Below are 144179 nucleotides of genomic sequence, written 5' to 3' on the forward strand. Positions count from 1 at the left end.
AGAAAATGACAGTCCCTCCTAATTCCCACAGGCTAAATTATTTAGTACAGTCCCCTGTTACTTTATGATTACAGTCTGAGTGTTTGTAGTAAAATAATTCATTTCTTGTTATGTGACAGGTTGGTATATTTAAAATCTAAATATGGGCTCAAATCTAGAGGTCCTTACTCAGCTTTTACTCAGGTATAACTCCCATCACATTTGGTCTGAGTAAAGAGTGAATATGACCTGAGCATAGACTTCAATATTTGGCTGAAGCTGCTTTATTTGTACAATAACGGTATACATGTGTTAGCATCTTATTCTGAGCTCACACTGATATAAATTATGAACAGTAATTCAATTGAAATCATCCAGTATAAGTGAGATCTGATTCAGGCTGTTAGTTTTACTTCATTCTGACATCAAAGTTCAGAAATGATGCAGAATGTGTCTTCTGTAGTAATGAACTCGAGTTTGTCATTGCAAAAGGGTTATTGTCTTGCTCCTCAGAATGCTAGAGAGATTTCCAAATCCAAGGACCAGTTAGGCAGTCCTTTGTCACACAAAACTCCCACTGAGGGCAGTAGGATTTTATGGGAATGAGGACCATAGAATCAGACTTTCTCACTGTCTTGAATTGTTTCACCTGTTTAATTATACGTATGGGTTAAGAAATCATTTTTTCAGTCACAGAGGTCTGGATGGAGATGCAACACTGAAATTATTCCTAGACCATGATAAATGTACAGGCTTGACTGTTCACCAATGCTCTTTGGTCAGCCATAGCATGGACAAAAGCAAGAGACGGGTAAGGTATTTTCTAGGTGGAGTAGCTGGCATCAGACATATAACTACTTATTTGAGCCACTAAAATTGTCTCTGATATAAAATATGCCTTTAGTCAGACTGACTTTATTCCAGTAGTTTAGTAGGTTGACTGCTGCTGTTTGTTATTGTGGGAGCGAGCTAATCAATTGCCAGGGATGGAATCTTGCAGACAAATGGGAATTCTCTGTTGCAGCTGTTGTCATTCCATGAGCGTAAAGCTATAGGGGAGTAAGAAAAAAGGGGTTAGTTAAGGTTTTAAATGAAGGTGTGATCACATGATGAAGGACAAAATTCAACTCTAAGTGCCTCCGTGAAGAAATGGCATACAATGTATACAGAAACACCAAATTTCCTACACAAAGGAGTTTGTTTCACCCCCAAACCTTAGCTCTGAAGAAAAGTCTTGTCAAAAGATTCTGTAATACAGACACAATTCTGACAATATACTTTTGCATAGACATAAGACCATGCTGGCTAGATATAGAGACTATTACAGTCTTACCAGACCCAGCCCTGGATACAATTATTCATGCATGTATGTTGTGCTTATTCCTGTGCAGATTCCCATATGACAAGAGAAAAAGACTTATTTGTAATGCTCCTTGTCCTACTCTACCCTTTCCTCAGTCCTGTTGTCTCCCTCCTCCCCCTAGTGACTGCATCTCTGCTGGTGTCTCTTTCCAATAATATATTCCTCTCATTATTTCTTTGGTCTGGAAATGTCTCAGGACTTTGTCTTCACGTACAGCGCTACAGCAACGCTTCTCCGGTCAGCGTAGTTAATCCATCTCCCCAAGAGACAGTAGCTATGTTGAAGGGAGAAGCTTTCCTGCCAACATAGTGCTGTCTGCATGGGGGTTTAGGTAGCATAACTACATCGCTCAGGGGTGTAGATTTTTCACTCCCCTGAGCGATGTAGTTATACCAATATAGGTAGTGTAGACCTGGCGGGGAAGCAGGCAAGCTGGTGTCTTTATACTGCCTTTGATTGACAGTTCTTTACCTCCTTGCTTCTTGGGGAGGGGCCAAATTGCCTCCTCTGCAAAAACAATATGTTAAGATACTCATGCTGCCAGCATCTTTTTGTTATGCATAGAAAAGGGTGGGCCTGCATTTCACTGAGTTTATTGACACGTGCTTCCTGGAAAGCGTGGTGTACAGCCAAAGGCGCAACAGTGAAATACCTACCACTGTTATATCTGTACCAGATCTGTACACAGTCCTCCTCCTCTGGAATAGAGTGGATCCCATCATCTGGCTGGTTGCCATCCCAGTAGTTATAGTCATAGGAAGAACCATCTGTCCATTCAAAGTGGCCTTCCTATTAAACATCATCCGGAAATTAGGGGGGGAGAATGGAGAAGTGCCGTGATTTCAACTGAACCTCTGTGGAAGTATGGACTTCAGGATTGGCCAACAAACTATTCTCTTCTCCCCTGTACAAAGTGCCGTCATCAATCTGACCTCATTCCTATGTCTAGATGGCAAAAACTAGGTCCATGCTGAACAAAGGCCCTTCTTCTATTGAGTTTTGCACTCTGCTAGCATATCGTTTAAGATCATAGAGTACGACTACACTGCAAAGAAAAACATGCAGCGTCGAGTCTCAGTTGATTCGCCCTCATGGGGCTTGGGCTGTGGGGCTAAAAATAGCAATGTAGACATTCCCCCTTGGACTGGAGCCTGAGCTAGAGAACCTCTCCCTCGGTAGGTATGAGTGCTCAGGCTCCACTTCATTGGATTTCCTTTTGTTACTGTGTAATTTTTGAAAAGAAGATTTCAAAAGTTACAGAGTAAGACAAAGAAAAAATGAAAAAGTGGGGGGCGGGCTAGACATCATTTATTGTATTGCACTCAACGTGGGTGCTGAAAGCCATTAAACTAAACTGCAAACCCTGAGTATGATGGAAGCCATGCATTCAGTTGCTATTACTTCAAGCCTGGGGGTGCTGGACTCCCAGTACTCACTGTCCTTGTCCCCTACCTGTACACCCCCCCCCCCCCAAAAAAAAGAGTGGAGAAAGGAGGAAAATGTTTTGCAGAAAATTCACACACATGCTAATTGTTCTGTTTCAAACCATGTCATATGGAAACAACTTTGAAATTTCAACATTTATCATGAAATAGTTCCCTTCCCCCCTTTTAAACTTTTATTGGCTACCTCAGTAGTTGTGGAGATTGAATTATCCTCTAATGTTCATAGGTCACAGCTGAAGCATTGGAAGGGCAATGTGGATAAGCAGAAAATCTTGCTCTCCAGGGCTGTCAGCCCAGCACTTTGTATTATAGTCAGAGGGAAAAAATTGAAAGGTGTAGAGGGAAAACAGAAAATATAATTTTGCCTTTTATGTGAGTCTGATGAAACTGGCCAAGGGTTACATCTCAATGAGCTCCAGGCTGAATAGATTTCCAGTGCTTTTTATGAGAAAACCTGCTTGTATGATGGTCAAGAGGAAAAGCAGGTGGTAGCTAATGTTGTAGCGGTTTCTCACCTGTCTTAGGTCATGAAGTCCCATCCAGATATCGGTGGGTATTCCAGGCACTCGGCTGTTTACCAGGTCATATACAAAGACATTCTCTTCCCAGCTGGTAAAGTACCATAATATGAAATAGTTAGGAGGTTGGTATCAGTGAAATTAAGCAAACACTATCCCTAGGCATTCAGACTGCAGTTTAGCACATGGGACCCAATCTTTGTAATTGTCCATGGAAATTTTGGATTCATTTTCTTAGTCTGTGTAAGAGGATGGCTTAGTGTGGCAAAACCCAGAGCTGGATGGAAACGCAGGGAAAAATACATGACAGTGATTTCAAATCCCCGTCCCCTTTCAAAATTAAAAAATTCTAACTTTCAAAAATTCAAAATCATTTCACCAGCTGTAACAGCAAGCCGGAGGTGTGGTAACGTAAAGCATCTACTGCCTATGTTCTGCTGGAATGGTGTGAAATGAACTCAAGCAGGTCAATGAGCTTCCACATCTTAAACCAGTGCTCTTCACTGTTTCTGAAGTGGGGCCACTTTGGTAAAAAATCTTCCATTTGAGAGCCACATCAACCCGACACAGATGGTTGAACACACTGAGTTCTTTGTTGGTTGATATGGTAATATTACTGTTATTGGTAATATTGCTTGGGGTGAAGGGCTGGGAATCGGGGGCTGGTTCTGGGACGGGGCTCAGGGCTGGGGCAGGGGCTTGGGGTGCAGGAGAGGGTGAGGGGTGCAAGCTTTGGGAGGGAGTTTGGATGCAGGAGGGGACTCCAGACTGGGGCAGTGTGTTCGGGTGCAGGAGGGAGTATGGGGTGCTGGCTCCAGGAGAGGGTACAGGGTGCAGGTAGGGGGATGGGGTGCAGGCTCTGGGAGGGGGCTCAGGGCTGGGGCAGAGGCTTGGGATGCAGGAGGGTGTATGGGGGGCTGGCTCTGGGAGGGGGCTCAGGGCTGGGGCAGGGGTTTGGGGGGCTGGCTTCGGGAGGCTGCAGGTTGAGTGGTAGAAGAGCTATTCAGAACCTGTCCATTGAAGGGGCGGCCCTTACTTTGGGCAGCCCCGGCCCCACGCCGCTTCTGGAAGGGTCCAATGTGCCCCTGTGGCCCCTGAGGGGGCACGTGGTCCTGTGTGCTGCCCCTCTCTGCAGGCACCACCCCCACAACTCCCATTGGTCACAGTTCCCCATTCCCAGCCAATGGGATCTGCAGGGGTGGTGCTTGCAGGCAGGAGCAACGCGTGGAGACCTTTGCTCCCCTACTTTCCCCCCGGGACCACAGGGGTGTGCTGGTCACTTTTGAGAGCAGCGTGGGGCCGGGGCAGGCAGGGAGCCTGCCTTAGCTACAGCCCCACTGCCGCCAGAGAGCACGATCAACAGGGAGATGCACTTAGGGTCCATTGGAGCCGCCCCTGGCTCACCGGCGTTGCAGTGAAGAACACTGTCTTAAACCATCAGGAGTGGCTGGGCCTTGGGATGGAGGAAAAAACCTGGAAACAGGACATGCATAGTGCATAGGTGCTGACTTCCCTCTGCCCGGTGGGTGCTCGATCCCCCCTCCCCCACCCACCCCTGCACCACCCTCGCCCCAGCCCCATTCCACCCCCTTCCCCCAAGTCCCTGCCCCTGCCCTGCCTTTTCTCCGCCTCTTCCCCTGAGCGTGCTGCATCCCCGCTCCCTCCCGGAAAGTACTAAGCGCTGCTGAACAGCTGTTTGGCGGCGGGGTGGCGGGAAGCGCTGGGAGGAACGGGGACGCGGTGCGCTCGGTGGGGAGGAGAAGGAGGCAAGGAAGGGGGAATTTGGCTGCTGCTGGGTGTGGAGCACCCGCTAATTTTTCCCCGTGGGTGCTCCAGCCCCGGAGCACCCACGGATTCGGCGCCTATGGCCTGGTGATTGCCCTTTCGCTCACTAGGGACCTGCTTCAGTACTCCTTGACATCAATGAAAACACTTCTGCATTACCTCTCTGGCAGTTTTCAGTATTAGCCTGCGGGGCGGGGGGGCGGGGGGAGAGGGAGAGAGATTCTTGAATTTGAGATGAATTATAGATGTGCCCATGTAGCAAAGTCTTCCTCTGATACCTGGATGTTTAGATCCAGCATTTTGCTTTGGGCCCCATTTCTAATCTGGGTTTGTGAACTGTTCCATGAAACATGGAGTGGAAAACCTTTCTATTTTGAAAGTGCTGAGTCAGACAAAATTGTAACCAAAATTGTTCCCTTGAAAGCAAAGCCACCCTCCTCTGTCCAGGGACTGATTAGTATAATGGCTACAATGTGTCTGCAGTTGTCAGAGTGGCGTCCGTTGTAATTGAGGGCCAAATTTTCAAAGAGTCTCCAAAAATATGACCATAAAATTGGCTCAAACATCTGGTAGGTGGTGTGCAGTTTATATGCAAATGCATGGGGTTTGCATGCACATTCACACGGCCTTTGGCAAACGTGGCCCTTTAAGTTATTATATTGTACCACCACAGCCAAACCCAGGGTGATCCAAATAGCTTTGTTGTAACACAGAGCATAAGGTGACAACTTGTTATTTATGTTAATGTAACTAAACAGTGTTACAGACCATGGCCATTTCACAAATGCCTCTGGACTTGACTAAGAGCAATAGCGATAGATCTGCTTCAGAATTATTGGTTCTACCACTTGAGCTAAAGGAGACTCTCTGATAGCCGTCTAATTAATACAGTTGAGGAGTTTTGATTCTGTCCATTAGAGGGCAGAGATACACATGCACACTAGCTAGTGCATTTCAATACAGATACACAGAATTTACGACAGTGGTACATTTGGCTTGAATGGGTTTGTTTTCTCATGGGAAGGTTAAACTCCAGCTGAGGAATTATTTATATATTTATTTATTGCCGCAGACATCGTTTAGCTGGACTTTGACAATGTTTTAGAAACAGATTTCTTTGATTCTTACCTGTGAATAGACGTTAATTTGGCTGATTTTATGCCAATGGAAAATTCCGCACAATAGAGATCGGCTTCAGCCCATGTTTTATTGATGGGAAAGTATCTGTAACAGTACCCTTCATATTCTGTCCAAAACAGTGGGCAGGAGTAGGACTGAATTGGCTCTGGCATAGCTGGGGAGAAAGGAAAGAAAACTGGAAGCACATTTAATACACAACAGCTGCGGGGCCCCCAGAAATGGTGAATGTCTCTGTTGTTTAGGACCCGTCTCCTTGTTGGCTTTACAAAAAACAAAAACAAAAAATTCCCCCAAGGGCCTAGATTTTCACAAGCAACTGGGGACTTTGGGTGCCTCCATTCTCGGATATCTCCTCAAAATATCTGAATTTCAGAGGATGGGAGCTCAGCACTTTGGAAAGTTTGAGCAGAATTTGCCATTTTTGAGTAGTCCAAGCAGGGAAGAAAAATACTTTTGGATGCTACCATAATATAAATATTTACTAACCCTATTGTACATTTTCCAAGTAGGACGGAAATGACACTATGGAGTTCTATAGGGGTCAGGTCTGGGCCCTCTCTCATTCACATCAATGCCTGGAAAGAGCAAACTTGTAGGAGAGATTGTACCACCATTGCAGATAACACAGGGAGGAGGGAAAAGACTCCAATCAAAGGGACCAGGGGGGAAAAATGGGGGCAGTGGTAGGAAAGGGATACATGCAACTTAATGCAGTAAAAGCATTGAAAACAGTGTAGAAAGATGCCAAGAAACATTCTACTCTAAATGGTCACAAAATACAGGACACTGAGGGTGAAATAGTGAGCAGAACTTTAAATCCATCAGTCACATTTCTGGGAGATAGGTAAGAAGGTAAATAGGGCCCTGATTCAGCAAAAATATTTAAGTACATGCTTAACTTTAAGTACATGACTGGTCTTGCTGAAATCAATGGAATGATCTAGGTGCTTAAAGTTAGATGTGTGCTTAGGAATCCTGCTGGACTAGGGCTTTAATCACCAGGACACATCACAGAAGTTGAGAAAGCTCAGTCATCTCCATCCAGTCTATCTCCTTGCCAGTGCGGGATTGTTCCCTGCACTAAATTCATTCTTGAGTGCTGTCCTTTGTTTATTTGGTTTAAATCAATGGACTCATGGAGCACTAGTCATCCTTCACAAAGGACGAGTGAGCTCCCAGCTGGAGTGACCACTGAAGACTTGGAAAAGGTAGAGCCGAGGGCAGCAAGGACGAAATGTTTCAGGTTTTGGAAAAAGGGGGAGGAAAACGCTGCTGTTGTTCTTTAGAAAAGAGGAAGCACAACTAATGTGAATGAAATCATGAGAGGTCCAGCGAAGGTGGATGCCACAAAACTATCCAAGCAAATAACAGGCTCAAAACCCAAAGAGTTCAAACTGAAGCTAGGAACGGATCTGGTATTCAGGGACTTCCAGGGGAATCATCTTTACAATGACCATAATTAACCTGTAGAACAAACTCTGCCAAAGGCAGCAACTGAAGCAGCAAGTATGAGCATATTAAAAAAGGGGGGGATTAGCCAAGTCCAAATCATCACAGGGTAGAAATGCTAGAACTAGCTGGACTGAGCTCCTTCCTCCCCAAATGTCACTACGTGAAGCTTCCTTTGGCAGTCATTTTGCACCACATTTCTTTAGTTCCTTCCACCCAGGGCCCTCAAAGCATTTTACAAACATCAGCCGATTAAGCCTCACAGAAGCCCCCTGCTATAAGCATTACACTCAGTTTTCAAATAAAGAACACCTAAGAGGCAAAGGTGCTCATTGATGATAACACAGGAAGTCGGCGCCACAGCCAGTACTAGAACCCAGCTCTTTTGCTCCAAGGCCTGTCCTTTAACCGTTACATCACCATTCCTGAGTACAGAACATAAAACTAGCTCTGGTTATAGATCAGCTCCCCAGAAACTGGGAGACTTGTCACAGTCTGTGGCAGAAGAATGACTCAGATACCGGGAACTGACTGTTCCCAGCATTTCAGTGCTCACAATAGCACTGTGAATCAAACAGCAGGCATTCAGGGGAACTGGAGTGCTGTGAATCAATCTCTCCTGCTGACCCAGGGTACTATATGCCTCCATAATGTCAAATATGTTGAGCCCAGTTATTTCAAGTACTGCAAAACAGGCGCTATTTTGTGGCTAATATAAACAGCTACTTTTTCATTGCCTTTCTCTGACAGCCCCAAGCCTCCACCAGCACTCTTCTGTCCCTTGAGCTCAGATAAAAGATAATTATTCTTCCTTTGTGGTGACCCTTCCCCTTTCCCCTCCAGAGTTCTTTAGAGGCTGTATCCTGATACAAGTGCTCTTGGAGCCAGTTCCAGTCATTATCAGCCCTGAGAAGTGCCATGCCTAGATAACTAGGGTCAGTGAGCAACTCCGATCTCAAGAACCAAGTAACATTGTAGAGATGAACAAGTTGCTTTCAGATCATTATGTCTGACTGTGTTAGTGATGGGCTATGCAAAAGACCTCTAGTCGAAAATCAGATCGATACCTTGAAAAATGGAAGCAGCCTTTTAAAAATTGTAGCAAATTTGTATTCAGTTCATAGAATCATAGAATATCAGGGTTGGAAGGGACCTCAGGAGGTCATCTAGTCCAACACCCTGCTCAAGGCAGGACTAATCTTGTTAACAGCAAGATGCAATGTTTATTCCCATGGGCCACATCCTGCCATCATCTCACAGAGAAAAAGGTTCTCAGGGCTACCTCACATCCTGTTACAACAAAACCCAAGCGAGAGAGGGACAGAAGTATCAAACACCAATGAACAGAAGTGAGGGATCGGCCTCCAGCCTCCACAGATCCCAGGACAGGAACCACCAAATAGCTGCAATCCACCCTGGGCTCCACCTTCCCTCACATGTATTGAGGAGTCAGTCATGGAATATAGGTTAGTGCTGCTTATAACTTCTGTGCATCTCAGCCTGGCTGTCCACAGGGTCCCTAGCCTCCCTCCTTACCTACTCCCAGAGCCCCTCAGATCCCAAGGAAGGTGGAATTGCCAGGAGAGGCCTTAGTGAGTAATAGGGAGCATGGCACACCAGCTTTGCTGGTTCTATGCGGGGCTCTTCCACCCTCTTATTTTACTTCTCTTTGCTCCCCATCACACCTCACTACAGGGTCCTCAGCCAGGCAAACTATTGATGTCCAGAGGCATTTTAGCTTGAGGGCCAAATCCAAAGCCCTTGGAGAGCAAGAGGAAATCTCCCATTAATTTTAGTGGGTCTTGAATTAGATGTCAGTGGGCCCCATATTCTGATTTTATATATATTTTTTATGCTGCTGATGTAACTTATTACCAATTCCAGATGCAGTAACATTGGCTTGATACATGCTTCTTCCTGCTCGCTGTGGGTTCAGTACAGCAAGGTAGTGAGGACTCCTGTGGGTTGAGGACACCCCCAGCTCCTCAGGAACACTCAGCACCTGGAAGGACCCAGTCCTGCCCACCAAGCATTTAGAATGCCTTGGGGTACTTAATTATTGGCTGGGGTGACTGGAGACACTGTGAGCTTCACGGGCAGCCTAGTCATTGCTATTTTTGGAACGCTTGTTAAAAATGGCTGCGAACTCTTCACCTTTAGTTGCATGACAGCACAATGGACAAGCCAAAACCAGCAGCCGTCTCAGTGTTTTGCCTTTTCATGTCAAGTGTTATGGGCGTTTGTTGTGTGCTGATTCGAAATTTCAATTAGGGTGGTTTTGGCTTCCCTGAAATTTCATGAGAAAATTGTTCCCCTTGATAGAAATGGTTGAAACTAAATCATCAGACCAAGGTGTTCATAGAGGCTTTTGATCTCCTACACCATTTTCCCGACTAGGTGTCATTAATTTGATTAGCTTCAGTGAACAAGAGGTGCCTGGAGGATTTTAAGGTTAAATATAGCAGAAAAGAGAACAAAGGTAGGTCAATGCTTAATTAGCATCTTTCTGTTAGGTCAATGTAGGAAGCCTTTGCACTCTCTTTAGAAGAGGGATTATTATTCTTAAATTCACAGGAAATAACCAAGGAACCACTTTAATGCTAGAACACTTAGGTCTACTTTTATTTTCAAATCTGTCAGATATAGTATGGCAGACAAGCCCACTTCTCAGCAGGAAAACTTTAACCAAGCCCAGCCGGTCAGAAGGGTATTTACTAGTATGGAAAACAAGGGCAGTGCCATCGGGTCAGTCATATCAATTTTCTACATATGAAACGACATCAGCAGAACACCACTGTAACCACTGTCTGACCTCCTTGGTAAAATGCTTTGAGATCTCCTGCCACAAAGAGCTTTATAAGAGCTAATCCTTTATTATTTTTATCATCATTAACGCTTTCACTGAGAGAAGAAGGATCACCTGTGGTTAAGCCTGTGGCCTGGGACTCAGGATACTGGGGTGCAATTCCTGGCTCTTTCTGAGTGACCTTGGGCAAGTCACTTAATCTCTGTACCTTGGTTCTCCATCTGTAAAATGGGGATAACAATCCTTCCTTTGCGCTTTGGCTGAACACTCTATGAGGCAGGAATGGCCTTTTACTCTATGTATTGACAGCATCCAGCACAACAGAGGTCCAACTGTGATTGAAGCGTCTAGCTGCTCAATATTTCCAACCAATATTTTCCCATGATGCTACTGAGAAAGGAAAACCAACAACAACCTGAGCCCTACAGAAATCTGCTTCTCAAGTCATTTTTTTCATAACAGCTTCAAATTTAAGATGGGAGGATGTTTCTGTGATAAAAGTGTGTAGCTCTGCAATGTGTGTAGCCCAGGGTCTGGGGCAAGACTGACAAGTGATGTCCATTCTGGTAGCATTCCTGGCACTTCAAAGCACTCTCAGAGCATCTTTTCAACAGCAGATATTACCAGATATTACTTGTGCTGGAAGCAAATCATATTCTTGCTGGAGACTATTAAAGGGCTTGATTTCATCATGGGCTATGGATTTATCAGTAAGAGTCTAAACTGTAAACAAGCCATTAGTGCCCTTAAAAAGACGACTTAGCAACTCAGAAAAGAGGGTTCAGCCAAAGGGAGCCCTATGGCTACCAGAATGTATGTGTAGGGCCCAACCAAATTCACGGCCATGAAAAACGCATCACGGACCATGAAATTTGGTCTTGTGTGTGCTTTTACCCAATGCTATACAGATTTAATGGGGGAGACCAGCGTTTCTCAAATTGGGGGTCCTGACCCAAAAGGGAGTTGCAGGGGGGTCGCAAGATTATTTTAGGGGGGTCATGGTATTGCCACCCTTACTTCTGCGCTGCCTTCAGAGCTGGGCTCCTGGCCAGCAGCTGCTGCTCTCCAGCTGCCCAGCTCTGAAGGTAGCACCGCCGCCAGCAGCAGCACAGAAGTAAGGGTAGCAGTACTGCAACCCGCCCATACAATAACCTTGTGATCCCCCACACAACTCCTTTTTGGGTCAGGACTCCTACAATTACATCACCATGAAATTTCAGATTTTAATAGCTGAAATCATGAAATTTACTATTTTAAAAATACTATGACCATGAAATTGACCAAAATGGACAATGAATTTGGTAGGGCCCTAGTTATGTGGCTTTGACTGTGCCTGCTACAGAGATTCAGAGACTTCAATAAACCGTGCCGTATTGCAAATAGCATACCTAGCCTTCATGAGATTAATGCTCTTCTGGGGCCCAGTCCTCAGAGGTGCTGAGCAACTTAAACTGCACTAAACTTGCTGGGTATCAAGGGTCCCCTACCACTACTCAGGAGGCACTGAGCACCTCACAGGATTAGGGCCCTAGAGTAGATTGAATGAGAGAAAACTCCCTTTACATGTAATGATCAACTGACTTTCTGCTATGGAAACCATTCCTGGATCTCTGCTGGAACTAGATGCCAGCAAGTGTGTGTTCTCTCTTACTTCTTGTACATGCAGTTAGTGTTGTCAGGATCAAGGGGTAAGCACATTTTTGGGGAAAGGGATGTTAATTTTTCTTCTCTTTCCTCTAATGTAGTCCTTTTGATTTTTCATCTCATTTAGTTTACAGCTTACCTTCAGCCACAGGAATACTTGTAAATACAACATGAAAGCATAGAAGAACCTGATGTTCCATCAATGCCCCTCCACTGCCATGTTCGATATATAGAGAGGGTAAAATCCTGACCCCACCGAAGTCAATGAGAGATTTGCTATCAGCTTCAGCAGGGAGAGGATTTCCCCCAGAGTATGGACAAAATCAGAGAAATGAGAATTTAAAAATGTTTGGAGTAAGGAACTGAAATGGATTTTCCAGAAGAAAATCCCAGTCCGAGAATGCTTACTCACTGCCTTATCTGCAATGGCCTGCAGAACTGAGCCACGTACATGCTTTCGGCAATTCTCCCAATTCAAGCAACACATCAGGCATCTGTTAATTTATTATTTATTTCCATTTTGGAAAGGGTTGGGGACGCAACATCACGTCTTGGTGCGATAGATGATGTTAAGCAGGATCACAGAAAATGTGCACAATTATGGAAGGTGTGAGTATGCAGGGAATGGGACACATTTTACAAGCTCCACAAAACAATTCAAACGAAGACTTTGGCACCATCTTCTACAGACGTAACCTAACAATAACTATACACTCCCAGTGAGGATACAAAGTGCCACCCTAAGATAGATCTGTAATACCTCACCACAGTAACTTTTCTACATTCCCCCTTACACTACACTCATTTTAACCTCTCCCTGTTGTTGAATAAAACACACTGCCAAAGGATAAGCACCAAAAGAGGAGTTTATGATGGATAGAAAAAAAATAAGCCAATGTCATTAAGTATTACTGAGAGATTGTATGGGAATAAGGGCTGTCCTTAAATACAGACACCAAAAATTACATAGGGTGTCTTCAATATTATTATCATGCAAAATATTTAATTTGTAGGATTATTTGCCCCCTTTCATTAGATGACTGCTTTCAAAACAAGCAGGTCGTGACAAGGCTTTATCTTAAGTGGGTGTGTGCGCACGTATTGTACTCTGAAAGTCTCTTTGAAGCCAGCTGCTCCTCTCTTCTGCAGAACGGCAGGGCAGAGTTGGAAGGGAGTGGTGACCAATGGTGAGTGTGGAGATTATAGATTATCCAGGCAACGGACTGAAACTTTAATTGTTCTGCAAAAGTGTCACAACCTCAGACACATAAGAGAATTTTTTGTAAATATTTTTTTTCAAAATGAAGTTATTTTTATGGAATAAAATGCTATGGTATTTGTATTTCAAGATGTAAAAATATTATAGTCAATTCTGAAGATCTCCTGCAGCACAGAAATACTATACATCTAGCTGCAACCGGATAGGAAGCATCTTTGATTTTTCTCTCCTCAATTAGTTTTTGAGGAAGCTCCCATTGATTTGTTGCCTGGCACCAAAGCCAAGCGTGTGGTAATTATTTTTCTCACTAGTTCATTGAACAATACTTATTAGGTGAGATTCTGCTCACAGTCCCATGTAAATTTAGAAGAACACTATCAAAGTGAGTGTAGTTACTCTGGAATTACACTGGTGTAAATGAACAGAATTTGGCTTATTCTATCCAAGTAAAAATGTACTGCAAACCTGGGTAATACAATGAAATCACAAAGCCAGTTAAAATTTCATTAAAATACTTCTCTCCCCTAAAAAAGTACACTTTGTGATTAACTGTAGAGAAACTCTTCAGCCAGCTGTATGTGTTTTATATGATCTAATATGTGGAGGGACAGTTCTCACATATAACTTCACTTTATGTTAAAAAGGGTGAATAAAAGAAACTTTGCAAATCACTGTTCTCTGCTTTTTGCACTTCCACAGAAAGCTGAATATCCAAAGAGTCACAATCCTTTACAACTTGCAATTGCTTTATTAATTATTATTGAGTGCAATTACTATTGTTTGGACTGAAATCAGATTAAGAGCATTGTAAACATAATGTAAACTTCTTGGCACCATTGTACAAGACCACATATTGTTTATAAGATTAAACTGAACATGCCTCCAAAACAAAGAAATAAAGTCAACAGAAAGAATGCTTCAACACACTGGAAGAGAAAAGATCAGCATTACTTAGTAATACATCTTCCCAAACTAAGCAGATTATTGAATTTACAAGTTTGGGTTTTATGGAGAAGTTAGCAAAACTGGTAAGGAGAATTGCATACATTACAGGATGCGTTTGTAAAAGTGCCTGATTTTAAGCCATCAATAACCTAAAGTTTACTCACCCAAACCACAGTCAGTGATTTGCACTCACCTTGACTGATTTTAATATTTGTCTGTGGGAAAGCCTGGGTAGAGAGCATAACCATTGAGAGGAGCACATAGAAATCCCATCTGATCACCATCTCTGACTGAGGACAAAATTTCATTTCCAGGTGTGCAGAGAGCCAATGACATGAAGCCTTTCCTTAGTTCGGAATCGCCTTGCTCTGTTGCTGAGATTCCTGGAGCAGATGTGAATATACTTTTTACACTGCACCCTCCCCCGAAACTCCAAACTTTCACAATGACATGCTAGGAAGGCTGGCCAAGCTCCCTCCAGTGTAATATCACACTCTACACAACAACCAAGAGCTTCCCAGCTGAGACATTACAGAGAAGCTGCTACATCCCATTTCACTGGCAGAAGTTAGTTGCTTTAAACCATTTTTTCCCCAAAAGTTCTGGTGAGGTTTTAGAAAGCAGGCATGCACACCTCCTAGTCGTGAGCCTTTAAATGTTAAGTTCTCTATTCAAGCAAACCACATCCCCTTTCTGCTTTCATGGCTGCTTCTTGAGAGATTTTGTTTGTGTCTATTGACTTATCAATGTTTTATGCCACTCTTAGCACTGCACGGCAGACGAATGATAGGTACTTTCTGGCAATACAGTCCTACATTCTGGAGCAGCAGCACTCAGAATGGGACCTAATTGGTTAGACCTTACGGTTCGGTGCTGGAAAGATTTGTAGATTTCACATGATGTACAGAAAAGTCACAACTTCAAACAAATAATAATGGTGGGGGAAGTCTGTGTTAATATCAGCAAAAGATGTACCTGACAAGCAGCCCTGGAGATATAGGCGTGCTAATTTAAGGCTTGACACTGCAAGTTCTCCCAAATGGGTGGACCCTGCACTCATATGGACCCCCTCTGAAGTTCAACCCTATTAAAGTTAATGGATTTCTGCATGCATTCAGTGGGTCTGCCTGCATGGAGCAGCTTGCAGGATTGGGGTCTTATGTGGTGTACTGAATTTTTTTTCTCAATCCATTATTCCTGAATTTTATACAACTTTTCTGAATGCTTTCAGCTCCACATAGATCGAGACTCTAGAGCCGGAACCTGTATCTGCCTGCAGCAATGCATACAGCTATGCACGAAGCCATGGGATGGCCCAACCCTCCACCTTTGTTTGACCTCCAGACTGAAAGGCTTGAGCAGTGAATGCAAGAGCCTGCTGGTTATTAAGGAATTACATTCCGAGTGAAGGGCAGGCTAAGAGCCCCAGGGGCTGTCTCTGACCATTCTAATTGGCCATCCGCGTTGATATGGCAGCATTGCAAACTCACACTTCGAAGCCTGGGCTTCCCATCACAACATGGGTAAACACTTCAGAAGACAAGAGGGATATTTCTCCCTCTAAAATGGAGATACAGAGAGAAAACAAAAACCGATCATCAGGTCACGCTTCCTTTAATTCCATTATTTATTTATTTTTATATGGACTCTGTAAACAAAGTGGTGAGATTCATGAGCATTTGGAGCTGACGTGGCCATGTTGATAGCCAAAGAGATGAAAATGTCAGTCCATGGGCCTGATCCTGCAAAGGGTTGAGCTCTGTGGGCCTGATCGGAAGCCCTTTGGAGTTCGATTCCTAATGGCTTTTGGATCAGAACCTATATGCAGTTCGAATTCTCCTCCCGCAGCAGATTTACACCGGTGTAACTCCATTGACTTCACTGGCATTACTCGTGATTTATCCGGGGTAAGCGAGAAGAAAATCAGGACCAACAACTTGGCTTTTCTTTTTGTTGCGCAATGAACATAACTGACCGAATTGGACACACACCTGAGTCGGGCTAATAAGTACCACCTCAATATACATGGCACAAATAAATAGATCTTTATTTTCAATAAATATACACTCTCCATCAGACCAGACAATATGCCATGAAAAAATGTACAGAAGCATCCAACAGAACAGACAGCTTGATTGTAGCTAAAACTCACTCAGTGGTTTGAAAAACGACCTTGTTTAGTACATAAAACACAGAAAGACCCACTGCAGCCTGCTAAGAAGGGAATTCAAACCGTGTGTTGTTTTGGGTGTTCTTATCTGCAAAAGCTCCCAAAGCAGGATCTTTTGCACAACATAAGAAAGGTCTTTAAAACTTGCCATGGCTTTTCCAGAACACACTTTATTGAAAAGGTTTATTTTGCTATATCATACTCTATCTACTATACATACAGAGATTGCTATATTAGAGTGGCAGGGTCTCATTACTGACATAACATTAGCTCCATGTTATACATGGTTGTATGTGAGGGTCTGTGTGTGTAACACTGCACATGCACACACACAAACACATACACACACCCAGACGCACAAAGGCACACATACATACTAACAGGAGTTTAATTTTGTTGAACTAGTACAAAGACAAAACTGGAGTTAGAAGTGATTTTACCACATGTTCTATCATTTAAAAAATAAATACTCTAACCTATTTACCACATTCACCAAAGAGAACACACAAATACTTACATCTCCAATAAAATGAGTCATGGATCGGTACTGTAAGGGTAGCGGAGGCAACTCAAAAAGTTTCCAGTTAACTCAGAATCTCCATAGCAGATCAGCCTATAACCTGCTCTGCAATACGTTGGAGCAGGTAAAGAACGCTTCTGCGTTAATAGTGACCTTTTGAATAGTCTCCATTATAATGTACATGGATTAAAAACAGTGGTGTGGATGCAGCAGATGATGCAAGTAGTAACAGGTCCAACAGGCCACATTAGTAGTGACCCTGCGAAAACAATGGGCACATGAACAAGTGATACATGGTTTGCATTATGAAGGTTCACTGAGGCACGTAGGCTAACGCAGCCAGTTTGTTACCAGCAGCTGTAACAGTTACTTTCAATTCCATGGAAATCACATGGGAGCGTGTGTGGGTTTGATTTTTTTTCCTCAGTTGTTTGCTTGTGTTGGTGATGAAGAACCATTCTCACGTCACCTCAAGAGATGCTGGAGAGACACGATCACACTCAGCCCTGGACCGCAGGCTGTGCCATTGCTCCACGGCTGTCCGATGGGAATTGAGCATTCGACGCCAATGGTTTGACTCTGGTGAGCCTGTCGAATACTGACCGATCACAATCCTTCCAACAAAGTCATTGCTGCTTTTCACGTTGTGGCCATAAACTGAAGAAACAGAAACGAAAGCGGGTCAAGATCAACACCTACAACAAACATCCCCATCGCATCTACAGAAAGCCGCCCTTCTCTCGGTTACTAACAACACATTCGGTGAGTGAAGAAATCCCACCAGGCAGCTGGGACCATTTTAAGATCCAAAGAACCGTTTCGCAGTTGGAATTGTACAGGAATAAACCCAGGTAAATTGCAGAACTTATGTACAAACCAAGAAATCCTCATATCCCCACAGCACAGCGAGGAGCAGAATAACACAGCAAAGGAAGGGGGAATCTAGAGCAGTCAAAAAAGGAGCTCAGTAGGAAACCGTCCTCAAGAGTGAGATCCTGGCCTCACGGATTGGGGAGTTTTGCCATTGACTTCAATAGGGCCAGGATTTCATCACTAGAGAATAACATCAGAGTAATGCAGTAAGGGAACAACCCAGAGGCCACTGAAATCAATAGAAAAAGACTCCTCCAGACTTTGATGAGTTTTGGAGGAGGTCCTAAGATTAGCAGCATCTTTGGCAGAAGGGAAGAAGGAATCTTCCTGCAGTAGATGTCTGCGGTGATCAAATGTATTTTTGTATTAGACCATATGCCACATAGAGGACATGGACAGGGCATGGAATATGGTATGTAAAATTCTGGTTATTGTATAGAAAAGACTTTGCAGAAATTGTAAGCAAAATGCCTCAGCATTTTGGCCTATGAAAAAGGTTATGCAGACCTGGTTAGCTGCTTAGAAAAAATAAATGTTATTTTATAGATTAAAATAAGATTCTAATCTGAGATGGATACCTTGGTGCCAACAAATTAGAGCTTGTTACAGTGGTATTTAGAAAACAGAGAAAGTAAAGGGAAAACAACTAGCGCATACACAATTACAGTAGAATTTTTTATGTAAAAAGAGGTTGAGATTTTGGTCCAAACACACTCTAAGGATGAAACAGGTAAATATAGTGAAGGATTTTAAGTGAATGGATGCTATATATACACTCCTTTCATTTTCTAGTTGCAAATGTGCTAATTAAAATTACCAGAGATCTCGATCTACAGAAAACAATCAGACATGACAAGGCTGTCCAGTGTGATGTCTATAAAGGGCCAATTTTCAGTAATTATCACTAGAGCTACTTGTTAAAAGTCCAGCTAAGCAACAAAGAGGGAGGAATAAACCTAATATCCTGTTCCTTCTATTAACCTCCCCTAGTGGAACAAATGGCCACCCACAGCAACAGAAATCATAATTATGCAATATAAAGGCATGACCCTGGAAAGCAGGGAGCACTCCCGTGAGATTGGATTGAGGGCACCCAGCAGCTTGCAGGATAAAGTCCTCCATCAGTGCAGCAGGAAGGTGGGTGAAAGGGTTTGAGAAAACCAACGGCTTTGTCTACACTAGCACTTTTGTCGGTCAGAGGTGTGAAAAAACACCCCCCTGACCGACATAAGTTTCATCAACAAAAGCGCCGGTGTGAACAGCGCTATGTTGGTGGGAGATGCTCCCTCCTGCCGGCACAGAGTGGCTACACAGGAGACCTTATAGCGGCGCAGCTGCAGCGGTACAGCTGTGCTGCTGTAAGCTCCATAGTGTAGGCATAGCCAAAGTCAGAGGGTTCCCAGGCACTGGCTAGAATTGGAAGGATCAACAAAAAATCTTTAAAACTGGATGGATTTCTAAACTTCCAGTACAAAGTGATGCAGAATGTAACTCTTCCAGGGGATTAATGGAGGCAAGTTACCAAGCACTGGATGCTCTATCCCTATTCCCTACAAGTGTCTTTTAATGATTCTATATTTGCTATTATACTAACACCACTCTGTAAATATGCTAATTAACTATGTATAATGTACCGTTCTTAGCATGCAACAGGGATGGCCTTTGGCTTGTAAAACAATCAGAGCCTGAAGCCCTGGGCTTCCCCTTTTCTGTCCTTTTGGCTAATACATCATGCTGCCTCAGGCTGCTAACTCAGGACCCGATCTGGCTCCCATCAAAGTCAGTAGCAATATTGCCATTAACTTCAGCCGGGGCAGAACTGAGCCCTCTGTTCATGCCAGTGTGTGGTTGGTCACATCCCATTTAGGGTTACACATTCTTAGTTTACACCGTTGGCATTATTCGCTTGTTAAAACAGGAGCAAACAGAAGCAGGGGATTGGACTGAGGTAGTGCCAGGAAATGGGTTGCATATACAAAGTGCCATCTGCATAAGGGGGAAGTTTACTCAGGAATAGGGTGACCAGACGTCCCGATTTTATCAGGACTGTCCTGATATTTGCTTGTTTGTCCCGCATCGCGACCGATGTTCGGTCGAGACACTGGACAAACAAGCAATTTTGCCCTCCGCTCCCGCGCACAGGCGGAGCCCGGAGGGGCTTGCGTCCCCCTCCGCCCCCTCCTTCCCCCATTGGATCCCTCCCCAAATCCCTGCCCTGGCCCCACCCCCTCACTGCCCCCATTGGATCCCTCCCCAAATCCCCACCTCTTCCCCAAGCATGCCATTCCTCCTCCCTCCCAGGCTTGCGCTGATCAGCTGTATGGCAGCACAAGCGCTGGAGGGAGGCCCGGGGGACACAGGGGAGCACAGGGTGAGTGAGTCCGGCTTGGATCCGAGTGCAGGCAGGAGGGCAGGGTGGTACCTGTAGAGGCAGCCCCAGGTCCAGCCTGGGGAACCGGCTCCCTGTACGCGCCCATGGGTGGGGGTGGGAGGACGACAGGGCTTCACCTCCCGCCACGTGGAGGCAACGGCAGCCCCGTTCGTTCCCCTGCGGGACCCGAACAGGACGGGGGGGCTGGGGCCTGCTGCCCCCACTCCGGGGCCACCCGCGGTGCTCTGCGGGGCAGCTGGGCGCGGGCCGGGCCCGGGCACACTCGGGGTGACGGGATTGCGCTGCCCCGCAGGGCGGGCTGTAGGGAAATCCCGCTCCGGGGCGGAGGCAGCGGCAGCCCCGTTCGTTCCCCTGTGGGACCCGAGCAGAACTGGGGGGCTGGGGCCTGTTGCCCCCACTCTGGGGCCACCCGCGGGACTGCACCAGCTGGGCACCTTCCCCTATGTGGGGAGGTGGAGACGAGGTGAGCTGGTGCAGCGGGATGCTCTGGCGGCTTTTTTTTTTTTCCCCCTCCGCCGCCCCCCGCGTCCCGATATTTCAGTTTTGTCATCTGGTCACCCTACTCAGGAATCTCCAGACAAAATTCCTGACTCGTCATCACCTGGGGAACAGGGTTTTGCAAGGACAGGGCATAGACCTGTCCCTCTGCACTGTTCCCTGGGGCCTTCTCCCCTCATGATACAGGTAAGCACAGCTTACATACCAGACCCTAACACCCATGGAGCAGGAGATACAGCTGCAACTATCAGCGTGAACTCCCACAGCAATTCCCAGTGGAGCTCTGCCTCAACCAGCAAGCCATTCCCTCTAAACCTGGAGCTCTCTGAATGCATGATGTTCCCTAGGGGGAAACAGATAATAATACCTGTCTATAATGCCAGCTCCCATTTTCTCTGATACTTACGGTATATCCAGATGTACCTGATGTTCTATCAAACTATTCTGGAATATTTCTAGTTGACACTACTAAAATGCATAAAAGTTTTGTCTCTCAAACTCTTGAGTCCCAGTTTAGAAACAGTTAACGTCATTTTGCTGAGCCTGTGCTATAAAAACAATATGAGCTCCAAACATGGAGGGCAGTGTTTGAAAATTCCACTTTAAAACTCTGAATGCCATGTGTGTCTTTAAACTACAATCAATATTTTAATTTGATTTATACCCCAAGACAGGAGGTCAGATTCTGGTCTCAGCTACACCAGTGGAGATCTGGAGTAACTCGATTCGCTCAAAGGGAGCTGCTGCAAAGGAAAGGATGGCGTGATGAGAATCAGCCCTGTTTTCTGTGGAATGGCCATGCATGCAAGGCAGAATTTCAGACTATCCATCTCTTTAACTAGTACACAGCCTGTCGGAGTTATTAATGAGCTCTCATAGAAGGCAACGCATCTCAAACATACCCAGCAGGACTATGAGAAATGCCTGAAAGATCCCAAGGGGGATTTATTATCTGACAGTAAACAAACATTATGCAAAAAACAACAACAAAAAACCCCCCAAAAAACACCCTCACCCAACTTCTATGATGGTATTTTTTTCTCTTTGTTTCAACAACGAAAGAGGAAGCAGAACCCTGAGACACAATACCATGTAATTTAAACCATTAGGGATAGGATGTTCTACACTAATTAATCACAGCACAGATTAGCAAATGCAAAGTATTCCAGGCAATAAAAAGAAGAACAGGAGTACTTGTGGCACCTTAGAGACTAACAAATTTGTTAGTCTCTAAGGTGCCACAAGTACTCCTGTTCTTCTTTTTGCGGATACAGACTAACACGGCTGCTACTCTGAAACCAGGCAATAAAAGGTTCCTTAACAATCAGTTAATGTTGGGACTGTAAACTGAGCAGCTGAGTTCAAATGTGGGGATCACTTATTGTTCTGGTGATGCTAGGCAGATTGGATTGCAGTGATTTTATGTGCACTTGTCTTTTAAAGTATATACATTTCAAACCATTTTCTTTAATTCCAAGAGAACTACCTGAGGGTACAGCACTCATCTCTCAGCCTAACTACCCAAAGGAGAGTTCCAGTGCTTATCTGGTAGTGTCAGATAATTAGCATATTGAATCATTAGGGTAGCAATATGCTAATTATACTACAGCTTACTACTATCATTATTAGTACTGCTATCATTGGTAGCACTGGTGCGGTTTCACGATTTCTGAAAAAAGGGAAAAGAAATTTCCTGGTGTTCACCTCCAGAATGGATGTTAGACTTACTTCAATCAGGTGGCATTTTAGGACTGCAACAGATAGCCCTGTCCTCTACTATAATGTCTACAAACAGTCTCAATGAATTCACATCTTGAGATAATAAAGACTGCTGCTTGCTAAGATAAAACATCTTTGTCTGCCAAAAATTCAGCTCCATTTATCAGTCCATGAGCTCATTTTAAAATTCTAGGCAGTTCATCATTGGGAGCTAATTGTTTTATTCTACTGTTAAAACTGTCAGCATTTGCTTGGTAAACCATCTGTAATGGCTCAGAGGAACAGAACTGCTTAACAGGCACCACCAATCAGAAAGCTCTAAAGATACAGCTGTGAAATTAAGCCTCTTTTTAATCAGATCCAAGCCCTGAATTTCTTTTCCTGCTAATTTTGTTTCTTACAAGAACAGCTTGGGAAGGGAAATTTGAAGACTCCATACACAGGGGTAAGAGAAGCTCAAAATAAAAATGGGATCTTTGTAGACTGCACCAGTCGTCCAGCAGATTGTACCAGTTAGATGTGTGATAGGTTTCCCTCACTGGGTGTATTTTATAATGTGCTTCATCTCTCAACTACAGAGGAAGAAACTGTTGTTCATTACCTGCTTTAGAAGTAGAACTTCCTTTATCAGTGTGACAATTAAGCACTGCCTGGTACATTGATAAGGGTGTGCTAGCCATTCTCTCTTCTCTACACTATGCTCTCTTAGTAATTGCACACACAGAGGGTTGGTTTAAAGGGCAAACAGCACATGCTCTCCTTTCCCAAGGTGTATATATAGTCAGAGTCCTGGTGAAGACTCTCAGCTACTTCAGACATGGTCATTGCTACGTTTGTCCCATTATACACACTTGCAGGTCTCTGATCTATTTATTCACATTAAGAGAATTATAGTTTTGCCAAGATACGACACAAGCCACAAGCAACCCTAGCTGGCACAGTGAGGGGAACAGAGTTGCCACCTCTGCAACAGGAATTATTCTGGCCAGGCAAGATTTCACAGGGAGAGATGAGAGAAGCTGACCAGCAGCAATGTGTGCATCCACTATCAGACAACTAGCAATTGCTTCTAATGGCCACATCCGCGCTAGCTGAGGAGATAGAAATGCCCCAGACACACAGACCACACATCTTTGGGAAGTTCTGAGTGAGCCAAATGCCTTGTGTACTATGGATACATCCAGCCTTCCTGCCTTCAGGCCTGGGGAAGAGGCTAAAGATGCTCTCTTTCCACCTCCCTTATGCACCAGAGTGAAGCACATAAGCACTCGTAATTGGGATTGTTTCAGATGAGGCAGCTCTAAAAGAAGGCAGGACTCCACCCAAAGGAGGTGTCCAAGTAGTGCACATTCATTTGTTAAATAACACAAGGCTTGCTTCAGTTAGGTCACTGCAGGCCTAGAAGATGGGTTAACTCATAGACTTTTAAGGCCAGAAGGGACCATCATGATCATCTAGTCTGACCTCCTGCACACAGTAGGCTACAGAACCTCACCCACCCACTCCTGTCGTAGGCCACTAACCTCTGTCCTCAACACTTGATTTAAAGACTTCAATTAAACTGGTACTAGGTCTGCAAACCTGATAACCCGGCAGGGCTTTTTAAAGCATAAAATAAAGTACTTTTCTCATCATCTGGATTTCCCCAAACTCAGCCAAGTTCTGGTTATGACCAGGTGGACACTTATTTTCCATTTTAGTAATCTCTCTTCCTAACAGAAATTGCACAACCGGATCTCATGAGGTATTTCTGCATGATAGTAGTCATTGCTGTGACAACAGCATCCATTTCGAGGCCAAGATAGAGCAAAAAGCAATTAAAAAAGAAGAGATCAGGTGACTGGACATACTGTGCTAATCAAACTAATTCCTTCTGTATCTGCACATACCGCAGCCGGCCATTGAAGAGATCCACTCTGGAATAAAAAGGTTCCCCTTACCCTTTTAATGGAAATGTTGAAATATACATGAAAATTGGGTTCGTTTATGTGCACTAAAAGAGCTGCATTTTTAAGGATGAACAATATGGTGCAAATAACATAATTGTATATTATCTATTTACTTGTGTTCTTCCTAAATGCTTTTTTCCTAGCTAAAGTACTGATTGGACTTTGTGCACTGTGATGAGGTTGTCTCCAAATTCATTGTGAAGTATGGGGACCAACAGATCCAGCCACGTAACTCCTTCCTCCGACGAGCCCTCCGGTCAGTACTCCTGATGACATTGCATGAGTAAGGGGTTGCTGGATCATTTCCTTAGGCCAGTGGTTCTCAAACTTTTGTACTGGTGATCCCTTTCATGTAGCAAGCCTCTGAGTAAATTATAAATTTACTTATAAATTAAAAACACTTTTGAATATATTTAACACTATTATAAATGCTAGAGGCAAAGCGGAGTTGGGGTGGAAGTTGACAGCTCACGACCCCCCATGTAATAAACTCGTGACCCCTTGAGGGGTCCCGACCCCCAGTTTGAGAATCCCTGCCTTAGGCCCACCTCGGCCTGAGTAGCCAGGCCAGGCACTGGGCAGATACGTGGAGAGACACTTCCTTCCAAGCCTGCAGAGTAACTGCTGAATGGCTCTAATAGGCTACTTCAGTGCTGTGCATGTTCCTAATGCAGAGCCCCATGGTACTGGCCACTGGGAGATTCAGGCAGCAGCACATTCCCAGCCACGTTCCTCTCCTAGCCAGCCCACGCATTGCCCCCACCAGTCCTCTCTCTGCATGCTGCGACACAGGGGTCCCTACAAAGCTGTGTGCTGGGGAGCAGCAAGGGTAAGCACCCTCTGTGTGACATCTCTTGTCCCCTGTGCATTGGAACCATACAGCTTCACTGCTAAGAAGGCCTCAGTGCATACAGGGGACAGGGCAGTGTGTTTGCCTTAGTGAATAGGAACATTTCACTAAGGTCACAACTCCATTTGGCACAGAGCATTTAATGGGACCTATGCACCCATGCCCCCCAATGAAGTAAACTCGCTCCTGTGGCATTCTCAGACCCTGTAGGCCACATTCTCAAGAGAGCTCAGCATGACACACACACATATGTGTGTGTGGCTGAGCTCTTGTGAAAATCTGCACCTACTGTCACAATGGGAGCTGGTGGGTGCAGAACTTTCTCAGATCTAGTTTTGTGTGCCCACTGCCCTCTTCAAAGACTTCTCCATGATCTCACTGGTCTTCTAAAAAAAACGCATGCAGACAATCATGTCTCCTGATCACTTGCAATTGCTTTTCATTTGGTAAATATTGTTAATGGTTTAAGGAGGTTTCTTTCTTACAAGGCCAGTTAGCTTGTGGGCAAAGTGACTCATTCCAGCCTCCTCTAGCTACACAGATGTAACTCAAACTTGTGCATAGGCTGTGCCGGTGTAAAAGATGACTTGCAAGGCAATTTACCCAGGTTTCAAACTACAATGGTGCAAAAAGAACCCAACAACGTAGGCAAGGCCTAATTGAGAAGTGCAATAAAAGGGAAGGAGAAAACCCAAATGACATATTTATAACAACAGTCCCCCAGCTAGCTGCATATAGTGCCTTTAGCTCCAATACTATTAAAATAAATGGTTGTTTAAAACACTACAGTACTTTGCTCTTCTAGAGGAGAGACGGCTCTTTTTTGGCTCACTCTCATTTTGAAAATACACCCCATGGAGTGTGCATAGTGGAAAATGAATCAACTGATGGGGTAGAAAGCAGACAGGATTAGCGAATTAGCTACTTATGCACTCCAGGCTCCCTAGAAAACCAATGGAAACGGTACATAACTCATTAGAGACCTCTTCAGTTTGCATTAACATAAAAATCAAATCCACTGGGCTCAGCATCTTTGCCACTATGTAACATTAAGCTGGCTTTTGCATCCTGAATATTTTGCCTATCCAGTACAGGTCTAAGGGCATGGTCCTGCCATTCTTGCACAGACTTGCATGGGATATCATTTTGCTTATCAAACAAGACTTTCAATTTAAGCAAGTCTTATTGAAAAGTTGGATTGGAAAGCATCAGCAAGCACAGATTTTAATACGTTGGTATTAAAATATAGATTCCGCCTTTGAATGATCATTATAGTTATGAAATAATCTGCACAGAGGTCCTCATTCAGCAAGGTACTTAAGTATGTGCATAACTTTAAGCAAATGAGCAGTTCCACTGAAGTCAATGGGGCCATTAAAGTCAGTGGGGCTATTTACATGCTTACAGTCAGGCAGAGGCTTAAGTACCTTGTTGAGCTGGGGCTGTAAACATATAGATATCCTGAAAAATATGTCATACTGAGTTATTTAGCAATTACTGTATCAAGCGCTAGGTATAAACAAGCAGGAACTCTGCTGCCCCCTGCAGGCGAACAGGTTCAATACCCAAGTAACAAAATAATTTAAAATTAATAAATGGAAATTATTTATTAAGCGCCTGATCTCAAAAGGTGCTGAGAACCCACAACTCTTACTGAAGTCAATGAGACTTGTAGGTTCTAGTCAACTTCTCTCAGGATCAATCCCTAAATCAATTACATAAAGAGATGCTGTACTAAACTGTTTAACTCCAAAGGAAAACAATAAGAGAAAACTATGAAATGAATGAATCCTTATGAGTTTATCATCCATGTTATAATTTCAGTAGCTTCAGGAGTCCCTCCTGGCTTCAAATGAAACGTTTTCCCTCAGTTACTCGGAATTCCCCATTAATTTATCTCTACCGTACATAATTCATTTCCTATCAAATTTTACCAAAGTTTTGTTTAATGTATTTGCTTTCACATTGCATATTTTAAAAGCCTTTAAATAATTAAGCGCTGCTTTGTGCACATCACATGCACACATCTGCCACAACAAATTGCACCACAACTCTGACAATACACCCAGTATGACAATGGAGCCAGTCCAACACTGCCCTGTGGCCATTTCCTACCTACCCAAACATAGCCAAACAAACTACACGGCAAAAGGAAACCAAAACAGACTAAGACAACCCTGACGTTTTTCTATTTTTATCAGTACAATATAAACCTAATTTTTTCCCAAACTTTATTTAGCAAAACTCCAGTTTCATCTTTTAGTTCCCTGAGGCTGGTCTGGGTGAGACCACCTGCTGGTTATGCAAATCATTTGCTTCAAAGCTATATAAGAGTTTATTATATTTATATTATTGGTATTACAGTAGCACCTAAAGGACCCAACTGAGTTCAGGGCCCCACGTGTTAGGTGTTGTATAAACACATAATAAGCAACATTCCTACCCCAAAGAGCCTACCAAAAGATGTGAGGTGATGAGTCATCCCCAAACTAGAGTCTGATCCCGTATGTGGCTGAAGTCATTCCTGTGCCAGGCTCCAGCCAATCCACAAGTCAGGACCTGACTCACAGGGCAGGTATTTAAGCTTCACAGGAGAAACAGCAGCTCAGTCTGCCCAATGTAACTTCATGGTTTTGAACTCTCCCTTGCCTCATAGTGGTGGCAGACTCCACAGTCCTTAGGCTGCTCCAGCCCTGTCCTGTCCATGCTCCAGTCCAGCTCCCAGCCCTATGCTTGCTTTGTTCCCACCTGTTCTTGATTCCTTATTCCAGCTCTAACCTCTAGCTCTGATTCTCAATCTGACTGCAATTTCATCCACCACTGGCAGGCATGACCCTCCACATCTCGGTTTCTGACAGATAAGCAGACAAAGGGTGGGTTCCCCAGAAGCAGGTCAGTGCCAAGACTAGAACCCCAGTTGAGTCTCCTGACTCCCAGCTGAGTATCCTAACTACCAGACCACGCTCCCGCTCTGAAATGGGCAGTGCTCCAGTCAGCACAGCTTCTTTAAAGCCTGCTAACATTTTCTCCTTTACGCTCCTGAGCACCTGAAACCTTAGGCTAAATAGGGATGAACTGTACTTCTGAACTGCTGATATCAATATTAAAAAGCTAGTTAGTGTAAAGAGCATAAAGTTAAGAATACACAGCCATGACGGGACACTAATGTTATGCTACTGGCGAACAATGATGAAGGTCCTAAAATAAAGAGCACCTCTCATAGTGCAATAAGCAAGATTACAGACAAAGTTGTTTTGTTTTTTAAATGGTTTATAAACATGATGTTGGACTTGGCGTGGAAAGTCCCTTGAAAACCCGCATGTGAAGATGACAAAGAAATAGTGACATTTTAAAGCCACAATGCTCTCTAACTCCTCCCTATTGCTGGCAGGACAAAGGGGATGGTTTGTTCATGGCATATGTTGTGTTTTGGGTCAAAAGCAAAGTTAATTAGCCTGATAAATATACAAACCTGTAATGCTCAAAGTCCTTTTCCTGGGAAAAATAAGGGCAAGATGACATGAATACATAATGCAATGAAAATGGTATAAACAGCAAAAGCTGTGCAAACTGATACTTGCTCATATGTACAGTATGGTTACATAACACAAATGCTTAATGCTAATTGGAGAAAAACTAATGAATATGTAAATGTGGAAACATATGCAAATCCAAGCAAAGGAGGGGCCCTAACTGGAGAAATAGCAGACTAGAAACTGAAGGAATGAGACAGAAGGACCAGACTGGGATCGGATGCATCAATGACTATCGTGAAGTAAAGAAGAACTTCCCAGTACCCCAGAATTCAGTGACATGGGCCCCTACCTATTCCATCTTAACTGTTTATCATCTGGCATAAATATATGTTCAGACACTACAACTGACAAGGACTCTGTCTGCATTTTATAAATAAAGATGAAAATTTAAGCCTGAATAGGGTGGACTCATGACTCAGTTTCCCACCTTACAGTGCCAACAACTGGTTCACGGATATGGAGCAAATTCTGCCTTCAGCTATGCTGAGGCAACTCTATTGAAGTCAACAACTTCAGTGTAACTAGAATTCAGCCTATATAATTTATCAGAGAAAAAAGAAAATCAGAGACAAGAGGCAGTGGTTTGACATTTATGAATTTGGTCTAAGTGAGTCTGTGAACTGAATGTAAAATTCATTTCCCAGAATTTTCCTTCATTAAGCTACTCTCTGCAACATCTGCTAATGTTAAACTGCAGATGGAATTTTAATCACTATAGCTAGTTATTTAACCCTTGTGCTAATGTTGAGTTGCAGGGATTGATGGGGCAGAGAGTGCAATGCTTCTAAGCAATATGTCTCTATCATCCAGCTGCTGCCTCCCACAGGATAACAATACTAACCAACTTAAGGAAACTCTGCCTTGGCAAAATTATTTCCCACTCCTGGTCCTGCAGCAAAGACAGTCCCACATATTGGCCTGCACAGCATCCGGACAAAAAAACCCCCAAAATATGAGATTGCACATGGGCTTCAAAAAAAAAAAAAGGTTTGGCTGCTGGTGTATGAAGTTGGTCCAGTAAAAGATACTACCTCACCAACCTTGTCTCTCTCATATCCTGGGACCAACATCACTGCATATTTGGAATGTGAAATTCAGGTCTGGCCCTGGGAATTCCCTTATTGAGCCTATAAAAGTACTGCACCGGATTTTGTGGGCAACATAGACTACCATGATATTGTTATGAGCTCGGTGAAACCTCGGTATGGGTTAAGTTAAAACCCAACAGACTGATAGGTGTGAATTCCCCAGTCAATTAACATAACTAAGCATAAGGTTGATACAAGACTCAATTAATAAAGAAGTAGCAAGGGTAATATAATTAAAGCTAATGAACATGAGGTTATGGAAAATATCAAGTTAATTTGACAGGATATTTTTTTTGATGAGATTACAAATTTGATTGATAAAGGCAATAGTGTTGATGTAATACGTTTATACTTCTCTAAGGTATTTGACCTGCCGCCACAGGATATTTTGATTAAAAAACTAGAACAATATAAAATTAACATGGCACAGATTAAATGGACTAAAGCTGGCTAACAGATATGTCTCAAAATATAATTGTAAATGGGGAATCATCATCGAGTGGGTGTGCTTCTAGCGGGGTTCCACAGGGATCAGTTCTTGGCCCTGTGCTATTTAACATTTTTATCAATGACCTGGGAGAAATATAAAATCATTACTGACGAAGTTTGCAGATGACACAAAAATTGGAGGAGTGGTAAATAATGAAGAGGACAGCACACTAATACAGAGTGTGACAAAGTTGGGGAATTTTGTAGTGTTTTACATAAATAGGGTGTGCATGCCTCAGTTTCCCTGTGTGCTGCATGTTTAACAAGGTGGTGGGAGAGGGTTTGTTGTTGCAGATGACCAGGTGTGACCCTCGCCTAGCAGCTGAGTCCCCGAACAACAAGAGGCCCGGCCCCGCTTGGAAGGCGGCCAGTTCTGACCAGTGGGAGGACACTGGCCTGAGGAGAGAGGACCCCGGTTACCTGACCAACCAGTTCCAGCCAAAGAGGGAACAAAAGACGGAGGAGAGAGGGCCCCAGTGACCTGTTTACCTGGGACGGAAGACAAAGGACAGGGGAGGAGCTGTTGGGGTCTGTGATATAGGATGCCTCCGCTGGAAGGAGGGGGCTGCTGGACTAGTGAGAGCAGCTGTAGCCCACCTGGATGCAGGAGAGACCTAGATGTACTGTGCTGAGGGATGCTAGGCCTGAGGGCCCCAAAAGTTTCCTGTGCTGGGTTCAGATGCTCAAGAAATCTTTCTGCTTTACACTGGCTGAGAGTCACTCCAGTCTAGAGATCAGGGATGCATTATTCCCTCTGGGGGTGGAGGCCCCAGGGATCCAGAGTGAGTGGACTCCCTGAGGGGGCCCACGGCGAGAGACAGGTGTACTGCAGGCCATAGGCGCCGACTCCATGGGTGTTCCGGGGCTGGAGCACCCACGGGGAAAAATTAGCAGGTGCTCCGCACCCACCGGCAGCCAAGCTTCCCCCTCCTACTCCCCCCCAAGTGCACCAAGTCCCCGCTCCTCCCCCTCCCTCCCAGTGCTTTCCCGCCAGTGGTGCAGGCTGAAAAGAGTGCTCTTGGTGCTGTCAGCAAAAAACACTGTTTCCTGCTATTTGATTCCTCGTGCATTCAGAGACACAGGGTTTTGTACATTCTTTGCAAACAAATAAAATCGCACCAAAGAAATATCAGTCACCTATTTCTCTTCCTAACTGGAACAACTTACTAGACCCTGAATTTTTGCCAAGCCATTTGGGTCAAATGGGACAATAATATTCTACCTCGAAGAAGCAGCCTCTACCAGTGCAGTGATTATATTCTGGCATTTCCACCTCCAGTTCACATTGAATGTCATCTACTCATGGTAATGCTGATAATGCTACACCAACCCTAAAAGGTTCTCCTACACATATTACTGTTGCTATTATGTATTCTTGGGAGGGAGGACAAGGCACCCTATAGCACAGTGCTGGGACCCCTAAATAGCAAGAAATGTGTAAGCACAGATACCTGTCAAGAAGATCTTGAATACAGCCAGAAATGACACCACAGGAAATATGATCCCAGGATGAATCAGAACAAAATACTAGCTATACCAATGTATCATTTTTCCAGTTTAAAAAAAGAAGTTGGTAAAGGGAATACATGCAATTTCACATGAGAGTAGGCCCAATCATTTCCTTTTCTTACCATCTATTCCCTGCACCATTGGACCTGGGCCCAGCTAAGCACTTAAGCGCGTGAGTGACTTTAAGCATATTTCTATACTTCAAAGGGATTACTCATATGTCTAAAGGTATCCATCTGCTTAAGTGCTTTTCTGGGTCAAGATCTTACTGCATATGCAGTCCACCCTCCCCACCCCACCCAGCTACCTACAAGGCCAAACTGAAAGAATTGCTGTCTGTGGTGATGTTACTATTTGTAACCCTTGACAGAATAAAGACAGAATAAATCCATGCTAACCTTGAACTCTTTAGAAACATTGCATGCCATCAGTGTTAATCAAATGGATGAGGATAAAATTAACAGTGAAAGATGCTTTATTTGAAGTCATTCCTGTGTGTATTACAAACAATAGAGAGGGGGGGAAAACTCTATGAAATGCTACTTGACGCTTTCCTGTTAAGTAGCACTTCATGGCATTCACAGCAGCAAATCAATTATCCAAGAGGGGGCCTTTTTTTCTCTGGGCCCTATTGTTTGTTTTCTAATCAAGCAGGCAAATAATATTGGAATTCACAGGAATTTACTTAATGACCAGAAAAACCTTTCAACTATTAGGGTTGTGCAAACATCATGCTCTGTGAGATGACCTGTTAAAACAATCCGTGCACTACAGATTAGAAACAGGATATTTTTTCCAAATACAGGTGTAGAGAACAAAGAGGCTTATATAATGTGAAATAAAAATCAAAAGGATGCACCATCAAAAGCAAAGGATGCTGTGCAGATGAGTTTGGAATCTATTCCACTGCATTCACACGGAATTCAGCGGCTGTGTCAGTTCTTTGTATTTCCTTTCCCCTCTAGTTCTAAATCCATTTGAACAAAACAGATGAGCACGATCAGATACTGATTCTCCTTTCGCTTGCACTGGTTTTATACTGGGACAAATCCACTGATTTCACCCAAGTTAGTCCTGAGTTATACAGGTGAAAGCAAGAGCAGAAACAGGGCACTTGGGATTAATCCTGAGCTGCACAGAGCTCATGTTTGCACCAGATGGACAAGGAGGCAAAGACTATTCAAAGCCACCTTTCTACCTCCCCAAATCGTAGGGGTGGTTGGGATTGAACTGGCGCTGGGCTCTTACGCCAGAGAGGATGACCAGAGCATGGAGCAGAGCAGCTCTGCTCCTTCTGCCCCCTGGAACACCTCCTCCTACCCCCGAGTGCTCTCTACACAGCAGGGTGGAGGCACCAGGACAGCTGGCGCAAAGGGGGCTAGCATCAGCTTTATGCTAGTTGAGGATTCCCCCTGCATTGGAGCAATGCCCATTTAGGTCAGGTTTAAGGTCCCTTTGCACCATCCCGTAGCCGCAATGGGACCCTACCTGGGCTGACGATCTGGTTCTGGGTGGTTACAACTCACCTGACATTTTAAGGCCAAATCCTGCATTCCTATTTCAGGCAAAACTCCCCCTGAAGTCGTGTGAAAGAATGCAGGATCAGACCCACGTGCTTCAGGCATCTTTGCCTGGCCTCCAAACACAACCAGTGGCTTTGTTTACAGATGTGATCTGGCTCTGAGGACCCAGCAGTAGGGCTGTAGATATGGTAAGCCTGAGCACGCAAACACACAGCACAGCATAGCCCCCAGCCATCTGCATGTCTAGCAGAATAAGCTAAACTTGAAGGGGCATATTTTCAGGCAGTTATAAGGCCAGGGCTTATGCCTGAATTTTGTCACCTGCACAGTGAATAGGGTTGCCAATGTTCTAATTTCTGAAAACTGGACAGTACAGCTGGAGAGCCGGAACCGACCCCCTCCCTACCTCTTCCCCCGAGGCCCTGCCCCTGCTCTACCTCATCCCCCAATCCCCTCTTAGCTCTCCCCCCTCCTGTTTCCTCCTCCCTCGATCCTGTCCACCTCCCTCCCCGCAACCAGCTGGGCTCCCTCTGCTCCGGGGCTAGGACGGGAGCCTGCCCACCCACAAGATGCAGGTAGGAGGTGGCCTCACCTAAGCAGGGGCTGGCATGGGTTGATGACCCAACAGCTCCTCCCTTGCCCTCCCTCCCTCCCCCACCTGTGGTAACTGGACTTTTGGTGTCCGGTCAGTACTGGACAATGTACAGGTCCCCTTTGAAAACTGGACACCTGGCAACCCTAACAGTGAATCACAGGCATCAATATGAGTAGTTACTCCTCCAACCTCTGGATTTGCAAACTCCCTTTGGGATGCCATGCCTCAGATCCACTCACAATGGAACTGTGGCTGCATTTTTGTAGGTACAAATTGACACTGCAAAAGGAGAAGCCTCTATCTCCAAAAATTGTTCCTAGTACCAGAAAATGTCGCAGGAAAGGTAATTATGTTATCAATTTCACTGCAGACAGTTTTATTAGGAAAGAAGCACTGAAAACAAACTAAGGAGATAAAGGAATCTGATGGGAAAGAGAAATGTAAAAGCCATATTTACATATGAAGAGTCTTGAATGTAATCCATTATTGCTTAGCCTGCCTTTGGAGGCAAATTGGATAATAGAGCGAATCCTCAATACAGTAGCGCCATTGCTATGCAGCATCTTAAAGTCAATGGTCTCTGGGTTACAGAGACAGACTCTGCCACCACATTCACATATATTATGTGACAATTATGGAAGCAAAGATAAATATCAGGTTGAATGAGAATGCTTTCCACACTCAGTATTCTAGCTACTGATATTTAGAGAGTTTTAGGGCATAGAGCATAGAATAGATACAGCCTAATAACAAACTGTAATGAATCCTTTCACCATAACAAACAAACACAAGACAGATAAGGCAAGGAGGCAGAGAGGCATGACACAGTACAAATAAATGCACTTGCAAAATTGGCTAGTAAATCAGCTTGTAAGTAGGAGTTTTCCTAAGTTCTTTTTATTATGCCAGATTCAACAAAGGAATATTAAATATAGGTGAAAACCAGTTTATTTTATACTATGGCAAAAGTTGTATATACTCGGACAGTGCACACCTTATTAACACGTTCAATTGAATTTGAGGGTCTAATTTTACCTTCTAATGAGATGATGCCACATTGACCAAGGTACAGCAACTGCGCTGCTCCACAAGGACTTCTTGTTTTCATAGGTATTAATTTGAAAGAATATTAATGTTCTTTCACTCTCGTATTTAACTTATTAAACCATTCAGCATGATATAAGGAGCCAAATTCATCCCTGGAGTAACTCCACTTACTTCAGTGGAGTTATAGCAAGGATCCATCTGGTCAAGTTGTCTAGACCCCGACTGCCTGCTCTGCACTTAACTTCATTGGCTTCATCCTGGAGTGCTTACCGAGGGCTGGATCCTGCAGGCTGCTGAGTGAAGCACAGAGAGCCACAGGGCTAGAACTCCACATCCCGGGGCTGCTCAGCACTTGTGCAGGGAGGCTTGTGCAGGGTGTGAAAAAGTGCAGGCAGAGCTCAGCCGCGTGAGCAAGCATCTATCGCACACGCTGGGGAGTACGGGGCTTGTGAGGGACATGCTGAGGATAGAACGAGATCAGGGCAGTCTTGTTTAGGTATAATCCAGTGAAAGCGAACAATGGGCACAGCTGCCGTTTGGGGGATTTTCAATTACTCTCATTGCCAGCCAGTAGTGGCTACTTCGATGAGACCGAGTATGGCAGAACTAAGGGCCAGCCGCTGTCAGAACTGCTTCCAAAGCAGTGTCACTGGCACTGCCTCTGCCTCACTGTCCCTGGGGGCCCAACAGCCAGCAGTGCCTGCTCCCCTCAGCTAACTTTCCCCATGAAGTGAGAATCATGACCACACTCAGCCAGCTCTCTCAAGTCTCACTACCCCACCCTGCAGGGAAACAAAATTTTGATGGGGTCACCTGCTCCACACTAGCCAAAAAATCATGCTAACGTTACCTTCTGCTCTTCTCTATTGGCTTGCCAATTGCCAGCTTGAGAAGAGTTCCAGTGCTGCTAACACACACAAAGACTGGATTCAACAGGACGGCTTGGGGGCTGGTAACAAGAGACAGATTCTTCCTCCTCTAGGACACCGTTTCAAAATCAGTACAGAACCGTTTGTGGCTGAAAGTCAACGCTACCGGAAAGCAGTGTGGTGGGCTGCTGTACTGGTACATTACAGGAGTCAGGAAAATCAGTTGAGAACCTTGCCCTGCTACAGTACAGTCCTATGAACAGAGGATACAGCTTTGCCCTGAAAAGTGATGAAGTACCATAACGTTTAAAAAGGAAGCCCCCAGAGCAAGCATCCTTTGCTAAAATGCCAGATGCAGTGCCGGGTGGCCGTCATGGAGAAAGTTATGCCATGAATGATAAGTCATGGGATACTGTGGCTGTTTCTCCATCATTTCAGCACTGATCCAATAGTATAATACCAGACAGGTGGACAGACTAAGAGGATTCCTTTTCAGAACACACTTTACAACCTAGAAACAAGGCTATAATTACTACAGAGCTCAACAGAAGGCAAAGTCACATCCTCATATGAAAAGCATCTCATGATCTAACTTGGGTTTTGGGAAAGAATGTTCATTAGATTCAGATTCTATCCATGGTTTCCAAGGCATCAAGAAGAGATGTTCATTAATGGATACAGAAAAAAACCTACATTACTTCCTGGTTCACTAACAATATACCCATTTTTGTCCAAAGGCTTCCACGGAGTCATCATTCACTAGCAAACTATACACTTGAAAACGATTCATTAAACTCCCTTTGCACAACTGCTGCAGCTAGCTATATGCATGTGAGAAGGGTGTTCATGTCTAACAGAGATGCAGAGAGAAGGGAAAGGAACCAGGAGAGGGATATATCCTCCAGTACTGACATGTGTAGATTTCTTTTTACTATCAATATTTGCAAACAGCATCATATGCAACTTGGAGGGTGGTTTGTATTCTGTTAATATGGATACATCCTTTACAGGAAAGTCCCAATTTGGTTATCTTTATAATTAAATCGTAGCTCAGATTTCTGGGGGGGTTTTCAGACACTGCCCCCATTCCATGCTTGGAAGCAGAGTTCAAGAGGGTGTTGCGCTGATGCCGTGTAGCGCAAAGAAGACAAGCAGCATCCCAGCTCATTGCTTGGGAACTGCCACAGGAGCGTTTCCCATCCTCTGTCTCCTGTCTGGGTCCAGCACCCAAGGGCTTCTATGATATCTGAGCTGAGTCAGTGAACCATCACTCTCATTTAAACCACAGGATCACTCAATTGCTCCTGATGTCTAGGATGAATTCACATTACACTTCTGCCATAGGTATGTCAGCACCCTGCTGGTGGAGCTTATTCATACATTCCAAGGCCAGAAAGGACCATTGTGATCATCTGGTCTGACCTCCAATCATCATCTAGCTTCTGTTTCTTCATCTGCTTTCCCATGGCTGGATGGATTTAGAAAGCTTGCCTTTTACACTTTTAGTTAAACTAGAACAAATACATTGCCTGCCACTTTGTGCTGTGCTTGGGTTTAATTAATTAATTATTAGCTATTATTTTTATAAGAAACTCTCAACTTGCAGTTTCCATTCTGCATGAATTCCTGCTGGGGGTTAAGACCATTTCCCATTTATTGTCTACGTGTCCCTGACCTACCAACACTGTGCCCCAAGAACCACTGTTCACTTTCCCTACATGTTCTAGTAAGATCACTAGGATCACATTCTGAAGCCTCAGCGACCTGGAATAATGACCTGCCAGGAACACGGGCGGTGCTGACAGCAATTGTGTGCTCTTGTTAGACCTCCAGATCAAGGGCCATAGAGTGTGTGATGCACAAATTCATGAATGCTGCGTTAAGGGTATTTTAAAAATCCTGACATAAAAGGCCAAATCATGATCTAAATGCAACTGGTGCAAATCCTAAGTGACTTCACTTACATCAATGGAGTTTTCTTTGCCTATGATTGAACTACACAGATTTAATGGAAATCAGCTTCAGCCTTTGTGAGTCAGGTATGTAGAATCTTTGGAGACAAGGAACCCAGATGTTTCAGAAACAGCACCCTCCACTGGACCCAGGCTACCTGTGGTGAGCTAATTTAAGGGGAATGAGCCCATCAAGGTAGGGAGTTCAATAACGAAAGCGTGGGCCTGATAAAAGGCCATCAAGGGTACGTCTACACAGCAACAAAACAGCCCGAGACGAAGTCTATAAAATTGCACTGTAAACGTCAAGCTGGAGCCTGAGATCTAAGCCAAGGGGAGAGGTTTCATGTCAAGTTTATTTGTGTTTACTAAAGTATAATCCCAGAAAGGGAATTTTGTCTTACACCATTTTGGACTCTATGGAGTCCTTAAGGGGTCCTGAGAGGGGTCCACTCAGGCAAGGAGTTGGGGGGGCATGCCCTGTGACAGCACTGAAATATAATTTTTAATGGAGGTTGCTTAGCAGCAAGATAGCTATCCCTGTCTGTAGCTAGATACTTAGTCAGCTCCCATCACCACAGTATCAGAACGCCTTGCAAGTATTTTAAAATAGAAATAATCTATTTTCTTATTTCCCAGCCTGGAAGAGAAATAGTTTGATTTGCTTACAATGAGAGGGGGGGTGATTATTTTGTTTGGGTATGAAAGCAAGAGGCTCTCTGTGTGTCTAAATGTGTGAAGAAATTTTTGACAGAAAGCTACGTTGAGGAAATGAGCTATGCACATTGAGAGCTGGGTCATGTTCTGGCCCCACACCTAACACAGTTTGCAACCCCTGCAAACTGGCAGTTAAAGGGGATGTCGACATTTAACTACTTAGATGTTTGAAGGTCAAGTTTCCACATATTCAGGCAGCTCAAAATTCAGGTGCATCTCTGGTCATGCCTGCAGCTAAGGCCAATTTCATGCTTCAGCTAGGGTGACCAGATCACTGACATGAAATATCGGGATGTGGGGGGGGGGGGGGGGAGAGAGAGAGGAAGAGGGTTGGCGGAGAAAAAAACCCACCAAAGCCGTTTTGCAGGTGCCGGGGGAATTAGCAAGCCCCGGCCGCGCTGCGGCCACGTGTGCTGCCCTCCCCCCCCCAGGCACATTCGGCGCGTCCCGCCGCCCCCGCGGGGAAGGAGCCGCTGGAGAGCAGCCAAGCGGGAGAGGCGCGGGGCTCCGGACCCCGGCAGCGGCGGGGGAGAGCGGCTCAGTGCTGCGCAAGTGGCCATGTAAAGTTTATCGGCTCGGGGAGGACCCCGGCCGGCTCCTCGCCCTGCCCTGTAGGGGGGTAGCGTCCCCGCCCCGCGCCAACATGTCCCGCCGGCCACCGCAGGCCAGGTAAGGAGCCGAGTCCTCCCTCCCCCCTCGTCCTGGCTCCTCAGCTGAGCGGCATTCCTCCTCCCTGCCAGGCTTGCAGCTGTAATGCCGGCGCAAGCCTGGAGGGAGGGGGTGGGTGGTGGCCGGCTTCCAGTTCCTGGAGCTGGAAGCACTGGGCGGGCAGGCAAGGAGGCTGCTCCCCCACGAGGGAGACGGGGGGCTCAGCTGAGGAGCCAGGACAAGAGGGGAGGGGGGGACTCAGCTTCTTATCACCCCCCTACAGGGGCGAGGACCGGCCGGGGTCCACCCCAAGCCAATAAACTTTACATGGCCACTCGTGCGGCCCCGAGCCGCTCTCCCCCGCCGCTGCCGGGGTCCGGACCCTCCTGGGGGAGCAGCCCCCTTGCCTGCCCGGTGCCCGTACTAACCAGCTCCAGGAACTGGAAGCCAGCCTGCCGCCATTAGCCTGGGAGGGAGGAGGAATGCCACGTGCTTGGGGAAGAGGCGGGGCCAGGGCGGGGATTTGGGGAGGGAGCCAATGGGGGAAGGAGGGAGAGGAGTCGGGGTGGGGGTGGGGCGAGAGCCCTTCCCGGAGGGCAAAATTGCTTGTTTGTCCAGTGTCCCGACCGCACGTCAGTCAGGACGCGGGACAAACAAGCAAATATCGGGACAGTCCCGATAAAATCAGGACATCTGGTCACCCTAGCTTCAACCTATGAAGCTAACTGGAAAATTTAAAGGTTTGGCTCCTTATCATTACAATACCAGTGAAAAGCACCAATATCTCAGTGTCTTGATCATGTGATTTATTTTTTTGCAATTAAAATACACATCGTAATCACCACTCTAATATGGCCAGAGGTACTGAAGGCAGAAGGCCTACTCCATTAACTGTGATTGCTATGAGGCAGGGACAGGACTGAGAATGATTTTCAGTCAGGTTTTGTTTTTCCAAAAATTAAACCAGCGATAGGTGTGTTTTTTATCTAAGTCCCAACGTTCAGATATGGATGCATTTGTTTTTACAGAACTTTGTGCCATGGTGGTTTTGCTTTGCAAAATAAGGAGGGTTCAGATCCATTTTCCAAAACTTTGTGCATGTCAGTCAGATAAATGGTTCTGGTTTTGGCACATACCTATTTACAATCTTTATTTGTAGATAAAGGGCCATATTCATTACTGGCATAAGCAGGCACAACTCTGTTAATGTCAATGCATTGCTCCTGGTTACACCAGCAGGGTATTTGGCCCAGCATCGTGTTCTGGTTCAGTGGTATACTAAGCACATTTTCACTCAACTACAGTATCAAATAAAGTCTCACCAGTGAATATGCCCCACATAGAAAAGGTCTCTCCCTCATTCAAGAGTCCTACTATGAAGTGTGTAGAGGCACAGGCAAAGTAAAGCCTGTAGAATAGTCACTAATAGTCTGAGGCCTGGTTTACATTATGAGGTTAGGTCTAATTTAGCCATGTTAGGTCAATTTTATAATGAATGCGTCTACACAACCAACCCCGTTCCACTGACCTAAAGGGCTCTTAAAATCAACTGCTGTACTCCTCTCTGACGAGGGGAGTAGCGCTAAAATCAACCTTCCTGGGTCGAATTTGGGGTAGTGTAGATGCAGCGCTGTGCACTTCGATGGTATTGGCCTCCGGGAGTAGGGTGACCAGATGAAAGATGTGAAATATTGGGACGCGGGCACCGGCGGAGCAAAAAAAAAAAAAAAACCAACAACAACCACCACCAAGAGCCGAGGGAAAAACAAAAACAAAAAAAAAAGAAAAAAACAAGAGCTGCCGGAGCATAGGAAAAATTGGTGGGGGCTGAACACCCACTGGCAGCTCCATGCCCAGCCCCCCTCCCCTCCGCACCAGCTTGCCTTTGCTCCGCCTCCACCTCCCCTGAGCTGGGGGCCACGTCCTGCTTCTCCCCCTTCCTCCAGCACCTGTGCCGCCATTCAGCTGATTAGCGCAAGCCTGGGAGGGAGGGGTGAGGAGGAGGAATGCGGCGTGCTTGGGGAAGAGGTGGGTCCAGGGCAGGAATTTGGGGAGGGATCCAATGGGGTAGGTGGGGGCCGAGTTGGGGCGGGGGGGGGCACGAGCCCCCTCCGCCTGTGCGCTGGAGGGCAAAATACCGGGACAATTCGCTTCCCGACAGAACATCGGTCGGGACGCGGGACAAACAAGTAAATATCGGGACAGTCCCGATAAAAACAGGACATCTGGTCACCCTATCCAGGAGCTATCCCAGAGTGCTCCAATGTGACCGCTCTGGACAGCACTTTCAACTCTGCTGCACTAGCCAGGTACACAGGAAAAACACCGGGAACTTTTGAATTGTATTTCCTGTTTGGTCAGCGTGGTGAACTCAGCAGAACAGGTGACCAGATGTAGCATAGTGATGGAATAGTGACAGATTACACTATTTCACTGTTACACTTCACTAGCCATTAGTGTCCATGTATTCTGTGTCACAAAATGGTACCTAAAACTAGGGGTGCTGGAACAATTTTTATAGTGGGGATCCTGACAGTCATTGAACCAAACTGCAAACCCTGTATATGATGGAAACCACTTCAAGCCGGGCGGGCAGCTGCACCCTAAGCACCCAGCACCTATGCCTAAAACAAGCATCTATCACCAACAGCGACACAGAATTTCATGGACGCGCTAGGTCTTCTCATCAAGTTGTAATGGCTTAAAAAAGGAATAAATATCCTTAAACACAAACAGAAGGAATCTTTTTCAATAATATGTGGATGTTCAAAACCAAACCACCAACAACAAAACCCAAACCAGAAATATTCTGCAAAAATTCAGATGCAATTAAATCTCCCTTGAATCTTCCTTGGGGAGGGTGGGGAAAAGAGGGGTGAAACAGGTTTGTTTTACTACTGGGCAGTGTAATTAGATTATTATTTTAGCCAAAGCAGTTTCTATTGAGCAGAAGTTAATTAGAGCCCTGGGGTAAAATTTTCAAAACCACCTAAGTGATTTAGGAGCCTACAGGCCAGGTGTCATAAGCAGTTGGGCATCTAAAGATGCAGATACAGCTAGGCACCTACTGGAGTTTTGATAAGCGCCTAGGTACCCAATTTCCATTGAAATCAGGCACCCATCTGAATCTTTATGCAGCTAAATATCTTGGAAAATCTGGCCCTAAATCCCTATTAAAAATGGGACTTGGACACTTTAAAAGCTGTACCCTCAGACTCTATTGAGAAATGGCACCATGAGAAGTGGAGCTAGCCAGACTGAAAGCTACAAACAATTTAGAAGTAAAGGATTTCACTGACTGTCACATAGACATACCAAAAGTTATAGCCAGATCCTGCAATGCGCAATTATACAGTGCCAAAAAGCAAAAATGGCACAAGCTCCCTTCCCCCCTCCCCCCCCCCCCCCCCCCCCGCTTTACAGCACATCCCTTTAAGAGCGCTCTGCTGTATTTTACATTTTAGGGTGCAGCAAGAGGATTCCTGCTATGCCTCCATTTTAAGAGCAATCTCCCCGCTTCACCTCCTATTGTTTGTTACACAGACTCATGTTTAGAATGTAAACTCCTTGGGGCAGGGCCCATGTTTGTGTTTCTCACTGTGCTTGCACAGTGCCTAGCACAATGCAATTACTAGCTATTATTTACATTATAACAGTGTTCTGCTGCCTCAGTCAGAAGCAGGGCTCCACTGGGCTCCGTGTTGTACAGCCATAAAGAAGACATTTCTTGCTCCAATCGTTTACAATCTAAATAGGCACAGCATGGAGTGTCAGAGGAAGAAGAGAAGTGGGACAGCAATAGGATCACATGGTTGCATATATTCCCTTACTGAAGTTATCAAAAGATTATTGTTTTATATCAGGTAAGTGAAGAAAAGATGTTAATGAGTTACTAACAGGCCATTTGCCTGGGAGGGACTAGTGCTTTGGGGGCCATCTGGACAATACTGCAATGCAAATATTATTAATATTAACAACATTAATACTTATTAACTAGCTTACAGACATGAACGACCACATTTCTTGGATTCTAAGAAGTTTCTTTCCACTTTATAATGAAGTGTCTTTTGGAAAATGATCAAAACTCAGATTAAAAAAGTATAGCCTGGCAAGTTCCAGCATCGCTCTTGACTGAGGTGAGTAGGTATCTTTACATCCCCAACACTGGCATCCACAAGTGCACTTGGAGGTATTAATCTCTAGGGTTTAAAACTCCCTTTTTGCTTGCTTGTGTACTTGGTAGGCAATGATCCTATGGCTCCACTTGAAATTAACTGCCTATAATTCTGGTGTCCAGGCCAAATTCCATCTTTCCTTTAGTAAGAGACACATGACAATTAACACGTACTATTCTTTAATAGCTGTTGTGTTTGTCTGCATAGAGCCAATCCATGGTCTGTGTGGAATTAACCAGCTGATAGCACTGGGGGCTGTCTATCAAGTGCACAAAAGGCTAAGAGAATAAAAACACCGTGCATTTCTACCACGCTTTCATTTTTGGATCGAAGTGACTATATAGCTTTGAATGGCTGCTGAAATTTATTAGGTCTCCTTCCTTCTTCTGACTCTTTTGTCAAGTTCTCAAAATAAGTTTCAGGCGTCACTTTTGCTCACGCTTGAAAAATACCTTGTAAACATTTCTGATCAGTGTCATCATGGTGCTGTCTATTTCTTTTGCAATATTTGAAACATCCCACTGTACAGCTGGAGGCGTCGCGTGTAGCATTTCAGTTCTGGGATGGCATCTACTGCTGTTCAGATGATTGTGCCTATGACTGTCCAAGCTAATTCTACGTCATCCAGGAGAGTGCCAAGTGTGTCTAATTTGTTTTTCCACTGAGACAGATTAGCAAGTGCTGAATTTTCACAGATACCTTGTGCTTTATGTCTCATGAGGGGCACACTTTTATGTTAAAATAGAGGAGTAACTGGCATTTTAGCAACAAAGTGATGATGGTGAGCATTTGTCAGGGCTTATGCACCTCTGTAGACCCAGTATGACCTTACTATGCTACGATTCTGATCAATATGTGGTCCAGTTTCTCCCTCATCCACCCATCGTTGAATATCCAGGTTTCCTGCCAGATATCTAAGTGCCTGAACCAACAGCCAGTGTTGGTAATGCTATGAAAAGCACAAAAGAAGAGTAATCTCACAAAGTTGTCATTTATTGTTCCAGAGGAAAATGGCCCAAGAATAGTTTTGAAGCCATTTCTGGGACAACTTGGTGCAGCGTTCATATTTACGAGTACAATAAGTTCGTCGTGCAGTGGAACAGATTCGTCACAGCTGCTAGCTGCTGATAAAATTCATCTTCATTAGCATCTGTAGCTTCCTCAATGGGAGCATGGGCTACACTGATGGACAGCTGTCCATGGCGATGTCTCAACCTGGCATATAACAGTCGATCAGAAATAGGGTGCTATGTTGTAAGTCAACCATACTAAGGTTCAAACTCATGGTTCATCTATGTATAGGTAGATCCAATGCTGTGCTTAAACAGGATGGCTACAATTCATATTTTCAATCCAAAGCTAGAGAGAATCATATGATAGGTGGGGGGGGGGAGTGGGGTATACGCGTGGAGGGGGAATTTGCAGAAATGAGACTTGCATAAAGGGAAAGAGACATTCATTTGTCGGCGTTGTCTGTGCAATGTTGCACATTCAACTCTCATTAAAAGTAATGGGAACTGTATGCACGTCCCACCATAGTACACTGAAAACTATGCAGTTTAAATAAATGGACACAAGAAAAATATACGCAAAAGTCTTCTTGCTCTAAGGCTATATCTGCACTGGAGCTGGAGTTGTAATTTCCAGTTTGGGCGGATATATCTGCGCTAGCACTGAGCAAGCTAGCTCACTAGAGACAGAAGTATATCCAGGGCTGCCTGGGGGGTGGGAGAGGCTAGCCACCTCAAGTACATACCTAGGGTTTCAGATGGGAGTGTATTGTGGGGGCTAGCCTCTCCTGCCACCCACACAGCTGCAGCTATGCTGCTAATTTTAGCGGGCTAACTCAATCAAACCTAGCAGTGGGACATCCATTACACCTCCCAGCTCGAGTATAGGCGTATCCTAAATCAAATAGTGTGTCACTTCTGAATTTATCACCAACTGCACAGAGTGCGCCAGGATCCTCAGCTGGCATAAGCTGGCGTTGCTCCACTGAATTCAATGAAACGATGCCAGCTTAAGACAGCTATGGAACTCGTCCAATACCTGAAGCCACTGACATGGTTTATTTTAAATTATTGAAGATGATCTAGCTACTGGCTGGCCTGGGTGCTTTTACAGATCTACATACCTTCATGGTATCACTAGCCACCCATCGCAGCATGATTACTTTCCTTTTTAATTGGCTCTTTTCTCATCAGCAAATTTAATTAACTGACTTAAGGGATGCTAGAGCAAGCAAGACCTAAAAGAAAAAAAGGAGGTGGCTTTAGTTCCTGTTGTGCATACATGCAAAATAACCAAAGGATTTGGGTTCCGCTCCTCTCATTTTCAGACAGAAATTCAGCTCCGATAATGATAATCTGCACTTCTAGATCATCTTCCACTTGAGGATCTCAAAGTACTTCGCAAGCATGAACCAATTAAGCCACACAATACCCCAGTGATCCAGGGAAGGCAATGTAGGGAACACTCACCCAACAGAGAAATGCAGCCACCCTTGGAGTAGTCACAGCTGCTTACCTTTATTTATTTAAAAGCACACACAGACATAACATGAAATTGGGCTAAATTTTCTACTGGTTTAAACGAATGCAACTGCATTGATGTCAATGGAGTTTTGCCAGTTTACACCAGCAAAGAATTTGGCCCAGAGCCCTTACCATCACCAAGTCCACTGGACTAGGTTATTTCCATGATATTGCTTCGGATATCTGTTCTCCACTTGCTTCTATGTGGCCATATAGGATTCCTTCTTCACCACTCTTCATAATAGGTTTTGATACCCCTTGCTAGCACGGAGTAGGACAATGGAAAGGCAGCGTAGTCTTGTGGCTAGGGGATGAGAGCAGGTTCTAATACTGGTTTCGTAACGGACCTGTGGTGTAATCTTGGGCAAATCAGTTCACCCTCTGTACCTCTGCTTCCCCTTCCACCCTTTGTCTGTCTCATCTATAGACTGTAAGCTCTGCAGGGAAGATGCCGTCTCTCACCATTGGTTCGTATAGCACAATGGGGCCCTGATCTTGGCTGGAATCTCTAGGCATAACTGCAATATCACCAGCAGCAGGGCTACTCAGAGTGATATATTACTCAACATGAGGAAGGTTATCAGAATCTGGCCCTATCGATCTCGCCAAGTACTGTGTACTCCATGACACTGTGTTTTGATGATGCAGTAGATAATCACAGGTCCGTGATTTCAACAATGAATATTTTGTGCCCTCTGGTACAAACAACCCTGTGATGTGATCATTTCAAATATTATCAGTTAAATCTTACTGCTACGTAACACCATGTGATAGTTTATTTTTATGAATCAGTTAGCTTCTGATTGACTCATTTAAAAAAAAATATCCATAATAAAAGGTCAGCCATCCAACCATCTAATACCAACTTCATTTGTTCTAATGAATTGTGTTGTATTTTATTCCTTGTTCCTGATTATAGGGAGCTGGTATTTTGTAGGTAAGCACCGGAGTATTTCACTCCTGCAGAAAGAGATCACCTGGCTGAAGATTCCAGGAACAAAATCATCATTACACATGAAAGGGAACATTCAAGATGGCGTGCATGTAAAGTCATGCTTAAATATAGCCTTTTTGCTGTGGAAATTTCTGTGCATGAAGGGCAAGATTTAAAATGCTGATCAGCATCACATTTGTTATGAAATGTTTGGAAACAAGCTAATGGATTGAATTTCAGCTGTTTATACTGACTTGACAGCCGTTTCTGGCATGTAAGAAACACAGAGTTTTACAATAATATTGTCTTTTGGGTGCAGATTCTCTTTTGAATGGCTCAGAAACATTGTTGGAACATTACAAAAAAAGAAAAAAAATCCTTCTCTCTTTTCCTTTAATTCACGGGAGCATAAACTCCGCTCATGGCCCTTGCTTGGTTGCAGGACTGGGGCACATCAAGTTTCAGGGTCTCTACAAGGCTGCAGAAGAGGCTGTCCACAGTGGCAGCCCCTGTTCTCCCTCAGTTCTAGGGCCTGTTCACTCCTGCTCCTCCCAGAGACCACAATGCCAAAAAGGGGGCAAGTGGGGTGAAGAGCAGATGGACTCATGGCCACGGAGGGAGCAATCAACTGCATCCCAACGTCTGGGGCAAAATGCACCCCCTATACAGCACTGGGAGAGATAGTGCTCCTCCAGGGACCGTTTGGCTCCACACTGCCCTCTGCACCACAGTGGCATGAATGCTACCATCTAGCCCAATGTAACAACTGGGACTGAATCCTATTTGCATTATAATTTTTAGCAAAGGCATTGCCACCATTCACAAAATCAAGTTAACACAGAGAATGCTGGGGATGAATTTTGCTCTTGGTTACCCCAGTGAAACTGCACTGGCGCAGATGAAAGCAGAATTTGGTTTTTAATGTTTCTGAGCATGGCATTTAAAAGTGGAAATGAAAGTTAAAATACAATTCAAAACAACTTTTTTTTGTATTCTTGAATTTGATATTTTCTCCTCCTGGTAATGAAAGCATGTATTAAAATATGAACAACAGAAATGGTCTTTATACAACTCTGTTCTTTTCTACAACTTGTTTGCCCACAGAAATATCATTCAAACCCCTACTACTGAAAACAATTGGGAGAGTGGACTGCTCAGTAGATGAATAGTGAGCTATGCAGCCTTTCACTTCTAGGTTACTAGTTCAAATCTGACTAAGGTCAGCAGAGACCAAAATTCCCACCATCCAATGGCAGTTCAGTGGCCCACTGAGATGAGCTAGTGGTCTCTGCCCGATTCTTAGTGAACAGACGTCCATACCATAAAATCATCACAACAGGCACCGTATCAGCTGACTTGGGTTTGTGGAGCTATAAAATTGCAATGTAGACATCCAGGCTCAGGCAGGAAGCCCTGATGTGGGGTCCCAGGGCTCAGGCTATAGCCCAAGCCCAGACATCTACATTACCATTTCATAGCCCCGCCGCCCAAGCCTGCGGCAGCTGACACAGGCCAGGTGCCGGTGTTTTTTTTGAAGTCTAGACATACCCTTTGCTGGAAGTCTCAGCCAACAAGCCAAGGGTTGAAGAGGCAGGAAAATACAAACTACCTTCTTCATTCCTTTTGCTACAATAGAAAACCCATAAAAGCAGATGCTTCAGGTCTGGGTTAAGACACTTTGAAAGGTAGCGCCTGGAAGCCTGCACTGCCACTACTTGTGCTGCATGTACTGTGCAACTACTAAGAAGGCTTCAGTTTCCAGTTACCCTGTGTCTGCCCCTAGAAACTTCTTAAATGTTTTTCCGCAATAATGCATCTTTTCCAGTGCTATCAACCATGTAAGCCACAGCATAGACCAGGAGCAGTCATTTTTACCACTATGTTATCTAACCCTGCTCTGAGAAACTTTTCTGTGTGTCAATTTCCATTGCCTGTTTCCATAATTGAAGTAAGAAAATACCAAATTCAAGAATGCGAATAAAAACCCACCAAAACGCCTGGACATTTGTTATCAATCTCTTTTCAGAGTGTTACAAAATCCGAACAGTCAACAATAAATCTCAGCACTTACTTTGGAAGCTCAGTACCTTAATAGTGTCCCTTTAAAAATACAGGCATAAACAAATCAATTTATATCACAGCGGTACAATGGGTTAGCACAAGACATGTGCACAATCCTCAAAGTGAAAATTATGTTGAGTCCCAAAATGAGTATTGTTTTAAGTCCTAGGCTGATCATCAGATACTTCTTTCTACCTGTCTCTCATTCCTCTGACTTCTCCATGAAGCACTTCAGGACCCAGTTCAATTAGCCTGCCTCTCTCCTCAGTGGAAATGCTTTCCCAGTAGCACCAATTAAGAATGAAACTGACAAGGTGAGTTCCTAGACAGTTCCATACTACAGGTGACAACACCAGGAAAGCTTCTGTGCAGAGAAGCGTGATGCTAATTAAGCTCCTCTAGAAATGACAGAGCTGATTGTCCCATAAACGTTAGCTTGCTGAAAAAGAGGAAGATACTGCGTAGGCTAAAGTGCATGCATGGTGCAGCTGATTTGTTTACCTCTGAGACAGCCAAGATAGCATCAATTCAATAGCAAGAATGCTTTTACCTGTAAATACTAAGCTGGCATTTTCCAGTTCTTCTTGTGGAACCTTGAAACTGAAGGACTCGTTGTAGAAAGGATCTATTGTAGCCTTCATGCAAGAGGTTTTCTTGGTTTTGGCTAATTTTAATCCATGAACCAGCTGAATTTTCACAAAGGGATCTGAAAGAAACACAAACACAATTCCAGCTTTACAGTTGCAGCTAGTCCATGTTTCTGTCTCAGAAAGATTCTGCACAGTTGGGACCAAAGTGTGGAGCGGCACGGTGCAGGAAAAGAGCACTTGGGCAGGATCTGGACTGTCAAGGTACCAGGTGACTTGCAGTGAAGATGTACAAGTCTCAGGCAGCAAAATTCAGAATGTTTCTGTTGATTCTGCATGGAGTGCAACGAATGGCGACCTTGACAGAAGCCAGGTATGTTGGTCTCACTGACACATGTCAATAGTCTGACAACAGCAGCAGCTGAAGTAGGGAGTCAGGGAAATATATCGTGAGGGAGAGAATCACCAGCTGCTAGAATGATGAAATCGACCTTTCCCCATACTCAGGTAAAGCAGGTGCGGGGTGAGTAGACATTGTCAAAAATCACACAGCATAACAAGTTTTGCAGAATTAAACCGCCTTTATATTTAACATTCACACAACACTTTGTGTCTGCAAAGCACAGCACGAACATTGAGAAATAATCCTAAACCACAAAAGCAGAGGCAGGGACAGCATTTGGAAATTCCTGGTTCCCAATCTTATGCTTCAACCAGTAGACTTGGACTCTCAATGTTTGATTTATATATATATATTTTTTAAAACATATATTAGAGCTATTCAAAGCCATGCATTAATTTTAGTGGAACCGAGTGTCCAAATCACTTAGGTGGAATCAAAAATGGCAGCCTAACTATACAGGACAACTTTAGAGCACACACAAACATGCAGGCGTGATCTGAGAAATACACTGCCCATTACCTGAACCTTGGCTCATATCTGTCTGAAGAAGTTGTTTCGCTCGAATAATGTCTACGTTCAGTCGTCCTGCACTGGGAAGGTAATTTAGTGATAGCAGCAGTTCTCCCAACTCGACTTCGTTCTACAGGGAAAAGGAAATATGAGATTACACAACTGCAAAGTCAGATCGAGAGACAACTGCAATTCAACCAACAAAAACAGATCCCCTAATTGATTGAAATGGCAGAAAAACATGTAAAGTCACATTCCATTTTCATCATCTTCAAGAACCACTTGGGGCCTTGCACTGAATAAGGTAAAAATAAGGATACTATCCCCTGCTAATAGGTTTGCTTCACTATATTATACTTCAATCACTGAACATGGTTCCGTTTTAAAACTGCCATCATTACTCTGTAGTGAGCCTGTGACAGAGTGCTGGGAACCAAGAGCTGAGCCAGCACTCTGGTCACTTAAACACCAATTAATTCTCCCCAGGGCCTAATTAGTGGATTACAATGGGTCTGGAGGAGGAGCAATGAGGAAATTGGCCCATTAACCCAGGAGGTATAAGAAAGCACAGGAAGGCAGTGCAGGAGGGAGAATGAGAACCAGTCTCTGGAGAGAGAATGCTCTCTCCTCAGCAGAGACCTGAGGAGGAGAAACTGAAACTGTATCTAATATGATGTGTGGAACAGTAAGGTGATGGGAAGAGCAAATGTGAATAAACTGCACTGGGGTGTTTAGCAGCTGAAGGGCCCTCGTCTGCATAGAGAGAGCGAAGACAGGAACAGGTTGTCACCCTGTCAGAACTGTTTTAACAGGATGCACAAGGAGGAGGAATCTCAAGAGCTGTAATTTTTCTTGCTTGCATTTGAAGTTTTTCCGTCTAGTTCTAATCTTAATAATTGAACATGACTGATCTGCTGCTAACATACAAAATACGGGCCCAATCTTGAAAAACAGCCCCACGCAGAACTACCACTGACAACTCTGGAAATTCTGGGCACAGAATGCTTAGAGAATCAGACTCTACAGGATTAAGTAGCATTTCCTTTGTGATATAAACTGACAATAGGGAGGAAATTCAGAGGTGGCATTCACTTAACGAACTTGTGCCCTTATTCCCTGATATTGCAGCATGTCATGCAGTTATCTGTGAGCCAGGCTTACCTGTGTCCTTGCTATTCAGCAGACTGTGTCCTGACCTTAGCTTTATATAAGCATAGCTGTTTATCCATTAATCCCCCTTTTGTTGACTTAATTGAAACAAGTAAAAGAAAAAGTGTCTGAGAGCTGATATTACTAAAAGCTGCATAAAAGCGATGGCTTAAAATACTAATGATTGACATGCACTGCCTTTGAAGCTTCCTGATGCATGAGTGTGATGGAAATACATATCCAGTGAGCACCATTGTTGGTTTTACATTCACCTTTCCGATACCTGCAATAACCATAGTATCTTTCTATTCTCACCACCAGAGCTGAGCCCACCCCAAAAACTCCCACATCCAAGCACTGGAGAAGTTCAGACCCAGGTCCAGATCTGATCTGTGTGGCCCATCTCAGCAAGGAATAGGAGAAACAATGGTACCACAATCACTACAGAAAGGACAAGGGCACCCACAGCATGAGATGTTATAAACCACAAGTGGACACAAATGACAACAGCAATTAGTATTGTGGTAAATGTCTGTCACAAACCTGAAACTAGGGGCAAGTTTACCAAAGTATACAAACCCAGGTCAAGTTTCAGGTAAACCCGGGCAGGGCTCTGAACAAACTGGGGCTTAGATTCCAGTGAAATTAGCCAGTTAATCATTTTTCGGGGGAAACTAGGCAAAATGTAGCAGTTCCAGATGAGTGTGGCTCTGCATTTCGGTCTGAAATGAACCATAACACTCAGAACAAAACTCGAGCAGGAGAGCTCTCTTCAGAAGTAAATAAAGCCTCAGGATTCCTTCTAGGTTTGGGAAGGACCCTCCATTTCCTGCCACCCTCACCCATCCTCAGCTGGGAAACTCTGATCCTCCTGTGGCCTGCAGCAGGACATCACAGAGGTGGCTGCTGCTTCTTAATACAGGCCCTTTCTTTTACTTCCCTCATTAAAGATCCTAGGGCACAAGATGAGTAGGAGCCATTGAATCTGGTATTCTGGTCCAATCCCAACTCTGGTAATTACATTCTGCCCACCCAGATTCCCCTGCAGTAGTTTCTCTTCTATATTGTTCTTATTGACTTTTCAGGACTACATGACAGAGATGCATTTGGTACACAGGTGAACACATGGTAGATTGAGCAAAGCTCTGCGCTTCAGATCTGAATTGAATATGGCATTCTTTTCCACTTTATATCCTAAATTGATGTGTAGCGTCACTGTGGGTTAATTAAATAATTGTCTGGTTCCACCCTAGAGGTGGCTATATTTCAGTAGTGAGTAAAATAATTCCTGTGTATTTAACCCCACATTCTCCATTCTGCTAACACAAGCTGAGTTAGTGACCACAGTGGAAACAAGCCAGGTGTTGTGGGAGTATTTGCCTCAGCCCCCTGATTGCACAGTGACCTGTCCACTGTATGTCTGTGGGTCAAAGCTGGGAGGGGGACTGGCTGGCCTGGGAGGGAGAAGATGGGTTGATGACATCATCTCCTCTCAAACCTGCATAAACTCCTTCGGGGGGAGAGGGGGAAATAGTATTTGGAGCAGCAACCAACAGGAAGACTATGGTAGCAGCGCCTATGGCGGAGGGATTTTCTGGCAATGCCCACAGCCCTGCTTTATGACTAGGGTGAGGGACAAAAGGTTAACCCGGAAGATTTAGGCAGACAAAACATTACGTGACCTGGCACTGCTCATTTTCATTAAACAACTAGAACATACAAAATTAACATGGCACACATGAAACAGATCAGTAACTGGCTAACTGCTGCTGGCATACTATGCCTATGTCTTTGGTGTCCACCACTGAAGAAGGCTGTTGATAGTTTGGAGAGGGCTAGAGAAGAACCACAAGAATGTTTAAATGATTATTTTTACTGCCTTTTAATGACAGACTCAAGGAGTTCAATCTATTTAGCCTAACACAGAAGGTTATGGGGTGACGATCACAGTCTCTGGGTACTTACATGGGAAGCAAACAAACAAACATTTGATAACGGGCTCTTCAATCTAGCACACAAAGGGATAACAAGATCCAATGGCTGGAAGTCAAAGACAGACAAAATCAGTCTGGATTAAAGGTGTAAATTTTTAACACCTAAGGGTAATTAGCCAATGGAACAATTTACCAAGGGTTGTGACGGATTCTCCATCACTGGCAATTTTTAAATCAAGATTGGATTTTTTTTTTAAAAAAGATCTGCTCTAGGAATTATTTTGGGGAAGTTCTATGCCCCGTGTTACACAGGAGGTCAGGCTATGTAATTACAGTGGTCCCTTCTGACCTTGGACTCCATGCTCAAAGAAATACAAAAGGGAGTTTCCGGTCACAGAGCCTGGTTCAGTCAATGGGCTATGCAAGGTGAGTGTGCTGCACTACGTAACAGACCTAGCTAGGCAACTGAAGTTGCTGAGTGACAGTCAGTCTGGGAAGACCCTGCCCATTGCATAGGTTAAGGCGATAAACTTGGGGATGGCCAAGCAGGTCAGAGAAATCAAACAGGGGGATAAGTCAAACCTAAAATCTGAGGCGATGGAAAGTATCAGACTTAATGAGTCTCCCTGAACAGATGCCCTGATCCTGAACCCTCATCATTACTTCCTTATCCTGATTACAATAGATGGCAATATAAATAGATGCAGCACACACACACTCCAAATTAACTATTCACCATTCTCCATTTCTTCCCACAGTGAACTTCATTCTTGTTTTACCTAAAAGAAAGATGAAGAAAGCCCCCCACCCCACCCCACCCACGCACTTCCTCTTGTCGGCCTTAAGGAATTTACACATCATAACTGTGATACTAAGCCCTGGTCTACACTGGGGGGGGGGGGGGGGAATCGATCTAAGTTACACAACTTCAGCTACGTGAACAACGTAGCTGAAGTCGATGTACTTAGATCGACTTACTACGGTGTCTTCACCGCGGTGAGTTGACTGCTGCCGCTCCCCCATCGATTCTGCTTGCACCTCTCACGGCGCTGGAGTACAGGAGTCAACAGGAGAGAGCTCAGGGATTGATTTATCGCATCTAGCCTACACACAACAAATCAATCCCCGCTGGATCGATCGCTGCCCACCGATCCGGCTGGTAGTGAAGACATACCCTAAGAGGCTAGCATTGTATTCTGAATCTTCATTACACAGGTAATTCCCTCTGGTCAGGAAGGCACTGCCCATGGGAGATCTAAGTCTGAAAATATACACACTGTACTCTGCACCAAGGGTAGGTCCAAACCCTACCTAAGCACACGACTGTGCCCAGTCTCAGCACTGAACAGGCAGCTGAGTGGGTGTTATGATAGAGGTGTTTAGAAAAATTAGTGGAAATGTACTGTCTTTACCAGACGATTTTTCCCAGCCAGTTTCTTATTGATATTGTGCATGTGCTCGGGGAACTACTGCCAACCATCTGTGAGATGAGCCCAAGCCCTTAATAGCTGGCTTAAGCTAGCAGAAAAGCCTTAGGCATATTATTAAGGATAGTTGATGCCTTCCTTTTGGAGAGCAACACACCATCCATGCTTCAACAAATACTGTCTAGCCCCTTGCTCAAAAAGTCATCATTGCTTGTGGGGCACCTAGGCAATTGTAATATCCTGATCCCTAACCCTTTCCTAGTACCACAGCAACCCTTAGGGTAGCTGATTATCTACTTGCTTACACATGGCTGATGTAGACAGTAGCTTGACACTGGGTCGCTCCCAACGTGGGTCTTTACACTCTATGAAATCAGTTGTGGATTAGTCTCACAGACAGAAAAAATTTCCCAGACATCACTGCACTTCATCTGATCACTGCACCACAGAACAGGCTGCTGCCACTTAGGACAAAGTCTATTGAACGGCTGATTCTGAATCCTGGCAGACCAGTCACAGGTTGGCATGTAGGGTATAAAACAGTGGTGGGCAACCTGCGGCCCGTCAGGATAATCCGCTGGTGGGCCGCGAGACAGTTTGTTTACATTTGCACGGCCGCCCGCAGCTCCCAGTGGCCATGGTTCGCCCTTCCCGGCCAATGGGAGCTGCGGGAAGTGGTGTGGGCTGCAGGGACGTGCTGGCCACCACTTCCCGCAGCTCCCATTGGCCAGGAACAGAGAACTGCAGCCACTGGGAGCTGTGGGCAGCCGTGCAAATGTAAACAAACTGTCTTGTGGCCTGCCAGCGGATTACCCTGACGGGCGTGTGTGGCCCCTGGGCGGCAGGATGCCCGTCACTGGTGTAAAAGGTCCATACTGTCTATGAGACCATCTGCATAATTCTGAATCCTGTGACTACCAGTGATTTCATGTACAAATTTAATCTGAATCAGGCATTCTTCCATCCCTATTAACATTGTTATAACATGCCATTGGTTTAGGGTTGCCAACTTTCTACTCACACAAAACCAAACATCCTTGCCCCGCCCCTGCCTTGCCCCTTCTCCAAAGCCCCGCCCCTTCTCTAAGGTTCCACCCCCTGCTCACTCCATCCCCCCTCCCTCTGTCACTTGCTCTCCTCACCTTCACTCACTCATTTTCATCGGGCTGTCTCAGGAGGTTGAGGTGCAGGAGGGGGTGGGGCTCCAGCTGGGGGTGCGGGCTCTGGGGTAGGGCCAGGGATAGGGGATTTGGGGCACAGGAGGGGGCTCCGGGCTGGAGCCAAGGGGTTCGGAGTATGGGAGGGGGCTCTGGGCTGAGGCAGGGGGTTGGAGTATGGGAGGGGGTACAGGCTCTAGGCTGGGGGTGTGGGTTCCATGGTGGGGCCAGAAATGAGGGGGTCAGCATGCGGGAGGGGTGCCGGGCTGGGGCAGGGAGTTGGAGTGCAGGGGTGTGAGGGCTCTGGCTGGGGGTGCGAGCTCTGGGGTGGGGATTTGGGGTGCAGGAGGGGGCTCCAGGCTGGGGCTGAGGGCTTCAGAGTGCAGGAGGGGGCTCCAGGCTGGGGCAGGGGGTTGGGGCACAGGTGGGGGCAGGGGTGCAGGCTCCAGGTGGCGCTTACCTCAAGCAGTTCCCACAAGCAGCGGCATGTCCTCCCTCCGGCTCCTATGTTGAGACACGGCCAAGAGGCTCTGCGCGCTGCCCCGTCCGCAGGCATTGCCCCTGCAGCTCCCATTGGCCACGGTTCCCAACCAATGGAAGCTGCAGAGCCAGCATTTGGGGCAGAGGCAGCATGCAGAGCCCCCTGGCTGCCCCTACATGTAGGAGCCAGAATGGGGACGTGCCACTGCTTCTGGGAACCACGTGGAGCCACGGCAGGCAGGGAGCCTGTCTTAGCCCCACTGCGCCGCTGACCAGACTTTTAACAGCCCAGTCAGCGGTGCTGACCAGAGCCACCAGGGTCCCTTTTTGACTGGGCATTCCGCTCAAAAACTGGACACCTAGCAACCCTACATTGGTTTGGGTTTTTTGTAACGTATCCATTCTTATTTGTCACTTGCAGTCATTGTTTAATCTGGTTCATTGCAGAGTTCAGCTTTTGCAAATTCCAGTATGTTTGGAAAACACAAATTGGAAACTGTGTTACATAAAGTAAGATACCTATAACTTTTCTCAGTAGCGTAACTAACAATCAGTACCACCACCAAACAATTCATTTTGTAAATATCCATCAAAGCATAAATATAAGATGCAGGGCAGACACTAAAACCGTGTACAGCAGTGGTTCTCCACCTATTTACCATTGTGTTATGTGGGCCACGTCCACACAATACATATACTATCCTTATGGCCCTGAGGATGTCACATGGGCTGCAGCTGTGTGCTGATTGGGCCGCAAGAGGCCTGCAGGTTGAGAACCACTGCTGGACAGAAATGCAGGGCTCTTCAAGTCACCCTAGACTCAGGTACTAAATATCTGCACCAAGATTCAGGGGAATTACTGCTGGGTCCTGGTGGTAGGTGGACCCATTTAGTTTCAATCAGGATCTACAGGAGTTTAAAGTATCTCATTGGCCCAAACGGAACTCCTAGGAATAGCTATCCTTATGCTGAAGTTTATGTGGTTTTATTGTTTTTAAGTCACCAGCATAGCCAGACCCCAGGAAGTGGAAGGGAGAGGGCAGTGAGTTTGGGCATGGAACAGGGCCTGGCGCTCTGTCAAAGACAGGGTAGGGACTCCATGTATTCATGGTAAGCTTTAAATAAAATTAAATTTGTATATTCAAAAATGGAGCTTTTTTAAACATTGCTTCATTTTGTGCACACACAAAATTGGTATGTGAGTGTAAAGCTCAGATTTGCACACACAGATCAGGCAGTCAGGCATCTACCCACACAAATTTAGGCAAATGCAGGTTTTGCAGGTGCTAAATGGGTGTGGCTAACCAAAACACTTTTTAAAAAACTTGGTCTATAGTGAACTACGCACAATGCTGCCTACTGAATGATCCCGGATTCGGTTAGCACAAAGATAATGTAAGGTCCTGATCTTCAGTTGTGCCCTTTTGCACATGCCTGACTTGTTCATGGGGCAAAGCCCCCGTGAAGAACTGGGTCTATATTTTACTAATAGTCTTGCATGCAATATTCAGACAGAAGGTGATGAGTTACAAACTACTGTGCGTTATGGTCCAATCCAAAGCCCATGGAATTGAACAGAAAGACTCCCATTAACTTCAGCGGGCTTGGGATCAGGCATCATCGGCCTAAATTTCCCTTGAGGCCTTTTTGTGTGTCACACTGCTTTCCAGCTTAGTGTCAGCAATGTCCAAACACTGCATGTTTCCATTAATTGCCTTGAAGGAAGTAATGTGCAATCCAACCCACAAAGACCACATCAGGATGGGTTTGCTGGAAAATGGCAAAAAGGAATAGTCTTAACTGTCTCATTGTTGAGCACAGCTGGTAATGTGCTTTCCAGAATGACAAACAGCATTTTCAAAACAGAATGCAGTTCACTGAATAGCCTACCATACCAATGACTCAGGGACTTGAAAAGGCATTTAACTTCAGCAGTGAACTATACCTGATCTTGGCCATATATTTTCAGCTCAGCTGTAGGAATACGAATGCTGGATAGTCCAAATCCTGCTACAATGCAGGGAGGTGAACTAGATGACTACAATTCAGCACTGAACATTTTTCTTTGAATTTGTTTGTAACCTTGCACTTCTCTCCTGGTGCCTTAGATTTATCAACCCATTGTTCATTAATCAGGTTCATATGCTGAACCATGCTTGCTAACTTTATTCTTGTTGTTTGGTCACCTGTCATTCACAGTCCTCAATAGCTCCACATGGAGTCCAATTAACAACCAAGTTACAAATGGATCAGTTGCTCCAGAAAAACCCTGGCAAGAGTTAAAACTTCTCAAGGTTTAGTTCTTGCCTCTGCTATACACTCTGCAAGACAAGTCCACACTGCTGAATCTGAGCATTGATATCTGACACTCTGTCTAATTAGAGCAGTGGTTCTCAACCTTTCCAGACTACTGTACCCCTTTCAGGAGTCTGATTTGTCTTGCGGACCCCAGGTTTCACCTCACTTAAAAATTACTTGCTTACAAAATCAGACATAAAAATACAAGTATCACAGCACACTATTACTGAAAAATTGCTTACTTTCTCATTTTGTCTGTATGAAATGTTAGTTTGTGCTGACTTCGCTTGTGCTTTTTATGTAGCCTGCTGTAAAACTAGGCAAATCTCTAAATGAGTTGATGTACCCTCTGGAAGACCTATCTATCCCTGGTTGAGAACCACTGAACTAGAGAAGCCAATGGAAGGGTTTGTGTCAGCGATGAAATCCCCAGCGCTAGGAAGAATGGGTGCTGTATACAGGGCCGGCTCTAGCAAAACAAGCTGGTGCTTGGGGCGGCACATTTTTAGGGGCGGCATGGCCGGCGCCAGAATGCCGCCCCTAAAAATGTGCCCCGGCCGCCCTAGCTCACCTCCGCTGCTGCTGCCACGGCGCGCGAAACAGCTGATTCGCGTGCTGCTACTCACCCGCCCTCCCAGGCTCTCAAACCTGGGAGGGAGGGGGAGCAGCGGCGCGCGAAACGGCTGTTTCTCGCGCCGCGGCCGCTCGGAATCTCCCCCTCCCTCCCAGGTTTGAGAGCCTGGGAGGGAGGGGGAGACTCTGAGTGGCCGCGAAATGGCCGCTCGGGATCTCTCCCTCCCTCCCAGGCTCTCAAACCTGGGAGGGAGGGGGAGATCCCAAGCGGCCGTTTCGCGCGCCGCTGCTCCCCCTCCCTCCCAGACTTGAGAGCCTGGGAGGGAGGGGCAGAACCGGCGCCCGCGCCGCGGCCACTCGGAGTCTCCCCCTCCCTCCCAGGCTCTCAAACCTGGGAGGGCGGGGAGACTCCGAGTGGCCGCAGCGCGGCGCCGCTTCTCCCCCTTCCTCCCTCCCTCCCGCCTAGGCTTGAGAGCCTGGTGGGAGGAGGCAGGGCTGGGGATTTGGGGAAGGGGCGGAGTTGAGGCGGGGCCGGGGGTGGGGTATTTAAATAAGGGGGGGCGGCCAAAATTGTTTTTGCTTTGCGCGGCTAAAATCCTAGAGCCGGCCCTGGCTGTATAGAGTCATTTGTTCAGCCAGCAAAATGGAGACAACTGGGGAAAGTCAGCAGTTGATGTGAGATGGCTATTTTTATTACGACAAGTCAGCTAGGAGAGCTGACCGAGTCAGAGGAGATTGGTGGAGGGGTTCTTACTTAGTTTGGTCGGAAGCAAATTAGAAGCCTCAGGCCAATTCAAGTTGGCATAATTGGTTGGAGAGGAATGTTTCTCACTTCCATGTGCCTGTCAAATTTGGGAGGGCTCCCTCTCAATGCTCTGCATAAATATGGCATGACTCCATAATCATCAGCCCTTTCGTTTCCTTGCTTTTATTATATAAATATATATCATATATACTATAGAGGAAATGTTACAATATTTTTTCCCTAGTGACTCTGTGCACTTAAGCATCTTTTTGTTACAACATTGAAGCCTTTTCAGGCAGGACAGGGAAAGTTTGATAAAGACATCTCTCTCTCTCTTCCACATAAGTGCAGGGTTTGAACAAAGGAAGGGGGAAGCTTATGTATTCGGTGCCATATTTATTTTATTGGTGCTCAAGGAACAGAAGAGTCTAAATTTTGTTTGTCGAAGACCTTTTAATGAAAAAAAATGCTGTGGGTTTTGCCTGTATAGGTCCACTTTATATTTTGCTCACAGTAGTTATGGCAAAACCTCTAATATTTCCCCACTACGGGATCCAGGGATACACTTACATCCCAAAGTTTGTAAATTTAAATGCCTAACTTGATGCATAAGGAAAAGAGATTACACCTTAAAACCACAAACAAAACCAGTATGTGGCAATCTTTACTACCCCCTTTAAGTGAATGTTCATTTTTTTCTGATACAAGGCAGGTATATCGTTCAGTATAACAGGTGGGTATGTTTCCAGTTCTGTTTAGAGATACTGTAGAATACCACAGGCCATGAGTTTTTGAACCTATGCTGTTTGCTGTATATGTCTCCCTTAGGCACCATCATTTAAAGGCATAATTTCAGTTACAATTGTAATGCTGATGACATACCGGTTTGTGTTTTGATCCCAGCTGACCCTGGGAAACCAATTTCCTGTTAGATTAGGTAGCTAAGTGACATCCAGTCTTGGATGTCCATTATTTTCCTGAAGTTCTGATTATTGCTTCATCTTTCACAGTTCCTTTTTATGGGTGCATTATGCAGCCTGTTACTAGAGTCTGTAACCTTGGGTTGTCTTTGATACAGAACTTTCTGTAACTATCATTGGGGAGGAATCCAACCCTCACAGAAAAGGCTCGTGTTTTCTGCCATCTCTGGAACACAGCAAGACTGTCTCGAGAGAAGCAGAGTTTAATTTTGCCATTAGCACATCTTGTTTGGAACAGTGCAGTGCACCGTTCACAGGCCTTCCAGACTGTTTGAGATTGCTACAACATGCCCAGAGTTCTACAGCTCAAAGACTCCCTGACTCCAGAGGTACATAGTGCATTACATCAGTGTGCAGATCTATACAGTGCTTCTAATGAAGGTTCAAATTGATTTTCCTCCTCAAGGTTATCCCTGGCATTACCTGCTTGGGTATATTAGAACACTGCTGCTTTAGTACACCCTGTTCCTGCAGCTTCCTACAGTAAATGACTAAAGACTTTTGGAGGTCTGAGCTGCTGTATAGTATGCCTTGGCAACAATTTACCCACCTATGGTTAGGGGTACTGAGCACAAAGCCTGGTTAAAACACAGCCATGAGATCTGGGTTGTAGTCCCACTAGCTTTGCCAGTGAATCCCTCTAGAATTTGGACAAGTCACTTATTCTCCCCAGCCTTACTTGGAGAGAATACTTTCCACCTTGCAGGGTTGTTGTGAGGCTAAATTCTTTCAAATTTGTCACGCACTTTGAGCGCCTGGGATAAAAGGAGCTAGTGAGCAGCACAGGATTATTCTTATATTATCAATGCACCATGCAGACCCATTCAAATTAATGGGGATCACTTGGGCAAATCCCCATGCAGCACACTGAATATTCATCCAACATGTGTAGCCCATGGAGCTAGCTTAGCCTTTTATTATATTCAGTAACTCAAGGAACCTACAAACCCATATCCTGTAAGACAATCGCTTAAGCAAGTTAGCATAAATATAGCCAAGCCTAGTAGGTCTGTGATCCTTGGGATAGATAAATGGCCTGACAGCTACCTTTAGATTTTGGGGAACTAGGAATAGCTTGCTCAATAGCAGGAGTTGGAACCTAATGGTACTAAACAACTGCAGGAACACTGAAGTGCTACTGGGCTTGGATATTTTAGGATAGAATCATCGGCACATATCTAACCACAAACTTGGCTGAGCAATAGGTGACATATGTGATGATGAGTTAAATGGCATTAATACGGATAAGGGCACCCCAACATGATCAGGGCAAGGAAGTCAGATTTGGACATGGAAGGCTGGGCATTAGCATGATAGTTCTCAGGCCCTATAATAGGGCAAACCTCCAGGTGGAGGGGGTTAGCTTTGTATCATTCAACCCTTCAGCTCTATTGTTATCTATCGCCAATCTTAGGCATTGGGGAACTTGGACCATCGGACTCATTTGGCCAGCCAGAGGCAAGGCTGGTCCTTTGTCTCTCACCACCAGGTTCTCAAGGAAAGTTGTACAGTAAAAGCTGTGTTCTCCAGCTCTTTACCAACCAGAAAGTCTATTAACCGGCATTTCTGATATCTCCCAATACAAATCTTCAATCTAGTAACCGGGACTAGTATCCTGGCCCGGAAGTTATGCAATTGCACATTCTGCACTCCCCTTTTATGCAAAAGAGGCAGAAGACAAGCAAGCAAGATGATATGGGGGATTTATTCAAAAAAGCAGCTTCCAAGGTGTGTCATAGGGTCATTACAGATTCAGCCCAATCTCCTACACCTTCTGCATCTACAATGATAATTGATGTTGATAATGATGACCCTGAGGCACTGCAAGATGCTGAAGTGCCTTCTGAATCATCAAAGATTAAATTATGTTCAGTATAATTTAGTGTTAAGTGATCTGGGTGTACTCCATGTGCGGCCCATAGTGATATGTAGTGTCAGAAGATAACCTATTGTATAGAAAACATTACCTGTATATACCTAAGTGCTTCAAGAAACCAACCACTCTGCAGTGCGACACTACTACTGGATTGGTGAGTACCTGTATACTATTTTATACTTTATTCATTTTACTGTATTCTAATTATTTGAAAATAGGTATTCCATTGGTAAGTATAACTCTTAGTTAACCGGAATATTTGAATTACCAGCACCCCCCATTTCCCCAACATGCCGGATAACAAAGCTTTTACTATATATAAGTCTAAGAGCTTATGCAAGGAATGATACCAGAGATATTCCCAATACTGTATTATTCCTCTCTGCTTATGTGGTTTGGAGCTTTTCTGTCTTTATCATTGGCTCTAATAAAAATCGCCAAGGCTTTGCCTGCAGTGTGAGTGTCCTTGCCATATACCACGAGGTTCCCTACAAGATACTGAACAAGTTGGTTTTAGTTCTGTGCAGATTGATTCTGGGACAAGAACTCTATTATCCTCAGCTCATTAATTAGGATCAATTGCAGGGCCGGCTCCAGGCACCAGCTTCTCAAGCAGGTGCTTGGGGCGGCCACTCCAGGGAGGGGCGGCACGTCCAGGTATTCGGCGGCAATTCGGCGGACGGTCCCTCACTCCGCCTGGGAGTGAAGGACCTCCCGCCGAATTGCCGCCACAGATCGCGATCGCGGCTTTTTTTTTTTTTTTTTGGCTGCTTGGGGCAGCCAAAACCCTGGAGCCGGGCCTGATCAATTGGCAATCAATACTATCATTATTAACCATTAAATAGGATCAGGCAACACATATAACCAATATTAGACTGAAGGGGCATTTGTTCAGCTCCACTTCCACCTCATGGGGGGACTTTCTCCCAGGTTAGCTGTATGTATATCCCTCAGGTCACACGCCAACTAGCAGTGGCCCTGTGATCTTCCCTCCTTACAGAGAGTTTCAGTTACCCCCACTATCATCACAGAGAAAGTGAAGCAGGTGCTCTGTGATGCCTCCTCTTGGTCCCAGGATGGGGTTGGGAGGCCTCCTCCAGCATAGGTGGGTCAGAGTTGTATAGGAGGAAAAGTTCAGGTAGAAAGGGAGCCCACAGCTCTTCACAGGCCCTTTTCTCCTACTGCAATCCACCACATTGGAACCCAATCCCCATACTACCAGACATACTGGGGCCTTGTCTCAACTACATGTATCTAATCCCATTAGCTCTGTCTTCAGAGGGCAGGCCACTTACAGCATATCCTCCCAGGGGTTAAAGTAAGAGGCAGCACTGCTAAAAGGCAGAGGAAGAACTCTCCCTCCTCTCCCTCACCCTGGCTGAGAAGAGTTTAGCTAACCCCAGCATTCAATCCTCCCATCTCCTCACTGTCTAGTGAGGGAAGGACTCAGCAACAGAACCCTGGTTTCCCTCCCTTACTGGAAGTTCTGCATCACTTGTTTAGTTCAACAGCTGCTACGGTTTGGGGCATGTTCAAAATACTGACTGGAGTCTCTGGCATGCTCAGTGGCTTTTAGCCAAGTTTGTGGAATTAGTTTCTATGCGGATGCACAAATCTCTGAACCAACTGCTGTTTCAAAACTTTTGCCAAAGAAACAGCTGTCCGATGATCAGTTTTACTGGTTTTTAATTTTCTGTCCAACTTCTTTCGTCTAGCTGTGAAGGGCATTATGGAAACCTGCTTTTTTTTTTTAAATGATGGATATTACAGCCAAATGCAAATGATGTGCACATTTCCACAGAATGGCACTTGCAGCTCCATAGACCCAAAACTGAAAAGTCTGGGAATTCTGCAGCCAAGAATGAATTCAATACATTCACAAGTGAAGACTTCCAAAACACATGACATGAACGGTGGAGAGTTCATTATAAGTTGCTAAAGAAATGCTCAGAAATGACCTATAAACTGAGTCTTTAATTTCTGTACCCCTCTTCTTTACCAATCAATATCTCTGTTAAGGTCAGAGAGGAACAATGAGGACACATATTTTGTGTTTACTCTTGAGTCAGGAATCAAAATTAGAGCTTCAGAGAGCTGTTGGAAGCTTGAATCTCTTGTAAGCAATTTCTTTAAGGCTGAGTGCAACATTCAAGCAAGAAGCCCATTAGACTCCCACTGAGCCCTGTACTTATGAACCTATGTTCCCAAAAAGTGAATGCCACTCAAGTGTACTAGCGATATGAAGGTTCAAAGGAAAGGTACAGCAAGTACCCCCCAGTCTTTTATCAGACGGAGCTCCATGACAATCTCTGGGGAGGGGGAAAGGAGTTCTTATGAATTTTCACACACCAGCAAGACATGGATTTTCACATGCAGAATAATGATCTCTCAGTTCTGATCAACACTGGTCCAAAACATTTCAACCTACCTATTCATAAACACCCCTCCCCCTCAAAAAATAATAATGTGTTGATAAAACTAAGGGTGCAGCATACTCTATTTTAATCAATCTCTACAGAGAAATGTGAGACTCTGAGCATAGATATAGCAAGTACTTTCAACCTACTTTACAATAGTCAGGCAATTCCATTGTATGGAGTTATTTAAGGAGGGTAAAATATTTCTTCTTTTCTGGCTCTGGTACTATTTGAACTGGCAGATCACTGGCCCTCTTTCTGGACTCAATCTTGCAAGGTGCTGGCACTCTGGCCCCAATTCAGCCGAGCACTGAAGCACATGATCAATTTTAAGCCCCACCGAAGGTAAGCACCGGCGTAAGTGCTTCGCCGGACTGGCGCCAGAGTGCTCCACTCCTTACAGGATCAAGCCCTCTATCTTCCTTGTGAATGTAGTGTCTGTGAAAGGCACTGGTTCAAGAGCCTGGCTGAATATGAAGTCCTCGATTGATCCACAGACCAGGGACGGCATATGAGGTGATGCCCTGCCAACACGCCCCAATCCTGAGCTGGAGGGATCTCTCCTACGGGCCGAGAGGACAGAACAGTGCTCATGCACTTTCAATCCTGAGCATCTCTGATAACAAAAATGTCTGCTAGGATGGTGGTTTTTGTGATGTGGACTCCTGCTCACTAGCCTGGGAACTGAGCCAAAATAATTGTACATGCTGTTGACTAACAAGCAGCCAAACAGTAAGAAATGTCGCTCACTATTGATCTGGGCTGGATCTGAACCAACTCCCTAGAAATTAAAAGCTGTATATTCCATTATGAATCTTGTGAGGGCTAAAGAGCTTGCCTGATCCAAACAGCAGTGAAAGCAGTGGAAAGACTCCCATCAGCTTCAATAGGAGATGGATCATGCCTTTAATTTAGGGAAAACATGCATTTGCTTCTATCCACCTTCTCACTTGCAAAAAGATGTGTGCCCACACTCCCTTGTCTCTGCTCATTTCCGGACCCAGTTCTAAAGATGCACTCCTTTTTTAAAGGAACCATCCTTGGACTTGCTTCACCCTACACTGCCTCACAGCAGTCGGTCCTGATTTTCCATTGCCTTGCACTGTGTGTTGTCATTTACACTTGGCCACAGTAAGCACAAAGTAGTTGCCATTCTGATCTGGTAGCTTTTTACAGCCACTTTCTCTGCACTTCTAAAACCCTTGTCCTCTTTGCTTTTTCTTTCTCACCACTATTCACTTCTCTTCTCTGTAGCTCTTGCCATCTGGACCAGCTTTCCTATAGCTTTCCAGTTCATGAAGTTTCCGTCTATTTTTAAATGTCACCATAAAACAGACATCTTGCCTTCTATCTTTACATTCCTCGTCTATGCCTTTTCATTTTTCTCTCCTTCTGTTAATGGTCTTATGACTGACTGTTTCAGCATTTTTCACCACACAAGTTTCACCACATTCATTGCTTTCTTTCTCATACTGGGGCAGATCCTCAGCTGGTGTAAACCATCATAGCTCCACTAACTGCAACTAAGAATCCACACCCGTTTTGTATCGCTACTTAATTCTGTAAGTGTCTGCGGATACCTTTATGCAAAATCAAGTTTCACTGCACTGTAAGCAGATTTTTTTTCTCCCAATGTATTAAGATTCCTAGAATTCGTTTGGAAGATACAGTTGGAGCAAATTCAATTTAAATGTAGTTAACAAGAAATTTTAAAAGGCTGACAGTGAACTTTCTTCTTCATCGATCTTACAGGAAGCTTCCTCTCGGCTTCAAACTCAGCACTTTTAAAAAATAAGATGAGTAGAAAAGGCTTCCTTAGCACAGGTATAAGCAACACTATTTTTTTTTATTTCCATTTTTGTCATCCTGCAGATGGAACTTTCTGTTTATAAAAATAATAGATACAAATTGCAAGCATACACCTTACCCTTTCACTACAAAATATTAAGACCGTACTTTAAATTAATATGAATTAATATTTTACTTATTTAAATATCTATGTTTTCCTTGATTCATGCACAAAACACTCGGTATCACGAGTCTGCAGATTTTGCATTTGTTATTCTGGAAGGGCCTGGTGGTGCTCTAAGTTGGTGTGTGGGGTGGTGCTTCTGATGATGAGCTTGGAGAGGTGGGGGGTGTTTGAAGGCAAGAAGAGAGGGTTCAGGAAAGATTTCTTTCAGGATGGGGTCCCCATCAAGTATGGGTTGTAGTTGTTTGATGATACCTCACATGGGTTCCAGTCTGGGGTGGTAGGTGACAACGAGGGGTGTGCAGTCAGAGGGGGTTTTAATTCTATATTGAAGCAGGTTCTCTCATGGCATTTGGGTGGCCCATTCCATGATGCGATCTACTTCTCTGGTGGACTGTTCTTGTTTGGTGAAGGCAGATTTGAGTGTATTAAGGTGTATATCCTGGACTTTTTCCTTTGAGCATATTCTGTGGTATTTGAGCTGTCACCTACCACCCCACACAGGAACCCAGACGGGGTATCATCAGATCAACAGATGCAAAACCTGCATCTCCACTGCGTCAATGATCAACCCCGCCCCTCAAACACACTTTTCAAGTGCCTATCACAACAACATGTGGAGTACCTCATCCAGTACATGAAATGCCCCAATAACAACTATGCGGGTGAAGCCAGACAATCACTACTCTCTCAAATGAACTCACACAGGAAAATGATAAAAGACAAAAACACCCTGTCGCCTGTGGGTGAAACACTTTTCACAAACCAATCACTTTATATCAGACCTATCAGTCCTCATCCTCAAAGGAACCCTGCACAACACTTTCAAATGACAAGCCTGGGGACTTAAAATCATAATTTTGCTAGATACTAAAAATCATGGTTTTAATAAATACACTGGATTTATGGCTCATTACAACAATCTTTAACCCACTAACCCCCCCTTTTTGTCCTGACTACAAGAGTGTTAACAGGCCACTTCACCTTGAATGATCCTTTAGAATATGTGCTAACTACTTATGACAGTGGTCCCCAAACTTTTTCCATCATGCCCCTCCTAGAGTGGCATGCCCCACAGTTTGGGGACCACTGACTTATGTTCAACTATCTGTTCCATCTTGTATTTAGCTGTGACAGTATAAAGACCTTTCCCAGACCTGGGGAAGAGCTCTGTGTAGCTCAAAAGCTCGTCTCTCTCACAAACAGAAGATATTACCTCACCCACCTTGTCTCTCTAATATCCTGGGACCAACACAGCTACAACAACACTGCCTGTATCCTCTATAACAGCTGTTCCCTGATCCCTCACCCTCCTCCAGTCACAAAAAGAATTCTGTGGAACTGCTAGGGCATATGGACTCTGATGGACATTATGTTTCTTGCAGGAATATGGATACCACTAAGACTTATTGAACTTAATGATCTAAAAAAAAAAAAAATCCATGGTCTCAACTTCCCAGTGCTTTTGACAGCTCCATTCCAGCTTAGGCTGCATGTAGTATGGATCAAGTGATGTCGAAAACACATTTTAAACTGTCCTCATATTTTAATTTTTAAAGAAAACAACTCCCATTCATCAACCTGACACGCAGACACAGTAGCACTAGGACTGTCCCAGGTTCCAAAGGACTGAAAGTTCATCTGACCTGAGGATGTTTGTTCCCCCTGGGTAATGCTCTGGCTTACAATGGCTTTTTCAGGGATGCAGTGCAGCCCAGAATTTCTGGAACACTAAGTGGTATGGCTACATTCCCTCCCTCATCTGTCCACTGATGGCTAGAGTAGTGCAAGGGTTCAGTACCTCTTGGGATTTAATCCAAAATGTTCAACCTCAAGGGCCAAAGTTTTGGCTGCCCTGGGGGCCTGATTTTCAAAGGCACTGAGCACCTGGAACGCCAATTGGTCTCAGTAAGAGAAAGATTAGGCTACTGTCCTTTAAAATGAAAGCTAGGCTTGATGGAAGAAAGATGCAAAACAAAATCTACTTCCCAACTAAAAAAAAAGGAATCACTCTAGCTTTAAAGGCCTCGCAAAATCCAAGCTCGAATGGCTCTCTCTGTGAAAAGTGAACTACAGAATCACAGCATGGTCTGACTGACTATCAAAGGAGAAGCATCCAGTGAAGTCAATGGGGTCGCTCGGTGGTAAATGAGGGCAGAATTTAGCCCATTAACTTTGTGTTCCTGAATGGAAAATTGATCAGTATTTTATTGGTCCATTGGGGCACAAATCTTCTGGTTCAAGTACTCTTGAATTTTAAACTCAGCAGAAATTCTAGCCATAGCTTGTCTTTTAAAAGTCATATTCAGATACTGTGGGCCAAATTCTCCTCTGTTACAGTGATGCAATGATAGTGTAACAGAGAGGAGAATCTGGCCCACAGGATTATGATGTAGAGTTTGGGGTGCTCTGCACCTCTGAGGATCAGGCCCTAAATTAGCAAGTGAAGAGTGCAACAAGTGCAGCTCACGTAACATGCATGTACCACATGACATTTCAGTTGCTACGCTAATAGAAATATATCAGTCTGCTTGTAGCTTGGTTTTTTATACCGCCTTCTGTCTGCCAACTTAAGAGATCGAATGCATCAGCAAAACTCTCCTTGTCCATTAACGTAATGATTAATTAATACATGATTATCACAGAGGTTTCGAAACACTAGGCCAAATTCTGCTCTTGCTTACATCTATGCAACCTCATTAAATTAAATTGGCCTGGTGAGAGCAGAATTGGACTGACTGACTTTAATGCAATACATGTGGACTAGAAGACTGTATAAAGCCAATGCTCTCTGGTAGGGAGGCAGACTGCCCCACCAGGAGCTCCGCCTGATGTAGGCACAGTGAGCCTGATTCACCATTACCCTGTACTTCGTGCTGGCACACACATCAGTGCAAAGCGGACATAAATAGCTGCCAAACCAGAACGTTGGCATTTTAGAATCACTTTGCACTAGTGAAAAACAACAACATAGGGTGAATTGGGCCTAATACCTCTGGAATCTCTGGGACAGCCCAGACCAGAAGAGATCTTTCCATGCTCCTGGAAGGGCAGAGGGAGGGGGCCATGATCCCGAGCATGCCCCTCCCTACCTCACCCTCTTTTGGGCAAGACTGCATGTTGAGAGAACTAAGCTCAAGAGGTTCTCGCGCACAAGGATCAGCCATTGCCCAGGAATCCATGGGTGGAGGAGGCTCCTTCCATCATCCCCACACAAACTAGCCACATATGCATATACTGGGCTAAATTTTAATACATTGTAGTCTGAAATGCACCTCACAGCACTAGGTATCTTGTAATTAATCAGAATCCATCAACATTTCTTCACTACTGTGAAACACTTGTGGTATTGCACCATATGGGTCAGACCCTCAGCTGGCATAAATTGGCACAAGTCAGCTGAAGCCACTGGAGCTAAACCCATTTACATCAGCAGCGGATATAATCCCATAGCATGCAGGCCAGCATGAAGTAGATACTATTACTTCCTTATCACCAGACATGTTAGGACCAGATCCTGTAAGGGGTTTGACTTGAAGGCAGTGAACATCTTGCATACTCAGGCCCTTAACTTGCATTAACACGATACTGTTATATCATATACATCATCGTTTCAGCATGTGCTGGCTGACAAGCATTAATCATACACAAAAAGCCAAGTTGGAAAAAAATGCAGGGCTGCAATGGGATTGCATGGCTATAAATGAGAAAAAAATTTGGCCCTCTGCCCTCAGATACACCAATGCGATGTCCACGGCCATCAATGGGAACTGCATACATGTACGTGAGGGCATATTTGTAAATACAGACTTGGGAGAACACGGGATAGGATGCAAGATAAGCCTTGTAAGGCTGGTTAAACGCTTACGCATTTAAACGCAGAGCCCTTTAGCTGTTCTACCACCCCTCCCAATATCAGACTCTAACCAGTGAAGCTGAACACCCACATCTCATTTTCACCCATGAAGCCACTCACTTTGGTTGGTGAAAGAATTTTTCCCTATGCATTTACAAAAAGTGTTCTTGCTAATCTCATCATGCTACTAGCTTTATTATAAAAAAAAAACAAATTTAGTCATCTGCATCATAATAAATAAATAATATTGAGAAATCAAGGGCCTGATTCTCCACTCCCTTGTGCATTTATAGAAGTGCAAAGTTAGAGCAAAGGGGGTGCAAAACACTTTCCAACCACTTTGCACAGGTGCAGATGCCTACACAAGGTGCCAGACAATGACAAATCAGGCCCCAAGGCTTTGGGATTTTGAACATAAATACTGCCTCAATAGATTTTAATTCTGCAGCTTTCTGAACTCAAGTTATACACCTGGGCCACATTCTGTCCTCAGTTGCAACAGTGTAAAAATGGGATTAATGCCAGTGAAATCGGTGGAATTACTTCAGATTTACACCAGCATGCCTGAGATCAGAAACTGACTAATCCCTTATCCATGACTATATTGGCCTTCTGTGAATGTTTAGGTGCTGTTAACCACCAGTAGGGTGACCAGATGTCCCGATTTTATAGGGACTGTCCCGATTTTTGGTCTTTTTCTTATATGGGCTCCTATTACCCCCCACCCCCATCCCGATTTTTCACACTTGTTGTCTGGTCACCCTAACCACCAGAGAGAGATCAGACACAGCCTTACCCAAAACTGAAAACGTAAGACTGACAAATCACACATCACAACAAGTGACGAGAGAGAGATCTAAGTGTATTACACTAATGCTAAACAGTATAGTGTCTCTTAAGCTCAGGACAAACTCCCACCCTTAGCATTGGCTGCTGGGCGGGGGGAGCATAGCAAAGCAGGGCAGGCTGGTTCAAGATGAAGTAGTGCAATGCACTGCCATTTGTTTCTTCTTTTACCGGAGTAGCATGTACCCTTACGCTAGTGGCTGCTGCTAGCTGCAGCATACTTGCTAACTAGCCTGGGAACTAGGCACTCCCACAAGCCAGCTTGTCATCCCATTGAGGGCCAAGTGGGATTGGCACACAGGCCAAGAGTTTTTCCTAACACTCTTGTGAGTAGTAAGGGGAAGAGACCCTGCACTGATGTCTTGAGAGAGGATATGGGAAGACAAAGAACCCTACACCATCTTCCCCCTCAACACATCAGAGGGCAGGGGCTAGCCCAGAGAGAAGATTAGAACATTGCACATGTGCAAAGAGTCATTACAATCCAATCGAATACGCTGCACATTCAACTTCCGTCAACAGATGCAATGAAAATAAATTCACCCTCACCAATATTTGGCCACATGTTTCTAGATAGGTCTGTACAGAAACATAAGAAGAATCCTCTGACAATTGGACTACCAAGATGTCTCAAAGAGGACCTGTCTCTTATGTATTTCTCACAAACTAACTGTGCCGATATCAATGGCAAAACAGACACACTCACCCCAAGCATCGTTCTGTTTTCATGATCATAGTACTGCTTTTCTAGCCTGGATAAACTCCCTACAGCAGTAGTGGGCAACCTACAGCTCATCAGGGTAATCCGCTGGCGGGACGCAAAACAGTTTGTTTACATTTGCAGAGCCACCCGCAGCTCCCAGTGGCCACGATTCACCGTTTCCAGCCAATGACAGCTGTGGGAAGCGGCGGCCAGCACATCCCTGCGGCCCGTGCCGCTTCCCGCAGCTCCCATTGGCCGGGAACGGCTAACTGCGGCCACTGGGAGCTGCGGGTGGCCGGGCAAATGTAAACAAACTGTCTGGCGGTCTGCCAGCGGATTACCCACCACTGCCCTACAGTGACAGCGAGCACAGCCCACTGCAGGGAAGGATTTTTCCATGAACCTGCATCTGCAAGAAAGGCTCTCCCAGAAGTTGCAGATTCACAAAGCAATTTCCAGCAGTTTCCATTATGCACAATAGAAGGTCTTTCTAATTTCATCTCCTTTATGATGTTGTTCCTTTAAAGCCACAATGGTGGGCCTGGTTCAAGTCTGTCTTACACCAATGTAAATCAAAAAGAATGTCACTGAATTTACACCAGTGTAATACAGGTATAAGCAAGTTTAGAATCAGATCCAACGCCTTTTCAATCTAGAAGGTGCTTGAATAGCCATGAATGATCATGGCTATTTAAAAACCTCTCGTTAACCCCACACAAGCAAAGGAAGCACACAAACAAAGTCGAAATATTACATAATAACCGTCTGATAAATTCCATTACCTGCGAACTGGGAACAAGGGCCTTCCACCAATGTCCACCCTTCACAAGGTCAACTTCACTTAATGGCATTGACACTTTGCCTATGACACAGTGGCGTGAGAATTTGTCAAAATCCACTATGGTTAAAAGTAGAGTTCTTCTTTGGGCTTCTAAAAATGGGATTTCAAAGGTGTATCTCTCCTCAAACACTGGGTTCTGGGTTTTGCGTTTTACTCCTGTCTGCTTGGAGTTCTTCTGATCTGGAAGGAGGCAGATCTTGACATAAGGGTTGGAATGAGCCATATCTTGTCTTGAACCATCATATGAAATTGGAGGAGGCAGATCTTTAGCCTCAATTACCCTCACTATTAGATAATTATGCAACAGATCATACTGTGTGCTAAAATGCAGCATGCCCAGTTGATACTTCGATAAGATTTCCTCGTCTGTCAAGGAGTCCATGTCATCACTATTAGAGTCAAGAGAGTAGAGTCTTGGTTCGAATTTTCTAAAATAGTCATCTGGGGTATATGTTTTTCTCAGGATAGTTGGCTGAACTATTTCTTTTTTAGCGCCTATGATTCCAAACTCAATAGGTTTAATGTCAATTAGTGGAGAACTTGGCCTTCTTGATTCTAGACCTAGGCAAAAGAAACATACAAATAGCAATGTCAGTAACTGGAAAGATCTTATTACATCCCAACTTAGTCTCTGTCCCACAGCTCTTACAGTCGGTCTTTTTGTTCTGTTCATACAAAACCCAGCACAATGAGGTCCTGGCCCATGACTGGGGCCTTAGGGGCTATTGCAACACAAATAATAAAATAAACACTAATATCATAACTAGTTAATCGTTAAGTGAAAACATCAAATAGATTTCTCTCCCCTGCCCCTGTCTAACTCTGTGATTCTGTCACATTCATCCTTTAGCAAAAATATAAGTTTGGCCCCTTTCACAGTCTCTTTGTGGTACAGTTTAAGATTTTAATCAACATACCTTAGGCTTGACTTGGATCTCTCTCTAAAAGTTGGCACTAACCTAAGCTTTGGGAAATTACGTTAATTTTGTATGGCTGACAGCCTTACTTGAAATCCGCCTTGTGAGGCTGTAAGTGGACCGTGATGTATCTGAAGATGATCGCCTTCTGTCAGGAGAAGAGTCTTGAGGAGTTGGAGGTGGCTCGCTGGTTGTGTTATCAGAGTCTCCGTCTTTGTCCTCATTTTGATTGCTTATCCTGTGAAAATGAAAGACCTCTGGATGTCTGAATCCAGTAAGTGTACTGTACACATAACAAACAGGATAAAAATCCCTCTTCTCTGATACTTTAGACTGAACCCTGGATGAATATCATGGATGCTAGAGCTCATCTTCAGATCTAGCTGGAAAACAGAAGAGTGCTGAACTCTATGGTTTCAAGGCCCTACAAAACATGGATTCTCTATCCTTTATTTTGTCTTTCAGACTTCTTAAAATGTAATGAAGCTTATTAGCAACAGCAAGGATATACACCAGTATGCACTTTAACACACATCTATATAGATATGCTCATGTTTCAAATACATCCATGCAATACAGACCTTGCAGCATTATTGATATATGTAGTGAAAATATTTAGACCATTACTTACTGCTGTATATTTAGGGTATAGTGCTGGAATTATGGCTTTCATTAGGACTGGATAGTCACACTATGAATAGCATGGGAAATAACCATGATCAATCTTCTCACATCATGTTTCATATTAATATATGGTAGTAAATGAGCCATAAAGTTTGGAAACGTGGCCCTGTAAAGCAGGGTTTGTTGACATACCTTTTAAGCAGTTCCTGTCCCCTTTTTAATTCACTCTTTTGCATAATAATTCTGCTATATCTTGTTTTATTTGTGGGAGAATTTAAATAAGCAAGAAAGGTTACATGGCCCTCACTGAAACTTTGTGAAGGTTTAAAATGCACAAAGTGATTATGAGAATGGGATCATACAAAAGTCCACAAGCAATCCCCTTGTTAATTTAAATCTTCTACATAAAATAAATTCAGTGAAAATCTCAGCCTCCCACAAATTGCAGCAACTCACATTAAACAGAACAAATCAGAACCTCTTAAGTTCCCCTCAAAGAAGAGCAAGAGCAGACAGGAACAAAAATCTATAGTTCAAGATTCTGATGTCAGCTGCGCTGGTGACAGTCTGGAAAAAGTCCAATGAAGTCAATGGAAGAACAATTTTATACTGACATAAGTGAGATCAGAATCTCACCCTTTTTTTTTTTAAACAGTATTTCATTCTTTGTAGTGTACCAAGATAAAATACACTTTTCTGGTTAAGCCACAAGACAAAAGAACACTCAGAAAATAGAAACTGGGCACAGCCAAAGTTCAGCATGAAATAAGCAAATCAGATAGAAGCAGTGCTTGAGTTTTGCTCCTCATTCACTCTTTCTATATTTCCGGCTATGTCAGGTATAAAATGAATATGTTGAATCATTTGCCTCACAAACCACTGATGAAACTAGGCTGTTAACGATATTCCGTAGCAAGTAGTAAACTCAAAAATCTAAAACCAAACTTAGGAATAGACTAAAAATGGAATTCCAGATCTGAAACTACCTCTCCCCCAAGTTTGGGGGAAGAAGTTCAGATCTGGATCTTGTGGTGCTTGGAGATCTGAACCCACCTGAGCTTCACAGTCCATTGATATTTAATAGATTTTTGATAGCAAATTAAAAACACATTAAATGAACAGACAATACCCAGCTTTCAAACGCAGTTGCTTAAATCCTTCAGCTGGATATAAAAATCAATACTTAGGAGCATAAAAGTCTGCTTTTCATGCCAAGACACAGACTTGAGGATTTGAACATACTTATTATGATTCACATGCCTGCAAATTAAGCCTACAGAATGGGGGCAAAGCAGGGGCAAAAAGAATCAGAAAAAAATCATTAAGGATATTCTACACATGCTAAACATAATAGTGAATTAACTAAGTAACAAGCAGGTGACCCTTTGCTGGGAAATTGCTACTGAACCACAATAATTTTTCCTCAAATAAACTTTGGCTGTGTTTGGAATAGCTCTGTTCATATTTAATCAGAACCTTTGTTAAGGAGAATTGAGCTCTAATTTCAGTTTAACCTTCCAGAACACACAGTATTTATCTTCGAGTTTTTATGTAGGAGATTTCATAATATACAGAGCTGACAAGCACCCCAATTCCCTGCCAATTTTTTTGCGAAGGCTAGGAAGCAAACAATCATGATGAAATCACAATAAGGATTTGCCATGTGTGCAAGTCAATACAATTAGATTTGCTTCAGCAAGATAAACATACTTCTTTTAACATTGACGTTGTAGGGTGCTGTAAAAATTCAGGAAGTGTGAAAAGTCAACATCTACTGAAAGAAATTACTTAATTCCACAGCAGTTGGGCCCAATCCTGCTTCCCTAGCATACCCAGAGCTTCTACTACTGACTATGGGAATGCTGCGGATACAAAGAATGGAGGATCGACGCAGACATTAACAAGATTGCTCCCATTCATCTAGAGACCATGAGAAGGACTGGGTGGGGGGGAAGCACCCCCCCATATGACAGCAATGGCCATGTCAGGTGGACAAGGAGCAGAGGATTGGATGCTCTTAGTTGTGAGCCCTTAGGCATTTTTAGATACTTTTCAGGGGGAGAAGGGGCAACTCAAGAAATTTACTTGTTCCCCAAACTCAATGCATTGAGGCAGAATGTGGATCTTTTTAAATCCAGGTCCTAATTCAGGGTGTTATACTGCTGCCCAGCACTATAGCATGGGAACATTTACCATGCAAAAACAATTAGTGTAACCAGACCTCGGAGCAGTTTTGAAATACATATTCACATTAATGTACATATGCACAGCCCAATTCTGCAACTCTTACTCATGCCGAGTAGCACTTACTCACGTGATGAGTGCAGTACTGCAAACTCCAAACATTTAGAAACCTCCCCACCTCCCTGCACCCAAAACAACAAGACCAGGCAAAAGGCACCACTTCTCTCTTCTATCTCCTGAGATGTCATTCTGTCCCTCTCCATTCTCCTCTCCATCTTTCCAGCCCTCCTCTCTCAGTCTCCTTACCCCCTATATATATATTCTCTCCCTTTCCCCTCAGTCACCCATATTCTCCCAGCATCTCCCCCATATTAGCATACCCCCAAATCTCCTTCCCTATGCCCGTTTTCCTTTACGGTCTATCTCTCAGCCTGCCTCCCTCCCTCCTCACCCCCTCCATATTCCTTGGATAAAGTCAGCTGCCACCACCATATATTCCCCTATCCCCTCACTATCTCTTGCATGGGCTACATACAGGAAACAGAAGCTGCCATTTTAGCTGAGGGCATCTTGGATTCAATCATATGAAAAGTAATGGGAGACAGCAGCCATTTTGAAGCAGTTTGCTGCCCAGCTTCTAGAGACAAAAATCTTTAAAGAAACAAAACAAAACAAACACTAAACTTGTAAGATTTGGGAAAATATCATGAGAGCTGATGACTTTGATAGTCCCTAGAGGCTGCTGGTCTGACTATATGTAACACAGCATAAGAAAGGATTGCAGAACAGGGTCCTTTAATATAACTTTTTTCACTATGATTTATTGCAAAAGTTAACCAGGAGGGATCCTAGAGGCAGCGGAACTGGTGCGGATCCAAGACGCAGGTGGAAGGGAATACTGCTGGAGCCCACAAAGGGGGTCCACATCAGCTGCACATTGCAAAGTCCAGCTCCCCAAAGGAACTGAAGAATCACCACACAGATGGGTTAGTGGGGGGCGGGGAGCAGAGAAGGAACAGAGGCCCAAAGGTGGTGATCTACCACTACTCAGCCCCAGTGGCCACAGATGGTTGGAATTACTGCCTCAGGGCTAGAGTTGCCAACTTTCTAATCACACAAAACCGAACACCCTAGCCCCGCCCTTTCCCCAAAGCCCCACCCCCCACTCACTACATTCCCCCTCCCTTGGTGGCTCAGTCTCTCCAACCCTCACTCACTGTCACTGGGCTGGGGCAGAGGGTTGGGGTGTGGGAGGGGGTGAGGACTCTAACTGGGGGTGCAGGCTCCAGGGTGGGGCCAGAAATGAGGGGTTCAAGGTGTGAGAGGAGACTCTGGGGAGGGGGCAGGGGGTTAGGGTGCAGGGGAGGGTGAGGGCTCCGGCTGGGGGTACAAGCTCTGGGGTGGGGCTGGGGATGAGGGGTTTAGGGTGCAGGAGAACATAAGAATGGCCATACTGGGTCAGATCAAAGGTCCATCTAGCCAGTATCCTGTCTTTCGACAGTGGCTAATGCCAGGTGCCCCAGAGGGAATGAACAGAACAGGTAATCATCAAATGATCCATCCCCTGTCATCCATTCCCAGCTTCCAGCAAACAGAGGCTAGAGACACCATCCCTGCCCATCCTGGCTAATAGCCATTGATGGACCTCTCCTCCATGAATTTATCTAGTTCTTTTTTCAACCCTGTTATAGTCTTGGCCTTCACAACATCCTCTGGCAAGGAGTTCCACAGGTTGACTGTGCATTGTGTGAAGAAATACTTCCTTTTGTTTGTTTTATACCTGCTGCCTATTAATTTCATTTGGTGACCTCTAGTTCTTGTGTTATGAGAAGGAGTAAATAAAACTTCCTTATTTACTTTCTCTACAACAGTCATGATTTTATAGACCTCAATCATATCCCCCCTTAGTCATCTCTTTTTCAAGCTGAAAAGTCCCAGTCTTATTAATCTCTCCTCAGATGGCAGCCGTTCCATACCCCTAATGATTTTTGTTGCCCTTTTCTGAACCTTTTCCAAGTCCAATATATCTTTTTTGAGATGGGGCAACCACAGTATTCAAGATGTGGGAGTACCATTGATTTCTATAGAAGCAATATGATATTTTCTGTCTTATTTTCTATCCCAGGGGTTCCCAAACTTGTTCCGCTGCCTGTGCAGGGAAAGCCCCTGGCGGGCCGGGCTAGTTTGTTTACCTGCCGCGTCCGCAGGTTCGGCCGATCGCGGCTCCCAGTGGCCGCGGTTCGCTGCTCCAGGCCAATGGGAGCTACTGGAAGCAGCAGCCAGTATGTCCCTCGGCCCATGCAGCTTCCTGCAGCCCCCATTGGCCTGGAGCAGCGAACCGCGGTCACTGGGAGCCGCGATCGGCCAAACCTGAGGATGCGGCAGGTAAACAAACCAGCCCGGCCCGCCAGGGGTTTTCCCTGCACAAGTAGCGGAACAAGTTTGGGAACCACTGATCTATCCCTTTCTTAATGATTCCCAACACTCTGTTTGCTCCGGGTTTGGGGGCGGGGAGGGGGGAGTGGGAGGCTCAGGGTTGGGGCAGGAAGTTGGGACTCGGGGTTGGGGCATGGGCTTACCTCGGGCAGCTCCCAGTCAGGGGCGCAGCTGGGCTAAGGCAGGCTCCCTGCCTGTCCAGGCTCCGCGCCGCACCCCGGAAGAGACCAGCAGGTCTGGCTCCTAGTCAGGGGGCCAAGAGGCTCCTCACACTGCTCTCGCCCACAGGCACTGCCTCCCCAACTCCCACTGGCTGCAGTTCCCAGCCAATGGGAGTGCGGAGCCGGTGCTCGGCGCGGGGGCAGCATGCAGAGCCCCATGGCCCCCTGCCTACGAGCCGGACCTGCTGGCTGTTTCCGGGGTGCAATGCAGTGCCAGGACATGAAGGGATTAGCCCGCCTTAGACTTGCAGCACTGCTGAACAGACTTTTAACAGCCCGTTCGGTGGTGCTGACCAGAACCACCAGGGTCCCTTTTCAACCGGGCATTCCAGTCGAAAACAGGACGCCTGGCAACCTTACTCAGGGCCTGCCACAGATCAAGTGAAGATTTCTTCTACCCCACCCCTTCCTGAAGCCCCTATCAAGCCTAGCCACTTGTCCCCAAGTACTCGATCATTTCTGCAGCATATCTTTCTAAGTCCAATAAAGCTGTCTCATCATTTTGTTCACCTGCACACGCTGTTTCCTTATTTAGCATTGATTTTATTTCCAATTCCCATTAGCTGCAGATAAATGAGTTTCTAAGCATAATTCTGACCCTTAAAAAACGGCTCCCTGTTTAAGAACCACTATGAAGCTCTACTGCTAACCTCTCTGCACCTTCTTTCTACACTAATTCAAAACAATAAACAAGATGCTGTAATTCAAACAGAAAAGGATGAATTTTATATACCGTTTACACACAAACCCGATAGATCTGGCAGGAAAAAAAATGAAAGCAAGGAAGCTCCTAGGGGAGGATGATAGTGATCACGTGTCTTCCTATCTATCCTCCAGCAACACAGCGAAATGTGATGCATTAGGGAAGCAATTAAGGGGGCACCTCACCTGTTGTGGTTTCAGAAACACATTGCACATTTAACCCTTGAGTGTCAACTACTCTGCTTCTATGGGACGCAGTGTGGCCTTGCAGATAAAGCACTGGGCTGGCACTAAGGCTCCTGCTCTGCCAGTGGCCTGCTGGGTGACCTTGGATAAGTCACTTTGCCGCTCGGTGCCTCAGTTTCCCCAGCTGCAAAATGAGGATAACAATACTGGCCTCCCTTGTAAACTGCTTTGATGTTGTTGTTATTGTTGTTGTTTTAGGATCAGATTTTAAAAGCACTTAAGTGACACAGGAACACAAATCCCATTAGAAATTCAGTTTTTCTAGGGGATATGTTCTCTTAAGTCACCTTGGTGTTTTTGAAAGTTCCCCCCTTTAGCCCGGTTAAATTAGAATAACGTTAATAAGTTCAGTATCTATTTCTTACTCTTATAATCCTCAAAACATTCTAGTAGATATTGTTTAGTTTCACTAAGTGCTGCTTGTATGCTATCTTTCTGCCTAGAATAATATCTTACAACCAACCCTAAGCCCTCCTAAGAATACAGATTTATCCTGGAAATAGCTAAAGTTAAGGGTTATTTCAGCCATTTTCCGTGGGGCTCTGCATGGGTGCAGGGGTTCACTGACATGCAACAAATTGCTGAATTAGGGCCTGTGCCTGAATCCCTCTTTGTCTGAACAGTTATCTGGTGTATTGCATATGTCTATGGTTAAGGTAGATCATAAGCTCCTCTGGTAGGAACCTTGTCTGTTATGTGTTCATAAAATACAGTGCATGCTCTAAGTAATAATAATAATAATAATAAATATAGATCCTCCTACATAGTCACTTGACTGGCAGTCTGGAAAATTACAGCAATCAGAGGGCTAAAGTGCTCAAAATAACATAGTCCAATTTAGAAATTCAACAAGAATTCAAATGAAATGTATTGTTCTCAGCATGGAATACAAAGCTAGGCCAATTACCAACTTGCTGTGTTGGCTTGCAGGATAGTTTCTGACTTAAGCACTGGGGTAGCTATATTTCAAAGACTCCAGCTACCTGAATTAGCAGGACATGTTGTTTAGCTTTACTGCAGTTATATGCACTGTTTATATAGTTATATACACTGTTTCCACTCCTAACACCGACTCTTCCCACCAATCTCTTATTGTATGTATGCCATTAGCCAGGTGTGTGGCATTTTTGGATTCTTATAGCCTCATGTTTATGACCTCAGCACAGCCAAAATAACATTACCTTTGTCATGCTGCTATACACTGGAGATAACATTTGCTTAATATGCACATCTAAACTTACAGCCAGGCTGGCGTCTGTGCAGGAAAAGGTCCCAGGATTTCAACTTCATCTTCGCTCGACTGACAACAGCTACAGTCAAAACACTTCTGACAACAATTTCTACAAGTCCATCTGCACAGCAAGAGATCCGAGAGTCTAGAGAGCAGACCCTGAGGCCATTGGAAACCAAAGAATAAGATTACAACCAGTAGATCATTGGTGAGAAATAACACTCCGCTGTATTTATGTTTGTGTCTCTGCAGCAGAACATTTGGAACTCTATTTATTCCATTTATATAAACAGACAAGTGCCGTGCAGTTACTGGCACAATCTCACTGAAGCCATAACTAGGCAGGGAAATAAACATTCACTGCAGGTATTTTCTTTTATAGCATTATAATGTACGTGGGCGAAAGAGCGATTTACAAAACACTATGGCATAACAATATGCTAGAGCAGAAACATGCCCATTATTTCATTCACATTAACAAACTAATATATCAACAAATGCATGGCAGAGAGAAGAAAAAACTAAAGATTAGTGAAAACCTCAATTTAAATTCACAAGTTGTTGCACAGCTGAAAAAACCTAATGCAACAATATGAATGTATTTTAATACGGTATGCATGTAAACATATGATATTCATATGCTCCATACATGCAGTATTACAGCCTCAAATTTGTCAGCAAAATGTATCAGCCTAGGTACAAAATCTTGCCTGACTCTTACTATGATAATTAATTTATTGAAAAAGCTAATGATTTAAAAAAAAAAAAACATTTTTTGCCCTCAGTAAGTATAGAAGTACACTTGAGAACAGAATTTTGTATGGTGGCAGTAGTAATTATCTAACAGTGCTATTACATTTATTACATGCACACACATAATATGTAATAATGTATACACTTTGCCTGTGTATATTTATTATATTATATATGTTATGTTATAATGTTATAAACAAATATACACAGGCGAAGTGTATACATTTATAGCAAGGGGGAGTGTATCCCAAGAAAGGAACTGTGTCAGAAGAAGCCACAGTTCCCTTCCTTCTCTCCCTTGCTTCAAGAGGGTATAAACTTGCTGGTGTCTTATATCAACAACAAATAACTATCCCATTCCCACCACACCCTCTAAACTCAGCTTGCTGGTGTACTGGAGAGAGAGGGGAGGAGGCATGAAGCCAGCCACCCCTACCCACCTTTCCCAGGTAAGGGGGGGAGAAGAAAGTGTTTGTAAGAAGGCTTGCAGAGCAGCACACAGATTCTAGCTATCTGTTCTCAGTGGTAGGTGAAAACCCAGAATGCATTATGAAACCCTCACAAAGTCAAAATTTGAGAATAGGCTTTTTATAATTGTACCAGAAATTCTTGAACTGTATCATGTTTGCAGTGTTCAACACTGTCTGTATAGGGAGGCAGTCGGCACTCATTGGGAGGCCTTCCCCGGGAGCACAGGGCTGCAGAGAAGGACAGTAGCAGATTGATAGTAAAACACATTTTTATTCCACACCTGTAAAAAAACTGAATTTTCCTGCTATTCAAAAAAATTAGTTTTTCTATAAATGAACCCCAGAAATCAGAAAAGCCACAAAGCAAGGAATCTCGCGTACCATCTATACCTACGGCATTAGAAAAGATTCAGAAAATGCAGGACAATCTCCTCTGGATGACGAGATGAGACAGAATAGGGAATGAATCATCAGATTAACTCACCTCATTTATCGGTTCCAACTGTCCTTTTAGATATCCATGATGGAGCAAAGGGGAATAAAATGAAAAAGACAAAACCAGTTTAGCAATGCTCAAATAACTCTAAATTAGCACCAGCCAGAGAACAATTTCTTTAATTTCTCAGGACATGCTATTTCCCAAGCTTGTCCTACTTAATTTTAGGGGAAGGGGAAGAATCTCCTGAGGGAGCAACAATGTCTTCTTCTCCCCTTCCCTTCCTGCTGCTCACCCTTCCCTAGGAGGATCTCACCACTCTCACCCCTGTTTACAGCAAAAGAAACGTATGTATTGCTTTTGCTACCATCCCCCTCCCAAGAGACATCATGTGCAACCACACTCTTCGTGTGTCCCTAGGAAATTACTTGATTTCTACAACTATTTACTGCATCAGTAGCAAACCACATCCAGGTCATAGATACACTACAAGCTCCTGGTAATAGAGACCTTGGTCTCAATTCAGTTCTGGCAAAAATGGTTGCAACTCCAGAGATATTAAGACCAACACTTTCAGAAGTGGACACTAACTTTGAGTACTCCCATTTCTGTGTGCCCAACTCAAGACACCCGGTGCCTGATTTTTCAGAGATACTGAGCACCTTTAACTCCCATTGTCTTTCACTGGGGTGGTGGGTCCTCAGTATTGGAACAATCAGTCCCAAGGTGTCCCTAGGTGACTGCTCAAAACTTGTCACCCAAGATCACTGACCACTTTTGAAAATTTGAGCTGAAGTGACTTGCCCAAGGTCACACAAGAAGTGTGTGACAGAGCCAGGAACAGACCCCAAATCTCCCACGTTCCAATCTAGTGCTTTAATCGCACCATCCTTCCACTCTTATTCACTTTGTTTGTGCTATTCCTGCTGTAACTAGCACTATTAGCACCTTTACTTTCATGAGCACCGAATTCACCAAAATTCACTAAAAAATCTCATTTAAAAAAGTTTGGATCTCTACTGTGATTGCTTTGCTATCTTTAACCCCTGCTCATATCTAGTAGTTTTCTGTCTCATGTGCCTTCCTTTAAAGATGGTTTCCTTAAGGGGCTTGCGCTCCCAAAAGTATACTGCTTCTATTGGCTAAATTCTCTATGGAAAACATAGACAATACAACTTTTTAAAAAGGAACTAGATTACATTAGATGAAATTTAGCTCTACAATGGCTTCCATAGAAAGCATTTTAGCACAAACATCCATCGTCACGTTCTCACAGACCGTTGCTTAGTGAAAATACCACCACCTGTATGAGGTAAGGATTGCAAGGATTGCAAGGACAAAAGTGCTGTATTTTGATATGGCTACACCCCAAAAATCATTTTTAAAAACCCCAGGGTTCTGTCATCCCCCAATTTACACACTAAATTCCACCCAAAACTGGTGTGGCATATTCCAAGCCTGCACTAAAATGCCTACGCTGCATTAAGACGAGTCCATTGGATTCATGCCCTGCAGCCAAACAGCCCAGCATGTACTGTGAGAAAAGGCCATGTGGCGTAAGAGAGTGGGGTGTGGTAACTCCAGGCAGGCCTGCATCAGACGACCCTCCTGGCTAAAATGTATCAGTTGTGCAAGAGAGGCATCAAGTAAAACAACCTAGATCTGCTTTACAATAAAATAGGTCCTTGGGCAGCCAGCACCCCACGAACATGAGCAATGCTACCCGCAGACTCTATCATAAAGTAAGCGGAGTTCCATCCTGTCTGTGTGCTCAATCCAGCTCCCCCAGAAACCCTAGCCAGGAACACAGGAGTGATGACAGAGACAACAGGCAGGAACTAATCACCATAGCACAGCAGAAGCAAATGAACAGCCAGTGCCATAAAATACATAAATGCACAGATCCATGAAATAAAAGCAAACACGAACAGCTGTCTGTGTCCATGCCAGTCACATGCAGCAGGGGGGCTAGTTCTGGGGGAATGACAAAGGTTTATAGAGTACAAATGATGTGATAGCCAGCAGGTGCTGGGTAAGCTCAGTTGGAGTTTAAGACCATAGACACTATAACAAACCCAGCACATATAGGCAGACTGGGTCTACCATGAGATTGGCCTACTCCACTGGGAATGCAAAAGGAATACCACTCGAGTTACTGCTGCTGAGCCTAGACTTATTGTACCAGATCTGCAAATTCAAGATCAACTCTTCAACTCAGGAGCATAATCCATTTGGGAGTCCTGGTGCCATGAACAAACCCCCATCACAAAACAATACATAGGATGTGTATTGTGGCCTAGGGTGCCTGCATAGTCCTTGCTACTTGATGACCTGGCTGACAGCTGTTCCTTGATACCTTGGTTTCCAGGATCTGCTATACGTGGGGCTGTTTTGCTATCTTTACCATTACACTTCCTGTGCCCCATATGCTGCTGTGCTTAGCAGTTCCCTGCATCCTCCAGATCAAGAGTGACCAGCATTTTTTAGGTGGGTGAAATTGCAGAGCCGGGGCTCGCTTTTTCTAGCATGAATATATGTACATACATGCATGTATGGGCATATACATGTCCCCTCTGCTTCTGTACACTTTGGTCACTTGCGGATGACAGGGGTCCAGTACTACACCATTGATATTACAGATATGGGGCTAAAAACATTAAGGGTGGAATTTTCAAAGGAGCCTGACTTAGGAACACAACTCCCAATGAAAGCCAATGAGCCTTGTGCTCCTAAGTCACTTATGTACTTTTGAAATAATAAATCATAATACTTCACACACACAAAGCCTGACCTAAAGCCCACAGAAATCAATGCAAAGATCCCTACTGACTTCATTGTGGTTTGGATCATCATAGTATCTTTCATCCCAGGATCTCAAAGCACTTTAACCAATTTGCAGTCAGTACATCCCCGGGAAGTAGGTCACGATTGTCATTTCAGAGATGTGAAACTGAGTTACAGAGAGGATGACTTACCCAACAGCATTTTACATCCACTGTGCACAGATGTCATTGTCAGTGATTGTGCAAGGCAGTGAAGAACCAAACCGAGTCATTGTCAGAGCTCAGATAAGAAGCCAGATTTCCTGGCTAACATCTTCCAGGAATTTTTAAACCATAAAACCATGGGTATCAAAACTCATTCTGGGGAGCAGGTCAAATTACATTTTGAATTATGCACCATGGACCCAGTTTACAGCATTAGGGTCTCGTATACAACAGCCTATCCACCAAAGAGCTCCTTCTACCCTGGCACAATTACACGAGGGACAGGCTAGGCTGAGAGTAGTTATAAACCTAGAGGTTCAGGGCCCCCTGCCCATCTAGCTTTCAAGAGCCCCTCAAAGTAAGGACAGCTTTAAGTGAGTGTTGTTTTCATGGCCTGGGGCAAGTTGAGTGGGCCCCTATTTTGAAGTTCATAGTTGGTGGTAATATGTCAGTATACCACATTGGGGTGAGGGTCCCTGTGTCTGTGTCCATAGCAGGTCCGTTATTGGTGTGAGGGGCCCCAGTTTCAATCTCTGAAGGGATTCCCATATGTGTGGAAGCCCCCATTTCTAGGCTTCCACGGTGGGGGGGTGTCTCATGTAGGTGGGGGGTGACAGTGTGAGGCGCACGTCCCATCCCTGCTGGTGGTTCACAGGACTGCAGAGTGTGAGTAGCAAGGTCATCTCACACCCTGGGGGAAGCTCTGTGCCCTTTCATGACCTTCTGGCTGGCTGATTCCTGAGCCTCCCAGGCCCCTTCCAGAGGCTGCCCGGCCTAGTCCTCCTCCCTCAGCAGCAGCCACCTAAGCTCAACTCGGGAGCAGCATCCATGGTAACGCCAGCTGGATGAATGGGGGAGGACTTGGTAAAGCCCCCCTGGCTGCTCCTACTCCCGTCTCCCTGCCCGCTCTTGCTCCCACTCCGAATTCAGTCCTAGACATGGAACACGCAGTCAACAGCTGGATCCCTGAACGTGCAACAGAACAGCAGCAGAGGCAGCTGCAAAAACTGTTGCTCTGCTTCTCTTTGTGCCCGGTACATGCAACTCTGCACTATGGCATCACAAACTTCTCACACGCACACTCACACAAGAACTCACATATATGCTGACATTTACACGCACAGACCGTGCACAATCCCATGCACACACACAAACATAAGCACGCCTACGTACAACACCCCCCCACACAGACACAAACACAGTCAGTCCCATACGTACACCATCAGTCAGATGCACAAACACACACACAAACACGCACAAAAGGGGATGTTCAGCTTCATTCTTAAGAACAAGGCGAGTTCCAATCACACAGACTATTCCCCCAAACCCTTTTCCTGTAGTACTCCACAAAGTGTTTCCAACAACCCACAGTTCTGGTCTGAATCAAGATGCATTGGCTGACTGCTGCTATTAAACAAATGCAAAAAGCCGAACCACTAGCGCGTCAGGTTGGGTATGTCACTTGAGAGCTTCACCTTCTGGGCAACTAACTAACTCACACACCCAAGTTTACCGTTAAGCGGGAGAGGGAATCACTAGCCTGGGCTGGATGAACATGCAACCAGGAAATTGAGCTGAGTGCTAACCCAGGTTAGAGCAGACCAGGTTTCCCTGTGGTCCCCGGGTCCCCACCCCGGCAAAGAGGACATTACCTCCCCAGTGCTGTTCAGACCTACCTGTATATACGCCATCTTCACTAGGTATCACATTAGTTCCCAGCACAGCCCGAGCATGGCGTCTCTCTCCCCTTTGCCCTCAACAACAAAAAAAGACGTGACTAGGTTGCTAGATGAGCACTGACCATCTCCGCTCCCCCTGGCTGCTCGCTGCCGATCGGCGTCTCCCCCGCAGCGGTTCCCTAGCCCGGCGCTGTCTAGGATTTCGGGCAGGTTTGGTCTGGGTCCCCAGGCTCTCTGTGCCGCGCCGGGCGGGGAGGGATGTGCTCTGGCAGCCTGTCACCCGCTGCACCCTCCTGGGCATGGCTCGGGGTGAATTTCCCCTGCTTGGACTGCCGTGGCCGCAGCCCTCCCTCTCCCCGGGGTCGCCAGTCGCCTCTCTCGGGGCAGCCTCCCTGAGCGTCGAGCCCCAAACTCCCAGCCTGCGGCCGGGACCGTCACCCCCGGCACCCGCCGCCGCCTGCGGCCGGGACCGTCACCCCGCCACCCGCCGCCGCCTGCGGCCAGCAACACGCGGCGCAGAACAAGACCCAGCCGGAGCCCGACTCCCTTCGCCGGGGCCGCCAGGGAGAGCAAGCGGGGTATAGCCCCGGCCACAGCAGCAGCGCCCCCTGCGCTCTGGGCAGCTGGAGCCCAGAGGGGATCGCTGCCGCCCCGAGGAGCCGCCAGGGGGTGGAGGGAGGCTGCCGCGGAGGCTCCCAGTGGAGTTCGCAGAGCCCGTGGAGCCTGGGTAGGCGCTGGGCATGGTGAGACCCGTGCGTCTGGTAAAGGAGGGGGGGAGCGGTGGAGGTCTTGGGTGGGGGGCAGGCCCCCAGGAGGGCCCTGTAAATCTAGGCTGTGGCTGTGTCTGCTGCACAGGATGGGAGCTCAGCGTGGGAAAGGAGTGAGGGGCTGAAGGAAACTGATGCTGTGCAATGGGGTGGGAAATAGCTCAGTGGTTTGAGCATTGCCCTACTAAACCCAGGGTTATGAGTTCAGTCTTGGAGGGGGCCACTTAGGCATGGGGGCAAAAGTCAGTACTTGGTCCTACTAGTGAAGGCAGGGGACTGGACTTGATGATCTTTCAGGGTCCCTTCCAGTTCTAGGAGATAGGTATATATCTCTATATATTTTTATATTATTAAGCACCTTAACATGCAACAGAGCCGATGAAACTGCCTGCCACCATAATGTGCCACAGGCTGGGGACCAGTCAGCTAATGTGTGCGATGGGAGGAGGGGGGAAAGAGATGGGAATCCCCAGAACATACACTGGTGGGACTTGTGGCACCCATGGAGGGAATCCTGCCTCTAATGCCACTTGGGAACTCACCAGGAGCCTGTCACATACAGTAATAGAAAAAACACCTTGAGCCAGTGCTGCTAACTCCGGGGTTTCACACATTAGCTGACTGGTCCTGAGCCCCTCGCACATGTTGGTGGCAGGTAGTTCCATCGGCTCTGTTGCATGTTAGGTGCTGGGGATCCCCACCCCATCACTCACCTCGGCTTCCTTCAGCCCCTCACTCCTGTTCCAGCTCCAGCTGCTGCTCTCCTGTTAGTGCCTGAGAATCACTGCTTTCATTTTTGTTGTCTTAAAGTAAGTTTCTAGCCCTACGGACTGTCGAGAAATGCTTGAAAATGTGACTCCTAAATGCCAGAAGGCAAATAAAAAGAACCCAACGTTTATTATATTTATAATCTCTCAATTGTCTAGGGGACCTGACTGATGATTTCTAAACACTTGGGTTAGCCATACCCATTATTGCAATGCAGAATATACTTTAGGAAATTTACAGTGTGTAATGGGAAGGGGCATATAATTACTGAGGGAACCATCACAGTATACTCTGTTTGCAGGGGTGCCCGAATGGGAGGGTGTCTCATATGCAAGTTAGGACCCCATTTTCAGTCTCCTCTGTGTTAAGCTAGCCCTGTTTTAACCTTTGCATGGGGACCCCGTGTGAGTATTTGGGCCCCTCTGTCTGTGTATCCACAAGATCCCAGTGAGTGTGTGTAGACCCCTGGGTTTTGGATTCACAGAGCTCACTGAATGCATGCTGGGGTCCAGTCCTCCTTTCTGTGTTCACAGATGAAGGGGGCTACATCTAAGTGTGGTTCTCAAGGCCCCACGTGACCTCCTGAGGGGCACTTCCATGCTGGCATTTCACAGGATTGCAGGCTACGAGTCACATGGTTAGCCAACAATATCAGGAAGCTCTGCCCTTTCATGCCCCCCTGGCTGAGTCCCAGGCCCCCTCCATTTGCATCCCCGGGGCTGCTCTGCCTGGATATCCACCTGCTGTCCAGCAGCAGCAAGCTCCCCTCAGCTCAGCAATTAGAATAAACATCCCTGGTAACACTATGGATGGGGGCTGGGGTCGTTGCTGAAGCACTCCTGGCTGCTCTGACGCCCATCTCCCAGCCTGCTCTTGCTCACATGCCAAACTGAGACCCAGAAACGGAACCCTGGAGTTAACAGACGGCTCATGGCACATAGAGCAGCAACAGGAAGTGCAGCAGAGGCGTCTGTGAAAACTGTTGTTCTGTTTCACTCAGGGCACAGTTGCACACACCGTGCAAGAAGGCATCAAACATTTGTCTCATCCACACACACATATATGCAGACATTATTACATCTAAATAATAGCTTCACACAGAGATACCAACATCACACATACACAATGTCAAGTATCAGGGGGTAGCCGTGTTAGTCTGTATCCACAAAAACAACAAGGAGTCCGGTGGCACCTTAAAGACTAACAGATTTATTTGGGCATCTGAAGAAGTGAGGTTTTTTTACCCACGAAAGCTTATGCCCAAATAGATCTGTTAGTCTTTAAGGTGCCAATGGACTCCTTGTTGTTTTTGTACATACACAATGTGTATGTCTGAATGAATGTAAGTCTCTCATATCCACAGAATCTCACTAGCACATTCACACACACACACACACACACACACACACACACACAATGTTACTTTCCTTTTGTTTTACTGATTTGTACCAACACAACCTTAAAAGAACATGCACCCAACACATAGCTAGAAGGGATGCATTCAATTTCTTTTATTTACTTTTTTTAATTAAGGTCCAGTCACAAGAACAATTTCCTCAAACTTATCTTGGAAGAGATTGTTTTGTAACCCTACTTAGTATTGTCAACCGCCAGTAAGCCACAGTTCTTGTCTCTAAATACATTAGAAGCAAATATTACTATTGAATGCAAAAATCAGAACAAATAATAATGCTACAGGTTGCATCTGTCACTAAAGAACTTAACCTTTTCTGTAACTAACTCTCAAGTTTCCCATTAAGTGGGCGAGGGAATCACTAGCCTGGGCTGGATGAACATGCAGCTAGTAAATTCAGGTGAGTCTAAACCAGGTTAGAGCAGACCCAGTGTCCCTGCGGTCCCCCTCCCCAGATAAAGAGGACATTTCCTCCCCAGTGCTGTTCAGACCTACCTGTATATACGCCATCTTCACTAGGTATCACATTAGTTCCCAGCACAGCCTGAGCATGGCGTCTCTCTCCACTTTGCCCTCAACAACAACAAAAAGACATGACTTGTTTGCTAGATGAGCACTGTTCATTCCTTCTCCCCCTTGCTGTTCACTGCCTCTCCGTAATGATCAGTGTTTCCTTCACAGTATTTCTTTAGCACAGAGATGTTGATTATTTTGTTTGTTTCTAATATTTCTTGTATGGTTTTCTGGGTTTCCAGGCTCTCTGTGCTGCGTTGGGCTGGGAGGGATGTGTTCTGTCAGCCTGTCACTTGCTGCATGATTGATTTCCCTCTTTTCCTTCTTCCCTATGCTAGGCTGGTGGTGAATTTCCCCCTCTTGGGCAGCAGCTGCAGCAGCTTTTGCACTTCCAGAGATCTGGATTCCCCTCTCTCAGTGCATCTCTCCTTGGATTTGTTTTTCCAACTTAAAGCCTGAGGATGAATCCGGGGGAAGTGTCTTCTGCAAACAGCATCATCCATCTGCCTGCAACCATATGGACAAGAGCCTTTGAAACAGCAGCATGTAGGAGGGTCCTTTTTGTCAGAGAACAAGAAGCAAAACGTCTCTGAAACCTATTGGTGATGATTTTCCATCAGCAAACCAAAAACCTTGCTCTTATTTCAAATTATATGTGACCAGGTTAGATATTTATATCTTGAAAGGGAATGGTGTATGTACTGAAGAAAACTCTTTCATTATGAGTTTACAGAAGGACCGGCAATAAATTATATCTAGGGAACCTGCCACAATCTACAGAAAATGCTGTCACCATGTCCATTGCAAACTGTCATTTCATGTATACAAGGAAGCTGACGTAAATATGAGTAGAGGGCACTGCAATGTAATGTACATTTTGCAGTGTAAGGTGCTGAAAGAACTATCACCTTAATAGCCATCTGATCTGCCAGCACACAACTCTCACTTATATTTTTATAATTAAAGCTTGCATTAATTATACCTACACCTTTTCCCTCTTACAAAGGGTTAGAAAAAGTATTTCACTACAGCTGTTCTGCAATAGGGTGGTTGCATTTTTTAATTTGGGGAAAGCGGTATTGTTAATCGGTAGAGCTAATGAAAAGAATTCATTAATAAATTAAGTAGACTAGTCTGTGGATTGTATGTGTTTGCATTATGGGGCGGGCGCAGGTTCCTTTTGAAGCGGAATGTAAGTGTCAAAGCTGCAGTTGCAACAGGTCTTGTGCAAAAAGGCAGAACAGTGACATCCAGAGGACAAAATGCAAAACTTCAGGGAACTGGAAAACATTTCCCAAGCTCAACGAATCAACTGAGAGGACACAACCCTATATCTGGATTAGACTGGCTTCATAACCCACCCATATCACATGCTGGTAGAGTTCAGTACACTACAGTGCTGGTAAAACCTTATCTAGTGCAATGAACTAGCAGGTCTTAGTAGAAGTGAAGGTAGCTAAATATGAGTTTTATATCATTAGCAGTTATCGTCATAGGTGCACTATTTCACACCAGCAACCTGCATTATTATTGCCGTACCCCCTCAAAAAACAAGGATTGAATCAACAAGTACTAAACTGTAGAATTCATTGTAGCAGAAACATCCAAACCAGGCACTGTGACTGGATCTTTAAAAGAACCGGATAATTTTCTGAACATTAGTTCACAAGCTAAAATAAGGGTAACGAAATCTTAAAGATCACATCATATAAGGATCAGTGGAAAGGATAAGGAAGGAATTTTTAGCCATCTATAACATTGCATATAATACCTTATTAGGATTATTTTTTTACTTTTTGATGAAGACTATTGCTGGAGGCAGGATATTAGACTACGTGGACCAATGATCTGATCTATTATGGCAAGTCTGATGTTCCTAAACAGACTATAACTAACTAGAATGCAAGCCACGAAAAACAAGGGCATATGAGGTGCTCAACTAGACTTAAAACTAATTGGAATGGGAGTGGAGAAGGATAAGTCTTAACAGAGAACTCTCATTTAGTGATCAGTCTAGTCCAGTGGTGGGCAACCTGTGGCCAGTCAGGGTAATCTGCTGGTGGGCGCCAGACAGTTTGTTTACATTTGCACGGCTGCCCGCAGTTCCCAGCGGCCGCATTTTGCCGTTCCCGGCCAATGGGAGCTGCGGGAAGTGGCGTGGGTCGCAGGCTCTCATCCTGCTCCCACAGAAACCAAGGGCCAGACTTCTCTATGCCTAGCTGGGAGTAGGGTCAGTGTCTTGCAAAGAAAAGCACCTTACTTTTGCTCTCCAGGAACAAAAGGGGGGGGGATTCCGTGCCAGATTCTGGGCTGCACTTCTTGAGTGCCACTTTTGCACATCCCAAATTATGGCCTTGGTTTAAGGAAGCTCTAATTTAAGTCTCCTGCCTGTGGTTCCCTGTGAAGCTCCAGCCGAGTCCTGGCACACCCTTACAGGAATTTGCACTGGACCCTGGATAGATCTTTGCTACTGGAACCACAATAGCAGGCATCGGGAATAGGCTGTTATTGCCCATGTACCAACCACTAGAGGAGGATGCATAACACACTGAAACGGTGGGTTATATATCCATGAGTAGACTCATTTTACAGAGCATAGATGACTACTTAGATATGGCAGATTCTGAGAGACAGTGTAGCTAATGGGATGAGATTTGGCACTGCCATATTAGATACATGGGCCCTATTCCCAGCTGGTGTAATCTCTCAACCCTTACTCAATAAGAGTTGTGAAGGGACAGAATTATTGCCATCAGAAAGTAGAAGTAGTGACTTTAGATGGTGGTCTCCTGGTTCTTAATCCAGTGCACCTTCCTCTGCACCAAAGGGTGTTTTGAAGGGGAAGAGGAGAAAGATGATAAAACCATTTTGCCCAGTTCTTGTCCAGAATTTCAGAGGCAGGTGGCAGGCTGAAGTGATACACCAGGGTGGCCTGTGTGCTGATGGAACATTGAGCTGCCCGCAAACCCGCTGAGCACAACACGAGTGATTGTCAGCTGTTTAGAACTAGGCCCCATCGGAACAGGTTTTCATGGAGACCTTAAGTGGCAACTCCCTCACCCCAGGACTATCACCCTACCATATTTCTATCTCCTGTTGCAAACTCTGGAGGAACTGGAGCTCTCCAAAGAAATGATTAAAAGTCTAAGCAACATAAATATATATATATAGCCACTATAGCTTCCTGCATAATGAGAGAGTGTCCCTCAGGTGCAGCATTGCTATAGGAGACTTCAGCACTAGAGTTTATATTTAAGGGCTTGTTTCTGCTCTTACTGAAGTCGATGGCAACACCCTCACTATCTACATTGGCAATGGGCCCTAGGTTTCTTTTAATAACTCTATTTCTTTTCCTCCTGAAGGCAGCTCCTGTTTTAGAAGCACAATTCCCATAGTTTAAATATAATCACTTCTCTCTCATTCTTGTTTTGGGTGGAGCAGAGCACACAGTTAAGTTGCGGTGCATGGCATTTCTCAATTTTTACTACGTGTTTAATAGAATTTTTTATTCTACAACTAACATATTTCTAAGTCTCAGCATTTAAAATGTCAGCCTTTACTTTGAATAGCTTCTCTCTTTTCATCTTGACTCACTGCCACCTTCATGGGACTTACAATAAATGAATAGATGAAGTTTTTCCATATCGCAGTAAAGAAAGGCTTACATCTTTAAAATAGTTTTCAACTCAAGAAACCATCACGCAGTGAGTCACATTAAACCAGAACACATGACATTATGTAAATGTCCCATCACATGTACTGGTGTCCTGCATTTTCATGGTATATATTTTTTTAAAGAATATATGAATGGGGCTGGGGAAGAGAGAGAGACATTTTGTAGGTAAAAGATGAGACAATCGTATATTTTGTAAATCTGTGGGATTATTCCTCTTGCTCATACTTAGGCAAAAGTCCCCTCAAGTGCTTTATATACTTATAAACTATAAACAGTTTGACTCCAAAAAGGGAGAGACTCCATGAAATCCATTAGGGCCTTTGCTATTGTTGTTTATTTTCTGTGGAAGGCACCCAAATGCCATGACGATGGGCAGCAGTCTAATACCCTGAGACAAAGACACATTTCCAGTTTTAAAAAATATCCACAAGTAGTTGAATCCATATTTAGGAACTTTTCACAGTGGTGACTGACTACTTAAAAAGGTTCCTATATTAGGTTCTCTCATGATAGGATAGAGAAATTTTACATATGCACACAGTTATAGTCCAGAGAATAAATTGGGTTCTAAACAGTAGGCAAGTATTTATTGTAAACTTTAATTACAAGTCTGCATTTGGCTGGTATGCTGATTAAGCTCAGCTCATACAACATTCAGTATAAATAGCTCCATTTCACAGGATGACAACATAACCTTTAGACTTCCTGTGCTGCATGAAATGTGTCATACTGTATAGTTTATAACATATACTCTGTACCTTCTCATGTACAGAATGTGCCTGTAATATATACAGACTTGAAAATCCAGTATTTTTAACTTTTACATAAACTATGTTAAGTTTCCTATTTTAAAAGTTATTTCCACACAATTGGCCATATTCTCACTTGCATTGGTGCATATCAAGAGTACCTCCAGTTAAATCAGTGGGTCTACAGGAGTTTGACATGGACACTGATTTTCATGGAGAATCAGGCCCATCGTAAGCCACAACTGAATATCTCTGAATATGTGCTTGAGTCAGAGTTCCCATCACAACAACCCTGCTTCTAGTATAGCAACTGGTTCATATGTTAACTAGGCATATCTGACTCAGCGGTAGATCTGTTCAAAACATGTATTTAAAACATACCAGATATTGTACTATCAAACCCAAGCTAGAAACCAGTTTTTAGCCTGCTGCCATTAAAGCAGCACAAGTAAACCACAAAAGGTGAGTGTCAAACTGAGGGTGGCAAAGATGAGAATCAGCTGGCTACTTTGTTGGAATCTTACCAAGGGGGATTGGCAGCGTTCACTGACACAGCAGTGGGCCGAGTAAGGGAGTAAAGTGTCTGTCCAAGATAAGATGGGAGGTCTTACTCTGCTTTTCCCATACTGTTGAGCCTGCTGAAATAATCTGCTAGCACTATGTCTTAAAATAAGCCTCCTATCTCTGTCTATTTTTTAAAATGGCAAACATTGGAGATGGTGCTTGCCCACTGCTCTTGGCAGCCCTTTAAAGGGCTTGATTCTGCCACGGTGACAGGTCTAGCTTCACTGCACTACAGCCTATCTCCTCTTGCAATGCCAACTTTTTATTTATATCCCGTTCCAGAGGCTTGTTGAGTAACATGTCTGCTGCTGGCAGGGTTTCACTGCAGCATAGTTCTCCCTCAGCTGCTCACTTGGCCTTTATGATCCAGGTATTTGCAGCTTCTACTTCAAGTCAGTACTAGGTATTTATATGCTGCCATTACCATATTATTATTTATATGCCTCCATTACCATAGTATCTGAGCACCTCCCAATCTTTAAAGTATTTATCTTCACAGCACCCGGTGAGTTAGGAAATACTGTTATCCCCATTTTACAGATGGGGAACTGAGGCCCAGAGATATTATGGGTATATCTATACAGGCTGCAGCAGTGAGATGCCCAGCCCAGGTCGACAAACAATGGGTTTGTATATATTGCAGCTTGGGCTGGAGCTCAGGCTCTGAAGCCTAAGGAGGAAGGTGGTGTCCCGAGCTCCAGCTAGAGCTATAACTCCAAAGCACTGTTTACACAGTTATTTTTAATGCACTAGCACAAGCCCAAGTATGGACCTGGGCTGGGCAGCTCCCTGCTGCAGGCTGCCACAATCTAGGCAGATGTAGCCTGTGTGACTTGCCCAAAGTCATCCAAGAAGCCTGGGCAGATCAAGGAATTTAACCTGGGACTTCAAAGTACCAGACTAATGCCCCAACCACTGTGCAATCCTTTCTCCCTAGTTCCCATCTACGAAAATGGCCATGAAGCGGACAGAATTTCCATCTGCTTACTCCCTTTGAGCAGGGAGAGGTTGCCCCATATCCCTCAGAATGACTAGGGGATTCAGCCTCAAATCCTGAGGTTCTGCAAGAAACCAAGGCAGTCCATGCTTCTACGTAGCCCCCGCAATACAGCATACTCTATGCAGCCCATGCAAAGCCCTGACCTCTCTGCACTGAAACTGTGAATGGAGGTGCCATGATCATTGTGATGGTGACTTTTGTGATGTCTACTGGGAACTGAACTGAAGTCAGTAGATCTGAAGTGGATGGATTTGAACAGGTGGCCTAGAGGGCAAAGACAGTATAGCCCAGTTCCACAAGTCACCTGGCCTTCTGTCTCAACAGTCTCTAAATTACTCCAATGACACGGTCTATACCTGCGAATACACACCTGAGATCCCATTTCACATGCTCCTTTGCTTAAGCCCTGCAGGTAATAGTTAGCTGTTCTTTATATTTCTTTTGTCCCTGTTGTTCTTCTCTGTAATTTTCCTCAGCATTATCCCTTTCTAGTTTAATATTATCTGCCCACCCATTTCTCTTTTTTGTTGCGTCTTTTGCATCCCTCACATCCTACTTGCCTCTCTAAAACATAATAAAGAATTAGCCGCCAGACTGCCTGCTCTCCTCCTGTTCTTTTATTGTGCCCTCTAACACACTATTCTGCTTTGCTTCAGAAACAGCCTCTGCTGCTTCCACATCTTCTGCAGTGCATCTGGATTATTATCAGGCCGCCTGTCAACTCCCTAATTGGCAGTATCAGTAAAAGCACATTTTTCTCTTTTCTTTAAGTCTCCAGATGAAGGGCCTAAATTTGATCTAAAAACCTCAGATCCCCACTGCCTGTCATTTATAATGTACTTGTGTGCACTGTATAATCACAATTACGCTCTTCCCCTCATACACGCTTTCTATTCTGTCCTTAACATACGTTCTGTCGAGAACTGTTATTGAACGATGCTGGAGCAGAGTTTGAAAACGCAGCCAAAAGCACACAGCCGCTCCTAAACCATGTCCCTTTAGGAAGTATGTTCTGTATATTGCTTTACTGAGTACATAAAACACAAATACTTGTGAAGGAACGTGTACCTAAGAGCTGGTCTTAACTAGAAACTTAGGTTGTGTTAGAACTATTCCTTGCAGAGTCATGTTAACTAACATGTTATTGACCATAACTTAGCAATAGTCAATGTAAAGAGGGCCCGTTGTATTGAACGCAGTGTGAGCAACTGAAACCATAGGGTTAAGCCTGAGCAGCTAACAATGTTAAACACAACTTGCCCCCATCTACACTGACTGCAAAGTCATTTTTAACATGTTTGTTAACATGACTCAGAGGTCATGTTCTACCGTCATCTAATTTTCTAGCAAAGCTTAAACCTGAATGACATAGGCCCTATCTACTTCCAAGACCTGCCCCCACCTCTCTCTTCATGCCATACTGCTGCATCCATGTCAGTAGAAGAGCTCATGACAGGGCTCCACTGGATTAAAAAAGAGGGGGCTGCTGAAGGTGCTTTCCCAAGAAGGCTTTTCCACTTTGGAACTCCCTCCTCCCCTTTTGGTCCAAAATAGCCTGAATCTGTTGACCTTGAGGGCATGCTGCAGAAGCCCATGTATTCTCACAAACTTATTTTTGACCAATTTACTTTATGATTCATTATGTTTATGGCTGATTTATTCAAGCTGTAAGGGTTGAGGATATAGGCAGCTAGATTTATTTTTAAGGATTGTGTGTCTAATTGTTGGTAAACAATGGCCAGATGCTTTTTTTTTAGTATAAATCAAGAAAAAACTGAATACAATATTGTCTGCGTATCCCACACTCCATACTCAGACAAATCTCCCACGGAAGTCTGACCCATTTTTATAATACTTTCAATTGATATAGTGTTTCCCATCACACTTTACAAACATTAGTTTCTCTCTGTGAGGTAGATAAGCATTATCCTCATTTAAAGATAGGAAAACAGTCATACAGATGCCACGTTAAGAGCTCAGACCCAGATCCTCAAAGGTATTCAGGCGCCTAACTCCCATTGATTTCCCATGGGATTTCAGCACCTAAATACTTTTGAGGACCAGAGCCTCAGTCCTGCCAACTGGACTTGAGACCATTCAGCAGTTTTCAGGATCAAACCTTGAGCAACTTTCCCACTGTCAAACAGGAAGCCTTTGGACGAAGTAGGGGCTTGTCTACACAGCACCAACGAAGTGTACAGAGGATGCAATTTGTAAAGCGATCTAATGTGCTGCACTGTTACTGCCGCATATAGACCTTGCTGGGTCACGCTAAAGAGCGCCTAGTTTGTGTTAATATGACTACATTAAAGCAAACTAGGCAGTCTTTACAGCATGCTAGCAGAGTCTATGAGGGGCAATTAGAATGCAGCACGTTACTGTGCTTTACAAATACACATAGGCACTGACTCTGTGGGTGCTCCAGTCCTGGAGCACCCACAGAAAAAAATTAGTGGGTGCTCAGCACCCACTGGCAGCCAAGTTCTCCTCCTTCCTCCCCTCCAGTGCCTCCGGCTTCCCCGCAGATCAACTCCTCCCCCTCCCTCCCAGGGTCTCCTGCAGATCAGCTGTTCCATGGCATGCAAGAGGTGCTGGGAGGGGGAGGAGCAGGGATGGGGCACGCTCAGGGGAAGGGGCAGAACTGGGCGAGAAAAGGCAGCAAAGGGGCGGGGCAGAATGGGGGCAGGAAGAGGTGGGGCGGGAGTGGGGGCTTGAGGGAAGGGGTGGAGCGGGGGCAGGGCCTGAGCAGGGGATTGAGCACCCCCGGGGAAATTTGGCAGCTGGCGCTTGTGCAAATACATTAACGGAAACTATGTTCCTTTTAGAGCATGCCAGCAAGCTACATGGGGCAGTTAGAATGCAGCACATTAGAGTGCTTCACAAATCACACACCTCTGATCAGGGGTGGCTCCAGGCACCAGTGCAGCAAGCGCGTGCTTGGGGCGGCAAGCTGTGGGGGGCGGCCTGCGGGTCGCTGTGAGGGCAGCATTCAGGCAGCCTTTGGTGGCGTGCCTGCGGGCGGTCCGCCAGTCCCACGGTTTCGGCGGCAATTCGGCAGCAGGTACGCCGAAGCCGTGGGACCAGCAGATCACCCGCAGAAACGCAGCCGAATCTGCATGACCACAGACTGCCTGCAGGCGTGCCGCCGAAGGCCGCCTGACTGCCGTGCTTGGGGCGGCAAAAAACAGAGCCGTGCTTGCCTCTGAAGTCCTTTGCAGCACTATGTAGACAAGCCCAAGGAACAGAATCCAGATCTCCTGACTCTCAGGCTAGCACTTTAGCCATAAAACAGACTATCCTCCAGGGCTAGGGGTAGGATGGTGGGAGACCTGGTTCAATTCTCTGTTGTGCTACAGACTTCTTGCGTGACCTTGGGCAACTCACTCAGCCTCAGATCCTTCTCATCTGTAAAATGGGGATAATATTTCCCTACCTCACAGGGCATCATGAGGATAAACACATTAGAGATTGTGAAGCGCTTTGAGATCTACAGATGAAAGCACTATACAAGAGATAGGTATTATTCATCTACTCTCATTAAGGAGAGAATAGACCTGTCTGCATTGAGTTCACTCAAGATCATTCATTTAAAGTCTGGTGGATAAACAGTAAAATAACTATGAAGAATTTTTGGTTATATATTATAGACTTACTGCTGACTCATCTTAGCAGAATATTTCTCTCCCTTAAAATATGTGAAAAGTATTTATTACAATAAGATACTCATTCTGTTTAATTCACATTCATTCCTATTTAATAAGTCTTTCAATAATTTCTAATTCATAAGAATATATAAAATCATTATTATTAAAACAGACTCAAAAAAGAGGAACAGAATAGAGAATTAATTAGCTCATACAGACTCTCGACTCCAACAGTGACTTAAAAATACTGGTTAGCATGAAACCGCAGGGCCTCATATGGGCCAATCACTTTATTATATGGAAAATCATGTAAAAATAAGTATAAATTATTATTTTTAAACCAACCCAGCAAAGCCTTTATAATTGGACCCCTGGACTGCACAGCTATGAAACAGGGGAATTTGTCAAAAGATATTTTAAGCTGCAGAAAATGAAAAAGAAATTTTATTGAGAAAAATCATTAAATGCTTGCCAAAAACAGAAGATTTAACTCATGTTGCTCTGGAGCGTCACAAATACACCAGTTTCTGGGCATTTAATAGGATTAATTAGTTGTCAACGTCAAATCATTCTCACATCGGAGATGCACGCAAGTTTACTTTAAAAATAAACAGATGGTAAGATGCAAGAATAATTTATAATAAAAGATTTTTAATATTATCTCATGTCTTCCTAGCAGACGCTATTACTAGTGTCTCAATATTATCCTACCAAGCAGATGTGCAAAAAAATATAAAACACAAATGCTACATTTAAAGACATAACTTTTATTATATAATATTGTACTCCAGTACATCTATGACATATAAATTGTTACTGAATATTTCTTGTACTCTATTTTTCTGAAGGACTGCAATTTTGTCAAGTATGAATTACAGATACACTGAGTATGCTCTTTTCTTTTTTACCCTGCCTCGTCTTATATAGGCCTGATGTCAAACATATATTTGAGACCAAATCCTGCAGTTCTCACGCAATCCTTACTCGGGCAAATGTCACTAAGTTCAACAGGTAAGGAGGCTGTAAAGCCAACAAAACAAACAGAGTTAAAGGAAATTGGCCAAGTTCTTTTGGAGTACAAACTTCAGTTCATGAAGCTTATGAAACTTAACTGGAGATGGACCCAAACCAAACTCTCAGGTCTTAACACTGAACTTTTGGAAAGTTCAGATTTGGATTGACACATTGTAGCCAACCCCATCTTCATCATGGGCTGACCAAAATCCCATATCCAAATGCCTCCAAACTTTGGATCTGGAATTGAACTTTGCAGTTGAAGTTCATCTCAACTTCTAACCAACGGAACTTTTATTCTTAGATTTTTGAGCCAGGAGGGATCATTAGATCATCTAGTCGGTGGCCACAGAATTTTACCCAGGTACCCCTATATTGAGCCCAATGACTGGTCTTTGACTAAATCATGTCCCAAAAAGGCAGTCTTTATTTGAAAACATTTTATAAAATCCCCTGAGCAGCTCTCAAAGCTTCTCCTTAGTGAAGGTTGAATCTTGTCCTCCAAGTCCTCCTATACCCCTAAGCAACCTCTGTATTCCTCCTTCCAATATCCCCATCAGTGAGAAATGGGCAACTACGCATACCTCACAGGGAAAAAGTCTGTTAATATTAGTAAAGACCCTTCCCTGCATCTTCGCAGGGAGGGTCCCTCCAACAACCTTGCTAACAAATTGCTGGTTTAAATGAACTGTCTGAAGTGAATGCCTGATTAGACTAAGTAGAATGAAATAGAATTCCAACCCACCTCACAACTGGGAGAAATGCATTTAATGCATCCAGGGTGCAATCATGTGGTCCATGCCTTTAGCATGCACCAGAATCCACCAAAAGATTATCAAAGTATTTTGAAGGAAGAAGCCTATCCCCATAGCATCCCCTCTTCACAAAGGCTTTATTCCCACTTCCACCTCTGCAAATGTATACAAAAATCACTGAAAAAAGAAAAATGCACAACATAGGAGCCCCTGAAAATACACATACAGGCCACTCTCAAACAACAAAAATTCCCGTACTGCATATAATTCAACTTATTTTTCATGCTACTTTACATCCAGTCTTCAGGCTTTGATTCAAGCAACACATTATCCATCTGACATACACTTTCTGCTCCTCTACCCACAAGTCTCGCAAGCAGCATTCCACTCTCTGATCTCTGTATGTACTGTAACCATAATGATCCCTTGAGTTCGAGGAGGCTGGGACCAGAGGTGGGAGGGAGCATGAGAAAGTGAGGGGCAGCAGTGTTAATTGCTAATGATAACAAAGACATGTACTCAGATAGAATATTGTCTAAGCACTTCACAAGCAGACACAAACTAGGACTAAATACTGTGTTCACAGTGTTCTCTTTGACCTCAGGAAGAGCCCTGCACTTGTAACAAGGACCCTGTCTCTAGAAATATCACATCACCACCCTTTGAAAGGCAGCCATTTCTAGGTGGATGGTGGCAGCTGGTTAAGGGGACACACCAGCAGCTAAGGACAGGACCAGAAGAATGCTTTATCCAGTTGAAACTGCAGGGGAAGTTTCAGATAAGCAGAATGTAGAACCCAGATGTGATCTATTTTTCTTTGAAAGTTACAGAATATTTCAGCCATGAAAATTTGAGTCCCCCAAATTTGCTTTTATTCTGAGACTACTCAAAAAATAAATAGAAAAGTCTATATCTAGGGCAGTTCCAATCCCATTTATAGGGGTGTAAATCTGAGACAATTTCATGGACGTCAGTTGAGTTATTCCAGATTTATACCAATTTAACTGGATCAGGCGCCTTCTGTTTTGATGTTATTTCCTTCTTTACTGCCCCCCGACCCGCTTCCTTCATTCTTTTTTTAATTCATCCACTTGTTTGTCTTGTAGTTCATATAGCAGCAAATTCTGTGCCATCTTTGGACCATCACATGGAAGGGTGTGTCTACACTGCAATCTCAGGTGTGATTGTCACAGGCCGGCATACTTCCGGTAACTTTATCCAGGCCATCGCAGCTAAAAATAGCAGTGGAGCTGCAACAGCATGGGCTTGCAATGCAAGTACATGCCCAGGGTCCCCCGCATACAGCCGGTACTGAAGCCCATCCTGCTGCACGTACACTGCTAGTTTAGCTATGATAGCACAGGCAAAGCTAGCATGAGTATGTCTATCACACCTCAGACTGCAGTGTAGACATACCCTATGACAATAAATACTTAGCTCTTATTAAGATTTGCTTGACAATAAGGCTATACTGCACTGCAACGATATCATAAAATATTAGGGTTGGAAGGGACCTCAGGAGGTCATCTAATCCAACCCCCTGCTCAAAGAAGGGCCAATCCCCAGACAGATTTTTGCCCCAGATCCTTAAGTGGCCCCCTCCAGGATTGAACTCATAACCCTGGGCTTAGCAGGCCAATCCCTCTTTCTCATGGCAATGTAGGAGCACTGAAAATTGTTGGTCTATGTGCATTATGTACTGGAAACATTAACAAGGGTTTCATTACATTAAGAGGCATTTCAAAAAGCAAATTTCAAACCATCTAGTAGACAGGTGATTGCTAGAGCTGCACATAATCTTTGTATTTGAGGTGACAGCACCGCGGCTAAAACGACCCACTGCGCTGAGATCCCATTGAGTTCGTCAGAGTGTTCTCTCACAAAGGAGCACTTCAGAGGAACATTCCAGCGCACGGCAGCTACGCTTATTTTTTAATAGCCTCTTCACTCCCCACATAGCCTACATGCTCTTCTACTGAAATATCAACATTTGTAGATTCATAGAGGCTGTCTATGAATGTTTGGCCTCCTGTATATCCCAGGCCATTACATTTCACCCAGTCTGCCTGACACTGAGCCCAGCGACTTGTGTTTGACTAAAGCATACCTTCCAGAAAGGCATCTGGTTTTGATCTGAAGACATCAAGAAATGGAGAATCCACCACTTCCCTTGGTAGTTTATTCCAATGGTTAATCACTCTCACTATTATAAATTTGTGCCCCATTTCTAATTGGAGTTTGTCTGGCTTCCAAGGGAATATCTACAAAATACAATAGCTAATGCCACAAAGAAGCAGCACTTCCCCTGTATTTAGGATGGGCCTCAGCAGAACAATGAATATTTTCTCCAGATGTGCCTAAAGCACTGGCTCATAACATTATATATTCCTGTTGTCCCAGAGGTGTACTGTAACACATTTCCCACTTAAGAAACAACCAGCACTGGCCAATTCAGTCAGTAGTTTGAGATGCTTCTGGATTCTTTGCCGACACTAACCTTTCACATAGCATTACTCAAGGATGCTGCTTTCTACCCTCTCTGGTTGGCTAGGAGGCTCCGTCCCAACATGATGGGTAATGATCTGGCTTATTATACACACCTTCAACACCTCCCATCTGGACTACAGCAATATGAAATACCCGGGCATGAAGCCATCAGCCCTTAGGAAACTCCAACTCATACAGAATGCTGCAGTGCATCATCTCAGCGGCACAGGCAACCATGAGCCCATCACCCCTGTTCTCCACTTTCCACACTAGAACGGTCACATTTTAAGGTCTTGCTCCTGCTCTTAAGGGCACTCAATGGCCTGGGTGCAGCATAACCAGAAGATCACATAAGGCTGCAGGATGGAGACCATGACAGACAACTCCTCTCCTTTGGCACGATAGCACTTTTACCATAAGGATGAAGCTGGTCTGTGCAGAAGACAGTTTTCCCAGGGGTTAGTTTGAGACTGTGGAATGAACTCCCACAGGGACTACACACCATCACAAACCTCACCATCTTCTGCTCCCGGGGCAAGGGGCACTTCTTTGACCTGTCTCCTCAAACACACAGAAAATGGTGTGTAACTTTAAAAAAAAATCTCCCCAAAACGAAACACACAGAGACAGTTGTACTCTTGGGAACAGGAGGAGAGAAAAAACACACCTCACCTGACAGGGGTATGCATCACTTAATGCACTGCTGAAAGGAGCTCCGATGCTACGTTGATGAAGGCGATATAAGAACCTATATAAAATAGGGGATAGCACTGTTCTTCTCAAGGTTTTAAAATGGCAATATTATAGCTATCTTCTGAAAGCTTTTTACATTTCCACTCCCTCCATAGTTAGCAGCTATGGAGCTGATCCTTGACCCATTGAAATATATGGAAACGCTTCCGTTAACTTTAGTGGAAGCAAGGTTTTGCTCTAAGAGCTTACAGCATAAGAAGTTGCTCACCTACGTCACTGGGTTTTGCTACTGCTCTGATTGGCTCAGCCTAACGTGCAGTCAGGAAGAGGGCTTGCAGAATATGCCTACCCAGCTTTTTAGAGCAAGTCTCCCAGCCCTGGTTAACAGGCTTGGGGCAGTGGGGCTTGCCCTAGTGCTCCCAGAATAGCTATACAGACAGTGCTTTGAAGTGGAGGCTCAGGCTCTGAAGCCTAAGGACCTCCAACCCAAGCCCCCATTTCAAAGCACTGTCTATAAAGCTGTTTTTAGAGCACTAGTATAAGCCCTGCTACCCAAAGTCTGCTGACCCAGGCTGGAAGACTTACTCCCGCTTGGGCCAAAATGCTGTGTAGACAACCCTCAGGGGCAGGTAGCATCGTAAGAGTAGGAGAAGGGACTTTTAGAAAGCATTAATCCTTGTCCTTGGGGATGTGCACAGGCTTTGCCCAAGGCCTCTTTCATTCCAAACCCACTGCCCCATCCCAGCCCCCAAAGAACATAGGCTGCTGTAAGATTTATTTACAAATACATTTCCCACACCTGAAGAAGAGCGGTGTATAAGCTTGAAAGCTTGTCTCTCTCACCCACAGAAGCTGGGCCAATAAAAGAGATTACCTCACCCACCTTATCTCTAAGATTTATTGACAGGCTGCGGGGTTTAAATTTAAACTTCTCTTCTCCAATTCACGTAAACTAATTGTGTGCACGAGTGGTCCCTGAAGCAAAGGTCGTGGTCAGATCCTGATCTGCTTTCTTTAGCTGCCTCTATGCCAGGGCACTGGTGAGAGGATTGGGAAGCTCCATCCCACTGCTCTATCAGGCAGTATCCTGCCCCATATATTTAAAAAAAAAAAAAAAAAAAAAAAAAAAAAACACACACCATTTACAGCACCAATACTGGAGTGTGCTAGCTTAAGATGCGCTTGCTGCAACCATTTGAGTGACTGTAACTCAAATGCAAACACAGGCACCGTACTCAATATGTGTTTTTGCAGTATTCCCCCCTCCAACTCCGCCTATTAAATGGAGAAAGGGGAAATACAACTTAATGTAGCAATCCTTCCTCTTCCCTACTACAGAATGAGAAGGAATCACTAGAAATACCAGTTGTCTAATCATTGAAATAGAATTTCTAACACCCCACACATACATACACACACAGTTTCATGAATGAGCATGGTCTAGTGGTTAAAGCACAAGCCTGGGAGTCAGCAGATCTGTGTTCCTGTACTATTCCTGACACACCTCAGGAAACTCCTGGATTAAATCTATAAAATAGTGGTCATTAAATTTAATTACCTCAGCGATGCTTACTTTGTATAGCATCTTCCATACAATTTGGATCACAAAATGTTTTAAAGAATTAAACATTAGTAATAATACTTTGCTTTTGAATAGTGTCTTCCACCTGAGGATTTCAATATGCTCCATAAGCATTAATTTCAGCCTACATCTATAATAATATTTTGTACTTCAGTAGCACCTTTCATCCAAGGCTCTCAAAGTTCTTCATGGATATTAATTCAGCCTAATTACAACCCTCAGTAGAAGTATTATACCCATTATGCAGAAATGGAAACTGAGGCATGGAAATCCCTGCCTAAAGTCAGTTACCTCTAGAACTGGGAAGATAAGCCAGAAACTCTGACTCTCACTCCCCACTTTTAGCCCATCTCCCACCAAAATAGAATTTTACACTAACCTATGTTATCAGTTATATCACATCCATCACCACGATATCTGAGTTGTTATAGTCTTATTAGTTGCATTGTGGTAGCACTGAAGAGCCACAGTCATGGACCAGGGCCCCAGTGTGCTGGGTGTGGTCTGAACACAGAATGAAACAACAGTCCCCAAAACAAAGCACATTAACAGTTTACGTGCCTATGAACCACCATACAGTAGTACAAGAAATATGAATGAAGAAACAGATTTAGGCTATCAATTCCTATGACCGCATACAAGAGTGAAAAGATCATTTTAAAAATTAGGAAAAATGGATTGAGAGGTTCAGCCTCCTAAATTCTGATATTCTGTGAGTCTTAGATTCATCTATTATTCGGAACATTTCAATAGCATTTGTAAAGCAGAAATGGCTGAGTAGCTAAAATAGTTTCTGTGAAAGTATTTACAGTCTGGGTAGAAAGATTACTTTGAGAAGCATTCATGCTTCATAATCCTTTGACTAGTTTGAGCTTCCTCTTTTCAAATCTAGAGAGACAAATGAGCCTCCAAGAGGAGATAAGATGCTCAAAATAATGCACTTTAATCTATACTCAACAAACATACTCTATAGTATATCACTGTACTACTGTCTCTTTTTTTAATAGGAATCCATCCACCATTCAACAGGAAGGAGAGCAGAGCACTGCCTGGAGCAACCACTATCTCAAGGGAGCACCCTGAGATTGCCTCATCGTATAAACCAAGTTTGCCTAACCTTTTTGAATCAGCCCTATTAAACAGGCACAGGAAGGGCTTTCCCCCTTCTTCTATACACATATTTTTACAGGTAAATAGGGTTCTAGTAAAGGAGGAATTTAAAAGGAATCCCATAAAAAGATTCATAAATGTATTGTACAGTGCTCAGATGTCTTTTGACACAGAAATAGAGGAATGATTCATTTCCTCTATAGCTGCTGTTCCAGCGCTTACTTATACAGGAAGTGGAATGTCTATATTGGTCATGCCAACAAGAATTAAACAATTCAACATTTTAAATGTGCACAAGCCTAATGGAAATGCACAGCTCTTTATTTGTGGAGCTCGCTACATTTAAAAGGTGAATACACTGTACTGGATAGCATCCACCAGTCAAAAATCCAAGAATGATTAATACTTCTCGTTTTCCAAACACTCCATCCAAAGACAGGTTAAAACATTTCAGAGTTTTAATTCAAAACAAGATTGGCAAGAATAAGAATTGAGAGCTGCCCTCCCCTTACGCCCCCTGGCCCAATAAACTTTATCAACAGGATCTAGATACAACCAAACTTTCTTTGCCCAGTATTTACCATCTTTTCCACTGCTTGAAACTAAAGAGCAAGCATGTTAAGAAATGGTTTAAATCAGCCGTCTACCTTATTTTTCCTCTTCTTTTACTCTAACCCATAGCCTTCACTAAGTAACCATATAACCTTAGCAAGCTTGCCCATATCTTGCCACCTCCTAATCTCCCTATTAGTTACTCCCCTGGTTGCAAATTATTTATAAGCTTCTTCTGCCAGTGATCATGACTTTTATATTGATTGGGATGCATCTACCACACTTGTGGGCACCATTAAAATACAGGCTGAAGCCCACTGTGACAATGTCAAGCTAAAGAAAGGAACTGACCCTTTAGAAGTGTTTTGTTTTAAAGTATAGGAGTCAAGAAATACCTATTCAATTTCCAGGTCTGCAACAGTCCTCTTGTGAGGCTCAGTGCAAATCGCTTACCTTCCTGAAGCTGTTTCCCCACCTGTTAAAGGGGGGAATGAATGATACTACTTCTCTACTTTAGGGTTAGGGTAGAAAGAAGCTTAAAGGCATCAATGTTTGTAGTGAACTTTTGACAGTCTCAGACAGAAAGCACAAAGTGTTATGTGGATATCAATCGGTCCTGCAATTTACATGCAGAGCTAAAAAACCAAATTATGTTCTACTGTATTGATAAGTTTCAGTGGAAGATTGTTGGTTTAATAGAACATTTGGGACATATAACCAAAATAAGACATATGCTAGGCACAAACATGCTTAAATAGACATTTCCACATATGGGCATAGGTACTGCATAAGTTAAACACTAACCATATCTACTAGAAACATGGGTATGGAAACCCCATTCACAAACAGATCCACAGAGAGATTCAGCTCTTCAGATCTTGGGGTATTAAATTACATACTCATTAGAACAGGCGTCACCAAAAGCCTTCAAATGGGTGGAGAGCTGTATCCTAAAATATCAGTGAGTACTGCAATGAATACATAGCATGATCAAACACTAACTACTTCCTCCATTATATTTTTGAAGATCTATAGATCTTGATTATTTTCATGATCTGACTGGAAACAGAGCTATTCATCTCTCACTTGTTAACTACATAAAGTTTGTGTCCTCCTTTGTGAAATTTCAGCCCCATTGTGTACCTGTCAAGTTTTCCCACATGTTTAATAAGAAGGTACAGAAGGAAATAGACTAAAAGAGCAAACAGTCTCCTGTTTGAGTGGTTCTGAATGCATAAGAAAGTCCTTTTTCCTTCAGGCACCTGTAACTTGCATTACCAGTAGTTAATCAGCAAGTCACTGCCGAACTTGTCTGCATTACAAGGTTTATATTTTCACATGGATGAAAAGATTTTAAAACAATTTCTTCTATGGGTTGGACACAAAGACTTTTCTTTAGCACCAAGCAGGAGTGTCTTTGGGTGGGTGGAGATAAGCTTACGCACTGACCAATGTAATCACCTCAAGATATTAATTAAAAAGAAAACTAATCCAAATACTCTCCCCAAACTTTGATCACTGAATGTGCAATAAGGGCACAAGAAAACATCTTTGCTAGTGAGCTGCCAGTCAGTTCAGTCAACTGAGTAATCCAATTGGCTGAACATTCCTCAGTGCTTTATAAAATGGGTTCTTGAATGACTTGATTTTTTCTCTACAGAAACTTTTATTTGTGGGGAGGGGACGGGAAAAATACTTCGGATGAATTATCTTAAGTTTAACTTGTATTTTAACATATTGAAGGTTCAGATCTTGGAGTACATTGGCACAAGCAACAAAAATATGGTTTTAGCATCATACGTAGGATGAATGAGGGAGGATATCCTCCCATTCACCCACACACAACTGCAACTAGCTTCAGTGAAAGCTGTCCATGTGAAACAATGACAAAATCAGGCCCATGCAGTTTGTAAGTCTGAAACAGACACACACAATGCCTATACAGCTTGCACAAAGTTCTGTGCACTAGGAGTGATGTCCTAAGCCTCTGTGCAAATCCCAAGGTGGAAGGGATAGCTCAGTGGTTTGAGCATTGGCCTGTTAAACCCAGAGTTGTGAATTCAATCCTTGAGGGGCCCATTTAGGGATCTGGGGCAAAAATCGGTCAGGGATGGTACTTGGTCCTGCTGTGAAGGCAGGGGAGTGGACTCAATGACCTTTCAAGGTCCCTTCCAGTTCTATGAGATAGATATACCTCCATATTTAAAAATGCAAGCAGACTTTATGTGGGGACCCAATCAGAAAAACAGAACTGGCCCCCTCCCAAACCTGGTAACAGTGCAGCCAGTGCTACTACAACTTGCAGCAGCATTCTTGGCCTAGTCTGCATCCTCGTGCATGGAATTCTGGCAATGGACCCAAACAGTTTGTGGATCTATTGCCCAAACTGCAACCTCTCTCCTGGTCCTTCCACAGCATCCTTATTCATAGTCCCAAGGAGCGTGCCGTCAGGACAGGTCTTCCCACAGGCAGAGGAACCTTCTGCAATCGCTAGGATTTCACCCTTAGGTAATACAATAGCGGGTTCACAGCTATTTGAGTAAATTCTACTTGATAGAGAAGTTACCTTTAGCCACAGAATCACTGAGGCACAGAGGTTTCAAAACAGCTGTTTATTAATAGACAGTGAAATATTAAAAATGAGTAACAAAAACTCCAACTTTTTGCTGAGGCAATAAAAGTGCACATGTATTTGGATATTAAATAGAAGAAGAGTTTATGAACATTTGTTCCGAACAAGCTAACGTTTTAAGCATATAAACACTTTCTTAAACAATAGCAGCTGAACAACACTTAGTTAAATCTTTGGTCTGATTATTAACCAGCAAAAATAATTGTACCATGAATGTCTATTTCAAAACAGACATTTAGTTTCGATTGCTTTGCAAGAAGATCCAAAAGAGGAATGCTTTAGTCATTTAATTAAGGTCTCATTTAAGAAGTGTTACGAACTTAACAATTAAACACTATAATTTCTAATACATGGGGAAAATAGATATGCAGTTCCAAAAATTCAAATGCACATCTCAATTTATTCTGTTTTTAGATGTAGCTTTTCCCCAAAAAAGTGACACCAGCCTTGATTATACCAAGTCCTTAAAAAATTGTTATGTAGTTAAAATACACAGTAGTGTCTAAGAAACACGTGTTTCTTTCTATATTTCATTTTTAATTTAAATACACAAACTATCATGCTCAGTCTACATTACATTGTAACAAGTAAGGCCCCAATCCTGCAAATACATGCGTGGAACATTACTCATGTGAGCACTCCCATGAGGGAAGAGAGTGTCAATGGGTTACTCACATGGGTCAAATTCTGCATGTGCATGTTTGCAGGATAAGATCCTAAAGATAGCACCAGAAACTAGTATTCGCACCACCACATTTCATTTGGCATAGAACGACATTAATAGTCTAACAGACCCAATTTTCAATAGTCACTTTAGTCAAACATAATAAGTATATCGATGAACGTAGGCATTATAGACACAGGAAATACCAACCAATACCCCAAATGTACACACCAGAATTGCTGTTCAATAGAGAATTTCAGTCTCTGATCCTGCATCATCTGAGTGCAAATTTGATTTTACTCATGTAAATAGCCTCATTGACTTCAAACAGGACTACTCATGTGACTGAAGTTAAAGCAGGTGCATAAGTATTTGCAGGATCAGGGCCTTGGTTTGCTCATATCACCAAGAACATAATCTCACATACACCTTATGTAGCAAAAGCTCCCATTAAAGATCAGCTTGATTTGAAGTTGTTAGTAAGCCTAAATCAATGGGAGTTTTGCAGTTGACGGGAACATGGGTATGGAGCCCCGCCACAACTGTAGCCTTGTTTTATATACATTTTGGAAGCACGGTTTAACATGGTTAAATCATTTCCCCCCCCCCACCTCAATCCAAATCTTCCATGACTCTTCTACAGGGTTCCTCCATTTGTCTCTGTGTCCTTTGGATTACCTGCACTGCTCTTTCACCAAGTGTTTCTGCTCCTCCTTATTTGTCCTTTCCCCCCAACTTTCGAGTTTCACTTTCAAACTATTTATATTCCCCAAACTCCCTTCTTATTATGCATTTCTTGATGTAACTTTCCCTTTGTAGTATCAGCGCTTAACAGCAATAAGAAAGTTGTATTAAATCTAATAGGTTTCCATGTATTATATAAGCCAGTAAGGAACACACACCAAAATTTACATAGTCCCCCTTGGAAAAAAAAAGTGTTACACACTAATGTAAACAAACAGATAGTTCACTAAGGTAACCATGTTGCCAGAATTAACTGTTGAACTAAATGTGTATTAAGTGCTCCAGGCAACCACAATACTTTGGACCTGATTCTCTAGCCCTTTCTCAGGCAAAACTCCTATTGACTCCAGGACTGCAGAATAGCACTCCTTGTATGTGTACCTAGGGCTGTCAATTTTGGTTGGACGTATTCCTACAGATTTCATCACATGACAATCTTTAAATGCTGGGCACTCCAGGACAAACCTGGAGGCTTGGCAACCCTATACAAGTCTGAAAAACAGTAAACGTTTGGCCTACTAAAAATGTACCAAGGTAGGTCACTTAGGTCCGCATGATGAGCACAGTGGTCAACACTACACATAAACAAGCCATTTGTATTTGCCCAAAGAGAGAACCAACGCTCCATGTAAAAATAACCCAACTTGAGAAAGTGACACTTAGGTGCTAAATTACCTGAAAATAAGACAGCAAAGGCAGTTTAAAAACCATATACAAGGAAACATGCATCTAAAACTGAAGAAATTTTCAGTTTAGTAAACTAGGTTTTATGAAGCTTTGTGGTGGTTTTTAAAAGTTTGCTATTTTCTATCATGTATGACTTACAGATAGAGAACACCAGCATAATATATACAGAACAATATTCTGAAATTTTAACAGTTTTCAAATTATTCCAAACATTCCCAGCTGTTCCCAATTCATTTACCGATTTAAAATTAAGCACAGCAGACTGTCCACATAGGACCCAATCCTGCAATCAGGCACATGCTTAACCTTACGCACATGAAAAACTCAATTACAGGCTTGGTGCCTTAATACTTTTAATTTTCAAGGATGCGGTCTCAGAATCTGTGGAAATGTATTTTGTATGACATTAGAGTTTGGATTGCTTAGAATGTGTACTTTTGCTGACAAACTGTGATGCATTTGGTTCAATAGTTTTTAACTATTTATATCAGAAATGAAGCACACTTTTAAAGAGCATATGAAATAGAAGCTTTCTAATCCTTTTCTACATACTATAGTTTAATGCAGCAATGGCCCATAAGGTCAAATGTATTTTCTCAGCTAAAATCCAAAACTAAACTATTAATGTATACTATCCAAAGACAGTAAGTGCTCATTACAGATCAATTGAGAAGTTGTATGAGGTATTCTCAAATAATCTATCTACACATGGAAATTATCTGGCTGGTGTTTACGTTAAAGGGACACCATCAAAGTTAATAAGTACTTACTGTACCATGAATTTGTCCCAAGTTTTGGGAACTTTAAGGCACCCTGAAATATTATTTTTACAAAAAAATATTTGCTGCACTACAACTACCATCTCTCGCTTCTAGTATCTCCTGGTCTGCTGCAGACCATAGTGCTGCCACAGTTCAAGAGTTTGGTTAGCTGATCCTCTAAAGGACCTTACTGACCTATCAGTGAAAAACACATGGGTGCAGCAGCGAGTTTACACCTCTACATTTTTGGAGTTACTTTAAATTTCACAGTATACCAAATAAGGTGTGGGGGAGGTTTGGTAGTTATTAAGGTACAGCAACTTTGAAGGAAGAAAAATGCTTCAGGTCTAACAACCAAGACAGAATGCTTAGAGGATTTACACATCCATCCATTTTTAATAAAAAAAATATTAATGCCTCTATGTTCAAACTAAATATTTAGTGCAGCCAATTACCATAAAATGAAGGCCTTTATGGAAATAAAGTGCTATTGTTCTTCTTTCATTTGTGAGCTGTATAATTATATTTTAATCTTTCAGAGCGACCTTCATTTTAACACAAATGTACAACTAGATTCTTCATACTTTTGTCAAATAGGTTTTAATGTCACGCCTCATAATTTAATTTTATATTAATTTGCATATTATTTAGCACAGTATATTAAATCACACAGACAACCACCGATGAGTGTCTCATTGAATAAATATTTCAAACTGTGTTTAAGGATCAAGAAACACCCTTGGCTCCTGCTCCATCTCAAAAAAGTACCTTGTCACACTGACTTTTTCCCATGCCATTAGTCTTTGATCCTGATTATCTTTTGCATTAAAAGAAAGCTCTGGACAGGGTCACTTTTGTGACTAAACTTTAAGATGACACTCCAAATTCATCAGTGTGAACCCCTCTATAAATCTGGTACTAAATTAGATTTACAAGTGGTTATTGTAGTGCTTTCTAATTAAGGCACTTTCCTGGAAGTTTCATAGTTTCTCCATGACTAATCATCATTACAAAGCTATTAAGATCTTAAAGCATCAGTATTTCTTAGTCTTAAATTTTGACCTTTGGATTTAGCAGATTACCACGACTAGGGAAACAAACACAGAACCCCATTTGATGCTGTCAGGCAGGTAGATCTCCCTTAGGAACCTCAGGTAGTTTACTAGCTAACACAGGTATGTACTTTGGCCACAAAGGCACTGACAAACGCCCCAGGTGATGCTCAGTTGCTTTGGGACTCTTGTCCGGTGTCGATGATGTGCTTACACAGCGTGGGGCTCTTCCTCAAGTACCTTGGACTACTGTACATTCGGATGATCTTAGGAGCCTGGTTCCAGGTGTTCAGAAGCTGGAAGGCGGCCAAATCTAGAGTAGGGGCGTCAAAGGCAGCCAGCAGATTGACGGGGGCAGCTTCCTTCAGGAGCTTAGGCACCGGCACCGCCTCGGGGACGTTGGCGTTGCCCAAGAAGAAATGCATCAGCACCCGCTTCTGCAGGCAGTCCCTGAGGTACAGCACCAGGTCCTCCAGCCGCTCCGCCAGGAACTGCTCCTCCCAGGCTTGCCAGGGGCCCCGGAGCAACAAGGAGAAGAGCGCCGTCTTGAGGATGTAGGAGGAGAGGACGCGGCTCCACTGGGCGCCGAAGGGCTGCTCCAAGCCCCGGCCGCGCAGATCCCGCAGCCCCTTGAGGATCTGCAGGCACTTGAGGTGGCAGGAGTTGGCCGGGGTCTGCTCCTTGAGCCAGCTCAGCAGCCGCTGCTCCTGCTTGGAGACGTTGAGCCCCCAGAGGGCCTGCAGGGGGCAGGCAGTGCCGGGCTGGGCTTTCCTGGCGCCGGGCTGCAGGGCGATGAGATAGACCGAGTCCCCCAGGGGGATGGCGGGGATGAGGCGCACGGCCATGGAGATGTGGCAGCAGACGTAGTCGGAGCGCGGCAGGATGTGCAGGGTGAGCTGGCGGCCCGGGCAGGCGGCCAGGCTGATGCGGCAGCGCTCCTGCAGCCGGTAGAGCACGGCGCCCAGGCACCGCTGCAGGTGGCCCTGGAACCAGCGCAGCACCAGGGCCGAGGACAGGTAGCGCCTGCCCTGCAGCTCCACGCAGAAGCCCTCGCTGAAGGGCCGGTAGCCCCGGGGCCAGGCGGCCCCTTGCGGGGCCTTCAGGGCGCAGGTGAAGGCGCTGCGCAGCTCCGGGGCCAGCCCCGGCTCCTCGGCGCCCAGGCAGCGGGGCTCCAGCTCCAGGCGCGGCGGCAGCCTCAGCGGCACCAGGATGTCGAAGCAGTCCGGGCTGCGGACCTTGTGCTGCTCGTAGGCGCTGCCGATCTGCACGAAGTCCCCGCGCAGGGTGGGGGTCAGGGACCCCGGCTGCAGCCCCTGCGCCTTGGCCGCCCGCACCAGCTCGCCCACGATGCGGCTCACGTGCGCCTTACTGTGGCCCAGCACGTGCGGGGAGAGGCGCAGCTGCTGCTCGTAGAAGCTCTCTAGCAGGCTCCGGCGGGCGGCGCTGCTCGGCGGCGCCTCGGGGCCGCATGCGGCTCGGGGCCGTTGGCCGCACTCCCCGCCGCCGCTGCGGGAGACGCAGTAGCGGAGCAGCAGGAAGCCCAGCAGCAGCAGCGCGGAGCCCTTGAGCAGCGGGACGGAGCCCGAGTCCGGGGCGCTGTCCGAGTCCGGGGCGCCCGCCCTGCTTCGCACGGCCTGGTAGAGGCACACGAGGGCCGTGCACAGGCAAGTCACCAGCGGCCAGAAGACGCGCAGGTTCAGGGTGTAGACGGTCATGGTGCGGCGAGAGCTCAGCCCATGGTACCGGCTGCGGTGGCGCCCCCCGGCCTCTGCATGCAGGGGGCGCCCGCCACCCCACTCACCAGCCTCCCCCAGCTCCGGGAGTCGGGACAGGCACCCCCCTGCCGGCTGCCCTAGACCCACTACCCCTGCCGTTCCCGGCGTGCCAGCTCCTCCCACCGAGTGCTCTTCCCCCACTCCCAGCTCCAGTCCCGGGACAGCCAGCCAGCCTCCTCCTCGTCCTGCTCCAGCCCCTGGGGTGCGCCCAGCCAGCCGCCGCCTCCGGGTCCTGCTCCACAGCCACTGGGATGCGCCCAGCCAGCCGCCGCCGCCGCCTCCGGGTCCTGCTCCAGCCCCTGGGGTGCGCCCAGCCAGCTGCCGCCTCCGGGTCCTGCTCCACAGCCACTGGGGTGCGCCCAGCCAGCCGCCGCCTCCGGGTCCTGCTCCACAGCCACTGGGATGCGCCCAGCCAGCCGCCGCCGCCGCCTCCGGGTCCTGCTCCAGCCCCTGGGGTGCGCCCAGCCAGCTGCCGCCTCCGGGTCCTGCTCCAGCCCTTTGGGTGCGCCCGGCCAGCCGCCTTCCCCCGCCTGCCTTCTGTCCCAGGACACGCACCCAGCCTCCGTCCCCCTGCCTGCTTCGGCCTCCTGTCCCGGGACACGCACTCACCGCCCCCTCGCCCCTGCTGTTGTGCTTCCTTAGTCCAGCCCGTCTCCCCCAACCGTTACTTAGCTCCGAAGCTTCCTCTTCCGAGGGGAAAAGGGGCCGCGTCATTTATTGTGTGAGCTCAGAGGAAATGCCAATGGTTTTGGCCAGAGGAAAGCGGGATCAGGCCTGGGGGTGTAGTCACAAGCCCCGCGGTTTGCCTGCCCAAAACTAGGGCACTGGGGTGGGAGAGAGGAGAGAAGGAACAGCCCCTCCCCATCCCTTCCCCTTTCCTCTCCGAAACGAAGGCGTTGTCATCAGAAGAACCCATTGACAGTTTTTGTCCAGGGGCTTCTTCATTCAAAACTTTAAGGGCTGCAGTTTCTAGTTCTCAAACTTTCAACGTTGGCTTTGTTCCCATTTTTAAACACCGAGTGATCAAAGACCAAAACAAAAACAAGACAGCAAAAGATTCATAGTGGGAACTCTCTGTACAATAGTTTTAATGCCATTTAATCTATTTTTAAATAATTTAGTTGGGGTTTTTTTAGATAAATTTACTTTAAAAAAAGAAGGCATAGGTTGATAAGAGGAAGCTCAGACAGATTTGTTTAAATAATCTGTCCAGCACATATCCAGGTACAGTGAGAACCTTGCTAATCAACTTGCTTTACTGTCATGAAGCCAACATGCCAGGCTCACTTATCAGCAACGATGCAAGAGAAGGGCACTGTAATAAAAAAAAAAAAAAAAAATCAGCAGGATGGTTACTTTAGAGGGCAAGATCCTCAGCTGGTGTAAATCAGGACAGTTCTATTGAAATGACAGCCATTCTTACAGAAACATAATGGAGTTTGAGCTGCAGAATCTGGGAGAAAATCAGTTCCAGGCCAGCTTAGATTTTTACAGACTATTTAAATAATATTTTAATACTGTTTTCATATTGCACATTGCATTAAGAAAAATTTAGTTAACAAAAATACAAATATTCAAAATAAATTAAAACTTGGCAAATCTATATAACTAGTGTGTCATGAACTAGGCGTGTGTGCACTGTCACTACTGCATCGTCATCACCGCAGAAGTCTTCAACTGATTATCGCAGGTTCTACTGTGCTAATAACTAACAGTGTTTCTCCTTAACTTCAGAAGTTAGAAACCCGTGTTTTTGCAAGGGAAGGCACTGAGTTCTATCCCTACTACCACTATGAAGGTTTCAGTGATTGATGTGCAGCACAGTGACAACTGCTGTTCCTAGGTAGCTCCAGGTTTATTACAATATTAATAACTGCTCCTGATAATGCCTCTTGTCACATCCTTGTTCTGTTAAATTCTCAGTCTGGGTGACACAAGACTTGCTCTCAGTTTTTACTGTGCCCAAATTGCTCACATACTGACATCCTGAAGGGAAAGGAGAGGACTTTGGGAGCAGTTATTAACTTAGTGACTAGTTCAGAATTTATATTATGAACCCTTCCTTGCCTATTGTAGGCCTGATGGCTGAGAGCAGTCAATTGCTATGACACTTGTTCCTGCAGCACAGAATTCAACAATAGCCATCTGAAAGAACCTTATGAGCTAACTCCACCTTTGATTCAGCAAAGATATATACTCAGAACTTGATACAGGAAGTTGCACAAGAAGGCAGTTTGGAGCAGTCACAGAGTGTAGTGAGCACCTTGCACAGCTACTTGCAATTCAGGACTGGAATGTGTGGAATGAGAGAACCATGAAGGGTGGGGTTGATTCACCTCTCCTGGCTTCACTCTGGGAGGCCAGTGCTAAACCCAGAAGGGCCTGTCCACACATGTCTTGAGGCACACTCCCACCACTCCAATTTGAGTATGCCAAGCCAAATAAAAAAAGCGAGACAACTGTTTAGCCCAGGGGTAGGCAACCTTTCAGAAGTGGTGTGCCGAGTCTTCATTTATTCACTTTAATTTAAGGTTTTGCATGCTGGTAATACATTTTAACGTTTTTTAGAAGGTCTCTCTCTATAAGTCTATATTATATAACTAAATTATTGTTGTATGTAAAGTAAACAAGGTTTTCAGAATGTTTAAGAAGCTTCATTTAAAATTAAATTAAAATGCTGATCTTACACCGCCAGCCTGCTCAGCCCGCTTCCAGCCTGGGGTTCTGTTCACCTAGGCCGGAAGTGGGCTGAGCAGGGCCTGCAGCCGGGACGTCGGCTGGCAAGGGGCTGGCAGCCAGGACCCCAGACCTGGGGGGGCGTTCAGGGATCAGGGCACTGGGGATGTGGAGGAGTGCAGGGCAGAAGGCTGGGTGTGTGGGGGGGTTCAGGGGTCAGGGCAGAGGGCTGGGGGTGTGTGGGGGTGCAGGGCAGAAGGCTGGGGGTGTGGGGGTCAGGGGGGACTGAGTGGGGCTGGGGACCGGGACCCCCCCACCACCACTCTCCCCTGTGGGGGCAGGAGGCAGAAGCTTGGTCCTGCGGCAGCCAAGTTTCCCCCCTCCCCCGCTTCTTCCCCCAGCGTGGTGCTTTCCTGCCCCCCCTCCCCTCCTCCGCCTCCTCTTACCGGGCAGGCAGCAGCATGCCACTCAAAATCAGCTTGCATGCCGTGTTTGGCACGCGTGCCGTAGGTTGCCGACCCTGGTTTAGCCGCTCACAAAGCTATGTGGGAAAGTTGGAAGGTTGACGTAAGTAAGCTCAGCACCTCACATGCAAATCCCCAGGTGCCACTAGGTACAATGAGTAGCCAGTCCCATGATACAATCCCTGAGACACACAGTCAGTATGACACGGAGCTGCACGCACTGACAAGGGAGACATTCTGCTGGCCCTTGATGCTGTGCACCATACATGTCACCCACCCAAATTTACACACTTTGCCATAATTTAATCCTGCCCTCTATCCCACGTAGCATAGGGCCTTGAAGTGAATCTTTGAATTCCCAAATGCTCTCTCAATCTTCCTCCTTATTCTCTGAGCAGCCCTAAATGCCACTCTCCCATAGTGGCGGAATTGGGGAATGGGGTCATCAAATACAAGTGCAGAGGACAGGCACTGTCATTTGCAGAACTGCAAGGAATAGAGTCAACATCCCTGAAAACAGACATGTACCTCACACAGGGAAGTAGTAGCCATGCTGCTGACGTAACAGGATTGGTTAGAACCACTGTAAACATGTGAGACAGGACATTGCAGTTGCTAGCACAGTTGAATAAGCTGGATCACATGCCAGAAGCAGAACGAAGTTGCTCATGCAAATACAGCAGTCAAAGATATGGGTAGCCACCAGGCAGATGTTCTCCACTGGGCATGTAGGCCCAGAACAGCAGCATGACAGCAGTACCACGCCCAGTTTCCAAACAACCCAGCAATTAACAAAGGCCGACCACACACTCCATGAATAACCATCCTTGCTCTGAGCCCCATTATGTGAGAGAAGGCTTAGGAGCAGATGATTCAAACATGTGAGGGTCATTGCTGCTTCTGGGAAGGGATGCATATGATCATGCCATTGGCATCACAGATCACTTGCGTATTTATGCTGCAAAACACTTTTGATTGGGAAGCATGTCCACCTGACCAGAAGGCGGGATGATTGCAATAAACATGCATGCGATGAATGGCCTGATAGCAGTTGGAAAACTCACAATTGTGAGGAAGGCAATCCCCATATCTCCACCAGCGTGGCTGCCTCTACATTGAACTTAGACAGATGCAAGAACAGGCTCATCATCGCCCCTATAAAATCTTCAAGAGATGACACACAGCCAGCTTCAACTGGTTGTCACCCCCCTGGAAAGATCTACTAGCCAGGACATGAAGGACAGCCAGAGGTAGCTTCTGGAGAACAAGTATTGGCCAAGAGCTCTCTGATAAATTGTAGTGGGGGAAAGGCTGGAGAGCAAGACAGAAGGAAAGGAGACTCACTAATCATACTTAGTGGGAGAATGACACTCCTGCATATGTAATTACACTAGCTCCAGCTGCCAGTGCAGAAACAATAACATAAAGAGGATGTGTGGTCTGGCAAAGATGAAGTAACAGCCTCAGGCTAAATAATATATAATGCAATTTGATACCAATAAAACCACTGTGTTCAGTTCACATATATACACAGTTTGCACTAAAAAACCCCACAGTTATAAGTAAGCTTTTAAAATAGTTTTCTCAACCTTTCTGTCCTCAGGCATGATCTACAGCAATACCCTTGGTTCTCTGGAAGAAAATCTTACCTGTAATGTTATTTCTCACAAAAGAAACTTAAGTCATTAGTGCTTAAATGCTTCTGTGATTCTTTTGTCTGATCTTCTCCCTTATGATTCTGTGGGTATCGCTGATCTCTTCAGAGCTGTATTTCTTTGTGTCACACTTTTGGCATCCTTCAACGATGGGTAAGCACCCCATGGTAGCTGGATTTCTGAGCTTGTGTTGGCAACTAAACATCTGGTGCTTCCAGCAACTCTACGTGCAGCTTATCTGACATAAGTATTTGAGAGGTATAAAGCTCACAAATGCTTGTTCTACACTTAAAAGTTACATCGGCATAGCTACATCAGTCCAGGTGTTCAAAGACCACACCTTTGACTGGCTTAGCTATGGCAACACAACCTCAGTGTAGATGCAGCTGTGTCAATGGAAAAATGCTTCTGTTGATGTAGCTAACTTTATTCGGGGAGGGGGTGTTCCTACACGGACAGAAAAACTTCTGTTGGTGTAGGCTGCATCAATACAAGCGGGCTATTCCGACAGCTACGCTACCACGGGCTCCGTAGTGTATATATAGCCCATGTCTCCAGACTCCTGAATTATATATGTCTGCTCATATTGATGACACAGCTGTTGATTGATTGCCAAGGATTATTAACTTTCCCATAGAACTTGTTCTTTGGTCCACAGATTTGTTTTGTTTTGTTTTCACTTTTGAACACTAAGTACTTACTGATTTTCTCCTCCACCTGCATTTTTTCTCCTGCCAGCTCTGGAAATTTATGCCTGTGTCATCAGTATAAAGTTCCTTACAGACATTAGTGAATTTGCCCGTAGGTAGCTGAGCCTGACATTTGAATAGGCTAGCAAGCTGAGTGAACTCTGAGGAAGGCTGGGACTTGCCTACTGTAAAACTGACTGTTCTAAAACTGAATTCCTGGTTCTTTTAGGTATTGACTGCTGTTATGGTTTTGATGACTTGAGACTGAGAGGCATTTTCACCTGCTCAGAGAAGAGAGCTTAGAAGACCTGGTCTATGACTAGGGATCATAGGCCCTACAGTAACACAAATAGTAAATAATAACACCTCTACCACAGCATGCTTGGAGTGGGGGAGTCAAGTGAGCTGCTCTAGCCATTAAAGTTTTAGGTCTGTGAAGATCAGAAGGTGCAGTTTCAAGACTGTAGTAAAACTCTGCCACACAGTGGCATAGTAACTGATAAACTCAGGAACTGAGTCGGTCTGGATTTTTCCCTATGCAGAACAACAATGCTTTTTGTGCACAGAGTAGTTTCTCTGTTGCTGAGTGTTTCTCCTGACTACAGGGCTATATATTCTCTAACTTTGGGTTTGTTTGGTTTTTTTTTTTATATATATATATATACACACACACATTTGGCCCTTTCTATATACAGGGATTTTAAAACTTGTTAGCATCTTTTTAGCAGATAGTGTTTAAACATGGTTCTTGCTAGAAATGTGCTAACTCATTCACAGATATCAGTTTAGCCAGGAACATCATTCCGAGCTGCCTTCTGTTTGTTTTCTGAATTTTCAGACTGCTTGCTGAAGTATAAAAAGCTTCTATTTATGGCTCTGCTTTGTGGTTTAATTCCAGAGGGTGAAGCTCTTATTGTGTTATTGTGATTTAGCTGCAGTAGAGTGTTGATCTGAGGTCTTTGGCTACACTGGCAGAGAGGAAAGATATAGATGTTTAAAAGATGTAGGTGAGCAGACAGATTGAAAATTCAGTTAACAATCAGAAAGTCTCAGTATAAGAAGTCAGCGGGGAAAGGATTCAAAACACAAGTACCAAAGAAAAGAAAAACCTCAAGAACACCTCCAATGCACTTCTATATAAAATAAAATCTTACTTCTAGTTAGTGAAAAAATCATATTTCACAAGGAGAGGTTTATGTTCCCTGACTGGGATACTGTAGCCCTAAACTATGCTTTTTTTAAAGCCTAGGAACACACCCACAAACAATTTTTATAGCATTATAACAAAAAAATCCCAGTAATATGCCAGTGCAGTAGAGTCAAGAGCATGTGGCCTGGCAGTTATGGTACCTTTGATGTCACAGTCCTGATCTCAAAATATGAGCAGTTCCACCACTATTGGCAGGTCTTGAAACCAAACTGGAAATGAAAAAGCATCTATGGGATTTTTTCCCCTTCTTGTTTCACATTTTCTTGCATTTCCCTACAAAGCAGCATATACAAAACAAATGTCTAGGAGAGCAGAAGGATATTCTTGTATACCGTTTGATGAGAACCTGTTTCACTTGTTACATCTTGTGATCACCCTCAAAAATATAAAACACAGGTCCAGAAAACTTGTGAAGCAGACTACCCACCTCAGCACATTTTAGATCTTTTTTTATCCCATTATTTGTATGATGATATTCCTTTCTCAGTGAGAGTTGTATGCATGGAGCTGACCAGATGACAGGGCAAAAGGCTACCTACAAATATACTGCATGAAACCAAATTCTGCTTTCTCTGGGACACTTTTAGAATAAAAATGTAACATGCAGAGGAGCAAACAAACATGTACGCCTCCTAACTCAGGACTCTGTGCCAAGTCTTTGGTCTGATAAGGCCCTGCTTTTTGGAAACCCTACCTGGTCAGCACCTCTTACCAGCACACACCCAGGGCCTAGTAGCCTGCAATGACTCACCTGACACCTTGACATGTGGGCCAAGACTCCAATCACATCTTAGTTGTCAAAACCCTCCCTCCTTCTTATCCTCCAGCCTCTGACTTCCCTCCCCCAGGGATAACATTTTGGACAGTACTGTAACATTCATTAATTATTAACACTAATCACCTGGTAAATTGACACAGCTCTTTACAAACGTGTAGTAATAATAATCCATGCTGCTTATTGCCTCGGCCCCCTCCCTTCAAATAGCTCCCATTGCACCAGGTCCAACAGATAGCAAAACTAATACAGCCCTAGGAAAGCAAATGTACCATTGTTTGCATAGTTCCCTTGTCTGAGACTGAGCCTTTTTGGTGCTGTTTTGGATGATCCCACTTGACTGCCAGGCTATTGAGTAACTGGCCTGCTTCAGGAGCCTTTGCTCTTTCAAGAGGTAATAAAATTGTACAAGACTTGCACCCTCAAATGCAGCACATGTCATCTGGCTTAAGGTTTTGCTAGGGGCCTGAAACCTGGGCAACGGCTCACCAAGTGGTTTGCAAACAGCGTTTCAAAACAGCCTGGGCTGATTTTCCCTGAGAGGCTGGTCTACAAACCTTTTGCACTAATGGGACTTTTTGATAGACTTTACAGGAAGCCCAAAGGTGGAGAAAATCGCAGCAGCCCAGGCTAGAACTGAACAAGGTGCTGATTGTCACTGCAGTATCTAGATCAGGGGTAGGCAACTATGGCACGTGTGCCAAAGGCGGCACGCAAGCTGATTTGCAGTGGCACTCACACTGTCTGGGTCCTGGCCACCGGTCCGGGGGGCTCTGCATTTTAATTTAATTTTAAATGAAGCTTCTTAAACATTTTAAAAAACGTATTTACTTTACATACAACAATAGTTTAGTTATATATTATAGACTTATAGAAAGAGACCTTCTAAAAATATTAAAATGTATTATTGGCACACAAAACCTTAAATTAGAGTGAATAAATGAAGACTCAGCACACCACTTCTGAAAGGTTGCCTACCCCTGATCTAGATTGAGGGGAAAGGCTCCTGCCTACAAGCCAGCCATAAATAAAAGGAATTACGGACCACCCCCAATGGCAGAGAATCCAGGAGCAGCAATGAATCCAACAGGGCCCCAAAGCAATGGACCATTGTGGCAAAACACACTCATGCACCCTCAACAGATGGTATAGACACTGCCCCAGTGCATTCCTCTACATGCTTCCCTTTACCAAGGACCTCCTGGTCTGTCTCATGCAGCCCGTTCATTCTCACCCAGATCCATCACAGTCAGATGCCGGAAAGGAATGGAGCTGTAGAATCGGGGTCTGATGTATCAGCATACCGTAGCCCAAAACATCTCACAGTTCCCTCTAGTGGCATTTTGTGCACATTGAACCGGTGAGAGTGACCAAATGGAACTCTGACTATGCCAGATATGTAAGAGACTTCTGGGAGAATGACCCACTGCCCAGCACTACCATCTGTGACCTCACCCAGGACCAGAGCAATCTAAGGACCACTCCATCTGCTCCTGCAGGCAACTTAACAATGCCTGATGGTAGATAGTATCAAAATTAGAGTGGTCATAGTGTTTTAAGTAAAAATCTCCATCCCTTTATTTCAGACTGCCACTTTGCCTATCTATTTTAATGGCATCATTTGATTATGTCATTCTGCAGTTATGCCTTGGGGGGTTGTTTTTAATTCATTACTTTATACAACATGATATCATACATTACCAGAACTATCATTTATCCAAGGATCCTACTTACGTTCTATGCTAGTGGAGAAGAAAATAATCACTTCACCTCACCTTCAGTACTCAAACTCACGTTGGGGTCTGTTTTACATGTACTGGTCTAAAACAGAATTACAGTGATGTAACCGCACCCACTCAGTGAGGTATTCTGTCTCTAGTGGTGGAACTAGCATTACCTGCAGCTCCTTGGACCTAGTCCCTCTGTAGCCTGTGAGATTCTACTGAGACATACTCACACAACACAAACACGGTTCATGACAATGTGAACAAACAGAACCTGCTATTGGTTTAGATTTGAAGCCTTTCTATTTTAATAGCTCAATCCATCTCTATCACTGCATCAGATAAGAGGACTTGGTTTACAAGAACAGCAGGTTTGCAGGAGACCATCTCTATGGAGCACTTTGTGGCCAGAGTTGAAGAGGGTCAGTGTGTTGATTGGACAGTATCACTCACAGGGATTTGGGAGTGGAGAGGCTACTGCCATTTTTCTTTTAACCCATTCTCCTGTTTAATAAATGGTATATTCTTGCCACCCACCATAGTCTGTTTGTTCACTAGCTATCTCTGTGATGCTCCAGATTTCACTGGCCTTATAATGCTTATTCGCAAAGGATCATGCTTGCCCATAACTGGACCTGGATTTATTCTATAAATCATGAGTAACCCAATCCAGTATTTCCTTGGTTTAAAAGCACAGGCTTGATGAGCAATTCATATTCTGATCCCTTGTCCAAAGGTATCCTTACAAACTCCAACACCCTGCACAGATGAACAATGCAAACAACATCTGGCTCACCTCGAAGCCAGCACTTACTGTTTCACTTTAAATAAACCTTCTAGGAAACTTTGCATGGAAACTCTTGGGTAAAAAAGACTCAGCGCCTCCTGCAGAGCTGAATGTGGGATATTTAATTGTTACCTATTGTTATGTTATAGTGCAGGAAGCCCTGCCCACCTGTTTCCAGCTGTCCTAAGCAATGAACTGTATAAAGGGAACAGAAACAGACAATATCTACATTAATAAAAATTGGAAACCATCTTCAAAACCCTGGGCACTGTGAAATATGATCAGTGTGGCCCTTTTAAGATGCTGATATCCGGAACAAAGTTAAATGCTGCAGAAGGAGAAGGAAAAAACCCTGGGGAGCAAATACACAGCTGTCACAGAGAAAGGAGATTAACAGTAATTGCAAATGGAGGTATTTACTTTAGGGATCATGGAAACTTTTTATGAGAAATATAGAAATGCAATAGTTGGTTCAGATCATGGTTATTACTAATACTCAGTTTGCAGGCACACACACTTGTGTCTAACTGAAGATTGGTTGACCATCTGTAATAGGAAATGAAGACATAATATGTAACATTTTGACAAGCCAAATTAAAAATAGGAAACAAAGTTAAAACTGAAGCCTTGTCTAAACTAGAAAAGGTAAACTGGTTTAACTAGACCAATTTAAAATTAATCTAGTTCAGTGCAAATGTAGATGCAGTTAAACCAGTTTAACCATTGCTTAAACCAGTTGATCTTAGTCCAGCAATTTGCTGGTGAAAATTGAAGCCATTTAAGTGAAGGTTAAACCAGTTTAAATGCATCTACTTTAGGAGTTTGCATTGTTTAACTAGATTAAGTTTAGTCTCAACTTCCTGCTTTTTCTGGCTTGTTGCCCAACTTCAGCATTACTAGAACATTTTTTAAAAAATAGGAAAGCTATGAAAAGCATAAGAATATAAGAATGGCCATTTGGGTCAGACCAAAGGTCCATCCAGCCTGGTCTACTGACAGTGAGTGAACCTAACAGGTAATGATCAAGAGATCTCTCTCCTGCCATCCATCTCCACCCCCTGACAAACAGAGGCTAGGGACACCATTCCCAAGCAGATCTGTCAGACAAATAGAGTCCGAGTCTCCTCTCACATTGGCTTTACACCAACTCCACTGGCCTCAAGGGAGCTGCTCCTGATTTTCATGGGTACCAGTAACAGTAGAATCAGGCTCAAAGGTTGCCCAGTGTTTTGTGGGAAAGTGATGCTCTTTGGCTGAACACACACGTTCACCAGTGACCCTTGTGTACAGACTAACATGCCCCCAACTTTCTTGATAGCAACACACATTCCTCGTATACAGATATGAAAATGATTCTCTTCACCTGTCTTGAAGTAATTCAAGTATATCTAAGGCTTAGCCTATGCTAGAAAGCAGGGACATGCACAAGCAGGGGCAAGGGCCCCCCAATAAATGGCAGGGCAAGGAGAGTGACCTCCTCCAACCCCAGGGCTGCAAAAGTGGTCAAATTTAAATTCCTGCACACGCCCTTGATAGAAAGGGTTGCCAGTATAGTTATACCAGTATAGCTATATTGGCAAAATCTTCTAGTGTAGATGCTTAAACTGGTTCCCTGGACAAAATAATCTATACTAACAAAACAGTGCTTTTACCAGTATAACTGCATATGTACCAGGGCTTTTGCTGATATGGAAGTGTCAAACAAATCACATGCCAACGGCCATTACTATGCCAGGAACAGTTTTAAGTGAAGCGCTGGTTAAAGGACGAGAGCCAGTGTCTTTGAATGCCATATGTAGCTGAGAGCACCAGAGAAGTTTAATGTAGGTGAGGGAAAGGAAGAAGAAGGAAAAAAGCAAGATACTGAAAGTTGCTACATCTGATAAGATAAAGAGTCTAGTTCAGTCCTATGAGTTGAAATTCAAGGTTACTCCCATCCACACAGGAATATGATGCTCCCCAACTATCATGTGTTACCCCCATGCACACATGACCATGATTCTCAGCTGACTGATCCTGCATTGCTCCTATGTGCATAGAAACCACTACTCTATTGCTGTGCTGAAATCACAAGTTATTCTTGTGCAAAAGGACCCAGGGATGACAAACACTCATATCCTTTGGGCTAGTTTGTGCTCACCGCACCATGCAGCTGTGCATTAGCCTCCCTGCTGAGAAACGGGGGAACAAGAGCGAAAAGCAGCCGTGAAATGGCTGGGAGGTTTTACTGGAAACTGTTGTCTGGGGCAGCATGAATCCACAGAGCACCCATGCCTATTCCAAGCCTGTGCATCTGGGATGCATTTGTTTTTCATCACAACTATTTCTGGCAACGCCAGTTTCCTTTCAGTTAACAATGCTGCTAATGACAGATAAATTTTTCTCTCGTGGATGTGGTTTCAGGGCCCAATCGTATGAAGTGCTGTGTGACCTTCACTCAGTCCCTGTGGAGTCTGAGGAATTATAGTCACATGTCAAAGACATTCATCAATGTGTCACATTCATGAAATCAGTGGGAATGGAGGGTGCGTTGTCCCTCACAGGATTGGGCCCTCTGACGTCACAGCTCTCTCATTGTCAGGAGGGATTAGTGGCCTGCCAGAATGGAAAAGAGAGGTTTGAATCTGGGGGCAGAGTTCTCGTATAGGCGGCAAGTTCCATATCCACGTGGTGCTCAGGCACCAGCAATATTCAGAGCCAGGGGCCCAGCTCCAGCAATACTTGGGGCCCAGTGTCCCCCCCACGCCTTCTCTGAGTGTCCCCTGGCCCCGATTTGCTGGCCCCGCCCCTCCCCGGCTCGCCTTTCACAGGCCCTCCGGAGTAGTGTCCCTGTCTCTTCTGTGTGCTGCCTCCTGGCAGCAACTGCTGCCGCAGGGTCCTAGCACCCCCCATCTCCACTGCCAGGGCAGACTGACTCTGAGCCTGCCCTTCCCCCTCAGACCCTTCCCTTTTCCAATGGGACCCTCCAGCAGCACGGGGACCTCCTGCCCACAGTCACCGCTCCTGCCCCATGCTGGGCAAGGAGGCAGCCCCATCCCTCACCCCCAGTGAGGCCACAGTCAGGGGCAACAGCAGGGGAGGAGGCGTATGAAGCGCCCCCCGGCACCCACCACGAGGGAGGCGAGGGAGATTCCTTGACCTGAGAGGGACCCTAGGAGCACATGCAGTGACAGTGGTGGGGATGAGTGTGCTGCTGGGGGGGGGGCGGGAAAGGGGGGCTCGTCGCCCAGAGCTTGCTGCTGCCGGCAGGGAAAGAGCTGGGGGGAGTCCTCCTCTCTGGCCCCTGTCCCAGAGCAGCCTGCTGTGAAAGTAGAATGAATTATGTTGTAAAAATAGAATGGATTAAAGAAATGCTGTATGTACTTTTAAGCAGAAATAAGGAATGCTGAAATACAGGTGTCAGGAAAAGGAACATTAAGGCATAAACAATGAGGCCACTTAAGCTAATGGTGGAACATCAGCCGGAGATCTATACAAGTTAGTAAGAAAATTGAATATGTATGTCTAGCCTTGGTTAAACTTGTCAGTTCTGCTTTCTTTGTCCTCTTGTTAAGTTCGCACCCTTTTTATCTGTATAAAATAAGGTAATGTGGGTCTTGGATGGTGCTCATATTATCTGAATGTATTAGCAGAGCGCTGTGCTAATAAACAGATTGGTCTAACAAATTGTGAGTCCTGAATCTAACTTTGACACTGCCTACACCCCAAACTCATTCCCAGCTCTGCCCCACCCCAGAGCCCACACCCCCAGTCAAAGCTTTCACCCCCCCACTGCACCCTCAACCCTCTACCCTAACCCCTCCAGCACCCCAAACACCTTATCCCCAGTCCCAGCCAGAACCCTCACCCCCACACTCCTACTGTTGCCCTGAGCCCCTCCCACACCCCAAACCCCCCATTGCCAGCCTCAGACAGAGCCCTCACCCCCTACACCCCTACTCTCACCCTGAGCCCCTCCCACACTCCAAACCCCTCATCAGCAGCCACACCCCACAGCCCTCACCCCTGCACCCCATCGCTCTGCACTCCTCCCATCCCAAAACTCCCTCCCAGAGCCTGCACCCTGCACCCCAATCCCCTGCTGCAGCCTAGGGCCTGCACCCCAGACCTCCTCCCTCACCCAAACTCCCTCCCAGACCCTTGGGCAGGTGGGGAGCAGAGTTTGGGGGGGCGGGTTCTGGGCACCACCAAAATTTCTACAAACATGCCACCCCTGCATGACAGTGCTATTATTTAGTATTGCAAGTGGTCAAGAATTTGTGATTTCACACAGATTAGAGAATGAATCAGTGGCAGAGTTTGGAGTAAAAGCCAAGATTCCTACTTCCCAATCCCTCTGGTCTAACCACCAGATATACTCCTTCTTCCCCAGCCTGAACTGATCCCAGGCTATTCTTCAGGAAGGATTGGTCTAAGGAGAGTCCCAGTCATCAGGGACTGGACGGGGACGGGGACACAGACACACACACACACTCTCTCTCTCTCTCACAATATTTACTCCAGGGCAGAGGGTCATCATTTTCACCAGCACACGTAAAAATTCAATGCATACAGATTTGTGAATTTATCTCATTCTTTTTGCAAGTCAAACAGCTCTTCAAGGAGCGTTGTCACCTTAACCACAACACAAACTGCCTTCCACTTTGAAAAACAAATTCAAGGCAAGTAGAGAAAAGCCCTCTCTCTTACCACACAAACTTTGAGATGTGAGTTTTCACTGGTTTCACCAACACTGCAACCTTCTGTTAACTTCCATCTTGGCTGTAGCAGCGATGGCAGAGCGGCAGATGGTAACAGCAATAAGCTGCCTCTCATCTGCCTTGGAGGACACTCTGGTACAGAATTGGAAGCAACTAGGAGAGTGTTGCTCATTAGAATAGCTGTCTCTTTTAACTTTGCTTTGTACCATTAGACTGGCCATTAGATTTGAACTGGAGCTTTGTGCCAGGCTAACAGACTGCGGCAGTGGACTGAAAAGATGAGACTTCATTGAAATAAAGCACACAAAACTCACGCTGCGGGGAACAAGCTGTTAGCAGTTTGTAATGCATCGTAAGATGATCCCAGTTCTGCTATCATTACTAACAATTATCGTCATAATTCTGGGCCAGATCACTCTCTCCCCATGGGAAAACCCCTGGGAGGGAGCCTGGGGGCAGAGGGGAAGAGAGAAATGCCAGGAAGTCATGCTCCTCGGGTGTCCTGCAAATTCTTCCGTTATGCCCTGAGATCTCAAGGATGCCATTAAATCTATATAGCCCACAGGGCCTGCATGAAGGCCCTGGGCTTCCATACTGACTCCTGGCCACCTATGTCTCCATGTCTAATGACACACAAGCAAAATGGCCTTGGGAGGGAGGGCAAACAGCTGAACACAGAAATATTAAGAGCCTGGATCGAGTATTAATGTTTCCCAATATTTTTGTGAGGACTGGGGAAGGGGCATGATGTATGTTCCTCTAGCCCCATTCCTTGCCATGCACCCACCCTTTTCTTCCCAACGGAGGGATCACTGCACAGTCTGGGGCCTGTGGATGATTGTGCCACAAAAGCAGCTGAGCTCTCGCTCTCTCATGATATGCTCTGAGCATGCCCCACTCTGCTCAGTCCTGGGCGGATTGGGCAGCATGAATGTTCACATGAGCCCAGGAGGATAAGTGGCTCGTTGGTGTTATCACTAAGGGGCAAATAACCACAGTGATGGCACTAACACTGGGAATGTGACCATGTGGCTTTGGGGGATCACCGGAGCGTCTGAATGAGGCAGTGAAATGCAAAATCCCAGACCAGTTATGCTCAGACAGGACAAAAAGAATGAGGAGTACTTGTGGCACCTTAGGCTTGGTCTACACTACCCCCCTAATTCGAACTAAGGTACGCAACTTCAGCTACGTGAATAACGTAGCTGAAGTCGAAGTACCTTAGTTCGAACTTACCTTGGTCCACACTCGGCAGGCAGGCTCCCCCGTCGACTCCGCGGTACTCCTCTCGCCGAGCTGGAGTACCGCAGTCGACGGCGAGCACTTCCGGGTTCGACTTATCGCGTCCAGACTAGACGCGATAAGTCGAACCCAGAAGTTCGATTGCCAGCCGCCGAACTAGCGGGTAAGTGTAGCCAAGGCCTTAGAGACTAACAAATTTATTTAGGCATAAGCTTTCGTGGGCTAAAACCCACTTCATCGGATGCATGGAGTGGAAAATACAGTTGGAAGATTATATATATATATATATATATATACACACACACACACACACACACACACACAGAGAGAGAGAGAGAGAGAGAACATGAAAAAAAATAGTTATTGCCATAACAGCTATAACAAGACTAATCAATTAAGGTGGGCTATTATCAGCTGGAGAAAAAAAACTTTTGTAGTGATCATGAGGATGGCCCATTTCCAACCGTTGACAAGAAGGTGTGAATAACAGTAGGGGGGGAAATAGCATAGTTTTACTTCATTACACAAAGTAAAACCATTTCCCCATGTTCCCTCCACCTGGCTACGCCACTGTGTCTGTCTGGTGGTTTGAACAGCATGTAATTTGGACTTTTATGTAACCCCCACCCACCTAGTGCAGTGTTCTGTCCCCGCCTAGCGGTAGCTGGGTCACATACAGAGGTTGATGAGCCTCTACAGCCTACGACAGTGACCACCGCTGGCAGTTTAAGCTCACGTAGTAGCCGCTTATGTTTTTACATCCAGAGGCCCTAGGTCTGATTCCTGCTGCCGATGACCCACCAGGGGGAGTGGTGTTCCCTTTACCTTGCCATGCAGATGGAGCCCCAGTTTTTCCAGATGTGTTTTAAAAAACAAATGTAAAGTTATGACTTTCTATTGCCCCTTGGTCTGGTGTGGCTGTTTGCGGGGGCAAGGGGGCAGGGTCTGAGTTATGCTCAACTGTCTCAGAGGCAGCCTGCACTCATGAAAATCCCTGGGGAGAAACCAGCTCCATCACTACAGTCCAGCTGTACCCCAGGTACAGGCAGTCTGGGGTGCTTTTAACATGCCCCTTTGGAAATCCCCAAGTGCCTAGCCTATGCTTTGTGCCCATTTTTCTTCCCCAATGGGACACTTTCACCACTTTAGAAACTGTGGCCTTTAACTATATAATAATCTGCAGGATCACACGGCCTTTGGCAAAGACTTCCATCTAAATGAATCTTTACTGATAATCTGGTACAAACCAAACCTTTGATGATTTCTCACAACACCAAACATACTACACTAGAGTATACACCATTAATATCTGCTTAAATATCAAAATTATAACATCTTACATAGACATAAATAAAGGACCTCTAAATAGCCGTATGAATTTCACTCATTCCAGTGGAGTAGATAGCATTTAGTTTATATAAGAAACTCTCTCCCATCTGGGAAACTTCACATCACAGTGATGGCTCATGAAATCTGACTGCATAAGTAAGGGCCCAATCCTGCAAGGTACTGCACAGCCTCAGCTCCTAACTGGAGTCAACAGGAGTTGAAGTCACTGAACTCCCTGTAAGGGGCACTCAGCAGGATCAGGCCCTAGGAAAAAAATGTGAAACACTAAGTCAAAAGTGTGACCAGTCTAATGCAATGTGACTGAGCACTTACAATAGATAACCGGGTGAGTTAACAGCTAGGGAGCAATGCCTCACCAAATAAGTCATTCAGTGTTAATAACAAAACTGAACTATTATAAGATTCTTCCCCAAAGGTTTTAACCACAATCCCACAGATACAAAGCACCCAACTTTAAACAAACACTAGGGTGAAACTGGAGCTTAATTTGTAATGCAAGAGGTGCTGGGGCTCAGGTAGGTTTTTTTACTTTCATAACTGATGTAGCAAGTCCAGAGATGCTAAGCCTAGCTGTCAAGCCCTGGCACAAATTAAGCACTGGGCAAAACATGCAGAGATCCAGACCTCACCCCAAGAGCTACACACGGGTTAGCCCATTCCCAGGATTTGGTGCATTAATTTTGGTGGAATAAATGGGCCTAGAAAGTCAAAGGCATTAATGTGACCCTGGCACGTACAATACTAAACAGTTAAAAGTGGCTGGGAGGTTCGAGTACCAAAATACAACAGCTCAGAAGGGATGGGGCAGATCTGGTGAAAGGCCAGCAGCAGGGAGGGGGCTAGGCCATTATTCCCCCATCATCAAAGCCTCACAGGAAATCTGTGAGCGATCTGATGCATCTGTAATGAAGTGCCATTCTTCTCAGGAACAAGAAAGAACTGGAGGAACAAAACAACAGGAGCCTAGAGCACTGACCAGCTAGAAGAGATGATGCTAGCAATCAACAGCCATTTGCAAAATGACCACTGTGGGGCTGCAGTGGGTTGGCTCGAACAAATTTAAAGGGCCAAGCTCAGAAAGGCACACTAGGCAGAAAGATCTTATTAGAGGGAAATCCTGCACTGGGAAAACTGAGGAGGGATGCGAAAGTTACTGAGGAAGGAGCTTCAGTAAGCCACAACTTTATCATAGTAGCCTGTGGCTGCATTCATTTTGTTACAAAGCCCCTATGTGTTATGAGCCCACATTCCCTTACAGTAAGTGTGAGTTTCCAGGCAAGTCCTGGGAGTATGATGCCAATAAAGCTGTGCAGTCCAGGAGCTGGGGTAGAGGGATAGAACATCCGACCATCCAACCACCCGGAGCTAGGGTAGAGATACAAGGCTTCCATGTGGAAAGCCCTGATGGCCTTGTGTGCATCAGCCCCACTCTGCGTAGCTCTCTCTGGGTCTGTAGGATGAGTCCGATGTTCATTCCACAAGGAGGTAAACCTCCTCCCTTGATTGGACAACATGGAGGAACTGAGTGAAGAAACTCTGCACAGTCTGAACGGCCTGCTTTCCTGGGCTTTCCTACAGGAGGGATCAATCTGAGGCCTGGTCTACACTAGGCGTTTATGTCGAAGTTAGCGCCGTTACATCGAATTAACCCTGCACCCGTCCACACTGCGATGCTATTTAGTTCGACATAGAGGTCTCTTTAATTCGACTTCTGTACTCCTCCCCGACGAGGGGAGTAGCGCTAAATTCGACATGGCCATGTCGAATTAGGCTAGGTGTGGATGGAAATCGACGCTAATAGCTCCGGGAGCTATCCCACAGTGCACCACTCTGTTGACGCTCTGGACAGCAGTGCGAGCTCGGATGCTCTGACCAGCCACACAGGAAAAGCCCCGGGAAAATTTGAATTTGAATTCCTTTTCCTGTCTGGCCAGTTTGAATCTCATTTCCTGTCTGGACATCGTGGCGAGCACAGCAGCACTGGCAACGATGCAGAGCTCTCCAGCAGTGATGGCCGTGCAGTCTGTGAATAGAAAGAGAGCCCCAGCATGGACTGATCGTGAAGTCTTGGATCTCATCGCTGTGTGGGGCGATGAGTCCGTGCTTTCCGAGCTGCGATCCAAAAGAAGGAATGCAAAGATCTACGAGAAGATCTCTAAAGACATGGCAGAGAGAGGATACAGCCGGGATGCAACGCAGTGCCGCGTGAAAATCAAGGAGCTGAGACAAGGCTACCAGAAGACCAAAGAGGCAAACGGAGGCTCCGGATCCCATCCCCAGACATCCCGTTTCTACGAGGCACTGCATTCCATCCTCGGTGCGGCCGCCACCACTACCCCACCAGTGACCGTGGACTCTGAGGATGGGATACTGTCCACGGCCGCTTCCTGGGACATGTTAGGGGACGGGGAAGATGAGGAAGGAGATGAGGAGGGCGAGGCAGTCGGCAGCTCTCACAACGCTGATTTCCCCGACAGCCAGAATCTCTTCATCACCCTTACAGAGATCCCCTACGAAGCGTCCCCAGCCGTTACCCCGGACACAGAATCTGGTGAAGGATCAGCCAGTAAGTGTTGTAAACATCTAAACATTTATTTTTAACAAAACAGGAATATTAACAATTAAAAGAATGGGTTGTTCATGATTAGTGTGCCCTAGGCGCTTAACGGTTTAGTAATGGGCAGTGCAAGTTTTGAAAAGAAATCTAGCAATGTCCGGTTTTCAGTGATTGTCCTGCACAAGCCGCTCTACTGTTTATTCCCTGCTACTGCAGCTACAGTAAAATGCGGTCTATATGTCCGGGGATAGAGCAGTAATCCTCCTGGGACATCTCGATGAAGCTCTCCTGGAGGTAATTTGAAAGCCGTTGCATGAGGTTCTTGGGGAGAGCGGCCTTATTGGGTCCTCCGAAGTACGACACGTTGCCGCGCCACGAGATTATCAAGTACTCAGGGATCATTGCTCTGCACAGCAGGGCGGCATACGGCCCTGGTCTTTGGAGGCTTTCCCGGAGCATTCTCTCTTTGTCGCTCTCGGAGATCCTCATCAGGGTGATGTCGGCCATGGTGACCTGCTTTTAATTAGGTAGGGGAATGTTAGTGTTGGGACTGCTTTCCCGTTCCTTTACAGAACTGTAACCGCTGGTTTGCAGCCATGCGGTGGAGGCGGGAGAGGGGCAGCCGAAAGGGATCGTTCCCGGGGACAGCCGCGAGGGGGTGGGACAGGGGCAGAGTTCCCGCTTGCCGGATTGCTGGCAGCAGGGACTGACATTGCTTTAAATGTGAAATGAGGCCAGTGGTAATATAAAAGTTTTAAACTGCCACAAGTGTACGGCTTACCATGTCTGCCTGCAACAGAAATTCCGTTGTGCTGCCTCGCTTCTCAAATGTGCTGTTCAAGACCCCAGGCACTGAATGCGAAGGCCGAGAATTCGACCTTGTGCTGAGTGCGCATGTGAAAGGTGCTGTGCATGGTCTTGTTCACAGAGAAAGACTATGTTCTTTGTTCACAACTACATTTATCTTTCTGAGGAATTCACTCCCTTTTTCCCATTTCCACAGCCCCGTCTGCGACTGTCTCACAACCTAGCCTGGAATCACACTCCCAGAGGCTAGCGCGGATTAGGCGTAGGAAGAAGAGGACACGGGAGGACATGTTCTCTGAGCTTATGGCCTGTTCCCAAGCCCAGGCAGCACAGCAGACCCAGTGGCGGGAGAACTTGACCCGAATGCACCAAGCCAACATGGATCGGGAGGAGAGGTGGCGGCAGGAAGACCAGCAGGCGACTCAAACGCTGCTTGGACTACTGAGGGAGCAAACGGACACGCTCCGGCGCCTTGTGGATGTTCTGCAGGAACGGAGGCAGGAGGACAGAGCCCCGCTGCAGTCCATCTCTAACCGCCCTCCCCCGCCACCAAGTCCCATACCCACCTCACCCAAAGTGCAAAGAAGGAGAGGCGGCAGAGTCCCTGCTAAGTCTCACTCCACCCCTGCAGAGAGCTCTAGTAGCAGAAGGCTCTCATTTCCCAAAATTTGAAAAGTTCTTTCCTTCCCGCCTGACACAAGCCCACGTCCAAGTTTCACCTCCCAATGCCATGTGTAGTTGATAATAAAAAATTCGTTTCTGTTAACTACTGTTTCAATCATGTTCTTTTGGAGGAGGAGGGGAAAGGGGGTTGGTAATTGGACAGGACAGTCTCCTTTGGCAGGGTACATAGTCGGGGGCAGGCACAGCAGCAGGGCACATACACAGTGCAGTGATGCAGTGACTAGTTACCCCGGTTAGTCTGGGAGGTTGTTTTGATGTAATGTTGGGGGGGGGTGGGTTGCTCTGTGACTTTGTGGCGGGGGAGGGCAGTTACAGATCTTAAGCGCCGGTCCTTAGGCAGGATCACAGAGCCACACAGCATGGGATCTGTAACAGTCCTCCCCCTGCCACAAAGTCACATAGACCCCCCATACACACAGTCCCGATCAGGAGGGGTGACAGGCTCCGTTGAAACAAGCATCCCACCGCAGCGGAGCCTGTCAATCCTTGAGTTTAGAAGCTGCATTCGCGTCACAACACTACACCCGCTCCGCACCACAGTCTGCGTCCCAGTTTTAAAAAATTCCCGCGAAAACAGTATTAAAGAAAACGGTGTGCTTTAACAAAGTAGAACTATTTTTATTTCGACACGTGTGTTGGAGGGGGGGTGAAGGGGGTATGTAACTGGATAGGATAGTCAACATTAACTGGGTAAAGAAACGGGGGCAGGTTTAGCTTCTCAGTACACAAACTATAAAGTCACAGGTTACCCTGCTCACTCAGGAACTTTGCTTTCAAAGCCTCCCGGATGCACAGCGCTTCCCGCTGGTCTCTTCTAATCGCCCGGCTGTCTGGCTGTGAGTAATCACCAGCCAGGCTATTTTCCTCAACCTCCCACCCCACCATAAAGGTCTCCCCCTTGCTCTCACAGAGATTGTGGAGCACACAGCAAGCTGCTATAACAATGGGGATATTGGTTTCGCTGAGATCACAGCGAGTCAGTAAGCTTCTCCATCTCCCCTTGAGACGGCCAAAAGCACACTCCACCACCATTCTGCACTTGCTCAGCCGGTAGTTGAAGAGTTCTTTTTCAGTGTCCAGGGCGCCAGTATAGGGTTTCATGAGCCAGGGCATTAGCCGGTAGGCTGGGTCCCCGAGGATGACTATAGGCATCTCCACATCCCCAACAGTTATTTTGTGGTCCGGGAAGTAAATACCTTGTTGCAGCCGTCTAAACAGACCAGAGTTCCTGAAAACACGAGCGTCATGAACCTTGCCCGGCCATCCCACGTAGATGTTGGTAAAACGACCCCTGTGGTCCACCAGTGCTTGCAGCACCATGGAAAAGTAGCCCTTTCGGTTAATGTACTGGGTGGCCTGGTGGTCCGGTGCCAGGATAGGGATGTGAGTTCCATCTATGGCCCCACCGCAGTTTGGGAATCCCATCGCTGCGAAGCCATCTATGATCACCTCCACGTTTCCCAGGGTCACTACCTTTGGCAGCAGTACATCAACGATTGCCTTCGCTACTTGCATCACAACAACCCCCACGGTAGATTTGCCCACCCCAAACTGGTTCGCGACTGACCGGTAGCTGTCTGGCGTTGCAAGCTTCCAGAGGGCTATGGCCACTCGCTTCTGTACACTCAGTGCAGCTCGCAACTGGGTGTCACTGCGCTTCAGGGCAGGGGACAGCAACTCACAAAGTTCCAGGAAAGTTCCCTTCCGCATGCGAAAGTTTCGCAGCCACTGGGATTCATCCCAGACCTGCAGCACTATGCGGTCCCACCACTCAGTGCTTGTTTCCCGTGCCCAGAATCGCCGTTCCACGGCATCAACATGACCCATTGCCACTGTGATGTCCTCGGCGCTGGGTCCCCTGCTTTCTGACAGGTCTGTGCTACTCTCAGACTTCAGGACATCACCGCGGTGCCGTAGCCTCCTCGCCTGACTTTTCTGCATCTGCCTCAGGGAAACCTTTATGATAAGCTGCGAGGCGTTGAGAGCGGCCACAACTGCAGCGATGGTCGCAGCGGGCTCCATGCTCGGAGTACAGTGGCGTCCGCGCTGTCAATGACTGGAAAAGCGCGCGAACTGATTTCCCGCCGGCGCTTTCAGGGAGGGAGGGCGGGAGTGATGGACGGATGACGACAGTTTCCCAAAAGCACCCTCGACTCATTTTGTTACCCAGAAGGCATTGCCGGCTACACCCAGAATTCCAATGGGCAGAGGGGACTGCGGGAACTGTGGGATAGCTGACCACAGTGCACCGCTTCGAATGTCGACGCTTTCACCGTTAGTGTGGACGCACAAAGTCGAATTACTGTCCTTAGTGGGGACACACACGTTCGACTTTGCAATATCGATTACAAAAATTCGATGCAAGTAAAATCGAACTACTCTCGTAGTGTAGACAAGGCCTGAGAGTAATTCATCCTAATGAGTCAAAGCCCTTGAAAGCTTGGTCAATATTTTGTTCATATGCCTCATTTTATTAATAGTCTCAGTAGCAGCAAATGGAGCTAAAATGAAAACAGGAAGTCAGACTTTTGTAGGTTACCATGCAAAGTGAAGACTCCACTCAGCTAATCCCCCAGTAATCTGGTGGTATTCAGTCAAAGTGTAAAGGGAAGTGAATGAAGATTGTTCAACAATCATCCTTGTTTGGCCCACCCCTCAAAAAAATCCCTAAAATGTGTAGCACCCTCCAAAACGTACTGCGACTTATGTCAAATGCAGTGGAGTACAAGTGAGGCTGTGAGTTCACCTGATTGAAACAGCGGCAGTACAAGGTAAGATTGACATAAACATCAGTCATTACAACCATAACATCCCAATAGGTGCCTAAACTCTACGGAAACCCTTGACTTTTGCTCAACCTCAGCATTGTTTGACACTAAGCTACAATTAACCCACATGGATTATGCATTAGCCACCATTACTGAGCATTGCCAGTTGACTGGGGCCTGATTTGAGCTCCTGAGCTTTCCTGTGGACATCAAGCCTCATCCTGAATAAAGTCTGCATGAAGTTCACTTCTTGGCCTGTGCCATGGTCATGCAGAACTGAGCAGGTGGGGTTGCAATGGGGCCATGGACAGTTATCAATCATATGGAAGGGACAACTTCTCAACTTTGGGGCTTTATTGCTGTCTTGAAGGCTCTTCTCCCAGCATTGCAAGGCTCTGGCCAAAGAAATGCCCTTCACTTGAAATTCCAGCCAGTAGCTACAATATAAGAAGAGGAGGAAGATGATTACCAAAAAGTGATTAAATTGACAAATAACCCATAGAGAAGGGGCTAGCTCAAGAGAGAGACTTCTTGTTCTGATTTTCCTTCGCCGATTATTATTAAATAATTCATATCAGGGCTGGCTCTGCCTTTTTTGCCACCCCAAGCCAAAAAAAAAACACCTGCGTCACGGCCGGAGCCAGGGGGCAAGGGGACTCCCTGCACTGCAGATGTGCTCCGGCTAGCGACGGGGAGGGAGCAGGGGGGGAAGAGAGAGAGAAGGGGGCAGCCAAGGCTTCAGCGGGGCACTCGCCACACGGCCCCGACCACCACGCCGCCTGCCTGGAGGGCTCCGCGCCGCTCCAGTCAGCGGGGAGGGAAGGACGCACGCTGCCCTGACGGGCTTGCTACAGACCAGACACCGGCTGGGGCAGACGGAGCACGCAGCCCACTCCCAGCAGGGTGCTCCCCTCCTCTGCGCCGCCGCCCCCTACAGGGCAGCCAGATCAGCGAACAAAAAAACAACAACAAGCAGCGGCCATGCCGCCCTAAAATTGGGAATGCCGCCCTGTAGAATCTGCTGCCCCAAACACGAGCTTGCTCGGCTGGTGCCTGGAGCCGGCCCTGATTCATATTATTAGGAATATTAACTTGGGGCCCAATCTTGCAACCACAATTGGGCACAGCACTTAATACTTGAGTAGTCCCATTGGAGTAGTTGGACTATCAGGACCATAAGCACTAGCCGAGCTAGAAGAATTTGCAGGATTGTAATGCATCAGCACTAATTTGTTTCATTTTGCTGAACAGCTGCAGAAATCTACCTAAGCAATGAGATTCCTGCAGACAGCACATAAAGGGGCAGCAGGCTGAGGGGAGTGCTGAAGATGTGTGTAGCCAGACAATATTTTTTAGACAGAGTCACGCTGAGAACTAACAACATGACCTAATACTCGAAAGATGAACAGACATTTAATCCCCTTAGGTGACATCTTGTAGGGTAAGGAAATGAAAGCATCTTTGCTCACCTTTTTGTAATCAGCGTGTGAGACAGACATGCAGGGGCAAACACAGCTCTATGAGAAAGGGAAACACAGACAAGTGACAAAATACCCTCTGCACATACTCGTGAAAACATCCTTTCCTGTATTTACATAGGACTTTAAAGGGACCAGCCCACTGCCACTGACTTCTGTGAACAGGATTGTGACACCCTTGCTCACAGAGGGCTAGGTTCTCATCTGGTGTAAATTGTCAGAGCTCTGTGAAACTAGGATTACATAAGAACGGCCATACTGGGTCAGACCAAAAGTCCATCTAGCCCAATATCCTGTCTTCTGACAGTGGCCAATGCCAGGTGCCCCAGAGGGAGTGAACCTAACAGGTAATGATCAAGTGATCCATCCCCCATCGCTCATTCCCAGCTTCTGGCAAACAGAGGCTAGGGACACCATCCCTGCCCATCC

General features: G+C 45.2%; 5 protein-coding genes across 24 annotated transcripts in view; 1 reads left to right on the forward strand and 4 right to left on the reverse strand.

Moving 5' to 3' along the window:
• Positions 1 to 253: 253 nt before the first annotated feature.
• On the reverse strand, positions 254 to 14786 carry CLEC19A (C-type lectin domain containing 19A). The gene is made up of 5 exons (XM_005307186.5): positions 14487 to 14786; positions 6219 to 6384; positions 3303 to 3396; positions 1999 to 2131; positions 254 to 1028 (listed from the first exon to the last, which is right to left on the reverse strand). The coding sequence occupies exons 1-5, from the start codon at positions 14599 to 14601 to the stop codon at positions 949 to 951; spliced, it is 588 nt and encodes a 195-aa protein (XP_005307243.2). The 5' UTR covers positions 14602 to 14786; the 3' UTR covers positions 254 to 948.
• Positions 14787 to 16315: 1529 nt separating this feature from the next.
• Positions 16316 to 92467, reverse strand: SYT17 (synaptotagmin 17). 16 transcript variants are annotated; one of them, XR_010590852.1, is made up of 9 exons: positions 92026 to 92467; positions 83861 to 83981; positions 82267 to 82415; positions 74702 to 74850; positions 73637 to 74256; positions 50451 to 50571; positions 49492 to 49647; positions 46079 to 46250; positions 16316 to 17640 (listed from the first exon to the last, which is right to left on the reverse strand). XR_010590852.1 is itself a non-coding variant. In XM_005307188.5 (8 exons), exons 1-8 carry the CDS (start codon positions 92038 to 92040, stop codon positions 17444 to 17446), a joined length of 1425 nt encoding a protein of 474 aa, XP_005307245.1. In that variant the 5' UTR covers positions 92041 to 92464; the 3' UTR covers positions 16316 to 17443. The 16 variants fall into 16 exon arrangements, 13 of the variants coding, with proteins under 13 accessions (XP_005307245.1, XP_065414998.1, XP_023965424.1 ...); XR_010590851.1 differs by having other exon boundaries at positions 83964 to 83981; positions 92026 to 92388; XM_005307188.5 differs by lacking the exon at positions 46079 to 46250 and having other exon boundaries at positions 83964 to 83981; positions 92026 to 92464.
• Positions 92468 to 112466: 19999 nt separating this feature from the next.
• ITPRIPL2 (ITPRIP like 2) lies at positions 112467 to 119241 on the reverse strand. The gene has a single exon (XM_005307192.4). It carries the CDS (start codon positions 118896 to 118898, stop codon positions 116580 to 116582), a length of 2319 nt encoding a protein of 772 aa, XP_005307249.2. The 5' UTR covers positions 118899 to 119241; the 3' UTR covers positions 112467 to 116579.
• Positions 119242 to 136661: 17420 nt separating this feature from the next.
• The window catches only part of LOC101945774 (palmitoleoyl-protein carboxylesterase notum2-like), a 22985-nt gene continuing 15467 nt past the window's right edge, over positions 136662 to 144179 (reverse strand). For 4 of the 5 annotated variants that reach the window (XM_024109659.3, XM_024109657.3, XM_024109660.3 and 1 more), the window contains 2 exons: positions 143742 to 143789; positions 136662 to 142709 (listed from right to left, as the gene is read on the reverse strand). In XM_024109659.3, coding sequence (XP_023965427.2) covers positions 142412 to 142709; positions 143742 to 143789 — 346 coding nt within the window. In that variant the 3' untranslated portion in view covers positions 136662 to 142411. The remainder of the gene's footprint in view (positions 142710 to 143741; positions 143790 to 144179) is intronic. The other variant, XR_010590853.1, reaches the window with a different exon arrangement.
• Positions 137446 to 139586, forward strand: LOC135973823 (uncharacterized). The gene is made up of 2 exons (XM_065558933.1): positions 137446 to 138022; positions 139017 to 139586. The coding sequence occupies exons 1-2, from the start codon at positions 137446 to 137448 to the stop codon at positions 139490 to 139492; spliced, it is 1053 nt and encodes a 350-aa protein (XP_065415005.1). The 3' UTR covers positions 139493 to 139586.

This window comes from Chrysemys picta, chromosome 10 (genome assembly GCF_011386835.1).
Source record: "Chrysemys picta bellii isolate R12L10 chromosome 10, ASM1138683v2, whole genome shotgun sequence".
NCBI classification, from domain to species: domain Eukaryota; kingdom Metazoa; phylum Chordata; order Testudines; family Emydidae; genus Chrysemys; species Chrysemys picta.

Excerpts from the sequence above, each read along its gene's own strand:
- ITPRIPL2 (XM_005307192.4), bottom strand. The coding sequence starts at position 118,898 with ATGACGCGGCCCCTTTTCCCCTCGGAAGAGGAAGCTTCGGAGCTAAGT.
- CLEC19A (XM_005307186.5), bottom strand. The coding sequence starts at position 14,601 with ATGAAATTTTGTCCTCAGTCAGAGATGGTGATCAGATGGGATTTCTAT. Across the intron at positions 6,385-14,486 it reads AAATATTAAAATCAGTCAAG|CTATGCCAGAGCCAATTCAG; the intron begins GTGAGTGCAAAT and ends CTTTCTCCCCAG. Across the intron at positions 1,029-1,998 it reads CTGGTACAGATATAACAGTG|CTTTACGCTCATGGAATGAC; the intron begins GTAGGTATTTCA and ends ACTCCCCTATAG.
- SYT17 (XM_042853236.2), bottom strand. The coding sequence starts at position 83,747 with ATGTGTTTTACTATCAATCTGCTACTGTCCTTCTCTGCAGCCCTGTGC. Across the intron at positions 49,648-50,450 it reads AGATATGAGCCAAGGTTCAG|ATCCCTTTGTGAAAATTCAG; the intron begins GTAATGGGCAGT and ends TGTTTCTTTCAG. Across the intron at positions 17,641-49,491 it reads TGCCAGCTTAGTATTTACAG|TTTATGGCCACAACGTGAAA; the intron begins GTAAAAGCATTC and ends CTGTTTCTTCAG.
- LOC135973823 (XM_065558933.1), top strand. The coding sequence starts at position 137,446 with ATGCAGAGCTCTCCAGCAGTGATGGCCGTGCAGTCTGTGAATAGAAAG. Across the intron at positions 138,023-139,016 it reads ATCTGGTGAAGGATCAGCCA|CCCCGTCTGCGACTGTCTCA; the intron begins GTAAGTGTTGTA and ends CCATTTCCACAG.